This window comes from Monodelphis domestica, chromosome 2 (genome assembly GCF_027887165.1).
Source record: "Monodelphis domestica isolate mMonDom1 chromosome 2, mMonDom1.pri, whole genome shotgun sequence".
In the NCBI taxonomy this organism is placed as follows: Eukaryota; Metazoa; Chordata; class Mammalia; order Didelphimorphia; family Didelphidae; genus Monodelphis; species Monodelphis domestica.
The window spans coordinates 160,817,598-160,920,162 of record NC_077228.1 but is presented as its reverse complement, the minus strand read 5'-3'; the positions used below and the strand labels follow the sequence as shown (position 1 = coordinate 160,920,162).

Genomic DNA, 102,565 nt, shown 5'->3' with positions numbered 1-102,565 from the left:
ATCATAGCTTTCAGGTAGGGTAATAATTGCTAAATTATTTCTTTTCAAATTATTTTCCAGGTCAGTTGTTTTTTTCAAAGGGATGTTTCATATTTTCTTCTATTATTTTTTCCTTTTTTTCTTTTGTTTTTTGTTGTCTCATGAAGACATCTTCCATTTTCTTGATTCTAATTTTTAAAGAAATTTTTTTTCAGTGAGCTCTTGTGCCTCCTTTTCCATCTGGCCAATTCTTTTTTATAAGGAATTTTTTTCTTCAGTGAATATTTTAACATCTTTTCCTATGTGACCAGTTCTGCTTTTTAAGAAGTTCTTCTCTTCAATAGATTTACATGTCTCTTATCATTTGATCTATTCTATTTTTCAAGGTATTTTCCACATTATTTGTTTTTGTGCCTCCTTTACAAAGCTATTGATTCCTTTCTCATTACTTTCTTGCACAATTCTCATTCCTTCACCCAGTTTTGACTTTGTTGTCTTCTGAATTTGGGTTTTGATCTTCTCTGTCACTGTAGAAACTCTCTATGGTAACAGTGGTGGTGTTTGCTCATTTTTACAGCTTATTTCTTGACTTTCACCTTTACTTTACAGGTGATCTCTGTTCACAGGTGGATGGGACATTCTCTCATGCTTTAGATTTTTTTTGTACAACTGCTTTCAGAGCTAGTTCTAGGGGATCATAAGTTTTCAGTTTTTCAAAGGTAATATGATCTAAGGGATGTTTATTACTTTTATGGACAATATTCTGGTCTTAGAGTGATCATAAGCACTTTTTTCCACTCTAGAACTCTGACCAGGGTCCTTGATCTGCTAAGTGTGCCAGAGCTCCTCCTCATCCTGGTACTATTATCCAGGATTGTGACCTGGATCTGTGTAGACAATACAACTGAATCCTGCTCCCAGTGTCAGAGGAAAGACCCCTGTAATACCCTTCTAAACAGCTGTACAACCCCCTTACCATATATGGGATAAGAACTCTAAAAGCAGCTGCTGGCGGTTAAAGGGAAATTAGCAGGAATAAGAGGAACATTCCAGAATTCAAAAGGGACAGGCAGTTTGCTTCTTCTGAGGGAGAGTGAAGCAGATAGGAGCCGAGTAAAAGTCTAGTCTTTCTAGGGTGGACCTAGCTAGCTAGCCAATTCTCTATCCTGTGGTTTGTCCTTGTGATACAGTCTATCTCTGGGAATCCTGCTAAAGCTGAAAGTTTATCAACAGACAACTGACAGTGAGACTTCCTTTGGCCCTTGTTCCTGTAACCCTCAAGTCTCCCCAAATTTATAACTAAGGGAAGTAAATTTAATTAGTTGTAGTTAGCAAGATTTGTAGGTAGTGAAAATTATTAGATAGTAGGGTTTAGCAGTTTGGTTTTGGGTTTAAGGAAAGATCTTCCCAATTCCCTTCTCTTCTTCCCTTACCTTAAAATAAACTGTTATTTTGTTATAATTATAGGTATTACCCATTATTTTAATATACCTATTTCATGACTCAGTTGTCCCCAAGACCTACTGCCTTGCAGAAGGAGTGGTCTGTTGCTGGCTTGCTGGGGCATTGCCTGTGCTTGACTTTGCTCCACTCTTACCTTACTGTGACAAATCTTTCCTGCTAATCTTCTATATTGTCATGGGCAGGAAACTTTTCTCAGTCTTTTGTGAGTTCTGTTGTTCCAGAATCCATTTTGAGGTATTATTTTAATAAAGTTGTTTGGAGGAGAGTTTTGAAGCATTCAGGTGAGATCCTGTCATTTCTCCACTATCTTGACTCTGCCCCCTCTTTCATGCACTGGATCATTTCTTTTTTTTAAAGAAAATTCAAAAGGTATGTTGATTTAGGGAAAAAAGTTGAAAATTTTCAATTAAGCAGTGGGGACCCTAAAAAAAAAGAATGCAATAGACAGAACTAAAATTTTCAATGTTGTAATAAGAAATATTAGACCAAAGCCAAAAGACAACAAAACAGGAAGAATTCCTGCTATCAAGGCAGTTTTCCTTGCAGACATAACTTAGTAAATCAATCTAAGAATTATAGGCCTCTTAGAATAGCACTATAAATCATCTGAAATTGCCCACAAATATTATTACTAGAGAGCAATGGAGATATAATTCAGTGGTTTTCAGGAGAGATGAACCTCTGGTTTGGTTCATTCAGAAATAGTCACAAAATGAAAGAATTTTAAAATGTATATGAAGTGTTTACTGTGTACTAGGCATTGTGCTAAGTGCTAGAGATGTAAATAGAAAAAGTGTGGCAGTTTTTGCTCTCAAGGAACTCATACACTAATTGGTGAATACAACTCATAAAAGAAAATTCAGCTATCGAGGAGGTGGAAGTATAGAAGAAAAAAAATCTGGAATGTTCCAAAGGTACAGATAGAAAGATCCTAATGAGCTCACAACATAAGCTAGAGACAGAGCAGAAGGTAAAACAAAAAAGAACATGAGCCGGTACATGTATAGCCCAGACTGAATTGCTTGCCAGCTATGAGAGGAAGGAGTGAGGAAGAGAGGGAGACAAGTTCCATCATATAACTTCAGAAAATTTATGTGGAAATTTGCTATTACATGTAATTGTTAAAAAAAAATAGAATAAAGTCTAGGAGACAGTGGCAGGATATATGATAAGATTTTAGTGGTCCTCCATCTCACCTCCATCTCAACCATGTGACTAGTGAAGTAGCCTGGGTGGGTTCTGGAAGACCCCTGCACGGAGAGAGAAGTAAGAGGAGAAGGCCAACTCCCACAGCAGTAAGTATTTCCACTGCTCAGACATCCCTGGGACGAGAAAGGAAAAGGGAGGGAGGAGGAGGAGGGGCTAGCAACCAGCAAGAGACAACTCACATACCAAAGCACCACAATATGAATCATCCAGAATTACTCATCAACAATGAGAAATTAAAAGAAAACAGAGGTAAGCAGTCTTTGAAATGCAAATAAAATGGGCAAAAGAAACTTAAGTACATCTTGCAATCTGTCTTAAAAAACAATGTGTGTACACCAGGATAATAGAATCCTGGTGCCGTGCAAAAAATAATGAATATAATGAATCTTCAGATGCATGAGGAAGACTCATATGAACTGATACAAAAGTGAAGAAAGCATAACCAAGAAAATAAACAATGTCTATAGCAATGTAAATAGAAAAATAACAAATGATCAAAACTGAGTTCAGTGAAACAATGAGAGAGCTTGGCCCCAATGAATAAGAAAATCTATCTTTTTTCTTTTCAGAGATGGAATGCTGTAAATGTAGAATCAATGAGCACTTACTAAATGTCTACTTTATGGCAGGTATTGTGCTAGGTACTGGGGTATACAAAGACAAACAGGAAAGTTTTATAATGTATCTGAAAGAGACAATATGTACATAATATAGGTATATACAAAACTGATACAAAACAGATACAAGACAATTTGTAGGAAAAGCACTAGCAGCTGGGGAAATCAGGAACACTTGAATTTATGTCAGATTTGGCAGACGTGTTAGTTTTTCCAAACTATTTTTATCCTCTTTATTTTATTCTTTGTTTCGCTAACGGCTTTCTGGGAAAGGGCGAATGGAATATATTGGGAAATGTAGGTGATCAATAAACAAAAAGACATCATTAAAAATTGGTGGGGACAGGGGGGACTAGTGTATGATAAACAGCAAATTCTAGCTTTGAATGCCAATTTCATTGGTCAGCGATTATTGATGGGCAAATACTCTAAAACGTTTATCTTTTCAGAATATCAGTCATCTAGACTTTTCTTTTTCTTTTAAAATATGAAATATGTATGTTCTGTGAATAATGTTGGACTTAGAAACTTTCCATTTCAATCCTACCTCAGACCAGTTACATGACCCCAGGCAAGTCATTCTCCCTACTTGATAAACTCCAGTGGTTCTCTATTCCCTCTAGGCTCAAACACAAAATCTTTTGCTGGTCTTCAAAACTCTTCATAACCTGCCTTTCCTCCAACCTTTCCAGTCTTTTTTATACTTTATCCCTTATACACTCACACTCTCAATCCAATGACACAGGCTTCCTGGCATGTTCCTTGAACAAGACAATCCATGTTGGTTGTAGGCATTTTTACTAACTGTCCCTCATGCCTGGAACACTTTTTTCCCTCCTCAAATCCACCTACTGTCTCTCTGGGCTTCTTTCAAGTGCCAACTAAAATCCTGCCTTCTACAGAAGTCTTTCCCAATCCCTCTGAATTCTAGTGCCTTTTTTCTGTTGACAATTTCCTATTTATTCTGGATACAACTTGTTTATACATATTTGTTTGTTGTCATCTCCATTAGATTGTGTGTTCTTTGAGGACAAGAACTGCCTTTTGCTTTTCTTTGTATTCCCACTGCTTAGCACAGTGCCTGGAACATAGAAAGCAATTAATGTTACTGACTGACTTAGCCTCTATTAGCTTCAATTTCCTCGATCTATAACATGAAGATATCACCAATCTGACAAGGTTATTGTATGGATCAAATGAGATAACATATAAAAGTACTTTGTAAGCCCTAAGATGATATAATTATGTGTGTAGTTAGTAAAGTACATGACAATAAAAAGTAAATAAAAGAATAGATAATATTTAGTAAAACATTCAAAGTAAGAGTCTTTCAAAGGATGTCTAACAATCTGAGATTTAAATAGAATCACATGTAGCATGTTGAGGTCAAATAAACATTACAAATCATCTAGTCTCTCTGTCCCTGAGGTCTCTTGGATTGGAAGGGGGAGAGCTCCTTACAGTACCTACATTTAAGAAGGGCGCCCAGGCTACTCATTTTTTTAAACTCTTACCTTCTGTCTTAAGAACTGGTATTAAGTATCATTTCCAAGGTAGGAAAGCAGAGAGGGCTAGGCAAGTGAAGTTAAGTGACTTGCCCAGGGCCACACAGCTATGGTCATTACATTTCCCACCCAGATTTGGACATCATCACATCCCAGTAGGAAATGGATAGCTCCTCTCTTCCCTCTCACTTCCTTTTAAACTTTCTTTTGTGTGCTGTATTAGATTTTAGGTATATTGAGGGCAGACTGTCTTTCTTTTTCTTATTGTAATCTCAGTGCTTACCACAATGCCTAGAAAATAGTAATAAATACTTATTGACTAACCAACTGATCTAGTACAACCCTTTTTTATTTTTTTCCTTATAAAAAGAAAATCCCAACTGAGGTGTGAACATTTTTCTTTGGCATCTACATAAATATATTTTACAGTATCTTCCTCTCACACCTGACTCAAGAAAAATTACAAATAAAAAAATATTTCAATGATATTTTCAAGGTCAACAAGAAGAAACCCAGAATATTTCAATGTTGTGGAAAAAACCTCCCTGGTAGACTTTGCACCATTGCCATTCAAAAGCCACTACCTCCCCACAAAAATTTCTCCCATTTTCTTTAATTGCCACCAATTTAACCCCTAAAACCCGTGAAAGTTGTTCTAATTTCTCATTCAGGATAGAAAACTAAAATCTCCTTTTCTAAATTCAACTAAACAAAGTTGAGGTTAAAATCGCTCCCATAGAACTTTACCTCTCCACAAATTATCTTGCATGTATTGAGTGTGCATATGTATGTTGTAAATCTTGAAATCTCTCAGACTTGTGAATGTTAAAAATTTCCCCATCGGGGAATTCTTAATTGGGACAAATTCCCTACTGAGAAACATTCCCCATTTTGATGTGAGAACTCGCCAGGATCAGAAATGGGAGGACCTCTACTCCAACCGTACTTAAGACTCCTTTAGGGGAGAAAACTCCTTGCTATGGGAGGACCCCTACTCTACCCGTACTTAAGACTGCTTTAGGAGAGAAAACTCCTTGCTAAACAATGAAAATACGTGGACCCATACTTATAAAGGAAAGGAGTTCTTTGAGCCATGAATTGATACAATGGGATGCTAAGTGCCTATAAAGGTGGGGCAACTTGTAAACTACTTAGACCTAAAAGGTGAAAACTTACTCAGAGGTTTTCTCTTAATGAAATTAGTCGACACAGCAGCATTTTTTTTTTCTGACTTACTAAAGAGATTAATCTACTCAGCTGTGAATTCAAAATGGGCTGTCTTTTGGAAAGCATCTACAAATGATTGGTAGATGTAGGGACTTAGGGGAGGTGACATGGGAGAAAAACCCCTATATAAGAAAAAGCAAAATCTCTTGAGGGGTTATCCTTTTGGAGAAATCCTTTTGGAGGATCTCTGATGAGGATCGCTTGGAAAGAATCGCTTGAGAGAGGCTCTGGAGAAAGGCCCTTTGGAACAGTCTCTGGCTGGAAGGCTCTCTGGTGAAGTCAGCTGAGATGGAGCTGGCCTGGTGTCACTAGAATCCTTGTTTAGACAGACCTTGTGGTGAGTGTTAAAAAACTGACTGATTTCTCTCTTAAGACTCAGGTCTAGGCCATATTGGCTTGAGGCCCTTCATACTTATTCCTTTCTTACTCTCTCTCTCTTTCTTTGATTACTCATTGTATTGTTAATTAAAATCTCTATAAAACCCAATTGACTTGGGTATTTGAATAATTGGGAATATTTCCCTGGCAACCACCTTATATTTGATTTAAAAACCAAGACACTGTAGTGAAACATATTTCTGCGGTCAAATTTACTCACCCTCTCTTATATCTATCACAATTTATATCTTCCACCATTTTAACTCACTACAGTTTATGGGCTTCACCATTTTAAATCTCACAATGTGCACATGCAAACACATGTATATACATACATATCTGCATCTCCTTGAATGTAAGTTTCTTGAAGGCAGAAACTGTCTCAATATCACTTCTAAGATGGTACACCAATAAGGGCCAGGCAACTGGGGTTAAATGATTTGCCCAGAATCACAGAGCTAAGAAGTGTCTGAGGCCAGATCTCAACCCATGTCCTCTCATCTCCAGGTCTAGTGCTCTATCCACTGTGCTACCCAGCTGTCCCATCTCTTTATTAATATACCAGCCTGAGATGTGTGGGAGAGAGAGGAAAAAGAGAAGGGGTAAGATAAGTGGCCAAACTTCATAGGCCATTCCAAAATATCCCATTCATCATTGTTTTAAACCAGATATAAGCTGACTCCAAATACAAGATCATAATCAGAGAAAACTGGATCAAAGAGGCAAAACAAAAAAAAAAGGTTAATCCTTTTACTAAACTTAAACACTCAACAAATATAGATGCAGCTCAGCAGACATACCCAGGGTAATAACAACATCCCCCAAAGAGGAACAATTCCTCAAATCCCAAGTTACTCTCTCCTCTTGACACTAGTTGTTATGATTACCTTAAAAGCATTTAATCTATCCCTCTTCCAGATCTCAACACTAAAGGCTAAGAAAAATGTTTAGAACCATTAATGCTGCACAGTCTCAGGGCCCAAGGCTTGGGCAAAACAAATAATGCCAAGGGCAGTCATGAAGATGCTTCCTACTGGACAATCTCTCTCAGTGAAAATTCTCACAGGAAAAAAACCAAACCTCACTCAGAAATCATAGGTAAAAATTAGATTGAGGGCATAATTTTTTTATTGAAATAATATTTTATATCCTGTTTCCAGAATTCTTGACTTTAGAATTAGTAGTAAAACTAAGCATATAAATATATACATAATACAAAAGTAGCATCCAGCAATATGTACAGTAAGGTATGGTATATAAACTCAATGAGATTTTTATTAATTTATTTAAATTATAAAATTTTAATTTTTTTCTATCCTTTAAACAAAAAGTTATACTTTAATTTAGAAGCCCAATACAATTTTAATGTATCAGTAATAGCAATTTTGTAAAGCTATTACAAAAATGCATTAGGCAGTATATTTTTCCTCCCCTCTGTTTTTATTCTTGTGATATTTGATATAGTCATTGTAGAGTTCCTTAAACACTTCTCTCACACCAGGCTGTAATGAGGTCCTTAAGAAATGGATGTCCCGTTCAATGCAGAGGTCCAGTATAAGATAAATTCCCTCTTTCAGCAGGTTCTTCACAGCTGGATACAAGGTCACCTAAAAAATAAATACTCTTGTTTTTCAAAGTAGAAAACTGAGGAAATAGCCAATGTGGAATAAAACCTATGTGAATGAGTAATCTCAATTCTTTCCCATAAATTGAGAAAATTTACTAAAGACAACAGAATTCCAAGTATAGTTTTGCACACAGCTTAAATTGTTGGCTTTTTTTAAAAGGGGGGTTATAAATATGTTTGGAAATCTAGGTCGGTTTTAAAAAACAATAGAATAATCATTTAGAATTAATTTTAAGAAGGCTTAAACTGAGAACAGTAAACAATTCTTAAATATTCATCAGTGACAAAAAGTTTCATAATTCCTACTAGTCAGAAGAACACTCATCTAAAAGTTTTCTACTTTGCCAATCACTATAAGTTATACTCTTTCGGTTAACTTTGGTACAGCTTAATAAATAATATTACAAAATAATAAAAACAGTAGAAAATAAGTAAATCTGCAATGTAATTGCCAAACTGAGTAATATTTAATAGCCCAAGGATGTTTGGTATATACACATAAAGTTCAGTCTGAGAGGGGTTGTGTCCTGATTCAGAATGTTACTTCTTTAGTCCCACTGAAAACAAGAGTGCAAAAATAGACTCCTTGAATTCTAAAACTGATTACTATGATTTATAATCCTGACTTAATAACTTAGCCTACTAGGAAAGGAATGAACTTAAACTATAATGCCATAAATGAAACTAGAAGACAAAAGGAAGGTGAAACTAAATGGAAGAATGGCTCACAGATTTACCCCAGAGAAATGAAAGTAAGGACATTGGTAGAGTTGATCTTATTTGGTATCTTGAAGTCATTAAAAAACACCATTTCCTGGGACATTTAGTCATCTTGAATTGCAACATTCATGATGAGCATTTGCAAATTGATCACCATAAAAATAATTATAATTTAGATAGTTACATCTGTTGTAGGCTCAAGAAGCAAAGAAATTCTATAAATTCTATCTTCTTAATCTCCAAGTAAATCAACATACACTTATACTTCTAACTATAATACAAAAAAGGACAAAGGAAGAAAAGGATAGTTTTTAAAAAGTTGGAAAACATGCCACAGGATGAAGAAAAAGGAAGAAACAAAAGGTTTACAGATTATATTGATATTTTAGACCTACGTGTGGTGAATATTTTTTTCAAGAAGAGACCTAGAAAATGCTGCACCTAGAAAGTACCAAATATGATCTGAAGAACTATATCTTATACTGGAAGCAACTAGCTCCTAATAAAATTTCCATCAAATCAGCTGTAAGACAATCAATTTGTTATAAAAGGTCAAAATCAATACCAACCCTGAATAATAAAAAGCTACGAAGGCAATTTTAACAGCTCCAAACTGCCCAGTAACATGTTATTGATGTAAAAAAAATTTTAAATGGATAATGAAATAGACATCAAAACAGACTCACCATTTCGTAAGGAATTTAAAACATCCTTATCGGACAAAAAGAGCATAGAAATTGCTTTGGTCAGCAAATGCTTGGTCTTCTTGACAGATACATCACAGCCAAGGGAAATAGTTTAGAAAAGTTTAGAATATAAACCTATCTGCAAACTTCTTGTAACAATGAGAACTTGTGGAAGAAAGGAGAGCAAGTTAACTGAGATCATACTATAAACATTGAGATAAACGTGAGATCAGGAAGATGCAAGACCGATGGTGGGAAAAAAAGGCAGAAGAAATCCAGCGCTTTGCTGATATGAAAAACTACAAACAATTTTTCAGTGCCCTCAAGACTGTCTATGGGCCATTAAAACCCACCACCACTCCCTTGCTATCCTCTAACAGTGACACTCTCATAAAAGATAAAAAAGGCATCAGCAACAGGTGGAAAGAACACTTCAGTCAGCTTCTCAACCGACCCTCTTCAGTCAACCAAAGCACCCTTGACCAGATCCCCCAAAACCGCTCCATTGAACAACTTGATGTCCCTCCTTCAATAGAGGAAGTCCAAAAAGCCATTAAACAAATGAGTGCAGGCAAGGCACCCAGTAAAGACGGGATCCCAACCGAGGTGTACAAGGCCTTAAATGGAAAGGCGCTCCAGGCACTCCACATAGTGCTGAGCAGCATATGGGAAGAGGAAGACATGCCCCCAGAACTCAGAGATGCCTCCATCGTAGCCCTATACAAGAACAAAGGCTCACGAGCAGCCTGTGACAACTACAGAGGCATCTCACTACTCTCCACTGCTGGAAAGATCCTCGCCCATGTTATACTCAACAGACTCCTGTCATCTGTTTCAGAGCAGAACCTGCCTGAATCACAATGTGGCTTCTAACCAGATTGCAGCACCATCGACATGGTCTTCACGGTGAGGCAAATGCAGGAAAAATGCCTTGAGCAGAACCTGAGTCTCTACATTGTCTTCATAGACCTGACAAAGGTGTTCGACACAGTGAACAGGGACGCATTGTGGGTGATCCTTAGCAAGCTCGGTTGCCCAGCAAAATTCGTCAAACTGATCCAGCTCTTTCATGTCGACATGACAGGGGAAGTCCTATCTGGTGGAGAGACTTCCGATCGCTTCAACATCTCCAATGGCATGAAACAAGGCTGTGTCCTCGCTCCGGTACTATTCAACCTATTTTTCACCCAAGTATTACGACATGCTGTGATGGATCTAGACCTTGGCATCTACATCAAATACCGACTGGATGGCTCACTATTCGACCTTCGCCGCCTGACTGCAAAAACAAAGACAAAAGAGAGACTCATCCTGGAAGCTCTCTTTGCAGATGACTGTGCTCTCATGGCCCACCAAGAAAATCATCTCCAAACCATTGTGGACAGGTTCTCCACCGCAACAAAACTGTTTGGCCTGACTATCAGCCTCAGCAAAACAGAGGTGCTGTTCCAACCTGCACCAGGGAGGCCAACTAACCAGCTGTGCATTACAATCGATGGCACGCAGCTTTCTAACGTCAACACTTTCAAGTACCTGGGCAGCACCATCGCCAACGACGGGTTCCTAGACCACGAGATCAATGCCAGGATCCAAAAGGCCAGCCAGGCACTCAGGCGGCTGCACTGCAAAGTCCTCCAACACAGCAGTGTAAGCACTGCGACGAAGCTCAAAGTGTATAACGCAGTGGTCCTCAGCTCGCTCCTGTACGGTTGTGAGACACGGACACTGTACCGGAAGCCCATGAAACAGCTGGAGCAATTCCACCAACGCTCCCTCCGGTCAATCATGAGGATCCGATGGCAGGACCGAATCACCAACCAGGAAGTCCTCGACAGAGCCAACTCCACCAGCATCGAAGTCATGGTCCTCAAAACCCAGCTACGATGGTCTGGACACGTCATCCGCATGGACCCACAGCGAATACCAAGACAGGTATTCTACGGTGAACTGTCAGCTGGACTCAGGAAACAAGGTCGACCAAAGAAAAGATTCAAGGATCAGCTAAAGTCCAACTGGAAGTGGGCTGGCATTACACCAAAGCAACTAGAACTCGCTGCCTCTGACAGAAGCAGCTGGTGAACCCACATTAACCATGCTGCCACCACCTTTGAAGATGAGCGACGTCGACGTCTTGCCACTGCGTGTGAATGCCGACACCAGGCCACAACCGCCCCTCCAGTAACAACTGGCGTCCCATGCCCCGTGTGCCACAAACTGTGCGCCTCAGCCTTTGGACTCCAAAGCCACATGAGGGTACATCAGTAGATGATAATGCACAAAGACAATCTTCATTCTCGATCACCGAGAGACTACCACTACTACTATAAACATTTAAGAGAGAAAATGGAAAAATAAGCAGATGAAAAATTTTAAATATCTGCCAAGATTTCTATAACAAATAATATAGAGACCCACCACAGAGTCCTATATTATTTATCTGGGGGCGGGGGGGGGGGGGGGTGACCTGAGAAGGAGAATGGAAGCTAGAGGAATATGGATGAGAGATAGATAAGACAGTTAGAGGAAGAGACACAGGAAAAAAGACTCAGACACCACAAGTTAAAACACCTGGGGAGAGGCGAGCTTCATAATTACCTCTCTAGAAAGAGAAAGCAAGTGGAGAAATTATGAGGACCAAGAGGACCAAGAGAACCTACGTGGAGCTGAGAACTCTGGGACATCCCCCATGGGCCACAGGGCCAAGAGATTAATGGGAGATATGTGGGGCATATGGTGTCAGTCAGACACAAGGAACATAATAGGCCACAGCAAGATCAAGATTGTAAGAGGCAAGAGGGAGAGGAAACCCTGTGAGAGTTAAAGAGGTTTAAGAGAAGGGAAAAGGAGGCTCACACATGTTCCCTAGCCTTTATTGGGGACCTTAGGAATGTCAAGTGGGAGGTGAATAATGAATACGTGACATGATATGTTTTTACATTGGTAGCATTGACAATGAGGGAATAGAGGAGGAGATTAACTGAACCAGCGCTTTGCAAATGAATGTACTTCTAGCCAGGGCAGCATGGCTGTCAACGCCCAGCCCAGGAATTTACTTGTCCTTTGCTAGTCCTTTGGACTGTCCCTTTCCATATCACATGTCTGGTAAATGAATATACAGGATACAATATCAATACATCAATCATACTTCCAAGATGCTAAGATGCCTGGTATGCTACAAATAATATTCTCCATCACTGACAGTAGGACCATCACATTTGAACTCTTAACTGTACAGTCTTCAATCAACAAAACCAAAAAGTATAAATCAAGAAGGCAGAATATGAGGAAACATATCCAAGAGGGATATATTTCAGACCTACAATGGATGTCTGAAACCATGAATATAAGCAAAAACTTCCTGACCCCCATATATGTGCACTCTCTCCACTCTTGCCCCTCAGAGTAATCACCTACCTGCCTGCCTGCCTCCCTCCCTCCCCCTCCCCCCCCTCCATCTCTCCTTCTCTCCCTCTCTCCCTCTCTCCCTCTCTCTCTCTCTCTCTCTCTCTCTCTCTCTCTCTCTCTGTCTCTCTCTCTCACACACACACACACACACACACACAAACCCTAAAAAAGGTAAAAATGATGGCAGAAGAAATGGCCCCTAAGGTGGGGCTAGCTCCTGTTAAAGGCAGACTTCCTGCATTTAGTGGATGGACCTTCAAAGCTTTGGGTTGACTATAGATAAATAACTGAAACTGCAGAACCTTGGCTGAGGGGCCCTACTATATATATATATATATACTAGATCCTCTACTATTCCTTCTAACACACTACTTCAAAAAAGATCTAAAAGAATACCAAATGAGTAGTGATAAGAAAAATCAAAGGAAAAGTCAGAAATGGTCATCTTTCCAGTCCAAAATCACAAATCTGACCCTCAGGGAAGTGACCAGGGTAAAAACTGTGGAACAAAGGTGGGCAAAGACTGAGCTAGCAAATGTGATATATAACCCAGAAGAATTAAGTCAAAGCCTCACCCCCTCCCATGCCCAATGAGGCTAGGTCAAGCATGGCTCACCCAGAGTTCTGCCTCTAGCCCAGAATAGAATTAGCCTAAGTGATCAGGAATGCCTAGAAAGGATCACAGAATCAGCCCTGGAACCCAATTAGGCCCCATGAGACCAAGATTCAGACCCCAGGGCTCCAAAAAAGGCTGGGCTAGCCATAAGAGATTCATCAGTAAGAATCATGCATTCAGCTCAGGCACAAAATAGAGGAAGACTAATAGTGTAGCAAATCTGGACATGCTGAGTCTTCTAGATAACTAATAGAAGTTGCGGACAACTATTGTATACTGGAGTGCTTCCCATAGGCAAGTCTAAAGCTTTATTACATAGACTCAAACTCTAGGGTCTGGAGCCTGGAAAACTCAGAAGGGCAGCAATCAGATCACTGGGTAAATCATACTGCATGGGGCAAAATGAAAGTTCTTAAATTACTCCTGTGATCCCTGAAAAAGTCCAGCACTTAATACTCAAAGAATGTAGCTATAAGATCCCAAATTAAGAGCAGCTGGGACCATACAAATCCATGATAGCTTTGACAAAAAGAACCTGGCCCGAAAACAGAAAGTAAGGTTGGAAGAATAAGTAAACAAACAAGCAAAAAAGATAGAGCTATTATGATGTCAGGGATGCCAAGAAAATCCAGAAAAGGATAAAAACTACAAAATCCCTACAACAAAGAATCAATGTTTTGTATTACTAAATAGAAATAGTACTAAAGAAAGAGAAAAAAGTAAGAAGAGCAAGTTAATTAGACTGAGTACTGATCAACAAGAATTTATTATGCATTTACTATATTATGTACCAGACATTAAAGGGAATACAAAAAAAAAAGGAAAACAGTTGCTATAATCAGAGAGTTTACCTTCTGATTGAGAAGACAATTTATATATAAAATGATACACAAGAATGAAGGAAGGAAACAAGCAATTATTAGATACCTACCAAGAGCCTAGTGTGATGCTAAGCTGCTTTGTAAAGCTAAGGGTTTTACAAATATTATTTTCTTTGATCCTCATAACAATACTAGAAGTTAAGTGCAATTATTATTTTTTTTATTTAAACCTTTACCTTCTCTCTTAGAAATAACAAAAAGTATCAGTTTCAAGGCAATAAGGGCTAGGCAATGGGGGTTAAGTGACTTGCCCAGGGTCACACTTAATAGGTTTCTTAGTACCTATTAGTAAGCTAATAAATTTCTCAACTCTCTATCCATTGTATCACTTAGAAGCTTCTAGAATACACAGGATAAATAGAGGAAGACTATATTTATTAGTCCACTTAGCTTATTATATCTACAAGCCATAATCACCAGACCCTCAGAATCATCTGTAGGTTCACATCCTATTCAGCCATCTACCCAGGCCATCTAACCATCTACCTCCTACTACCTTCTCTCTCCATCTAGAACAAGTTCCCTTTCCTTGTGATCATCAGTTCCCTACAAGTTTTGTCTTCCCCTATTCAAATGTATACTCCTTGAGGGCAGGGATTGTCTTTTTTATTATTATTATTTATATTAACACTTAGTATAGTACTTAACACAGTAAATGCTTTTTAAAAAATAGGGTTTTTTAATTCATTCAAGAAAATATCAATATTATCAATTCATTTGCTTACTTTCCCATTCCTTCAAAGTGTTTATAATAAACTATATACTCTCCTTTCATGAGAGAAAGTGGGGGATTAAGGGCTATACAGTGTCACATACTAGCCATCGAATACAGTCAATTTTGTATAACTATATTCCCTTTTGTTGCGAAGGAAGGTTCAGTGAGGGCAAAGGACTTAATAGGAAATAAACTGTATCAATATATTTTTTAAATAACCTACAGGGGGCAGCTGGGTAGCTCAGTAGATTGAGAACCAGGCCTAGAGATGGGAGGTCCTAGGTTCAAATCTGGCCTCAGCCACTTCCTGTGTGACCCTGGGCAAGTCACTTGACCCCCATTGCCTAGCCCTTACCACTCTTCTGCCTTGGAGCCAATACACAGTATTGACTCCAAGACGGAAGGTAAGGATTTTGTAAATAAATAAATAAATAAAAATAATAACCTACACACTTATCAAGGCTTATCCACAATGGAGATCAAAGAAAGGTAAAGGCAGGTTTTTGTAAGTGATATGCTACAATGAACTTTTAGTTGTATGACTGAAAAAAGTAAAGAATAAAACATCCCATTGTGATTACTGTTAATAGAATACTCAAAAAAAAAAAAGGAAATGGTTTGGTAGCACAAAACATTGACTACCTTCAAAGGGCTCTCCAAACAGTGCTTCCATAGGTAGATTAATAAAATCAAACAAAATTATTTTAAGTAACACAGGAAACTTTGATCAATAACCCTCTGGATAATACTATCAAATGAAGCATAAAACAACAGTTGCTAGCTATTATTCTCCCTGCTACACTGCTTTTGGACTTTTTTGGCTTTTTTTTTAACTTATCCATCATGTCTTCCTTCCCTAGGAACTTCATTAGGAAACCTCATCTGTTAGACTGAATCAGCCTTGGTATTCATGTCTCATCAGTACACTCCGTCTCTCACTGCACCTTCTGTATAAAGGACAGAGTCATGGGCCCCAGAACCTTCATTTAAGGAAGAGGCTGCGGAGCACAGTCTTCTCCCCATTTCCCATCAAATACACTGTTTTAGATATCTTTTAGGCTCCCAAGCCAAGCACCTTTCCCCTGATCCCTATAAGCACACTTTTAAACTTCCTTTCAAATACTGTCTTTCTCCATTGGATCGTGAGCTCCTTGAGGGAAAGGACTATATCTTGTTTTTTATTTGCATTTATATCTCCAGCACTTAGCACAGTGCCTAGCACAGAATAAGTGCTTAATAAATGTTTATTGATTGTTGATTATTATTTTAAAAGCACTCTGCAATTTGCAAAGTGTTCTGTAAATATGTCCAATAGTCTTCACAACAACCCTATGTTGTAAGTAATATTATCTCCATTTTACTTTATTACAATTTTTAAACCCTTACCTTCTGTTCTAGTATCAATTCTAGGTCAGAAAGATAAGGTAGGCAATTGGGCTTAAGTGACTTGCCCACAGTCACATAGTTAAGAAGTGTCTGAGGCCAGATCTCAACTCAGATCCTCCCAACTCTGGACTTGGTGCTCTATGCACTGTGCTACTTAGCTGCTCCCTATTATCTGTTTTACAAAAAAGGAAATTAGACTTGATAGAGATTAAGTGGCTTGCTCATAGTCACAAAACTAATCAAAGGCTGAGGAAGGATTTAAATCTATGTCTTCCTGACTTCACATAAACACTCAATTCATCATGTGTGCACACAAGATGTATTTGTGCCCAACAAAGTTGCTTGCCACTGTCAGAGAAAGCATCCAATGTCAAGTTCAAATAGAGGACAGATTCCCTGTAGCCCTTCCCTGTGGCTGATGGCTGATGCTCCTATTTGTGGATGACAATGTGCTGACTACTACATCAATGCCCAGAACACAGCAGCAGCTAAAAATAAAATCCATAAATACCAAAGAATTCAGCATAACTATCTATGTAAGAAAAACTATCTATGTAATAAAAACTATGTAAAGACTAGCCACCAAAGTAATGTTACTAAAGCAAGGTTTGATTATGTCACTCTGTAATAATTAAAAATAATGGGGGCAGCTGGGTAGCTCAGTAGATTGAGAGCCAGTCCCAGAGACAGGAGGTCCTAGGTTCAAATCTGGCCTCAGTCACTTCCCAGCTGGGTGACCCTGGGCAAGTCACTTAATCCCCATTGCCTAGCCCTTACCACTCTTCTGCCTTGGAGTCAATACACAGTATTGACTCCAAGACAGAAGGTAAGGGCTTAAAATAAATAAATAAATAAAAATAATAATACTTCTTTCTACCCAGATATATATATATATATATAGATATATATATATTTTTTTTTTATAAAGTTTATTAGGAAGGGAAGACAATCATTCCTAAGTAACCTGACCGCATGGTGCCTAGCCTCATTCCCCCTCACCTCCCTGCTCTCTCTCCTCATGGTTCTCTCATGGTCCTCTTGTCGGTCTCCCCTGATCTGCCCCAAACCTTAACTTTTACTGAGGTACAGAATGTACACCGATGCAACCCTGGCACAACTGTGGTATGTCAGGAATGTTTGATAGACAGGTAAAGTTACTCAGGAAGGGGAGGGGATGAGCTTCCTTGACACAACTCCCCTACTCAATAAACTCCACTGACTCCCTACCTATTGCCTCAGGATCAAATATAAAACACTCTTTGGCATTCCAAGCCCTTCGTAAACTAACTCCCTTCTCCCTTTCCAGCGTTCTTTGGATTACCTTTGATACAATAATAATGGACTCTCTTGTATCTTCCATGAGGGATACTCTTTATTTTTTAATCCCAGGAATTTTCTCTGACCCCATGCCTGGAACACTCTCCTGCCTCAACTTTTCCTATTGACTTCTCTGCCTTCCTTTAAGTACAAACTAAAATCCTATGTTGTACAGGAAATCTTTCCCAACTCCTCTTAATTCTAGTACCTTCCTTCTATTATTTTCTACTTATTCTGTATATAGTTTTCTTTGCATATATTTGTTTGCCTATTGGCTTTCATATTAAACAGTAAATTCCTTGAAACCAGGGACTGTCTTTTGCCTCTTTTTGAATACCCAGTGCTAACCAGTGCCTGGCACATAGTAGGTACTCAATAAATGTTAATTGCATGAAGTTGGAAATACCCTAGCATCTGAAGAATCAAAGTAGTAAGTCACTCAAGAGGCAATATAAATACTCAGTATTATAAAGGAAGAACTATATTATCAAGCAATGAGTATATCATTAAAGCGTTTAATGACTACAAGGGCCACTCGCACAACAAGAGTAAGGATAACTGATGGCATCCCACATGCTTCACTGATACTGAAACTGTCAAGAAACATAGACAATAGCCCCTGGTACTTTGGGTGGATATGCTTATGGAAGGATATGGATAAGAAGATACAGTATATGCTCTGTAGTTCTGATAGGACCACTCTTATCAGTGAGAATATATAAGCCACTGAAATATCACATTATGCTATTTTCATTTTTTAAAAATGGGAAATAAGTAGATCATATACCATATATTCCTATGAATAGGAGATAAATTCTTAACCAAAGGATAGGGGCCATTGCAAAAAATAAAAGATAATATAGATTTAATTAAAAACCTTCACACAAACAAAACTCATCCATCAAAGGTTATCTTATGCTGGCATCAGATCATAGCTGCAAACTTTCTTCTAGACTTTTGGGCCTACCTTGCCCTAGAAACTCCAAATCAGAAGCAACAGGAAGTCATGCTGAACTCCAATTAAGTTATATGTAAAACTGTCTAAATTCACCACTTGGAGATAAGACAGACTGGTTTAGGGATGAAGTCTGAATTTAAAATGTCAGGAAGCTAGTTTACCAAGTTCTTACTCTACCAACTTTCAGGTGAACATGAGATCATAATGAATAGCATTCTTAAAAAGTACTTGTACATATAGTATCTCACTTCATCTTGATAATAGTGAGGTAGGTAGTACAGGATTTATTATACTTACTGGACAGGGAAACTGATATTAAGTGACATGCCCCTAGCTAAAACTCTGGGCTTCTAGCTTCCAGTGTAGTATTCTTTTCACTACACAAAGGGTTTAGCCAAAAGTTTACCCCCAAAGCAGTCTAGTCCAAAAATGCATAGGTGGAACTGATGAAAAATGCCTAAAATTTTGCTTCAAAATCAGAAAAGGCTGCCATTCTTTTTTTACCTTTGCATAACTGGAGTGCAGGTGAGTGTCTTGAAAGAGTAGTTTCTTTAAAAATTGGTTCAAATTGTTGTTGAATCATTGGACAAGTAATGAAAAATTCATAAATAACTTGGAAATTCTTAGATTAAAAGAACTGTATAAATTATTTATTCTGTAGACTAATAATCTATAGCAGAAGCTATAAAACTAAACTAGAGGGAAAGGAGTTGAAAGTGGCAATAATTTCACTATCTTGCCAACATTACTGCATGGAAGGATCATTAAAATTTTAATATTCTGTATGTCATGCATTGCTACTTCTCTGGACTGCACAGAGTACTGATTAATTTTCTCACCCCTACCAACTCTCCATCCCCCAAAAAATTTAAAGGAAAATTAAAGGAAAGATTTAAACAGCTGCAACCGCTGTCTTGTTTTTAATTACACTTATAAATGTTTTATGGTCTACATACATAGCAACACTCATCTGGAAAGATTTATGGCTCTCAAGCAGAAGACTCTAATGCATATGGAATTTTCTTCATTACTAAATTAAACAACAAATTAAAGTCCAAATGTGAAATGTGCTGCCAAGGGGGTCTGAGAGCCTGAAGGCTTTGATAACTCCCAAGGCATTCTGGCAGCCTAGATAACAAACTGAACAGTGCAAAATCAGAAATGAAGAATGAAGCCAAGAAAATGTAGGCTTCTCATAAAATATATCCCAGAATAACAGTTAACAGCTCAGAAGTCCAAAATTCTGCTTTCCTTCATTATATTATCTAAGCTAACCAGATTTTATCATCTATAAAAAGAAAGGGAAATGTTAGTTTTCCTCATAAAAGATACTGGAGTAATAATTACTCAAGTACTTGAAAATATTTAGTTCTAAATAAATGCTAAAGAATAATTATTGGCAAATTTTACTATGGTCCCAGATAGCATTGAAATAATAATTTTAAGGAAGTGCTTTGTGCTGCTGTGACATTTACACATCTGTTTCAAAAGATGTAAAAATACAGTTTCATTCATTCACAGTTGCCATTTAAATCCCTCTCAAACTCAACTCATTTTCATACTCATATGCTGGGGCGTTTAAGGAGCTAGAAAGTTGGGAATCAAGCAGTAGTTTGGTATTGCAAAAATAAGTTTTTATTATTTTATTGATATTTTCAGTTCCTTTGTTCACCATGGTATCTCAAGTGCCTTTCCCCTTCTCCTCCCCAAGAGTCACTTCATATGACAAATAGTATACCTTGGGAAGAGGGGGAAAAACCCCAGGACAACTGATTGCTATATTGAAAAAGTCTGAAAACATGTGAAATGTGTAACACCTGTGGCTCTCCCAACCTCCAAGAAGGAATGTCTTCTCACAGTTCTTCATTCAAGTTCTGCTTGATCTTTATAATTGTTACATTTATTTTTGATTAGTATTGTCACTGTTTTTTTTTTCATTTACATTACTGTACAAGTCTCTGTGTATATTGCTTTCTTGGCTCAGCTTACTTCACTGTGCATCAGTTCATATAGATCTTTCTATGCTTCTCTGTATTCAACTCACATATTTCTTATAGCACAGAATTCCATCCAACCCCCAATCAATGAATATCTACTTTGTTTCCAATTCTTATTATCACAAAAAGTGTTGCTACAAATATTCTGTAGTATAGGGGGCCTTTCTTCTTATTAATGGCTTCCTTGGAGTATAAGCCCAGTAATATAGTCTTTAGTTCAAAAGGTATAGACACTTTAGTCACTTTATTTGCATAGTTCTAAACAGATATCCAAAATCGCTGTACCAATTCACAACTCTAACAGTATATCTATCTTTCTGCAACTCCTCCAATGTTAACTGTTGCCATTTATAATTATATAGTATTACATTATGGTTTCTAAAAGATATATTAACTATTTCTGCCTTTTTTATATTTGTCTACAGTATCTCCCTGCCTTAGTCCATGGACTTTTTTGTAAAACTTCCATGTGCTACTGAGAAATAAGTATGTTATTTTGCTGCCCCATTTAGAAGATGCCATATATCTTCTAACATTGGTTTCTCCTTGTCCAGGCCCATATTTTTCCTTATTCAGTTGGATATTTATATAGGAACTAGTAAACAGGGTGATAAAAAATTCAAAGCTAGTTGTTGTTGTTTTTAAAACCCTTACCTTCCATCTTGAAGTCAATACTGTGTATTGGCTCCAAGGTAGAAGAGAGGTAAGGACTAGGCAATGGGGGTTAAGTGACTGGCCCAGGGTCACACAGCTAGAAAGTATCTGAGGCCAGATTTGAACATAGGATCTCCCATCTCTAGGCCTGGCTCTCAATCCACTGAGCCACCCAGCTGCCCCCTCAAAGCTAGTTTTTTGATAAGAGGGTAAGTACTCATTCAACCAGTTATTTATCTAGTGGCAAATTCTCTGAGTATATTGCCACTATGATCAAGTTTACTAAAGCAAACAGGTACACACACCCACACAAGTAAATAAATATGTAAATACCACCTAATGTTTGTACAGCAATTCTCAGTTTAAAGAGTAGTCACATGTATTACCTTAGTTTATGCTCACAACTAGCTAATTAAGAATAGGAAAACAGGAAATGGATATTATAATCCTCATTCCTTCAGTCCAGACCTGTGATTTCATTGGTATAAAGAACTCTAAGGAAGGAAATCTCCTTCACTACAATTTAGTCTTAGAGAGTTGTCTCAAGTACTGAGAGATCTAATGGGGTCCCACAGTATCATGTGAGAGAGTCAGGATTTGAACTTTGTTCTTCCTGACTGTATCCAGCTCTCTATCTACTGTGTTACTTAAAAAAGAAATAATCCTTATTTCCAGCATTCATTTTCATATTGTCTGCATTTCCCAAAGTATTTCCCCTCTCTAGAGAACTATCCTAAATTTAAGAGTAGAAATGTACAGTTCAGCAAAACAAATATAACTGAAAAACCACATGACTTTTGATGCCATATTTCACATGGCTTTAAAGAATCAGAGGGAAGTGTATTCTCTTCTCTTCTTAGGGGGTCATGATAATTAGGTTAGCATTCAGCTCTAATTCTTTTGTTGTTCTTTCTATTTACTGTACATTGATGGAGTGGTGTGGTGTCTGCCCAGGTCTGTTTGTTTCAGTTTGAATCAGTTCATACAAGTCATAGTAAGAATGTCAGTTCCTGCCCTCAAGGCACATATATTCTAATGGGGAAAAAAATACTTTTTTTTTTTAAGCTATAATGAAGGGAGAGAGGGCTGTAGGTTCTAGGAGGTACTATCTAAGCACAATAAGTGGCTACAGGAGTAGAAAAGATTTCCAATACATGGATTTCAAGGCTGGACTGAGCTTTAGGATGAAGAGCTGGGGTGTAGTAGATGAAGTCTGAAGTAAAGCCAACTGTCAACTCCTTCTGCCTGCCCCCAGAACATCCTCAACTTTTAAGTTTCATCTCTTTCTGTGACTCAGGTATAGCCCTCCCTGACTCTGAGGCTGGCTCTCCAGCCATGATGCCATCATGTCTCTCCACGTCCTTCTTACCCTGGCCTTAATCACCTCCCTTCATTCAGTGCCTTCTTTGTAGGGGACAGTGTGGTCCAGAATATGAAACATATATTTTGCATGAAATATAGTGCCCTCATTGAATGTATGTTTGGTCTTGTAGGGAGATGAGAAAGAAGGTTCTCTTCTTTCTAAATATATCCTATACAATATTCACAATTTAATCTTCCTAAATCACCTTTCTGATTTTGTCCTTCTCAACTCAAAAATCTTCAGTGAATCATGTCATCTCACTGATGGGAGAACTCTTTCTATGGGTACAAATTTCAACCTGTCTATACTTTCTGATCCTGTATTGTTCTGGGTCATATCTTTTCATTACTTTTCATAAAAGATGTGCTGATCGTTACTAGAGGCATTCCTCAAATTCACTAATATTTCAGAGAACTCAAAGCATCATTTTGGGGTTCAGTTTCAAGCTATTAAAACTTCACACTGCACTAAGACTTGTGGGATACTCTCTATTATCCCATCCCAATATGACAACCCTCTACCTCATTTTCCAGTTGTACATTTCCTTATTGATATCTTTGTCCCATTTAGTATGCACAAGTCCTTGTTCATAATATGCTGCTTCCTACTTAAAATGTGCCATGCAACTTTTTGATTATACCTCTTGAGTGTTTTAAGACCGTAGATTCCACAAATTGGAGCCATTTAGCATCATAAAGAGAATGCTAATATTCCAAAGGTCTACTTTCATATTTGGGAGCAGCTTGAGATCACTTAAAGCTATATGTAATTCCTGAAATGCACCTCAATCCCCATCGTTAGTGCTTTTCCTAGAGTTACAGATTGATATGCTAATGGATTGGTCTATGCTAATGGTCCTCCAATGGCATGTTATATCCTGGGTAATATTTATTCTTCATTCACTTAGCATTTCCTCTGTGGATTACTAGTCTAGTCTTCTTGACATAATGATGGATCTTCCTGAGAAAACCCTATAATGTGCCCCAGGCATTTGCCCAGGCAAATCAATGTAATCTATACAATGTCATCTTCAAATAATAGTATCTGGAGAGCCTAACTTTCTATAAGAAATTTCACTTTCATTTGAACTTTGCTCAAGATTTTTTCCATGTCATTGGATAACACTGAAGAACAGGGCAGCTAGGTAGTTCAGTGGATAGACTACACATAGGTCCTGGAGTCAGGAAGACCGGACTTCAAATACAGCCCCAGACACTAGCTGAATGACCCTGGGCAAGTCACTTAATTCTGTTTGCCTCACTCCCTCATCTATAAAATGAGCTGGAGAAATGGCAAACCACTCCAGTATCTTTTCAAAGAAAATCCCAAACGCGGGATTCAGGCATGATGATTCAGGCATGACTGAAAAACAACTGAACCACAGCTGAACAATAGAGAATATTTAAAATTTTAATTAACTTGTCTCTGTGCTTTATGGTTTGTTCAATACTAACAAAGAATTGTTGAACTTATCTCTGTTAAAGATTATCAGCATTTGTCAATAGTTATCAACATTTCCCACCCAGCTGCTTTCCTACACTTCATCACCTCCAGAAACTCCTCAATCTGCAAGATGAAATCAACTCTCTGAAACTCACACAGGTCTTCATCATGCCCTCTGGAGGAGATAATCTTTCCAGCTTCTTTAAACACACTCTTTTACTCCATTAGGCTGTGAGCTCTTTGAGGGCAGGAACTGAATTATGCCTTTCTCCATCTCCCCAGTGCTTTTTAAGCACAGTAGGCACTCAGTAAATACATTTATTCACTCTAATTCTAATTGTATCTATCTTGAAATTTTATATGATTTGAACAGCAGATATGTTGTTGGAAGAAAGCCTTTAAGGTTAAGTTTTGCTCTGTTAATTAAATGCTTCTTTATAGTCAATAGCAAACACTGTTAGATCATATCTTCCCTATATTTTGCATATTTTCTCTATACCTCTATTCTTTTATGCTACTGTAAAGATATTACATAGTTATACAAGAAAGCCTGTTCCTATCCTATATTTACATCTTGAATATGTTTAATGTATACAGATATTATCCTAAAATTTGCTAGCAATAAAAAGCATTTATGGAATGGTCATAGTTGATACCTTCTCAGATTTTTTTTTAATAACAATAAAGTCTATACAATCTTTTCCAGTCTTTTAAAATTTTTCACCTCTGCAAAATATTGAAAAGTCACTTCTAGGAACCTTTAAAATTTTGTGATCTATAAAACATTTTTTTTTTAAATGCCTGTATGGATACAGTCATACTGCCTGGCTTCCTCATCTCAAAGGTTATTTCCACTTGCTTAGATTGCTTATTAGGCCTGAGAGGTAGGTTAGTGGTTGTTCCCCTTTGTACTCCAAGAGAACGAAAATGTCATAATTATGTCAGGGTATGGTGTGTCCAACTATGGCAGTTCTTGTTTTTGATTATTAAAAAATATCACTATATAATCAGTAGCAAATCGGTTCAATTTAATTTCTATTTGTTGTCCTTCCACTTTCTTCTATAAATGATCTAAGGATGATTTAATCTGGTCATTTAGCCAAGTTATTTGTATCTTTGTTTTTTCTTCCACTGCTTTTAACTATTTGTGAGCTGATTTACTCGTACTCTTTTGTCATGTATTATTTGTAACATGTAAAATATGTAATTCTGTAAAACTTTGCAAATTCTAAGCTGCTTTTGCTTTTAGCTACCATGACTCTACTTGACAAAGACTAAGTGTGTGCACACTAATCTGTTTACTGAGATCTTTTCACATTCTTAGGGCAATTATTTTACATAGATTATAGGTCTCATAAAATGGTGTTAATGAGAGAAACTGTCATTCCTTTCAACCATTTCATATTTTTTCAGAGTCAATGTCTTGTTTAAATAGGTCAAACCGAAGTTGTAATTATAGACAGTATCTTCTCATCTTTATCCTTTCTTTAACTTTGGTATTGATTTTGACCTCTGTTTCGACCCAGTTGGTGAACTGACAGAAAAGTGACAGTTGAATCTCTTCATTCTTCTCCAAGAGTGGTCCTGACTCTCTGGACTTTCTCTACTATGCCATACAAAACCTCTTCAACCATGAAGTTCACTTTGCCCTTGGACTTCAAACACACAGAGGGAACTCTAACTTTGCTTAGTACCTCCCTCTAACTGGCTGATATCTCCAAAGCCCTCCATTTTAAGGAATCTGTTCAAGCCAGCCTTGTTTTCATTCCTCTCATGATTTTTCATGGTCCTTGGGAGCCAGAATTGTTTTTCCTTCTTTTAACATATATATTCATAGCACTTAATGCAGAGCTTGGGGCATAGTTATCACTTAATAAATGCTTGCTGACTTCTCAAATGACTTCTATATAGACTTTCTATTAAAAAATTTCATTTATTGTCATGTTGTTTGAGATAATGATACACTGGGCCTCTTGCCTCTCCCTAATGTACAGATATGATATAAAGATGCTTATAAATAATTTTTAAAACTTTGGTTTCCTTCATTTTTTAATTTTGAAGTATATATTTTCTAAAATATTTCACCTCCTTTCCTGTGTCCACATTCACAAAGTAGCAAAGTCAAGTATCAAAATATATATTGACTTTGGTTTAGAGGCTCTAAATGCATTTTTGGTAAAAAGTTCTCTTAATTCTTCAACCTTTTTAATAAATGGTGGCACAAAAGCTGTATCTACTGTCATGGTATTTACTATGAAAAGATGTTTGTTGTCCTTGAACACATGAAGAAAACAATTCTAGTAACTCATATAGTCACCTCCTTGAAGAAAGCCTTTTTATCTTTTTCTATTTAGCTATAATTTCTTTTTTTTCCCTAGTTTGTTTCATAGCTTGTTGTGAGGATAAAATGAGATAATATATAGAAAGTGTTTTAATAAACCCATAAAGAACAATATTAAATGTTAGTTAATATTATTACTCATTTAAACTGAGAATGTCAACATGGATATGGTTTAATTAGGTTGTTGGACAAAGTTCATATTTAGAATAGCAACGAAATTAATGTTTATACACAATCTAAAAATATTAGCACCCTTTTTAATACTTTTCTACCAGCATCAGACACATAAGAAATACATAGGACAGAAGGAATATTTTATATTTTTATCTATTTCATGGCCATTGCAAAAGAATCTATCACCTAGGGGCCAATGTGAATCTTTATAATAAGCTTATCTGGTCCTCAGAGAACAGGAAGGCTATCATTCAGATTATACCTGAAGTCTTTCCAATTGGATACAACCTTTCAGATCTATGCTTTGCTACTACAGCCTTGAAAAACATAGGGTCACCTCCAAGTCATGATGAATTATTACAAAAGGGCCATCGCCTACTAATAAAGACCAAGTTGGTCAGCTTAGATATTAGGAATTAGGACAATTGCATATTCTGAATGTTAGTGAAATTGTTGGTATGGTTTGGAAATTGTTTCATGATTTGTTATGTAAACACTATGTTCCTGTAAATCTCTTACCTAAACCATTTTCCTATACCCACTCTTAGCTTAGCATTAGGTAGACAGAATTGCTAAGATAAGTTAGGATTTTGTTGTTTGTTTGTTTGGGTTTTTTTTGGGGGGTGGGGGATAAGGGAATATTTAAGATGGTACCTAGTTAAGAATAGATAGTTATATTAAAGATAAGTATCATTGAAATTCACGGATGGGAATTTCTTTAAAAAGAAAACACCTTAACCCACCTTTTTAGCATTTTCTCCCACTACCTCCCTTCACAGACCCTGTATCTTATGCAAAATACACTATTTGACAAATCAAAGCATAATCTTGAGTATTCCTGCCTCCATTTATGCCTCAGCTCACATTCTTGCCTCTGCTTAGAAGAAATGCTTGTTTACATCAAAGGAGATAAAAAAAGGTATCTCATTCCAATCTATAAAGAAGAAAGGGGCTCTGGGTATAGAATATTGCACATACAGTCACATAAGGTTAATGGATTAGTTAGTTTTGCCAAACTAATTTTTTTTGGTTCCAAAAAATGGTTCACTGGGAGAAAAGGATAAATTTTTAATTCAAGGTGATACAAAAAAAGAAGCAATAAAGTTAAAAAGCAAAAACAAAAAAAAATAAATAAATACTTGTTAATTGACAAAATGTCCTTTTCCCATTCCTGTTTCCTAGTTCCATCTCCTCAAGCCCTACCTTCACTTTAAGGCTCAGAAGAGATCAAGTTGGTGTTTTTGTTGGGGGTTTTTTAAACCTTTACCATCTGTCTTAGAATCAAATACTATGTATTGGTTCCAAGGCAAAAGAGCAGTAAGGGCTAGGTAATTGGAGTTAAGTGACTTGCACAGGGTCACACACCTAGGAAGTGTCTAAGGCCAATTTTGAACCTAGGACCTCCTGCTCTAGGCCTAGCTCTCAATTCAATGAGCCACCCAGCTTCCCCAAGATCAAGATACTGATCTGCCCAGTCAGAAATAATAACAATGATGATGATGATGATGATGAGACACTCACATTTACATAGTTTTTTAAAGGTTTTCAAAGCACTTTTTTTAGTACAATCCTAGGAGGCAAGTAATGTGAGAATTGTTATCCACATTTTACAGATGACGAAAATGAGGTTAGAAAATTTAAGTAAAGAAAATTTACCCATGAGGACACAGTAACTGTCAAAGGTGGGAATAGTTCTTACTTCAAGTCTAATCTTCTCTATCTCCTACACCATGTTACCCTTTTTAATGCGGTCCAATATCATATTAGTTTCTTTGATTGTTACATCATATCACATTGTTGCCCCATATTGAGCCAACAATCCAATAAAACCTTTATATCTTTTTCAGGCAAAATTCTGCCTAGTCACATCTCCCCAACATGTACTTGTGAAGTTGACTTTTTGGAAATGAAGTCTAAAGATATACATTTATTTCTATTAAATTTTCACCTCATCAAATCTGTCTCAAAATTCTAGCCAATCAAGATCTCTTGGCATTCTGATTCTGTCCTTGATTTTTGTAATCACTAGAGACCTCCTTCCATGATGACATTGAACCATTAATGGCTACTCTTTAGATATACCTATTATGCATTTCCAAATCCACTATTACATCACTTTTCCACTTTGCCTATACTTTTCCATTTCAACCACAAGAATAGCAGAAGGGCTTGTGTCAAATGCATTGCAAAAATTAATAGCATTCCCCTGATATACTAACACTGTTCAAAAAGGAAATAAGGTTAGTCCAGAATGGCCTCTTCTTGGTGAATTTCTATTGATTCTTTATAATTACTATTTCCTTTTGTAGATATTCATTAACCATCACTTTAATGATACATTCTATTTTTGCCAAGAATCTAAATCAAGTTCCCTGGTACCTCATTTTTTCTTTTTTTTTTAATAATTGTTATATTTTCCTTTTCCAATTCTATGACACCTCTCCCATTTTCCATGACCTTTCAAAGATCACTGACTGATTAGCAGTTCTACTCATCCACCCTTTCGATATCCTCAGATATAGTTTACCTAGGCCTGGCAACTTGAACTTATCAAAGGTAGCTAAATGCTCTCTTACTATTCTATTCAATCTGCATAAATCTCAAAATAAAGTATGTATTGATATATCCTTGAGACAGTGTTTCAAGCTAAAATAAAATTGTCATGTTTCTTACAAGTTAGAATTTTTAGGATAGACCTAGTTATGGAATGTGGAGCTATTGTCTGACTGCAGGGGTGAATGGAAAGTAAGGAACGAGTGGGAGTGTGAACAGTTGCTGGCACCAGGCATCGGCAAGAAAAAAAAAAAAGGGATTCCATGCTGCTTTTCATTCTAATCAAGCCCAATAAATATTCTCCTTTAATCCAGAAACAATACTATAAACTGTCTTCTCATTATTACAGAATCAAAACATATCTTTATTCTCCTAAAGACACAGACATGACTGGTGATATTAAGGGAGCTACTGACAAACTGGTTACACTAAAAAAGAAAATAAAATGGAAACCTGCATTTATCTGTTTAACTGAAACCTACTGTCTATTTGTGAAAATCCCAAGGATATTAAAGAATTGTGATTCTAAAAATACACTTCATTAATTTCTCTAAAAAAGAGGTTTAGCTCTAATTCATTGACAAGATAAGCAATACTTTTTTTTTTAACCCTTACTTTCCTTTCTTAGTAACAACTCTAAGACATGTGAATTTCAAAACTACTCCACCCTATTCAGACCATTCTTTAGAAGATGGGATTTAGCTATTTCCTGATCAATAACAATAGTAATAGAATCAGGTCTTGGAAACTACAATCTCCACCCTACTCAGGGTAACAAGATTAGGAAGGGCTGCAGCAAAACTCAAGATTTAATTATTTGAGAATATGGCCTTCAACAGACATGTGCAAAAAAGGACAGACCTCTGGGCGGTCCTAGGTCAAGTTAGGGCCACCATTGGCACATGTGAGACACAGGAAGTGAGGTAGAGGACAGCCTCTGGGGTTCTTGGGACTTCCTATGAGGAGGGCTAGAGTTCAGTTCATGCTAGGAGCTTGAGCAGGGAGGAGGCCCACAGACAGCTTTCCTTCAGATCAGTCATATGGGTCAAGGACTGATTCTCTTCTCCACCTTGGCCTTTGGGCCTAAACTCCCTCTGGCTCTGCCAGAAAATTGAGTTAACCTTTTTCCCTTTTCCTCCTCTCCCTTTCCTTTTCCTATTCCCGTTGTGATTAAACTACCATAAACTCCATTCTGACTTGAGTGTTTCATTTTAGGAATTTCATAGGCAAATTCCTTGGCAACCTTAAATTAATATATATCAGTCTTTTAAAGTGATTTCAATATCACAGACAGAAGTGCAAGGGCAAGACAAAAAGTAAAGTGACTTGACCAGAGTCACACAGCAAGGAAGTGTCTGAAGGCAGAGTTGAACTCAGGTCCTCCTGACTCTCAACCTGGCACTCTATCCACTGTGTACCTGGCTACCCTGAAATTCGTTAAACTTATCAAATTTCTACTCTTTCTTCCCTCCATAATCTGATCTTTATTCCACTGAGAGACAGTTTAGTATAGCAGAAAAAATGTAGGACTTGAAGTCAAGAGAAACCCATATTCTGATCCTAAGTGATAAATCTATTAGTGGTATAACTATAAACAAGTCCCTTAACTTCTCTAGGCCTCAGATTTCTCACATATAAAAGGGGCAGTAATCCTTGTAGTACCTACCTCATAGGGCTTTTGTAAGAACTTTGCAAACTTTAAAGTACGCTATAAATGACAGCCATTAATATTGGCTTCTTGTGATCTACAAATGAATCCAATAAGATAGCAATTCTAGTTGGACATCTGGTCTTACCTTTTGCAGTTCATTCACATATTGGGCCACCATGAATGAAGAAAACATTGTAAAGTCTTCGGACTTTGCAGCTATATGGCTATACATTCTTTCTACCAAGCGTGCACATTCCAGAACTACAGTCAGATCTTCCACATTCCCTATAAACATTAAAATATCACCAAACTGATTAGGGCAAAGATCTGCATATATCTGTGTATTCCTATTGTCTATACTTAACACTAATGTTCTTTTTTAGACTGATTACCTAGCCCACCTTTAGTTGTTAGGGTAAAAAAGAATAAAGGAAGTAAAGTGCTCTACAGAACTTGGGTTTATGAGTAAGTGACTAATTGGGATGGAGTCTTAAGATTTTTGAAGATGATATCTATAAGGTTATGGCTTTGCTTCATAAAGAAAAGTTCAAATCTTTATTAGAAGTATATTCTTTAAAGTACTAACTCGATGCATATTATACTATTTACCACCTCAGAGATGGGGGGTGGGGAGAGAGAGAAAGTGAATATGAATTGCAAAATGTCAAAAATTGTTTCTACATGTAATTAAAAAATAAAATTAAGGGAAGCTAGGTGGCTCAGTCTATTAAGAGTTAGGTCTAGAGACAGAAGGTCCTAATCTGGCCTCAGATCCTAGCTGTGTGACCCTGACTATGTCACTTAACCACAATTGCCTAGCCTTTACTGCACTTCTGCTTTGTAACCAATACACAGATTTGATTCTAAAATTGAAGGTAAGGGTTTTTTAAAAAAGAATGTTTTTTTTAAAATGAGTCTTATTTCTTTAAAAAACATTTTTTAAACCCTTATCTTTCATCTTAGAATCAGCACTGTGTATTAGTTTCATGGCAGAAGAGTGGTAAGGGCTAGGCAATGGTGGTTAAGTAACTTGCCCAGGGTCACACAGCTGGGAAGTGGCTGAGGCCAGATTTGAACATAGGACCTCCCATCTCTAGGTCTGGCTCTCAATCTACTGAGCTGCCCAGCTGCCCCTGAAACATATTCTTTAAATGCTAGCATGGAAAACAATGGAAAAAGAGGGGACAAGGGAATGAGCATTTCTATGGCACCTATTATATACCAAGCATTTTTTTCCTACAAGTAGCATTTTGTTCATCTTCACAACAGCTCTGTGAAACAGATGCTATCAATCCATATAATTATAGCACACTATTATTTTACAGTTCAGGAAACTGAGGCAAATAAGTGACTTGTCCAAAGACACAAGGCCAATAAAGAGTATGATATCAAATTTGAATTCATGTCTTCCTGACTGTGGGCCCACCACTCTATCCACAGAGCCACCAGCTAACTCTGGAAAATTAGAGCTAAAAAAAAGAAATAGGTTTGTTGGTTATTAAATTGATGAAATGTTTTATGTGCCTTTATTTTCTCTGTTATCTTTATTTTCACAACTCTTTCTTGTAGGGTTTCCTATGGATAACATGCCTGCTTGACTCTTAATCAGATTCAGCAAAGAACCTGAAGAAATCAGAAAATCAGAGAACTGGAAGAAATGATGGTAATTCCCTAGTCCAGCTCTCTGCCAGATCTTTGAATTCTTTTTACAAAATCCTGAAATGCACAACTGCCAACGCTTCCAAAAGGTTGGGAACAAGTGAAGTACTTCTTCCATATTTGACCATGAACACCAGTGATGACATTATGTCTCATAAAGGTGCCAGGTTTCTGTTGAGTTTCTCTCTCTCCCCACAAAAATAAAAATGACTGCAGAAGCCTTCCTGCCATTGCAAAGCCCAGTCCTTGTTCAATTTGCCTGAACCTTCCATATGCTAGGCACAGTCATATATGCAGAAAGAAACACATGGAGTTTTCAATAAGCATGTCCACATTTTTATACTTTAATAAGTCTAAATATATGATTGAAAATATATAAATAGCATGTAAAGAAAAAATATTCAAGTTTAAACAGATTTGTTTAAAAAAAGATTTTTCTCATCATGGAATGGGAGTGACATTGGACATCAGGACACAAGTTCTGGTTGGTCTTACCAAGCTAGTAATGCCTTTTAAGTGTAAGTCTGGGGAGGGACTATTTAACTGAAATTCAAAACCCAGCCTCACCAAGTATGGAGACCCATCACTAGAAGACTGGCCACTAGGTGGTATCTTATAGCCACAGCATTTCAAGAAGCTCATCTTGTAAGACAGAGGCAATAGCTATTCATATTAAATGCATTTACTCATATTGATAAATTTATAGATGCACAAAGTAGGACAACTCCATTAGACACACAAGCTGTGTTCCTTTTTCACATCCCGTGACAAATTTTAAGAGTCTACACCAAATAAGAAGTAAATAGTCCTATACAAATGAGCAGAGCTAAAGTCTATATCAGCTATAAGATTCCATTTGTCCAGTTTGTTCTCATATTTTACAATCTAAATTATATATTTTTAAGTGCATGCTGAAGACTCCATATATACACATAGAAAAATTCACAGACTGTAATAAAATATCAAATGGCTTTAAAAAATGAAAATTAAGTAGCAGTGCTAGACTAAGTATAAGCAAAAAAAAAAAAGAAAGGATAAAGTAAATAGGTAAATAAGAGAAGGTGAGAAATGGATGGTGAAGGCTGAGTAATGATGGCATCCAGAGGACATAGAATTAAAGTAGTTTTTTAGGACAATCTAATTTTGCATAAAACAAATATCTAAAGCCTCAAAATTTTAGTTGACTATTTCTAACAACCTTTAATGACAAGTTCCAATAACTCATTTATCCAATATTTCTCCTCTTAATTCTGAAGTATATCAATATGTACACATTTGGCTATAATACTAACATCTAATATGTTAATATAATAAACGCATATATTTGAATCAGATTCATATAGCTAAAATCCACCCAATATAATAATGTAGAAAAAATTAGAGAACTAAGCTGATGAATATATGGAAATCAGACTACACACAGCAAAGTATAAAAACAGCCAGAGCCTAGTGCCATATGTACCATGCTGTAGAATACACGATAACTCTAAAGTTGAAAACTATGTGTAAGGAAAGCTTTTACAGTTAACTCTTCATATCTGTGTTGTCTTAATTCCTCTTCACTACAGAAACTAACAAGATCCTAGTCTTCAAAGAGTAACACCAAATTAGAACCGGGTCAGGAATAGTCATGGATAAAAATGCCAGTGTTTGGTAATGTTGATTTGTGTTATCCATACCTCTTCTCTCTTCCATTGGCAGAGATAACCAAGACTTGATATTATTAATAATTAGCTGTCTAAAATAATAGATCTTAAACACAATCAAAACTACAAAAATAGTAAATAGCTGGAGCTGGGCTCCACATCAATTTGTCAGTTTGTATCAACCAAGAATTAGTCTTAGTGAGAAATGCAAACTCTATTAAGTGATGGATCTGATGAAAATGTGATGTTTTAATACAAATCTTATTTTGAGAATTTATTTGATGGATCTACATTTTTCTCATATTAAGTTACCTAGAAGACAAAAAAAAAATAAGATATTGTCACTTGGTATTTTAGTGCATTCTCTCCTGAAATTACAGAAGCATGCTTCAACTTCCCCATCTAGATATATTAAGCCAATATAACTTCAAAAGAAAAAAATACTCATAGCAAGTATCACTTGGTGTAGGCATTAATGGCAACCTGCCTGAGGGTTAATCTAATTTCTGGGCTATCAAACAAGCTTGGATTTATGTACTGCTCCCCTTTATCTTGCCAAGGAGAGGGGAATGAGAACATCCCTGACAAGTGGAAAAACCACTGGTATTTTGGCATTACCCTTCCTCATACTGTCCAGACAGTAAAGTAACTCTATCTAACTGGTTGAGTTCAGCAATCTCTACAAATAGTCCCACTGGATCAATCCTTTAAGTTCCTCTATGGAGCCCCTCTAGATCAGGGTTTCTCATTTCAATCTCTATCCAAAGCCCTAGTACATCATTGTCTTTTTATTTTTAAGTTTCCATTAATTCTCCATTCTCAAAAGCTAAAAAATGCATCTGGTTCCTAAATTCAGGAACTAACTCTTAAATCCAAATCTTTTTTTAAATCTTTTTTCATACCCTTGCCTTCTGTCTTAGTTAGAAGAGCAGCAAGGATTAGGCAATTGATGTCACACAGCTAGGAAGTGTCTGAGGCCAGCTTTGAGCTCAGGTCCAACTGGCTCTCTATCCACTGTGCTACTTACCTGCCCCGATCCAAATAAAATTTAATGACCACTGATGCAAACTCACCTGGGAAGCTTTTCTTTTAACATTTCATATGTAAATCCATAACTATATAAAACCAATACAAAACATCATAATCAACACATATATATGTATAAAATACCTCTGTCTTTCTGACGTCCTTCATGCATAATTGAAAATACCAGTCTGTAAAAACTGTTCAGAAAAGAGGGAAGAGCCTTCAGCATCACCTGAAAAGTAACAATTAAAAGACTATGGGTCAACTATTAGTTTTTAAGATATCTTTTAAATTAAAAGTACGACCACTCAAAAGCACAATGCATCTAACAATCAAGTGGCTCCCCATATAGAATCAGAAAATAACCCTTGATTCCCAAAAGTATTTCCATTCAAAAAGGACTAGAAGTATTTTGTTATAAAATCGGATGTCCTGATTAGTGGAAAACAAGAATAAAAAAAACTGATCCTGTATTGAGCTAGAAGAAATTTTAATAAAGAGGTTACCTAATTCAATATCTGTTCCTTTTTCCATGAGAAAATGAAGCATGGCAATAAAATTACCTACTCAAAGTCATACAAGTAGCTAGTGGCAAAACCAAGGCTATGTGTTGTATCTTCTAACTTCTAATCTTGTGCTTTTATTATTTTTACGCCACATCTTGATGTCTTATCAAGGGAATCAGGCAACTGGAATGGACCATTTTCAATGTTTAATATAGCAATTATGAATTTATTCAAATAATAACTATATAATCAATAACATGTGTCATCATTAGAAATGGCATTCAAGGTCCATAAGCTAAAATAACTAGGTATTCTGAGGGAAGGTGAGAGGAAAAACCACCACCACCATTTCTCAGACCCAGATAAAAGTAGTCCAAATGCTGAACGCAAGAGCCTGGAAAAGAGTCACATTCCCTGTACTGCCATCCCTACTTCTACCCACGGTCCCACGGATTTCATTAAGGGGAGAAGTTAATATAGAAAACATACTATCATCAACACCAGCTGCTGACCAACTGCCTCCAATAGCAAAGCCAAAGAGGTCTGGGAAGAGTAGCACCTCTTGGTCTTTCTTCTAGATAAATCCCCAAAGCTATTATCCTGAGAAACATATGTTTAAAACTGCTTTTGCAAATGCAGTCACAGCTACTGAAAACTCCGAAAAGATGGTTCTCTTCCACAAAGTACTTTGCATTGTCAAATATCAGAGATTGATAAAAGGCTAGATGGCACAAGTCCTGGAGTCAGAAGTAAGTTCAAATATGGTCTCAGACATTTCAGATGAGTAAGGTTGGACAAGTCTTTTAATCTCTTTAATTATGAAATGGGCATTTTAATAGCACCTACCTTCCAGTTATTATGAAGATTAAGTAAGATAATTATAAAGTACTTAGCATAGTGCCTACCACATAATAGTTATTTAGTAAATACACATTCCCTTTTCCTTTCCCAATATGATTCCATATCAGTGAAAATGGCACTAAATATACAGAATAAGACAAGCAGTTTTGGACATGGTCAGTATAAGAATTTTGTCCATTTCACTATGAATATTTATTACAAGGGTTGTTCCTCACCCTATGGAGGGAAGGGAGGCATGAGAGAGAAAAAATATATTTGTCCATTGGGGAAAAAAATTAAAAATTAGACATAAGAAGAAACATTAATAAAAGAAGAGGTTCTCCCACTATACCCTAAAGACCATGAGACTTTCCCATCTGACTTGCAGCTAAAGCCTTATATGCAATATCACCTATTGGAATGTGAGCTTCTTTGGAGACTGTCTTATTTATCTATTTGAATCCTTTCATTCCTATAGACTTATATGTAGCCTCTAACACTGTTAATCACCTTTTTCTCCTAGGTATTCTCTTCTTTCTAGGTTTTCAAAACACCTCTCTCTCCTAGTTTACCCCCTACCTATCTCACTACACTTTCTCAGTCTCCTTTGCTGAATCTTCTTCCAGATCACCCCCTCGGAGTATAGGTATTTGTTAGGGTTTTGTCCTGGGCCCTCCTCTCTTCTCCTTCTATATTATTTCCCTTGAAACTATCAAGAGCACAATTCAATTATCATCTCTATGTTGATGATTACCAAATCTACTAATCCACCTCTGCAGACCTCTAGTCGCATATCTCCAACTATCTATTAGACATCTCAAAATGGATGTCCCATAGATATCTTAAACTCAGTCTGTCCAAAACTGAACTTATCTTTCCCCCAAGCTTTCCCCACTTCCAAAATTTCCTATTACTATCAAAGGTTTCCATCCTTCCACTTCCAGGCTTATAACCTAGGCATCATCCCCAACTCCTCACTATCTCCCACTCTCTATATCCAATCTGTGCCTATGGCCTAATGATTCCACCTTTACAATTTCTCCTGAATATTCCCCCTTTCCTCCTCTGCTATTGTTACTACCCTAGTACAGGCCCTCATCACCTAACACATGGTCAACTGTAATAACCCTGCTCATGAGTCCACTACCTCAAGACTCTCCCCACTCCAATCCATCCATTCAACTGCTTCAGTGATTTCCTAAAGTACAGATCCAGGCATGATATCCTCCTATTCAATAACTTGATAGCTACTGAGTAGATCCCTATCTATCACTTCCAGAACCAAATATAAAATCTACTTGGCACTAAAAGCAATTCCTAACCCAGAATTCCCCTTACCTTTCCAATGTTATGAAAATACATTCTCCCCTCACTTATTCTTCACTTTAGTGACACTGACCTACTCGCTGTTCCTCAAACAAGACACTTCATTTCTTGGCCCAGGACCTTTGTATTGCCTGTCACCCTTCCCAGAAATGCTCTCCCTCCTCCTCTGTACCTTCTGACTCCCAAGTCCTAGCAAAAATCTCATCTTCTATAGGATTCCTGGCTTAGAAACTCTTTATCCTGGTGCCTTCGTTTTGCTGATTATTTCCAGGTTATGGCTTTGTATGTTATCTTCCTCCATTGGATTTTGAACTTTTCATGGGCAGGGCCTATCTTTAGCCTTTCTTTGTATTCCTAGCACTTAGCACATGCTGCCTAGCACAAAGTAGGCACTAAATGACTGCTTATTGACTGACTGACACTTTATACATTTCAAGTACTTAAATGTTCTTTCATTTATCCATTCACAACCTGTTATCAAACTACTTTTGTAACCAGGTCTCATAGAACATGTTTGTTCTCTATTCCAAATGCGGTATTATCTATTTCCATTCTCATCCTTTCTTTTCAATTTCTATAGCTTTGCCCATATCCCTTATGTTTGGAAGAGAGTTCTGCTAACGGCCTTCCATTCCCCCAAGGCCTACTCAGATGCCAACTCATTCATTAAGTCTTTCCTAGCCCCCTCCAAATCCTCAGATGAAAGTAATTCTTGACTCCCCACTTTACTCAGAACAAGTTCTCTCCTGAGCTATCCTTTGCCCTTAATGCATTCTACGTTTGCTCATCCTTACTTGTGTGCATGTCAAATCTATCCTTGTTAGATGAGAACTTCTTTGAGTAAGCTATCTGTTTTCTGATGTTTAGTAACATTCAGTTTTTCATGACTCCAACTGGGGTTTTCTTGGCAAAGATACTAAAGTCGTTTGCCTTTTCCTTCTCCAGCTCATTTTAGAGATGAAGAAACTGAGGCAAACAGGGTTAGGTGACTTGTCCAGGGTCACACAACTAGTGTATGAGGCCAGATTTGAATTTAGGTCTTCCTTAAGTCCTGGTCCCACCTAGAGTCTCATTATTTTTGGAAGTTATTACTAAAATTACATTAAGATATAATATGATGCCATATATTTTAAAAAATAAAGCTGTCATATGGTGCCACCTAGCTGTCCCTTGTTAGAATGAACTTCTTTGAGAACAGTATCTATTAAATCTCTAACCTAGTACAACACACTGCACACAGAAAGTACTTAATGAATATCAAATTGAAACAAATTGAATACCCTTGAAAACCATTTTAGCTCAGAACCACAACTTCTTCAATTCTTCAGGTTGATTTTTGAGAACATACATTCACAGTATCTAAAGAAAAAAGTGCAGGGAAGAGGCCTGACAGCAATCTCAAACTGTTAAATATATATATGACCATTATGAATGGTCACACATACTTTACTTGTTCTCAGAATTCAAAGAGCACATCTACATGAGATATTTCAGGTTTATTTGTTTTCTCAAAACAATGGAATAATTATCTAGAGGTATCAAAAAGCTTGATTTATAATTTTATTGTTGTTTATTAAACTTCTTAATAATTTTTTTAAAGTACTCTCTATGGGAAAAATCACTAGACAGGGAGTCAGGAGAATCAAGTTCTGGTCCTGACTCCTGCACTTGGTGACCATGAGCTAGTGACTTTATGTGTCTGTGCTTTAATTTCCTTATATGTCAAATGAAGAGAGTAGATTAAATGATATTTAGTCTCTTGCTGTTCTAAAACCCTATGACTTCAAAATAATATTGCTGAAAAAAATACTCTGCTACCTGTCCTCTCTTACCTTTGAGTGACACTGCAGGATGGAAAAGAGTACTTCATGTATTCCTAAGAAGATGCTACTGTATTCCTGGGGCTTCAGGTGATCCAAAGGGACAGCCAAAAGAATACTGAATGCCAGGCTGACATGATGTGGATTTTTAATTATGTTTTCTCCTTGACGAAGTAAAGAAGCCACTGTGTCTAAAATGGGCACAACAACAGTGAGAAGCAAGGACTGGTCCTGACAAGCTTCTTTGTTCTGAAACTGAAAAGACAAAGAGAAAGAAAGAAACTAAAACCCCATTTCAGAAAACAAAGAGTAAAAGATAAAAATTTGAACAATCAAGAGAAAAGCAAAAGACAATATAAGAAACTACAGTAAGTTAATAGGCAATTAAGAAAAGCAGAGGAAACTCGTGTATAAATTTTCAAAATCTTATAACATTGACTCTGCATTCTTTGCTATCAGTATTTACTATGTTTATCCATCTTGAAGAGAAGTCCTTTGCTACATGAAAGCTTGTCTCAGTGCACACAAAACACGTTACATTTTCAACAAACAAAAAATATAACAGTGTTGTCAGTTTACTTTTTACAATTCTCAGAGATAAGTGGATAGTAAAAGACAGTGAATTACTATCTGTGAAAAATCAGGTCACATATAAAAACCAGGTACTAACTGGCAAGTCAAGGCTTAGTTAGTATTCCTTCCAATCCAGTGAGGCAGACCACCTTCCTATGGATGAAATGGAAGTTTAATATCTGTGGAATAATATAGTTTTAGAAATAACTTCTAAAAATGATCAAGAATAAAAAAATTATGCTATAAATTTATTGTGAAATTAACCACTCACACCTAGCAGATTGGCTAACATGACAGCAATGGAAAGTAATGAATGCTGGAGGGGATGTGGCAAAATTGGGACATTAATGCATTGCTGGTGGAGTTGTGAACTGATCTAACCTTTCTGGATGGTAATTTGAAACTATGCCAAAAGGGCACTAAAAGACTGTCTGCCTTTTGATTATGTATTTACCACTGCTGGGTTTGTACCCCAAAGAGATAATAAGGAAAAAGACTTATACAAAAATATTTATAGCAATGCTCTTTGTGGTGGCAAAAAATTGGAAAACGAGGGGATGCCCATCAATTGGGGAATGGCTGGACAAATTGTGGTATATGTTGGTGATGGAATACTATTGTGCTCAAAGGAATAATAAAGTGGAGGAATTCCATGTGAACTGGAATGACCTCCAGGAATTGGTGCAGAGAGAAAGGAGCAGAACCAGGAGAACATTGTACACAGAAACTGATACACTGTGGTACAATCAAATGTAATGGACTTCTCTACTTGCATCAATGGAATGATCCAGGACAATCTGAGGGACTTATGAGAAAGAATGCTATTCACATCCAGAGAAAGAACTGTAGAAGTAGAAACACATAAGAAAAACAACTGCTTGATCACATGGGTCAAAGAGAATATGATTGGGGGTGTAGACTCTAAACAATCACCCTAATGCAAATATTAATAATATGGAAATAGGTCTTGATCAAGGACACATGTAAAATCCAGTAAAATTGCTCATTGACTATGAGAGGGGGATGGGAAGAGGAGAGGGAAGGAACATGAATCATGTAACCATCAGAAAATATTCTAAATGAGTTAATTAAGTAAAATTTTTCAAAAAAAAATAACCAACACTATTTCTTTATACTACTTGAAGAGTCTAGGGTTTCCAAAGGCTTTCAAGAGATGGATAATTTAAAGATTGCATGAGTAATTCATATTGTAATGGAAATTCAATAGAAAAAGAATAGGACAGTCTAAGAAAATATAATAAGTTTATCTTAGTTCCCCTATTTAAATCTCCTCTCACCATAAATTAAACCATGACTAGGGTAGTTTGTTCTATTGTGTATTAAAGGGCTCAAGTAGGGCCAATGAAGGTGGTAATTCTTATTACTGCTCAATAGAACCTGGGTAGAAATATTAATTTCAAGATCTTTAAGGAATAGAAATATTACTCATTTCCAAACTCAACCATTGTAATTTTGTTGTAAAATAAGCTGTGATACATGATGAATCTCTTCAAACTACCTAAATGTACTCAAGGAGGCCAAACTATGACATTTTTATAAGAATTTAACAATAACTTACCCTCTGAAGCATCCAAGTCCATTAAATAAATCTACTTTCTTATTATAGACTTACTTTTACTAATTCAACCACTATCAATTCCAGCAAAATTTTCTACGATGGTAGAGTTCTCCAAATCCTTTCTCAGTTATCCTAAGTAGGCAACATCAGCAAAAGAAAATATACTATTCCCATTTTTCTTTGCATACCTAGAACTGTGACTTTATTGACATTAAGTAACAAACTCATAATATGGAAACCTCTTTTACAAACTCATCTACAACTTGATCTTAGAAAACTAAAAGGTTAAGTGACTAAAGGCAAAATTTCACACCTAATATATATCAGAGGTGTTCCTAACTCCATGACCAGTCTACTATACCATGCTGCCTCTTGCCTTTGCCATTTAATGCTACCTAATAATGACCAAAAAAATTTCCCCTACCTTCTTTATCCACTAATTTGATGGATTCAACACAACACATTCTAATAAATGGATATACTGTTGCACATGTATAGTCAAAACATTGCATATACATAGTAAGCATTTCTTCTTGTGGTAATCACCATCATATTATGTTTCTAAGAATTCATCCAAAAGATAGAGGCCATATAAAATATTTTCTCTTTTGTCTTAACCCACTGAAGAAGGTAATTATAACAAAAAGGGAAATGTATCATTTAAGGAAAGGGATCTTAACCTCTCCTGTGTCCCTACTAAGAACAATGTTTTAAATGCATAAAGTATATAAAATTACAAAGGAAAATAATCATGTAGAAATATAGATATCAAAATTTTTTAAAAATACCAAGGTAATGGACTCCCTGATAGAAACCCTAGTAAAATAACTAAATAACTGTATCAAACTACTAGATACTTACAGATAAAGCTGAGATTATCTGAGGGCAAACCACCCAAAAAGATCTTATTTTCTCTCCATTTGAAGGGCATTTGAGAAGCAATTTGATCAATTTAATAGCTGACAAAATGTCCTAAAAGGCAAAAGAGAAGCAAAAGTAATTTATTAGTAAAAAGAAAAGAATCTATCTTAAGAGGAAACATTATTGACAATATTTTAATATAACATTGATGTCAAGAGACATGGATCACATCTAGTTTCTGTATTAGTGAATGAGTTGTCTTTTATATCACAAAGTAGGTAGGGACCATGCATTATCAAACAACATAACCAAAACTTTATGATGTCTTACTATGACAAATATATTGCCATAAGTGGTCCTTAGAGGCTTACACATATTGGTGAAGAATCCCAGGAGATAGAGGGAATGGCAAAGATTATAGGATAATGTAAAGAATAATAAATTGAAAGACATAAAAACTGATGCAAAAAGAAATAAGCACAACAAGAAAAACAATCTACATAATGGCTACAACAATGTAAATAAAAGGTAAAACAACAAATAAACAACAAATAATAAATATTGTAAAATTATATTGACCAAGTCTGGTCCCTCCAAAAAGATATAAGAAGATATCTTCTACTATTTCTGAATATGGGGAAATCAACGGTGTGGAAAACTGTATAAAACATCAGACTTTTTTTATCTGTTTGTTGGTATATAGAATGTTTACTTCTTTTTTCTCTCTCTTTTTCTTTTCTTTTTTATGTCTCCTCTTGGAGGGAGAGATATATGGTGGGAAATGTAAGGGATGTGAAAGCAAACTGGTACTAGCCAAAATTAGAGATCAGTGTAAGAAAGTAGATTAGCAGGATCTAAAAGCAACAAAACAAGTAACCCCATGTTTGATAAACCCAAGAACAAACTCTTAGGGGAAGGACCTTTTGAGAACTACTAGGAAAATCAGAAAGTCATATCTACTTTTCAGAACAACTGTTTGAGAAGAATTCATAACCCAAAAAAGGGACAGAGATCACAAAGGATAAAATACAATTATCTCATTTTTTTTAAACCCTTACCTTCCAGCTTGGAATCAATACTGTGTATTGGTTCTAAGACAGAAGAGTGGTAAGGGCTAGGCAATGGTGGTTAAGTGACTTGCCCAGAGTCACACAGCTGGGAAGTGTCTGAGGCCATATTTGAACCTAGGACCTCCCGTCTCTAGGCCAGACTCTCAATCCACTGAGCTACCCAGCTGCCCCCTCATTATTATCTTTTTATTATTAGACCTGATATTTTATCATTGCAAGGAGCTCTCCAAAAGGAACTTCTTCAACCAATGAAGATCCTGCTCTAAAACTTACTGCTTAAGAGAGTTGTCTAAAACAATGAGAGGTTAAATGACTTGTCCAGGATAATGAAACCTACACATGTCAAAGGTAGGATCTGAATCCAGGGATATGACATCTCAAAAGTTTTCTCATTTGCATAAATATCAGGTAATAAATAAATATACGCCTCAAAAAAGACAGACCAAATATCCTTAGAAAAAGATAAGAGAATCACTCACGTTTATATTTGGTCTCCAAATGTTACTGATTTCTAGACCCTGGAGTATATGCTGCATTATCATTTGAAACTCTTCAGCAGTACCTTCAACCAGCAACTGGTTAAACAATGTCACCATATGAGGTTCTACATCCTGATTTACCTGTATTCCAGGATCTGTGAACAGAGAAAGAACAATCAATCACTTGCTAAATTGATTCAAAAGGAAAACAATCATAACTTTCAAGTTTATCTAAATTGTTTTTTTTTCCAATTGGGAAAAAAATGCTTTCTTCTCTAAAACTATTACTATGTTCAATATAAAACTAAATAAAATTATAAAGTGGTCAGGTGATCCCAAGGGATCCTTTTATTTTTTTTAAACCCTTACCTTCCGTCATAAAATTGATACTAAATATTGGTTCCAAGGCAGAAGAAAGGGCTAAGCAATAGGGATTAAGTGACTGACCCAGAGTCACACAGCTGGGAAGTGTCTGGGAACTGATCTGAACCCAGGACCTTCTGGCTCTCTATCCACTGAGCCACCTACCTGCCTGGGATCTTTTTAATACCACCCGCACTGCCCCTCCAGCAGTTCAGTCCCCTAATGTTCTCATCTTCCTTCCCCATTAATCACTCAGAACAATGTGAATTTAAGTGTCAATTCTCTATGGGATAGCTTTCATTTCAAACTTTATCTCTAATAGCTGAATAAAGATTGTTCTCTATTTTTAAAATTTCAAAGATCAATAAGCAGTTGAAGAAAGCAGGTGATCCCCTGGAGGACCCAGAAAACACAGGATATGGACAGCCCTATTTTGAAAGGTCTAGTTCTACACATATTAGAATCTGAATTTTAAAGCTAGACTAACCTTATGAGATACATACACCATCCCCCTCATTTGACATTAGGAAACTGGATCACAATGAGATTGTCATTTGCTTAAGACCATGTGACCAGTGGCAGATCTCCTGACCCACGTACAATAATATTCCCCAAACCCATTCAGTGTCTCAGTCCTACAGGAGTAAGCAGAGAGATTAAGGGGAAAGAGGAAAACTGACAAAACCCACAGCCTTGGCCCTAGACAGCACAATGGATAGAGTACTAGGTCTAGAATTAGAAGTCTTGAATTCAAATCTGACCTCAGACATCTATTAGCTGTGTGACTGAGCAAGTCACTTAACTCCCGTTTACCTCTATTTCCTTATCTATAAAATGGGGATAATAATAGCACTTACCTCCTGAAATTACAGCAGAGAAATAAATGGCTTTTCTTACCTTGTGTTTTGTCCAACACAGAGAATTGCTTCTAAGAACAAAGGGGGAAGGAAGTTCTAGACTAAGTTAGGCCTATTAGACTTTTGGTTTCAAGAACTGGGCTAATGCCAGTTTAAAGAAACCTAAGAAGACACTGGTTCAGATTCACAAGACAATGAACCCCTGGACTTTCAGGCTCAGCTCTCTCAGGAACATTTCTGGGGCTAGATCAGAAATGTACTGGCTAAGGGAAGCTGGGTAGCTCAGTGGATTGAGAGCCAGGCCTAGACATGGTAGGTCTTAGGTTCAAATGTGGCCTCAGACACTTCTCAGCTGTGTGACCCTGGGCAAGTCACTTAACCCCCAATTCCTAGCCCTTACCGCTCTTCTGTCTTGGAACCAATACACAATATTGATTCCAAGATGAAAGGTAAGGGTTTAAAAAAAAAAGAAAGAAAGAAAGAAATGTACTGACTACTGACCAGGAACAGGAGGGGGAAATCATAGTTATATGCATTCTTTTGTCATTCCATACTTGGAAAATAGAAAGAAACAAATCAGACTTCTGGTTAGACAGGCTCTTTAAGATTATTTAGTGCCATTCCCTCCCTCCCTCTATTTTACAGAAGAGAAAAATGAGGTATAGATGGTTAAATGCTTTGCTCAAAGTTATACAACCAATCTAGTCAACCAGAACTTAGAAGCAATACTCAGTCTACATAACAAGGATACAATCCACTGGAATTTTTTTTTAAAGAACTCCACTGGTTCATTTTTTTTTCAGAGTGTACTTAAATCAACTTTGCAGAAAATTCAAAATATAAAATATCCTTCATATTTTTACAGATTGGAAAATAGCACTACTAAAGTTTATAAGTATAAACTCCATAGCTCTAAACCACATCTAAATACTCCAATTGTTCCTCAAATCATAAGCTAAGAGTGCTTGAGCACACACAGACATGCACAAGACAGAACCAATATCTAAAAATTTCCTGTTCAAAAAAAAGTAAATGAAAAACAAAAGTATAGATAAATTATTTTAAAGTATTTGAAAACTTATTGGTATGACTTTTTTAATACTAGGTATGATTTGGGGATGTGCACCACCTTGTAGGGACTATCATTTTCTTCTAAACACATGACCAAATTTAAGATGTTAAAACAGAGCTAATAGAACCAAGTTGTAAAAATAATCCTAAAAACTTCACATTGGTAAGGAATTGAAAGGTTACTCAGTCCAACTGCCCAACAAACACATGACTCCACACCACAATGTTCCTAACAAGTAACCATCAAGCCAAATACTATCAGGAATAATGAAATCCTCTCATAAGTCAATCCACTCCATTTTTTATTGCCCTAAATTCTTTCTTCCTTATACCAAACTGAAATCAGGCTCCTATTAGTTTGCAATCAATGGTCCTCTAAGGGAGGCATGGTACCATGGAAAGAGTAGACTCTAGTCAGGAACTTGAGTTTAAATCTTACCTCTGACATTCCCTGTTTGGCCATGAGCAAGCAACTTAGTGTGCCTAAGTCTCTGAGTCTCAGTTTCTTCATCTGCAGAATGACGGTGTTAGACTAGCTGGCTTAGCTGGTTTCTAAGGTCTATGTTCAAATGGTCCAATATTCTGGAACCACACAAGACTTTTTCAAATGATGGTCCTCCAAAACTGTGCAGTGATCTCTTTTTAGTTCTACTCCATGCTTTCCTCAAGACATGATTTCCAGGCCTACCACCTTCCTGATCACACTCTCTTAGATACATATTCTAGTTTGTCAATATTCCACTTAAAATATGGGGCCTAGAACTAAATAAAATATTCCACATGTTATTTAAGTTGGTTGACAGTGCACTAGAACAATAATCTCCCTTGATCTAGATACACTAATGGAATTAAAGATCACATTAACTTTTTCAGCCCTGAATCAAGAATTTGTAATATCAGTGAGTCCAAGGAATTATGAGGTTAACGTGAAAAAAATGGCAAGGATAAGGTTCTGGGTTTAACAAAGGGACAGAGGAAGCAGTACTTTAGATACTAGTCTAACAGACAATTCACTTCAGATCCCTATCATTGGCCTTAACAAATGACCAAATTTTAGCTCTATTAGAAGATGAATGTCTTTCCTAGAGTAACTGATATAAAGGATACAGCAAAGAGATACCAAAACCTTTTAAATTAACTTACCACTGAACTGGAGATACAGAGAAGCTTTTGAAGACTGGGACAATACTAGTGCTATTCAGACTCTCAAACACTCAAATTCTGGCTTTGGTCCCAGAAAGGTGGCTTCACTTTCTAGACTATAACATTCACTTGTTAATACAGTCCTGCCTTGAACTTGAAGCAAAGCCTTATGCCCATCAACAGATAAATCAGAAAAGATATGTCATTGCCTCACAAGCTATGAATTTGTCAAATGGAGAAGGTAATCTGCAGCTTTATTTTAAGAGCTATATTAGATTTAATGAATTGATCTGCCCCAAACTCTCCCTCAAAAGTCATACTGTAAGTAATGACACAAACACCTAAAAAGAGTTATTACTGATTCCAGTCTATAGGTTAAGTTACTCCTAGCAACAATTATTAGTTATAAGGTTGTCTAATAAGTCACTAAAGACCCTGGTGACTAAAATCTTTAAAAATTCCTTATGAGATTCCTTAATGCTATGACATATTATTTTTTTAACAACATAAAAACTCTAAAACAAAAACAACTCATAATGCTGGAATATCCTATTTGATACTTCTGCTTGTATTTTTAGTCTGGGGTTCATTACCTTTTAAAAAATATTTCTAAAATTGCATTTCAAAAATTGGTTTCCTTTGTAATCCTATGTACTTTATTTTATGCTAAATTTAAAGGTATTATTCTGAGAAAAAAAAGAGAAGTCATGCTCTAGGAATAATTTTTAAAAGGTAATTGGCCAAATGATATTACAGTAGAGTTTCATGACTATTATCAGATTTTGTTATAAGTAAACAGAGCTTACATTTATATAGTTTTAAGGTTTATGAAACACTTTTTCATAAGTACTTTATAAAGTAGATAATGCAAGCCACATTTCCAGACACACCATTTTTCCAGACAATGAAACTGAAGCTTAGAGAGGCTAAGCCTGGCTCAGTCACCTATCCAGTACATGTCAAACCCTTAAGTAGAACTACGGTCTCATGATAACAACAAAAGGTTCTCTCTATGACACAATGATGTCTCTCTACAAAAAGGTCATTGATCAGGTGATCTTATACAAAGTTATGCCTGTATGACCTTATACAAAATTTTGCCTGTATTAAGAAAGATCCAATGCAAACTTGTCTTTGCTCAGAAGAGTCTGAGGAAAGAAAGAGCCATTATCACTAGGGAAATGAAACAACTAAATTGTTTCATCCAGTTTAATAAGAGGTGGATGAATGGTCAGCCATTAAGGTAACAAAGAGAGTAGATTTGCGGGTAAGCATGGCAGCAGTCTAGACGCGAGTCACTTCCTCTCCCCAGCACCCAATGAAATAGATTACCTCAAAAGAACATAAAAACCATCTTCAAAAGAACAGAGGTACTCTAAAGTAGGGCTCAGCATTGAAGGTACATGGGGTTTGAGCATTTCCACACTATGAGGAGAAAAAGCTCGCACTGAAACGTGAGCTAATCTACCCTCCCCCACGTCACCTAAGGAGCCAGAGTCAGAACCAGTGCACACCAGAAACAGCGAGTGAGTGAAAGACACCTATAGAGTGAGCAAGGGGCACCTCTAGGTCCTTGGAAGCTGACTAGGATTGCTGGGGATCTAACCCTGAAAGCAGTTACACAGGAAACCTCTGTACACTGGAGAGCGCCAACCAGAGGCGCTCTAGCAAACAACAGCTGCAGAGATGCAAGAGCTTGCCTCAGGCAAAAGCCTTGCTCCTTAACTCCATAAACAGAGAAACTACCCATCTCACTCAGATTTCTGACTAAAAAGGGAAGGAAAAACCATGATAGAGATGGCCCATTCTGCCCAGGACCAACAGACAGCCTCCAAGAAAAACAGAAGACATTGACTCTTGAAAATTTTTATGGAGGGAAAACCCAGGCTACAGAGGAAAAAGAGGATGAAATTCAAACAAAATCAAAGCCTTTACAAAAAAATGGAAATTGTCCACAAGCTCTGGAAGAATTCAAATTGGAACTTATTCAAAAGATGGAAGCCTTCTGGCAAGAAAAATGGGAAATAATTCAAAGAGAGATCGACAGTCTGAGAGACAAGAACTCCCAATTGGAGAAACAACTGGAAGCCACAAAAAGCAGGGCAGACCAAATTGAAAAGGAAACCCAGTCTTTAAAGACTAGAATTAGACAACTAGAAGACAATGATCTTGCAAAACAGCAAGAATTAATAAAGCAAAGTCAAAAGACTGGCAAATTAGAAGAAAACATAAAATATCTCACTGACAAGGTGACAGATAAGGAAAACAGGAAGTAGAGACAATTTGAGAATCATTGGTCTACCTGAAAAAACAGAAATAAACAGAAATCTTGACACCATACTTTGGAAGGTTTTGGAGCATTTTCTTTTATATTATCTTCTGTCTGCTCTGTATTTTGTATTTTGGCTCCATAGAATGTGTCCAAAGTCGCCCCTTTCTTCTTATTTTTCTTGGTATTTTGGGGCTTCTGTGGTTCTGTGGAGTTTGCCATTTCTGAATGTGGAGGATTAGTTTTTCTTGTCTCTTTCTGGTGTTCAGAGGCTTTAGTCCTGGGCAGATAGTTCTATGAGCTTTCCCTGGGTTAAACTGAATATGCCTCACTGGAACTGGAATGGAAGGGTCGGACCACGAGGCCACACTCTCCCCCCGGCTCGCTTTCCGGAAGTTGCCTTCAGAATCGCTGGCCGTGAGGCTGTTTCGTCGGCCTGCGGGGGGATGGGCTGCAGCTTTCCCAAGCTCCGGGCAAGGACTTTCACTGAGACTTGGATAGCAGGATCCAGCCTGTGAGGCTGTCTTGCCCGCCCTGAGGGTTGCTGTTGTTTCGACCAGCTCTCTGCAGCGGAAGCCCCAGGCAGTAACTTTCACCGGGACTGTAGAAGGCCCTGAGGGTTCTGCTCTCTGAGCCCGGCCGGGCTGCGGCTTCCGGGAGCCTTGGACTCTGCGCTCCTACCCCTGAGGTCCGAGTGATCTCGGGTTCTGGCTTTTAAGGGGAGCCGTACCTTTTGAACTGGGTCCAGGTCCAGGAGGAGGGTTCCCAGGGTCTGTGCTGTTGATCGTTTTGAATTTCCGCGCCTTAGGAGCTTATCGTTTGAGATCGGTCGGGAAGGGTTTTCAGGAGATCTGAGCTTTAGCTTTCTCTAAGCCGCCATCTTAACCGGAAGTCATCTTGACACCATACTACAAGAAATCATTCAAGAAAATTGCCCTGAAGTTCTTGAGCAAGAGGGCAAAATAGACATTGAAAGAGTTCATAGAACACCCTCTATACTAAATCCCCAAAAGACAACTCCCAGAAATGTAATTGCCAAATTCCAAAGCTTTCAAGCTAAGGAGAAAATTCTACAAGAAGCCAAAAAGAAATAATTCAGATATCAAGGAGCACCAATCATGATCACATAAGACCTATCAGCTTCCATACGAAAGGACCCCAAGGCCTGGAACACAATATTCAGAAAGGCAAGAGAACTGGGTCTTCAACTAAGAATCACCTATCCATCAAAACTGACTATATACTTCCAGGAGAAAGTATGGGCATTCAACAAAATAGAAGATTTCCAAGTATTTGTAAAGAAAAGACCAGAACTCAGTGGAAAGTTTGATATCCAAACACAAAGAATAAGAGAAACATGAAAAGGTAAATATGAAAGAAAGGGAAAAGGAGAAAAATGTTTTTTTTAATTCAAACTCTCTTCTATAAGGGCTACAATTAGATCAAATTATATTAATATATGGGAAAATGTTATATGTAACTCTCAAAAATTGTATTATTATTAGAGTAATTAGAAGAATCATTCATAGGGAAAGATTGGGGCATTAAGATGATATAAAAAAAAGAAAAAGGGTGGGGGGGGATCGATGGTGGTACCAAGAGATACTTGAAGAAACAGAAATAAAATAAATATAATAATCTTTTTCACACAAAGATACACATGGGAAGGGGAGGGGAAGAGTACTCTTATAAAAGGGAGAGGAAGAGAGTTCTAATAGATAATACTTAAACCTTACTCTCAGTAAAATCAAATCTGAGAGGGAAGAGCATCTAGATCCATTGGGATCTTGAATTCTATCTTACCCAACAGGGTAAGGGAGAAGGTAAAACTAAGTGGGGCAGTGGAGAGGGAGTACAAAAAGGGAGGGAAGGAGAGGAGGGAGGGAAATTAACAGACCCTAAAAACAAAACAAAAAAAAAAACATGAAGGGAACAAAAAAGGAAGGGCTAGAAAGGGAAGTATATCAACGGAGGGGATTAGGGGAACTGACTAAAAGTAAACCACTGGTTTAAAAGGATATAGCAAAAGAAGAAAGGTCAGAACTAGGGCAGGATATCAAAATGCTAGGGAATTCAGAAGTGACAATCATAACTTTGAATGTGAATGGGATGAACTCACCCATAAAAACGTATATGAATAAGATCCAAAATCCTACCATATGTTATCTACAAGAAACACACCTGAGGTGGGTAGATACTCACAAGATCAGAATTAAAGGTTGGAGTAAGACCTATTGGGCCTCAACTGACAGAAAGAAGGCAGGAGTTGCAATCATGATATCTGTCAAAGCCAAAGCAAAAATAGACCTGATTAAAAGGGATAGGGAAGATAAATACATCCTGATAAAAGGGAGTAGAGACAATGAGGAAATATCACTAATCAACATGTATGCACCAAATGGTAGAGCACCCAAATTTCTTATGGAGAAACTAGGAGAATTGAAGGAGGAAACAGATAGTAAAACTATACTAGCAAACAAATTAAAAATCCTCAGATGAAGACTAAATTAGAGATGCTAAAACTCAAAGGAGAAATTTAAAAAATTGAAAGTCAAAGAACTATTGATTTAATAAATACAACTAGAAGCTGGTACTTTGAAAAAACAAATAAAATAGACAAAGTACTAGTCAGTCTAATTAAAAAAAGGAAAGAAAAACAAATTGACAATATCCAAAAATGAAAAAAGAGACCTCACCTCTAATGAAGAGGAAATTAAGGCAATCATTAAAAACTACTATGCCCAATTATATGGCAACAAATATGGCAATCTAGGTGATATGGATGAATACTTATAAAAATTGCCTAGACTAAAAGAGGAAGAAATAGACTACCTAAACAACCCCATATCACTAAAAGAAATTGAACAAGCCATCAGAGAACTCCCTAAGAAAAAAATCCCCAGGTCCAGATAGATTCACAAATGAATTCTATCAAACATTCAAAGAACAACTAATCCCAATATTATTTGACAGAATAAGCCAAGGAGTTCTACCAAATTCATTTTACGACACAAACATAGTACCAATCCCAAAGCCAGGCAGGACAAAAACAGAGAAGAAAACTATAGACCAATCTCCCTAATGAATATAGATGCAAAAATCTTAAATAAGATACCACTAAAAAGATTCCAGCAAGTCATCAAAAGGGTTATCCACTATGACCAGGAAGGATTCATACCAGGAATGCAAGGATGGTTCAATATTAGGAAAACCATCCAAATAATTACCATATTAACAAGCAAACTGACAAAAATCACATGATTATCTCAATAGATGCAGAAAAAGCCTTTGATAAAATACAACACCCATTCCTATTGAAAACACTAGAAAGCATAGGAATAGAAGGGCCTTTCCTAAAAATAATAAACAGTATATATCTAAAACCATCAGCAAACATCATCTGCAATGGGGATAAACTAGAAGCCTTCCCAATAAGGTCAGGAGTAAAACAAGGATGCCCATTATCACCTCTATTATTTAACATTGTACTAGAAACACTAGCAGTAGCAATTAGAGAAAAAAAAGAAATTGAAGTTATTAAAATTGGCAACGAGGAGAACAAGCTATCATTCTTTGCAGATCATATGATGATGGTTTAAAGAATCCTAGAGAATCAACCAAAAAATTACTTGAAATAATCAACAACTTTAGCAAGGTTGCAGGATGCATAATAAACCCGCACAAGTCATCAGCATTTCTATATATCTCTAACCCATTTCAGCAGCAAGAATTAGAAAGAGAAATTCCATTTAAAATCATCCTAGACAATATAAAATACTTGGGAATCTATCTGCCGAGACAAACATAGGAACTTTATGAACACAACTACAAAACACTCTCCACACAGTTAAAACTAGATCTAAACAATTGGAAAAACATTGATTGCTCATGGGTGGGACGAGCTAACATAATAAAAATGACCATCCTACCCAAATTAATTTACTTATTTAGTGCCGTACCCATTGAACTACCAAAAAACTTCTTTACTGAATTAGAAAAAAACCATAACAAAGTTCATTTGGAAGAACAAAAGATCAAGGATATCCAGGGAAATCATGAAAAAAAATGCAAAGAAAGGTGGCCTTGCAGTCCCAGATCTCAAACTATATCATAAAGCAGTGGTCATCAAAACAATTTGGTACTGGCTAAGAGACAGAAAGGAGGATCAGTGGAATAGACTTGGAGTAAATGACCTCAGCAAGACAGTCTATGACAAACCCAAAGACCTCAGCTTTTTGGACAAAAATCCACTATTTGATAAAAACTGCTGGGAAAATTAGAAGACAGTGTGGGAGAGATTAGGTTTGGATCAACACCTCACACCCTACAACAAGATAAATTCAGAATGGGTGAATGACTTGAACATAAAGAAAGAAACTATAAGTAAATTAGGCGAACACAGAATAGTATACATGTCAGACCTTTGGGAAGGGAAAGATTTTAAAACCAAGCAAGACTTAGAAAGAGTCACAAAATGTAAAATAATTTTGACTACACCAAATTAAAAAGTTTTTGTATAAACAAAACCAATGTAACTAAAATCAGAAGGGAAGCAACAAATTGGGAAACTATCTTCATAAAAACCTCTGACAAAAGTTTAATTATTCAAACTTACAAAAAGCTAAATCAATTGTACAAAAAAATCAAGCCATTCTCCAATTGATAAATGGGCAAGGGACATGAATAGGCAATTTTTAGTCAAAGAAATCAAAAATATTAATAAGCATATGAAAAAGTGCTCTAAATCTCTTATAATCAGAGAGATGCAAATCAAAACAACTCTGAGGTATCACTTCACACATAGCAGATTGGCTATCATAACAGCTATGGAAAGTAATGAATGCTGGAGGGGATGTGGCAAAGTGGGGACATTAATTCATTGCTGGTGTATTTGTGAATTGATCCAACCATTTTGGGGGGTAATTTGGAACTATGCCGAAATGGCACTAAAAGACTGTCTGCCTTTTGACCCAGCCATAGCACTGCTGGGTTTGTACCCCAAAGAGATAATAAGGAAAAATACATGTAAAAGAATATTCATAGCTGCGCTCTTTGTGGTGGCAAAAAATTGGTAAATGAGGGGATGCCCGTCAATTGAGGAAAGGCTGAACAAATTGTGGTATATGTTGGTGATGGAATACTATTGTGCTCAAAGGGATAATAAAGTGGAGGAATTCCATGGAGACTGGAACAACCTCCAGGAAGTGATGCAGAGCGAGAGGAGCAGAACCAGGAAAACATTATACACAGAGACTGATACACTGTGGTACAATTGAATGTAATGGACTCCTCCATTGGTGGTAATGCATTGATCCTGAACAACTCTGAGGATTACAGGAGAAAAAAACACTATCCACCTCCAGAGAAAAAACACTAAAGAAAAACAACTGCTTAGTGACATGGGTCGAAGGGGATATGATTGAGGATATAGACTCTAAATGAACATCCTAGTGCAAATACCAACAACATGAAAATGGGTTCTGATCAAGAACACATGCGATACCCAGTGAAACTGCGCGTTGGCTATGGGAGTGCTGGGGGAGGGGAAGGAGGAATAGAAAATGATTCTTGTAACCAAGGAATAATGTTTGAAATTGACCAAATTAAAAAATTTTTTTTAAATTTTAAATTTTAAAAATTAAAATAAATAAAATTTAAAAATAAAATAAAATAAACAAAGAGAATAGGTCCAAAACTATACAGTTAAATTTTAAACATGCAAGAGCCACAGAAGCATTTTTTTCAATAATCATAGTATGTAATACAAAATTAGCTGAAGAAAAAAACAACATACCAGCAAGTACTCTTTTTATGGAATGAAATATGGAAATGAAAACTGTATCCTCACTAGGATGCAACTCTGCAGTCAAGGAGAACAATGTTAAAAACTGCAAGGCTAACTTGAATGATTGGACATTTGCTGCCAGACTAGGCAATTCTGTCAATATCTGAGAATAAACTTTCCTATACAAAACAGTATGGGAAAGCAGTATGCTATCATTGGTTTCTGAACATGTTGCATCTCTGACTCTTGACTGATGGCTCAGTTCAACTTCAAGGAGAGTAGTGACAGATGAAATCAAGACTGAAGGAAGGAGCCAATTTTTGGCACTGTCCTCAGAGCAATGCTGGATAAATACTCCAGTATAGAGAATGGCTTCCTGCAACAAATCAGGTAGCCTACTTGAGAACTTCTTCTGCTCAACATAATGACTCAAAATCTGGCACAATTTAGTTAAAGACACCAAAAGAAGTTGCCTGCTTGGGAAGTCTAGGTTTTCTAACCACTTTTCTGAAGTTTTTTCTGTGTGTGTTGTGCTGCTTGAGAGAAATGATAAGATTTTCTCAAAATTGAGGACCAGGCTCAGCTTTAACTGAATTGTCACCTCAAAAAAATGTTCTAAGAAAGTCCCTACTACCTGGAGAAATTCCAACCAGGAAGGTGTGTCCACATCAATAACAAATCTCTTGCCCACATTAAACAGTGAAGTTAATATGACCTCAAATATATCACTAGCATACATTATTTTAAACATTAAACGGGCATTTTTGCCTCTTTGCAAATAATCAAGAAGTTGGTAACAAGTCATTAGAAATTTGAGACTCTGTGTTACAGAGCGAGAGCTATCAGCTTTGGTGTTTGTTGCCATAGAGAGTAACAGAAGAAAACAATGTACGTGGTATGATGGCAAGAGAGAGTCCAGTTTTAAAACAGAAAAAAATTCCAGTATATCCATGATTCTTTCCAGTTGGTCTCCATTCAAAATAATAGGGATATCTGCCTTTGCTAATGTTAGTAAGTTCTGAGCAACTTCTTCCTTTGATTCCAAAGGTTCAGTTCCATCTTTTTCAGATTTGATTTGCCACTGAGTTATGATTATGTGATCCTTTTCAAAAAGCCATGGTAGCTGTTGACTTAGGGATTTCTTGTCATTATGGTTGCCAGAAAATAGAATTTTAGTGCACCTTTCAATTACACAGCTCAAGAAAGCAGAGTGGAGGGACTGCATTTCTGGGAAAAGAGGACTGTGAAACAAAGCTTGGGACACTTGTCCAATTGTGAGAGATGATTCTTCATCTGCTGAATTAGCATGGGCTTTAGTGGTGGGCAAAGTCCTAAGCAGTATGTTGGCTATATATGTCACATCATCTAAAGAGAGATAGGAAATAAGAATTGTAAGATTTGACACAATCAAGTGCCAGTGAGCGACTGGGTAAGAGGAAGCATTCAATGTCCCTATTTGGTGATTCCACATAGATATCTCCCCTCGTCTCATGCTTTTTTTGCCAGAACAGAGGATAAAAGCAGCATCGTCCCTTAGAGTTTGGAGATCCATTTCAGATTGAAAAGTCATTTGCATTAATGTTCTTTTCATTTTCTGCATATATAGCAGCTCTAAGCAATATCTGCTAGTGAAATCAAAATGATCTGTAAGTTCTTGTAGTTTTTCCCACTGTTCCATATTGAGACCTGCAAGGAATGAAGAGAGGCTCAGTCTCTCGGTGGAGGTGCCTGTAGGAGCCCCCACTACAGGGACATATTGCCTGCAGTTCAAACTAAGCATAGTGTCAATTTCTGCCCATGTATAGGATAGCAGGAGTGCAGAATCCCTGACCTTCTCTAGCCACAAATCAAGCTTTGAAGTCTGGACCTGGTAATTGTTTAGAAGGTCAAGCATTGGTTGAATGATCTCTTGAAGCATTTTCTCCATCACTCGCTGAGTGCACTTGACAACAGGTAATGGAGTGCCACTATCCAAACATTTCATGCTAAATAAGATACCATGCAGCAATAAACTCAGAGATAGCAACTTGAGGGCCATGTCAGAATCATCCTTCACATAAGGTAGCACTAATGCCTGGCATTTTTCTAACAGAAGGGACCAAGTATCCAGGATCTGATTTGGAGGCAACTCCATGAGACAATCCCGAAGCACTATTGTCAGGTTCAAAGTCAAAACAGGTTGCCTCAGATGCTCAGCAGCTGGCCGACAGATCACAGCCAAAACTTCTTCAAACAACCGAGGCACCTGTCTGAGTTTAGCATAAGTCTGGAACAGTGCATTGATGAGAGCTTCCTGAGATTTCCTGGTTCGAGGCTCAGTTACTTCTGCATCGATCCAAGCTGAGGCAACTAAGTCATCCAGATCTGGCTCCACAATCAGATGGTTCAAGGAAATCAAGGTCTTGAGACATCGGAACCAAGCTGGTACAGAGGCCTGTGAATGTTTTATCAAGAGTTCAGCAAGTTGGCGGTAAAACTGGAACTGGATCTCTTTGTGCCGGATCCTGTCAGCAGCCACATTGTAGATATTGTTGTTAGCCACCAAATTCAGGAGTTGTTCAATGACCAAAAGTTCATTGGTCCAGTCTGGGAGAGAAAGAGCCTCTACCTGCTCTTCTGGCAGGCATGAAATCCTCAGGCAGCCAAAAAGCTTAGGGAGTAAATGGAAGCAGATGAGTTGATTTTCTTCCTTAGAATAAGACTCCAGAAAGAGTTTATATAGCAAGGACACTGAGTTAGCCACAACAGCTATATGGAGAGATGGCTCACAGGAGCCAACATCAACTAGTCTGTTGATCATGGTGTTGGTGGGTGTCAGGATAGTTTTAATAGTCTCTTTCTTCTTGTCCCTGCACTGCTCTTGCAATAGAAGTTCCTCTTTGTAAGAGGACAGCAACTCAGGCTGAAAGATCCCACCTTGAATAACCAACTCAATCTGATTCCGAACTTCCCTGCTCAGGTACTGCCGCACACGACCTTGGTCACATTGTGACCATGTACCAACAGAAATCAAGTGCCTTAAGATAAGGCATGGCTGGAATAAGTGTCCAATCACTTCCCCAAACACGCGGTTTGGATTGACCTGCTGACGCTGGATAAGGAGATAATGACTAAAAGCCAGGTGGAGGACTTCAAACAACTGGGATATAAAAGTTCCTTCTGGATGTCTACATGCCAGCCAGCACAGCTCGTTCAGTAATTCCAGCATCAGCTCATGCTTGGCTGTGTAAATGATGGCAAGAGCAGGTATGGAGAGAATGCCCTGGCAGCAGCTCAGCACAGCACACACATTTCTTTGAGCACCTGAAGCAGAAAACTCGGCTATTCTTTCATTTAGGATCTGAAGATGAGAGAAAAAGTAAAAATTAAAAAAAAAAACATTGGCACTGCCCCCAGTAGCATGGCATGGAAATACAACATGAAGATAATGTGAAGCCATTCTGGTGGCCACCTAAATCATTTTATACAGAGTAGACCTTTTCTTCAAAGCATTTTTAAGATCACATCTAAACTAAGCATAGCACTGTTGCTAAACCAAAGTCTAAAGCATAGGTAAAGAACTTTTTCTTATCACAATGCCCCAAAGTCACTCCAAGGAATTTCCACAAGCTAATTTATGTTTTTGATGTTAGCAAAACTACATCCAGTTTGGCCTTTGCCAACTTCTCTTTTCTTCAAGTGTCAGGATTTGATCCACTTCCCTTCTATCTTGAGCCTATGCGAGTGATGGTGAACCTTTTAGAGACTGCATGCCTTACCCCCTCCAAGACACTGAGTGCCATACCTACCCTCTTTTCCCCAGCCACCTTATCCCAGACAGAGGGGAGAGAAAGGGAGGAGAGTGTTCCAAGCACTCCACTCAGTAGAGAATAAGAGCTTCCTTTGCACTGCTGGGCAGAGGCAAGGAGGCACATTAGAAAGGGGGAAGGGTACAACTCCACCCAAGTCCCTCTGCCTTTCTAGTAACTAACTCGGTGGAGAAGGTACACATGCCCATGGAGAGGTCTCCGTATGCCATCTTTGGCACCCATGCCATAGGTTTGCTTTTACAGGCCTATGCTGTCCCATGCCTATCCACCAGAGATTTCTGCAATTATTGGTCCTGCCCTTGGCAGAGCATAATAAACAAAAGGCTCTTTATAAAACAAACCAGTGGAAGGCAGGTAGATGGCCCAATAGAGAGTCAGGCCTGGAGACAAGAGGTCTGGGTTCAAATCTGGCCTCGGATACTTCCGAACTGTGTGACCCTGGGAAAGTCACTTAATCCCAATTGCCTAGTTTTTATTGCTCTTCTGCCTTAAAACCAAGAAATTCTAAGACAGAAGGATTTAAAAAAAAAATTGGTGGCATTGCCCAGGGCGGGGTGACCTGAAAAGGTCTCAAAGTATCTGGGAGTAGCGTATAGAAATATCAGGTTCGTTATTCAAGTAGAAAAAAATGAAATATTCAACCTTGAAGTTAAATAATGAGTCAAAAGGAAGACAGTAGGGTGGCATGGACAAAGTACTAGAGATACAATCAGGAGAGCTGGGTTATAGTCCCAGTTTTGCTATTAAATATTTGAGTTTCTTAACAACAACTAGTATTTCCAAATAGCATGTTACGGTTTGCAAAGTGCTTTACAATTATCTCAGTTCACCCTCATAACAATCCTGGGAAGGAAATGCTATTATTATTCTCATTTTACAGATGAGAAAACTGAAGCAAGCAGCAGTTATATGACTTGCCCTGGATTACATAGCTGGTGTTTTGAGGCTGGATATGTACTCAAATCATCCCCTACTCCAGGCACGATGTTGTGTGCACTAACGAGACCACCTCATGCAAGTCATTACATCTCTATGGACTTCATTTTCCTTCTCTGTAAAATGAAGTGTTTAGATGATGTGAGGGCTGTATTTCCTTAAACTTTAACCATTTATGAGGATCATAACCCAGAGGGTTTAGCTCTTAAACTTAATCTTTTATCTTCTATCTACTCTGTATCTTGTATATAGGTATTTATTTTTCACAAATTGTTTCCCACTTTACAATGTAAACTCCTTGTAAGAAAGGGCTGTTTTTCCATGTCTGTTTCCCCAAAGCTTGGCTTAGCAGTGTCTGACATTTTAAATACTTAAAATACTTAATCAATGCTTATTGTTTAACTTTCAAACAGAAAATCATTTCACACTATGAGAAATGAGATATTAGCAGCTGAGTGCTGGGGGAAATGAAAATCATTTCTGGGATAACATGAATAAGTGAAATTACCTTGGCTAGAGAAAAATGAAGGTTGATTGTCTTCCCATTCTTGATGAGATTCTGTAATTTTCTGCTGTGCAGGATGTTATCTAGGTAGATCCAAAGTCTTTCAACAATGTCTTCCTTTAGTTCAATTTTTTTCTTGTAATATGTAACTAGACTGTGTCTTGCCCAGTCAAGTAACACCTAAATTTGAAGGGAGTTAGTTTTGTGAAAAGAGCTCTATTTCACCAGAGAAAAAAGTGATAATAATATGGAATAAAATTTAAGAAATTTAAAACTTTTTTAAGTCAATGTTTAGTTAAGCTCAAATTTATCTGTTAGAGAAAAATCTGCCTTTCATAACTCAGCTTTGAAAATATGAAGAAAAAATTCCTTGGAGCTTTTTTCTCCATCATTGAAAGCTGAATGAAAGGGTTTAAAAATAAAGTATAGCTCTCAGTTTAGACTTACTTGTTCTTTATTTGGAAGAAAGCACTGATGAGAAATCCATGCAAAGTGAGCCAATTTCAGTTTGTCTTCCCAAGCAGTTTTGCTACTTTTTAGTTTAAGGGATATACCAGAATAAATGGCAGCCATTATAACAAGTAGTCTCTGCAATAAGAAATGGTAGGGGAAGAAAATTTTAGGATCAAACCAAACAAGTCTAAAAAGGCAAAAAAGACCATGTTATTAATTATCTCTACATGAAATAGCTTATCTAGGTTAATGTCTTTAGGGAAAAAAAGGTTAAAATCATCGAGGCATTAACAAAGATAAACATAAAACGGATTGTGTTTCTTTTAACAAAGCACTTAAATTTGTCAACTACAGCAAATCCTGACAAAAATTTACTACACTAAACAATGTGGACACACATAATCATTCTATTTTGGTGAGCCTCAAGATTCAATCTCCTTTACCAATTTCTCTAATCTCAGGGTTTAATTTATGTTCCTTCTTCTTTGGGATAAACGCTGAATGAATTTACAGAAAATTTTTCATAAATCAAACATTAAGTTTTGTTTTAAAAATAAATTCATTCATATTTCCTTTTTAGTTTAAAAGAGGCAATTCTCCATGAAAACGGGTGTCTATTCCTTACATTCCAAAAAGGAAAGATCAAATTGGGAAAGCAAGTTGTTTACAGCTATCACTCAAAGGAACCTAACCGACTTTCTGTAAATTTACAAAAACATTTCCAGTATTATTCAATTAGATTGCCTGGTTGCTTAAGTTTTTGGCCCCAGTGGGCCTCTAACAGCTATTACAGCTGGGAGGAAGGGAAAGGAGGAGAGGCAGAAAATAAGACAGATCCGCGTATCGAAAAGCACTGAAAATCTGGGATACCAAGAGCATAGTTGTCACTCAATTAATACTTTTTTTTGATGTAACTAATTTGAGTACTGCAAAGAGAGGCAGGGAGAGGGGTCAGAAAGGCTAGCTCGTAGGAGGACGACGGCCTTTTCCAGACTCCTCACTAACTAACTAACGAGTCTATACTTACCCAGTCGGTGTGTCCCGGGGAAGGGGAACGAAGAAGAAGGGCAGGCTAAATGACTGACCGAGCAAGAAGTCAGCTCCAGCAGCCTCCCAAAGATAGAAGTTCAGATTCCCACTTTGCTAACCACGTGGGTAGATTCCCAGGGCCTCCGCCTACGTTCCTTCCGCCTAGACGCCGCCGGCCGGCTGTGGGGTGGGGGAGTCACGCACGCCAGACATTCCCAGCCAATCGCCGAGCCCGCTCGCCTATTGGTGGAGTGGGTTGCGCGTTACAGGGTCTGAGCGGCCCAGCCCCGCCGGCCCGCTCCGTGTCAGTCAGTCATGGAGCGGTCGCCTCGAGCCGCAGTGGCGGCGGCGGGGACCGGGAGCTGGGGTCCGGGCTGAGTCGGCAGTCCGAGCGGGAGTGTGTCGCAGAGGCGAAGGAGGCAGAAGCGGCGGGTTCCAGGTGGCTGCGGCGGCAGGAGGAGCCGGAGCTACCTGGGATGTTCAGTGAGTATAGGGCTGGCGAGCAGGCAGGCGGGCGGGAAGGAGGGGGGGTCGCGAGCCTGAGCGCGCGCAGGCCGAGAGCGGGGCAGCACTGCCGCCTCCGTCGCCCGCCCGCCTCTCTCTGGAGCCGGCGCGCGGGGGTGAGGCCTAGCGCGGGGCACGCGCTGCGGCTACTGCTCCCGGCCGCGTGGGGGGTGGGGGAGGCAGCTGTGGCGGCCCCCGGAGCTCGGCCAGCTTCAGGCAGCTGCTGGGACATCGCACGCCGCCTACGCCCGGCCTGGTTCGGAAGGAAAGGAGGGAGAGGGTACTCTGGCTACCCACTCCTTCTCTCATCTGCCTGCCGCTGCTGTCTCCATCTCCTTTCCCGGTGGACACCAACATATCTTCCACGCCGGAGGAGCGAGAGGGATCACTGAGGGGGAATCCGGAGCCTGTCGGGAAGGAGTAGTGATGAGGAAGAGGTTGATTAAAGGACAGCTCCCAAGAGGCGAACCTGGTGGAGCCTGTAATAAACTTTTAAGAATATTTTCCCCCAGTTACATTTAACAAATTCAAGGTCAAACTGAATAGTCTTCAGTGTGAGTGCAGGAGCAAACCTCTCACAAATGACACAAAGTAGAGCAATTATATTCCTAGACATTTTGCTGCTTCTTGCAAAATGAAGTTCTATGTTATTGAGCAGATGCCGCTGCTCAAAAGTTGTAGGTTCTAGGGGGATGTGCCTTCGCATCAAGACTGTTTAAAAAAAAAGGATTTTTTTTTTTAGATAAAACAACCGTTAAAAGAGCAGATTGTGAGAATTGCTATCATTCTTAAAGTTAGCGGAAGTCAGTGCAGTAATGCTTTTTGCAGTTTGCTTCCTTTAACCAGTTGTAATGTTGGTGTTATAAAGTTGATCTCATTTGTATCCTGTGCCTATGACCTGAAGGGAACTCTCCTCCCCTCAGCATCCACATTAAGTTACTTAGACTTGTAAATTATAGAGTCTGATCTTAGCATGATAACCCTGGTTGGGAATTTTAGTTGAGATACAATGTTATTAGTATAATTTCCCCTAAGCTAGTTACCTTGCAGAGCTAGAAGATACCAGTGTAAGTGGTGACTGGGTGGGGTCAGGGAGCTAATTAACGTAGAGAATGGGGTTAACCCAACTTCTTAGGAAAATGAAACTGAGGAGCCAACTTGATTGAAATTCATCAGATCAGATGGAACTTAAATCCAATTCTATATTTAATTGTCTTTCTTCCTAGGTTGAATCTGATAGCTAGTTGAATGTAACTTCCCCAGGATAGATTGCCTGCCTTTTCTATTTGTAATTTCAGTGGTTTACACATAGTATGCACATCATCAATGATTTTTCATTCATTCCTTCTATTTTGTATTTGTATCCCCAGCATTTAGCTCAATACCTGGCACATAATAGAAGTATGATAAAAGTTGGTTGACTAATAATCCAGTGAGTATAATAACATTTGGTTTTCAATTTGCCTCCCTCTACTAACCATTCATACTTTTTAAAATCTTTTTTTAGAATGTGGATAAGAATGTAAACTTATTTTTCCCAAATTGCAGAATCTATCCACAATTAAATGTGTAGTTTGGGATCATTATGTTGCTTCTTTTTTCATAGTCATATTTTTCTCTTTGTTTCTCTGGGTTTTCCTGATATTACTTGCTTTTGATTCTCCTACTTTCTTGAATGTTCCTCAGATTTTGCTGGTTCTTCATTCAGGCTACACTTAACCTTGAGTGTGCTTCTAGGTTCTGTCGTGGGCCCTAGTCTTCCTCTGTACTGTTTCAAGTTATCTCCTCAACTCCCATGGGTTCAGTTATCATCTCTATGCACATGATTTCAGATCTATATTTCCTGCTATAGTTTTTTATCTGAGTTCTGAGTATCTACCTAGATATTTCCTGGCATCTCTAATTCAACAAGACCCAAACAGAACTTAGTATTTTTTCCCTAAAACTCTCCTCTCTTCATACTTATTACTTTTGAAGATACCATCATTCCCTCAACATCAGGATTTACCTCTACATGTACAATCAGTTGCTAAATCTTGTCATTTCTAACTTTGTGATATCATTCCTTGGTGTTCCCTACTCTACTTTCTCATTTCAAACCCTTATAACCTCTTGCCTAGACAATATTAAAAAACTTCTTATTGCTCTGTCTCATACCTCTTCCCACTCAGGTTCATTCACCATATATTTACCAAAAGGATTTTCCTAAGACATAGGTCGGGCCTCATCACTCCATCACTAAGCATTGATAGTTCCTTTCAACCACCAGGATAAAATATTAAATCTTAGGTTTGACATTTAAGGATATTTATAATTGACCCCTTCCTACTATTTATTTCAGTCCTACTCCTTAACTTCCTTCTGTTCACTCTATGGGTCAGTGATATCACCTACTTGCTATTTCTTGCCCATGATGATTTTTCCCTGACTCCCCATTCCTGGAAAAGGTTCCAGGTTCTCCCTCATCACCTCCACCTTTTAACATCTTTGACTTTCAAAATTCAATTCAGATGCTACTTTCTGCAGGAGGACTTCCCAGGTCCCCATCTCCAAGCCACTTCAGCCTTTTCCTTTAAAGTTACTCCCCTTCTGTTCTATATGTATTGTATGGGTATGTAATAATTTGCTTATTGTCTCCCCTCATTAATGTGTATTTTTCTTAAGGGTAGGGTCTATGCTTTTACTTTTGCCTTGATTTATATCCCAAAGCTTAATCCAATATCTGGTATATAAGTCCTCACATATAGAGATGCAAAAGTTTGTTTTAGTGATTTTTTTTCTTCCTCCATTTATTTTTATAGATAACACCACCACCATCTTGATCCTCCACAACTTGATACCTTACAGTCACCTTTGATTATTTCCCTTTTCTCAGACTACCCATCTAACCATTTGGCAAATCCTTTCCACTTAGCATACTGTCTGCCTAATATGTCCCCTACTTTCCACTCTCACTCCTACAACTCTAGTTCTCACCTAAATTATTGGCTCCTAATCAATCTCTTTGCTCCCACTCAATCTGCCTTTCATTCCACTAACTCCCTGAGATTGTGGAATATCAAAACTAAAAAGAACCCTAGAGATCATGTAGTCCAACAGATGAGGAAAGCTTAATCCTAATTACATCACTGCTTTGCACACAACTCCATTGCCTTCCAACAGTAAAATCTAAACTTCTTGTCTTGTCTTTCAGCATCCTCCACATTCTTCCCTGTATAGCTTTAGCTGTCTCCTTTCACATCAGGTCATCTCCTGACCAAATTAAAATTACTCTTCCCTTTTTTTTTTTGCCATTTTATTCCAACAAGCAGTTATTAAGCTATTGCTCGGAGGCAGAAACTGCAAGACACTTTAGACAAAGACAAAAGAAACCCTCCCTACCTCAAGGAACTAGCATTCTATCAATCAGTCAGAAGATAGTGCCAACCCTCAAGAAGCATCATCTAAATGGGGGTGACAGCCTGCAAACAAACAGATACACAAGCTATATGTCCCATAAATAGGAAGTAATAACAGAGGGAAGGCAGTAGAATTAAGAAGAGTTAGGGAAGATTTCCTATAGAAGGCAAAATTGCAGTTGAGTCTTAAAGGAAGCCAAGGGAAGTCAGAAGTTAGAGAAACTGCATTCCAGTTATGAGGGACAGCTAAAGAGACTGGCCAGAGCTAAAAAACAGATTGATTAGTTCATGGAACAATCAGGAGACTAATGTCATTGGATCAAAGGATCAAAGATTATGGTGGGGGAGGGAGATATAGAATAAAGTAGAAGATTGAAAAGGTAGCTAGGTTTTAAAGTCTTCAAATGCCAAACAAATCATTTTTTTTTATTTGATCTTGATCCTGGAGGAAATAGGAAGCCACTAGAGCTTTTTGAGTCTGAGTATGATAAGGTTGGACCCACATTTTAGGAAAATCACTTTAGTGAGAGAATGAAAGATGGATTGGAGTAGGGAAAAACTTGAGGCAGGCAAACCTACTGGCAGGAGGCTATTGCAATAATTCAGGAGTCAGGTGATGAGGGTCTACACTAGAGTGATGACATATCAGAAGAGAGAAGGAAGCATATTCAAGAGGTGTTGCAAAGAGAAAAACAGGTATGCAGATAAGTAAATACAAAATATATACAAAGTAATTTTTTGTGAGGGGATTCCCCTTGATAATTTGGTATTAAAATCAAGAGGCATTTGAGGTGAAACCCAAGAAAACCTAGTGTTTGAAAAGATATGTTCCAGACTTAGGGAGAAAACTGCAAATCTTTTCCCAGCTCCATTGCCTTTGCTTATATTACCTATAATACTTGGAAACTTATTTAGTCAAGCGTTTCTCATTTTTTCTAAAGACCTAAATCAGGTGCTGCTTCTTGATAAGCCTTCTATAATCCACCTCACTCACCCCAAGTAAAAATCATTCTTCTTCTCAAATGTCTTTATCATATATATTCCTATGACTTGTATTTATAGGTTGATACATTGTTATAACAATAGATACCTCTCAATAAACCCTACAAAGTACTTTGTCCAAAAATATTTACATAAAACCACTAATAATTGGTCACTTGTAACTAATAGCACATGTCACTTTCTACTTTTGTATTGTTAAAATAATAGGAAAATGTGTCTCTTGAGCCTCTTTAAATTTCTTGTGTCATTTTGTCTCCATTTTCCCCTCACTTGGGTAAATTCTCATTATCTGGCATAGGGATTGCCCAGGCTCCTGCTCCAGCAGGCAAGAGCTCTTCAGAAAAGTTCACTTGTTTAATCAAGAACTGGCTATAATTCTCTTTTCTCCTTCTCCCTCCTCATTAAAAGTTCCTTGGGAGTAAGACTATCATCTCTATCTGTATGCCCCCTATGTCTGGCACAATGCCTTTCACACATTAGACTATAAATGGATTTCTGAATTCTTATAGAGGTTTTTAAAAAACTGGATAATGTGTCAGAGCTCTTAACGTTACCTGTGTGCAAAGCCCTTTAGCCTTTGTTTTGACTTTTAATGATAAGATTAGTAGGTAAAATAGGGAACCCAAATTATGTTGAATTTTAACTTAACTATTTGAATTAAGTTGCGACCCCTCTCCTTCAGCCCCAACAATTGATTAGAAAACAAATCTATATAAAATTCTCCAATCCTTGATCCCATAATAAAACTCAATTTTTAAAAATCACTTATTTTCTGATAGTAATGGATTTGTCCTGAGCCATAAACACTTTTATCCTGTGACCTTTCTAATCAATCACTGCATTTGTAAGGTTAAGGATATGGTCTAATGACTATAGAAGAAAATAAAGATAATGTGGCACATACAAGAATCACACATAGGGTCTCAGGCTGAGCACCATACTCAAAATGAGCTTACTGACTATAATTTGATTTGATTCTAACTTAGATGAATTAAAGTTATTGCTACCATATTTCACTTATATGAAATTGTAACTCATCCATGGGGGAGCATTGGGTTAGTCTACAGTTTGATTTAGCAATTCTCTTTGGAATAGCTTCCACTGAGGTCATGCTTCAGTGCCTCATTGTGGTATAGAAGTGGTTCTTCTGGGTTCCTGAAGACCATGCCAGAAGAGTTCAGTCTCAGAATCAAAAGGGACAAGGGCCTTAGAAACCATGTTATTACCTATATACAAACAAGCATCCCTTTTATATAGCATACCTACCAAGTGGTCTTACTGATCCTGTTAGAAACTCTGGTTATGGTTTGTTTGTTTTTTAATTTTAATTATTTATAAATATTTATAAAATATATTTTTTAATTAAGGAGAAAATTAAATTTAGAAAGGATCATGATCATAATGGTAGTAAGTTAATGAAATTTTTAGCCAGAGAAACTCAAAAGAGGTAAGACTAAATTGTAGAGTCATTGTGATCTGTATTAATGGGAATATCACATAGACAGAATTCATAGATCTGAGGTAATTATCTAGACCAGAGGTATGTATTTTTTGTTCATTTTTACTTTGGCAGTTCATTTCCATCTATGTCTATCACGTTTTCTGAAGCCAGATTGTTTAAAGATTTCCATTTTTTCTTTCAATTTGGATATTTTTATTTTGTGTAGATAATCTTCCATTTTTTGATAAATTCTGTTTTGATGACATAATTGTATATAGTAGGTTCTGATAATTCTTATACTCATTGTGATTTTACCATGTTTGAACTACATTCTGAAATGCTCAAAAGAATATATAATTTGTAGATCTTAAGAGATAATCATTTCAAAGATGCAAAGAGAGCAGGAATGGCTGGATTGTATTCTTTGTAACTCATGTCTATGTCCTCTCATAAGTTCACCACAGGAGGTTCACCCAGAAAGAGAACCTTTCTTATTTTTCAACATCATGTGAATACCCCTGGAAGTGTCTCCAACAATTATCGCTTCCTCTCACCACATAATAAGCCCATTTCTTTAAAATATTTCTTTGATCATATTCTTTACTCCAGTTTTTCACAGTTCCTTATTTGTTGTGTTACCACTTGCTTATACTCACCCTGAACCCATCCTTTCTGTATGATACCCAATGTGAATTTTTCAGGGACTAAAATGTTATATGACTTGCAGCCATGTATTAGCAATAGAATATTTGGTTTTTTGTTGTTTTTTTTTAAGAGGCCTTCATTTAAGGGAAAGGTTGGAGGTTATTAACAGAATTCTGCAATTTTCTCTAGGCAATCTGGCCTGTATTCTTAGTTCTGGACACAACACAATTTACATTTTCAGTGTTTGCCCAAGATAAAAAGGTAAACTCTATAGATTATTCATCTAATCATAGCATAGTCTATGGAATAGGCATTTTTTACCCTCTTGGTTTTTCCTATGTGGCTTGTTAGGACAAACTCTGAATGATGGATCTTGTCCAGGAGGCTCAGCAGAGTTTTAGGGCTTGCTCTAACTAGCACAATGTCATCTGAAGGACTTCATCTATAGAAATCCCTTTTCAACTTTGACTCTTCACTGAAGCTCCCACATGACACTTGCAAACACCATTGGCAAGCATGCTTCCTTTTTTTTTTTGCCTTACTTGATGATAATCAGAATGGCATTAAACAAGGTTATATTTTCCATTGAATCTTAAAATTTTGACTTGCCTAATAGCCACCTTTTAGAATAAAACCTTTAAGGCTTCCTCTTTACTGAAGCAAAAGATTTTTAGTCAACAGAGATGGGATCTTGTATTCTCTATAGCCTTTGGTCAGTTGTATAATGGTAAAGATGTGGTTTACTGTGGAATATCACTTGCAAAAGCCTTCTTGTTTCTTATTAATACCCTAATCAAGGATGTGTTTGCTTCAGAATCTGCCTGTAGGTACCTTTTTTGTCTCTCTATATCAGTGATTCAGTTTGAGCTCCTTTAATCCACATCTAAGGATATAGGTTTTCTAAAAGGACATAACCCATACACTCCAGAAAATAATACAAGGACATTTTTCAGAACTTTTAAGTAGAGGCTGCAAAATAATAATATAGACAACTTAGTATTTTGGCAGAAAGAACTAGAAGAAGAAAAACTGAGAAAAAGAGAACTGGGAAAGCAGATGACATTATTCTAGTCAGGGATCCAAACCCCTTCTCTTCTTCCTACAACCCCATTCCCCCCATAAAAAGAGAGTGGGTGTCTATACAAGAATGAAGGAATGAGGAAGAAAATTAAAGAGACAGGTTTCTAGAAACTAAAAAAACAAAAGTTTAAGCTAGAAAAAGTAGAAATAAATAGATCCCAGGTTAATAAACCAATGAAAAGACCCAGAAGGGCAGAATGAAAATGTAGAAAGAATCAAAACAAGAGAAAGAAGACTTATTTATTTTTTAAGCCCTTACCTTCTGCCTTAGAATCACTACTGTGTATTGATTCTAAGGCAGAAGAATGGTAAGGTCTAGGCAAATGGGGGTAAAGCAACATGCCCAGGGTCACACAGCTAGGAAGTCGCTGAGGCCAGATTTGAACCAAGATCTCCCATCTCTGGACCTGGTTCTCAATCCACTGAGCCACCTAACTTCCTCCAGGAAGACTTCTTTTAAAAGAAGGCATTAGCAAGAAAATTTCATTGAAAATCATAGCTCTGAAAGCAGAATTTTAAAATGAAAAGCAGGAAAGAAAAATGGAAAACATGATGAGTTGAAACTCAAGGAGAGAATATAAAATTTGGGGACAAAAATGCTAAAGCAGAAGGAAATTTGCCAGGGAAAAAAAGGTAAAGGGCAACATTTTGAAAAGAAAACATGAGTTCTATGTAAGCAAAGCAGTTCGACTGTAAAGATTATTTTAGGGTTGTGACTTAAAGATCTAGAGTTAATTGGTCACTGGGGAAAATCCCAAATAAAATACCCAAGTCAGTCTGGAAATGTATGGTAATTTAATTAATATAGAGGAAGGGAATTTGAGAAGAAGGGAAGAGGATATAGGATTCTCCTGCCTGGCCTGTGCCAGGGGGAGTTTTAAAATCCCCTCCTCTATGTCTCTGAAGAAGATTAGAGGCTTCTAAGGGGATAAAGTTGGAAAAGTAAAGGAGGGACATTCAGCCAGAAACTCACCACAGAACTGGGCAATAGCTTGTAGCCACACTAAGATGCCAAAAGACCAGCACACTGCTCTCAGCTAACTCTCCACTGCCAATCAGGGAAAGAGAGTGATCTGAGAGATGAAAACTCCCTTGTGTAAATCTTCACATCTACCAATCACATCAAAGGCTTTCTCCAGGACTGCCCATACTTTTAGTTCTCATCTTTGATTATATCTTTTGAGTTACTTAACAGGTCTTTGTTAAGTTCACCTTTTGTTAGTTACTTGACCTTTTTGTGATTTATTTAACCTCTATAGTTACGTAACATCTTTTTATATTAAGACCTAAAAATAGACTTAGCTTAAAGTTCTAGCTTCACTATAAGGTGAGAACTAAGTACCTTAATTGTTCAACCAGGAGATTACAACTTTATCTTCCCCTAAAGTAGGGTGGAGTAATTTTAAAGTTCACACACCTTAAAGACTTGATATGCAGAATTAACCTAAGGATCATAGGACTTCTAGAAGAACATTAAAAGAACTTGTACACTGCAGAAAATAATACAAATAAAATTTTCAGAACTTTTAAATAGCAGCAGCAAAATGATGACTTTTGGATCCATCGATCCAACAGAAGAAAAACTAAATGCTTGGAACTCTAAAGAATGTAGTGGTTAGGTTTGAAAATCCCAATAATATAAGAGGATTTATAAGGAGGAAGACTTTTCAATGTGAAAGAGCCCTAATTTGGTTAACTCAGTATTGCTCCATAATTATGAGAAATCAAAGAAATGGAATAAGATAGCCTAGAAAGTGGCTCATACTGTAATCCATAATAATATATCCTTTAAAAGTAAGCCTAAACATCTATGTAAAATAATGATCCTTTAACTTAAAAAAAAAAAAAGCTTTGGAGTTATTCTGTGAAAATAAACCCAGAGGTAAGCAGAATATTCAGATTACACACATCCTCCAAACAGAAATAAGAAAAAGGCAAGTTACTGGTCAAGTAATTCAGTTAATTTTATCATATTTAGAGATTATTTTTTAAGAGACCAGAATGAGGAGTAAAAGAACAAAGAATGTTCAATTAACAAAAAGTATCCAAATTAACAAAAAGAGACTAAAGAATCAGGAGTAGGGAAGGGGGGAAAATGGAACTATATGGACTAAATTCTCTGCCTTTTGCAAAAGGAATAATTCAGGAGGAAATTGCATATTTGAGGAAGGGGAAACTGGAGTTGCACGCACATAGGTGCACACCAAATTCACAGGTAAACAGTGAAGAAACAAATCATTTCTTTAATCTTTCAACTAGTGTAGGACAATTGGATTAAAACAGTAAAAGGAATGAGTTGGAATGGTGGAAGGGAAGAGAGTGCCCCCAAACCTGTATCCTTTTAGAAGAGAACAAAATCTTATGAGTTTCATCTGGGGAAAAAATAGGCATGCTAAGAGATTTTGTCCCACCAGTCAACGGAGATTGAGTTTTCATGAGCAACTAGTAGGGAGAATATAACCAGAGAGAGGATAATCTGATCCTAATAGTGAAGTGACCATTTTAAGGGTAAGAGTCACTGCTATAACTTATGAGTCAAAATTATTATTATCACATAACAGGGTTTCCTTCGTGAAGTAATATTTCTAAGAGTAGAATGTAGTTGAGAGAGAGAGAATGAATATGGGGTTAGCTCAACAAATAGAATAGAGAGAGTTCAAACTTGATACTTCAGAAGCTGTTACCTACTGGAGGGACACAATAGAAAAAGGAACAAATACATGAATAGTTTAGCCAAAGCAAGAGATTGGGATTCAGGATAGAGTAAAATGAAAAAAAAGTAAGGAAAATAAAGCAAAAAAGTTCTTAGAAAAGGATATGGCAAGAGAATAGTATTTAAAATGATAGGAGAGAGGGTAGGCTTTAAACCTCAAACTTAAATGAGTCAAAGAGAAGATTAAAGGCAAGGGCAATAGATAACAGGAAAAATAACAATTAAAACAAATTCAAGTAACTTGGGATGAGACAGAACATTAGGAAAACTCTTGGAAATAGAATAGCATCTAAAGATTGTGCGTAAAATTAGTCCCAGGGAAACAATACTAACTTAAAAGAAAAGCACAATATTTTTTTAAAGCAAAGGAAAATAAATGAAATAAAACATGAATTTAACAATCTTGGTCTTAAATATTTTATTGGATTAAACAAGTCAACAAAATAAGCATTATAGAATTAAAGAGGGGGGGAAAAACAAGCAAGCTGCTATATTAAAAAATACAAAAAGAAATGAAAATTACCTTATTAGCTGAATATTATGCATCAAGTCAATAAAAAAGCAGGAGTTGACTTAAGTTAACAGTGATGTAAGGAGAATTGGAGGGAACAACTGACACAGTGACTTTAGCAATATAAATGGAAAGGAAAAGAAAAGAAACAATGTAATAAAATATGCCAAACTTGGCCTAGGACAAAAAAAAAAGTACTGTCACCACTATTCTACCTTCATTACAACAGGTAATAAGGAATTTAGGAAGAGGGAAGGGTTTAGGTGGGAAAAACTAATGAGTTGAATTAAAATTTCTTTGAGGCATAGAGTTCCAGAAATTTGATAGGCAGTTGGAAATGCAAGAATGGAGGTCCAGGAGAGAGTTTAGGAAAGTATAAGAAGATTATGAAAGTCATCTGCATAAAGATGATAATTGAAAGCATGAAAGCTGATGATATCACCAAGTAAAACACCATATAGATGGAGAAGAGGGCCCCGAACAGAGTGTTAAGGGATACTCTCAACTCTTGGACATGATCTAGATGAAGGCTCAACAAAAGATTCAGAAAAGGAACAGTCAAAGCAGAGTAGGAAGGGGTAGCTAGGTAGCACATTGGATATAAAGACAGGCCTGGAGATGGAAGGTCTTAGGTTCAAATGTGGCATCAGACATTTCCTAACTGTATCTCAGGTCAAGTCACTTAACGTCAGTTGCCTGTCTCTTACCACTTCTATCTTGAGAGAGAGAGGAAGAGAAGAGAATCTGAAGAGAACAATGTTATAAAAAAGTTAGTACAAAGGGAATATTAAGAAAATGAGGGTGAGTGAAAGGATGAAGATTGAGGAAAGGCCATTAGATGAGATCATTATTACCTTTGGAGAGAAGAATTTTAGTTGAATACTGTAGATGGAAGTCAGAGTAAGAGCAAAGATAAATGGAAACATCAATTGAAAATGTTGTCAAAGAGTTAAGTCACAAAGAGAGGAAAGATATGAGATGATAATTATTAAGGATAGGTAGATCAGGTGAGGGATTTCTGAGGAGAGAGGAAGATAATTGGGTATGTTAGTAGGCAGGCAGTGGGGAAGCAGCCAGTAGAGAGGAAATGATTAATTGGGGGGGGGGGGGGATTATAGGACAATCTGCTGAAGAAGATTGTAGGCATACACAATATTTGCATATCCTCAGTCATGGCAAGACAAGATGACAACAGTTCATGTGAAAAAAATCTAGGGGTTTTTTTGGATTCCAAACACTATTAAGAATCAAGAAGATAGCATTGAGCTACAAAAACTAAGGTGATTATTTTACTTTTATTAATAGAAACATAGTATGGTTATGGTCCCAGTGGTATTTTTGGCATGGTCAGTTTGCATTTGGAATATTGTGTTCAGTTCTCATTTTTGAACATGTTTAACTGGGCTATTTTGAGAAGAAAATGAAGAAAGGATCAAGCATTTATTAAGTATCTTCTATGTCAGGAACTGTGATAAGCACTTTACAGATTTTATCTCATTTAATTCTCTCATCAACCCTGAGAGATAGGTCTTCTTGTATATGCTGTTCAGTCATTTCAGTCATATCCAACTCTTTATGACCCTGTTTGGGATTTTCTTGGCAAAGATACTGTAGGTAGTTTACCATTTCCTTTCCTAGCTCATTTTACAGATGAGGAAACTGAGGCAAACAGGATTAAGTGACTTGCCCAGGGTCACACAGCTAAAAAGTGTCTAAAGCTGGATTTTAACTCAGAAAGATGGGTCTTCCTGACTCCAGATCTGGCATTCTGTCCACTGCACCACCCAGCTGTTCTTATGATATCTCCATTTTACAGTTGTACAGTGTTCTTACATAAGGTGTTCTTATGATACACATTTTACAGTTGAAGAAATTTAGAAGTCAAAGGTTAAGCATCCTGTCTGGTTTCAGAGAGCTATTAAGAGTCTTGAGGCTAGATTTGTACTCAGGTCTTCCAGATTCCAGGCCTAGTGCTCTATCAACTGTGCCACCAACTGCCTCTAAGATGACCAGAAGGGTGAGGGAACTTGAAGCCATGGAATAATTCATTAAAGAAACAATGGTTAGTCTGGAGAAAGGAAGATTTAGTGTATTATGATAGTTATCTTCACATATCTGTAGATTTGTTAAGTAGGAGAGGGATTAGATTTGTTTGCTTGCCTCCAAAGGGCAGAATTGGGAACAATGGGTAGAAGTTGTAGAGGACTAGATTTTAACTCCAAATAAGGAGCCTAGTATGCTTTTTTTAACTACCAAGTTTAAAGCTATGTAAAAAAGAAAAAACTTCATTGGAGGTTTTCAAGTAGATACTAACTAGTGAGAATAGGGGTGATAAAGAGTACTATGGATGAAAATCCTATTCCATATTGGGATGGACAAGATGACTTCTGAGGTTCCTCCCTATTCATATTCTGATACCTTTATCCCACCCGTATCTAGCACCATACTCCATTGAGTGAATTTATACATCTTCCATCCCACTGCCTCTTTTGCTGGGTTACACTAACATTTATTATTCTAAATCAAGTTTGAGATTAGACCTGAATTAGAAACAGACACCTGTAAAAGTTTGTAAGCAAAACTGAGGTGGTGGATGAAAGAGGTATAGGCTTGAAAGTAAGAGGCAGCTATGTAGCACAATGGATAGAGAGTCAGGCCCAGCGATAGTAGATCCTTGGGTTCAAAACTGATCTCAGACAGTTTCTAACTGTGTGACCCTAGGCAAGTCACTTAGCTCCAGTTGTCTAGCACTTATCACTTTTGGGTCTTAGAATTCATACAAAGTATCAATTCTAATACAGAAGGTAAGGGAGAAAGAAAGGAAGGAAAAGAAAGTACTTGGTACCAGAACATTTTAAGGTTAGTCTAGATGTATACCTTTCAGAAAAAAGCCCAAGAGGTCTTGGTGGCAGACTAGGAGATTTGGAATTATGCCTAACTAGGAATCTGCAGGGCTCTTTTCATCTGAGTAGTTTTGCAATGGAGGAAAAAACCATCCCTGGAGTCTAAGGGACCTTGGTTCAAATCCTAGCTCCAGTGCTCACTATACCTATCTGGTATAGTACTACTTGGGTTGGACTGAGATATCTTCTACCTCTACATTTGTGATTTCATGAACCAGTCATCATAATTCTCCATAATTCTGAGAGCCAGGATTTTTCCAGCAATAGCACAAAGATCTGGTTCATCTGGAAGAGGTCCAATGTTATTTATCACTGCTACTGAATGACTACTTCCCTTTCTTCTACCCCTCACTTGCCAGGATTCCCAGAAAGAGAGGGAAGGAGGGAGTACAGCATCTCCTTCATTTTCTATATTCAGGTTCTTGACTCTTAATCTTACTTCCCCCCCATAAGACTTCAGAAGTATGAAGAGTATCTCCCCCCCCCCCCCAAAAGATTAAATGTCCTTTTTTTGTGGTGATTATACTCACTTAGGAAAATGATGTATATTCTAAATTCAGTTACTATTAACTATAAATTTACTCTGGAACTTCTCTTCACCTCTATCTAAATATGTGCCAAATACACTTGTCACTGTCCAATAATTAGATGTGGAAAACTTTATTGCTTTTCAGAAAATGGAAAATTAGCTACCTTTTTTTTTAAGAGATTGCTTTTTCTAAGCCTAATTCCAAAATTTGCTAGTGTTAATTTTTTTACATAAATAATACCTAATAAAGAAAGAGAAAAAGAATAATCCAGCAGTGTTTTCAGTCTTGAAAGGTTGGTTGTCTTTTCTTTATGATTTGAAGTAGATATATTTGTTAGTCTACCAAATTACTGACTTTTTCCCCTGGTCAGAGAGTCTGAGGATTCAGTTTTTATGTCTTCTAGAAGATTTTTTTCCCTTTATAACATCCTGTCTAGTTTTAAGTTTTTAGTGAAATTTTCTGTGTGTGTGTGTGATGTGAGTGCTAATTAGAATCTGTTCCTGTCAGGAGAAATAAAAAGACCTAAAATTCGAACCAGTTATTCCTTGTTAATAGTTCTAATAAAAACTTTGATGGGGAAGATTGAAATTATTGCCTAATTGTAGATATTGCCTAAAGATGAATGTTTTGGATTTACATGCTATCCATACTTGTCCATAATTGTATTGGAAATGTTATTTTTAAAGGTAAAATGGAGATTTGCACATATATAGTTTATTACTTTTTTTCTCCTTTTGAAGGTCATGAAACGAGTACGCACAGAACAGATTCAGATGGCAGTATCCTGCTACCTCAAACGACGCCAATATGTAGATTCAGAAGGCCCTCTAAAACAAGGATTGCGGTTGTCTCAGACTCCTGAAGAGATGGCAGCTAATCTCACAGGTAATGAATATTCTAATTGTCCAGTCTGGTTACTTTTTCCATCTTGGTTCTCTTTAGTGCCATTTGTCCCTCTCCTTTATAAACATTTGAAGGTGTGATGTTACAGTATAAGTGTGGTATTTCCCTTGCCCTGTTTGTTAAAGTAATTTTTATAGATCTTTTCCATTTTTTCTTCTGTTGATCATTTCCATTTCTACACTTAAATTCCTGGGATAACTTTGCTTGATTGGATCTCTTGCCAAGTTTCTTTAAATTGTTTATATCTTACAGTACTTTTCTCCAATTTATGAAATGATACATTAGACTGAGCTCCTTGAGAGTAGTGAATTTTTTTTAATCCTAAGCACATTTCCTCACACATAGTAAGCCCTTAATAAATACTTGTTGACTTAATTGTCCATCATCTAATCAGCACATAATAGGAGCTTATTAAATGCTTGTTGACTTCTCCTGTTCCAAAGTGGTGTTGCCTTTGACCACCATCTCCTACCACTTAGCAGATAAGCTAAATATTTGCTGATTAAGGTGCTTTCTAGCTGATTTGGTCTTCTTGTTGTGGCAATAACTTTACATTGGTTAAACTTTTGTATGAAGTTATTACAATTAGTGTGATTGTCATTTCAGTTGTTCATTTCCCATTTTTTGTTGTCAGTTGTTTGTCTAAATAGTTCAAGATTAAGTTGTTTCAGTTGTATGCCATGTCTTTCATTATTCTCACAAAGCACTCCTCTTATGCTTTATTGTGGGTTGGAGTAAACCTGGATTCTTAAAGCAGATGCCAGTGAAACATAACCTCTACCAGATTCTAGTCTTCTGAAAAGGCATCACATTTAGCTCCAACAGACTGACTCTGCTTTCTGAGGATCAGTCTAGCCAGGTGTGGCAGACCATTTGGTAATGCACCATAACCCATGAGAAAAAATATATTCAAAATGACCTTCATTGTTGTGCTACCACTTTTTTCTGCTTTTGCAGAAGAAATTCTGGGCAAACAATACTAAAAATAATACAAGTTTTAGAGTCCACATATAAATTTACTTTGTCTAGTATGCTAAATGTAAGATAATTGAGCTGTTGCCAAATGGACATTGCCAGAGGAGCTGAATTATATCAATCTTGACACTCTTGCCATAAACGAAACCAGAAGAAAGCAATGCTGCAGCTAAATGGAAGGAACATCATCAAGATTCTCCTTGGAAAGACAGAAGAGGTTGATGGAATTTTTTCGTATTCACAGAGACACTAGAAATAATATTTCATAAGCTATTTAGTCATCTTATTATTGTATTACTTTTAAGTATTTGCAAAAGAACCGCTATTAAAATAATTGCAGCTTATGTACCAACACTGGTTGCTGAGGATGAAAAAGTAGAACAGTTCTAAAAGGAGCATAACATCCTTTCCTTCCCTTCCCCCAGTCTAAATCTACATACATTCTAATACTCTGGTGACTTCCATGCAGAGATGAAAAGGAGTAGTAAGGGTGATGAGAAATGTGTGATTTAGGAGGAAGAAATGCAAGACAGTCTCACACTTTATATCATGAACAATCTCTTTGAGAAAAAAAAAATCTTGACAGGAGAAGACATTAAAGATGCAGAAGTTTTCCTTGAATCCGCTATCTGTACAAGATAATCTAGTGATGTAAATTCAGTGATTTAGAATTAATTTTCTGCTTTTTGACTTTCTACTTACTGAAAATCTAACTATTTGTTTATTAAATTACATCAGCACCTTAGAGGTGTTTAGATTCTGGAAATTAATTTTTCACACATATCCTCATGGTGGGCATTTTCATTATTTAGAAAATTAATCATTTTCCACAGGAATTTTGTTTTTTTCCAGGTAAGTCCTTTTGCCCTTCCTTTTGAAATATGGAAGTATTTAACTAAAGTTAAAAATATATCAGTATTCAGGTGACTGACTATAGTTCTAATGATACCTTTAGAAAGGAATAGGCTCACTTCAGATGAATGGATATAATAGGAGACCATTGTCCTTATTGGCATAATTGTGTATTTGTTTAAAGTGTTGATTTTAAAGTATAGCATGACTGAAAATGCTAAGGCAGGCAGAGCAACAGAAACAAAACATCTTCAAATAATTGAAATGCTAATAGCAGGTGGAATTTATAAGCTAGATATATTACTACACTTGGAAGATAGCTATTTTCTTTTTTTTTTAATGTCATAGTATTTTATTTACATTTATTGTTTTGTTTTATTGTAAGGTAATAGAAAAATTGTTAGGAACAAATCTTTAATAGGAAAATAGTGAAATGGTACATAGTTTTATTTGTTCCTACTGGTGTTGGGAAAAAAAACAATAACACATTGACCTGATTGTGTCTTTTTTGATCTTGTGGTTTGTATTTAACCTTACCAAATGCTTACATGGTTAGTAATTGTAATACTTTGCTTATATCTGATAGAAATTCCTTATTTCTTATCTAGTCCAATCAGAGTCTGGTTGTGCCAACATAGTATCTGCAGCCCCCTGCCAGGCTGAGCCTCAGCAATATGAAGTACAGTTTGGACGATTACGGAATTTTCTCACTGGTAAGTACTTGTCTGGAGTCACTTCTTTTCTATAAAAAGTAGTCATGCAAATAGTAAAAGTAGTCATTGCAACCATAGTTTTGGTACTTAAAAATAAATTCACCAGCTTGACAAAAAGACATGGGAGAATAAAGAGCAAAGGACTGAGAAGTGTAGAGGCCCAGAGCCTAGATCAGGCTTTATCACTGTCTAACTTTCTGGACTTGGATTATGTATAATTTTTGTAAAATCCAAGATTTAAAAATTTTTGAGAGAAATTTTAGTAAAAGAAGCTTGCTAACTCCTCAAATCAAGAAAGTGAACTGTTTGGAGAAAGTACCATAAAGAAACCTACACTGCATCGGAAGATCCAAGATGAACTTTGGGATATAATTGATTGAACTGAAGGGGGTTGAACATATCATTTATTCTGAATGTAAACTCTTTATGCCAAAGGGGACTTCTTTCTAACTGGTTTTTTGTCAATGTGCCTAGCAAAAATTGATTTTGCTCTCTCTTCTATTTCCTTCTTATCGCCACATATTATAGTTTCCTCTTAGAAAGTGCAATATTGTATGCACCTTTAGCTAGAAGATCTTTAGAGGTTTAAGCTAGTTAAATGATCATTGGGGAAATTAGTCTCCCAAAGAATCACAGGGGGAATTGTGAAGCTATAATTAACTATCCCCTTGTCTATTTTTAGCTAATCAAATGAAGAATTTAAAGTATCCCTACTTAACACTAGGTGAGTTCACAAGTCACTTACTAGAGTAAGCTCATAGCTCATGCCTCCAAAAGCTACTGCCCCACACCCCCTTGGGCAGTGCTAGGCAAATTGAAAGACTGCCATTGGTTTCTCTGAAGAAGGGGGAATGACAGGAAGTGACACTGAAAAAAAGAAGCATAAAAAGAAGAGACCAGCATGGTCTAGAGACTTTGCTTCCTGACTTTTGGAGAGATTGGTTCCAGATATTCATTCCCTTCCTGGCATTTGGAGTGAGTGGCTGATATTCCTGCCTTGGCTTTGGAAGAGGCTGTGTTGGTGGAACTCTGGCTACACCACCAGGACTTCTGGCTGAGGATTACCAGGAAATCCACATGGAGACAAGGGATTTAGGGAAGTCCCTACTGGGGCTGAGATTGGCTTCTCAGGAGAAGGCCTGGTAGGCTTATTAAAATCTGTCTCTTTATCTACTTTTTTTCACTTTCACTCTTTCTACCTCTGTAAATAAAGCTGCTAAAAGTCATTTTGACTTAAGCTGTAATATTTTTAAATTGGCAACCACAATATTTATAAATCATATTTAGCATAAAATCTAAACTTAAATTTTACAGTCACTCTTTTGACTTCCCTAAATCCTTTGTTTCTTCAGTTATAAAATGAGGGAAGAGAGAAAGATAATGGTGACTAGAAAAAGATCTTTCGAAAACTCTACATTTCCCATCTTAAATTTAATTGAAAAGAAATTATATAGGAAAACATGTGATCCTACTTATTAATCAATCTCCATTTATTTCTGATAATAAATTCTGTTATATTAGATATGGTACATTTACAGCTGTCCTACAAGAAGTATAAAGCAAGGTCATTACCCCAAAAGATCTTACATTGTAATTGATTAGAGATATCATATTCCTAAAATACTTGGGGGGACAAAATGGAGATATTTCACATTCTGACTTCTGAGTGTTTGTTTTTTTATTGGAATAACATCTGATTAAAGTAGATGTGGGTGTGGGTTTATAAGAATAATTTTACTGTCTCTTCCTTAAAAGAGAAAGACATTCAGTTCTCCAACATAAATGTAGATGTTGTATTCCCTAATGTAGGGGTCGGTATAGAGGAGAAGGGACCAGAAGAGTGTTTCTTCTCAACCCAAATTAGACTACTCTCCACTGCCTTCAACTATACTGAAGTTGCATTGTTCACAAAGGAACTGAAAAATACATAGAAGGAAGTAGCGAGGGGTGGTAAGGAATAGGATCAAAGGAGAAAAATGTCAGATATTTAAATTTCTAGGTTTTCAAAAGGAAGGGCTTTTAAAGCATTAATTCTACTATAGAGAAACACTGATCTAGAACTTTTAAAGTAATTTTCATCATGTTTGATTATAGCTTCAGTATTTTAAGCATGAGTTTAATTGTAATAATGTGTACTACTTTTTTTTACTAGTGTACTCATGACCATTGGGAGGGCTATTGGTAGGTCAGCATTATTTGTTTCCCACTGTCACTCAAACTTAGCTGGGATTAAGTGCTATTGTATGCTAGGCTTTCATAGCTTTATTTTTTGTTGAGGATTTTTCAGCTGACAGCTGCCTTTCCCCTAAACATTTTACTCTACTTTAAAGTCACCAAATAGCTAATAGCAACCAAATCATAAATGGGGGATGGGGGGGGGGCAATTGAGTGGAGTGGATTGAGAGCTAGTCCTAGAGAAAGGAGGTCCTAGGTTCAAATCTGGCCTCAGACACTTCCCAGTTGTGTGACCCTGGACATGTCACTTAACCCCCATTGCCTAGCCCTTACCACTCTTCTGCCTTGGAACCAATACATAGTATTGGTTCTAAGATGGAAGGTAAGGATTTTAATTAATTAATGAATGAATGAATTTTAAGGAATTTGCTATTTCCTCAAGCTCTCATTCTATATGGCTTCTCTCTCTCTCATATTCCTAGAAAAAAATAGCTACTACCTCTACTGCCTAACCATCCACTTATGTCTTAATTCCTTGAACTTTGGCTCCTGATTCTGCTACTTAAATTAAAATTGCCTTCTCCAAGGTTATTAGCAGCCTCTTTATTCCTAGGTTCTGTGACCTTTTTTTCAGCCAATGCCCTCCTTTATCATTCTGCAGCTTTTGAAACTCTATGACCACACCTCATTCCTAGGTCCTCTTTCTTACCTTGGCTTCCATGATTCTATACTTTCCTAGTTCTCCAACCTGTCTGTTTCTTCTCAGTGTCCTTTGCTGGATCATAATCCATCTCTTACATAATCCAGCTACTTAATAAGAGTTTGCTGCCATTGTCCTGGGTCCTCTACTCTTATCTGCATGTGCTGTCTTAGAGATATGATCCACATTTACTACTGTACCAGCAAACTCCAATAGACTTAAATATTATCTCTATGCAGATAACTTCCAAAAACTTCCTTATTTCTCTTAAAGGTACTGCCATCCTCCCAGTCACCTAAGTTCTTGTTTCCCTGATTAATAACTGGCTATGAGTCGTCAGGGAGAGAAAGAAGAGTCCTTGGTTGCCATGACTCGTCTCTTCTAACTCCACAAAGTCTTTGGCATCCATCTCTCTCTCTCTCTCTCTTTTTTTTTTTCACACAGCCACCATCCTAATTTAGCTTCTCATTACATTCAATTTGAACCATTGTAATAGCTTTCTATCTGCCTTCCTGTATCCAGTCTCTCTCCAATCCATACTTTTTCTTTAAAACCTTTCCTTCCCTCTTAGAATCAATACTGTATATTGGTTCCAAGGCAGAAGAGTCATAAGAGCTGGGCAATGGGGGTCAAGTGACTTGCCCAGGGTCACACAGCTGGGAAGTATCTGAGGTCAGATTTGAACCTAGGACCTCCCGCCTCTAGGCCTGTTTCTCAGTCCACCGAGCTATCTAACTGCCTCTGACTTTAACCCATTCTTCATCTAGCTTCTAAGATAACCTTCTCAAGGCACAGGTCTAACTCTCACTACTTTACTGAAAATTTACCAGTAGTTTCCTGTTACTTCTAGGATAAGATGCAAACTCTTTAGGCTGATATTTAAATCCCCTTCAGTAAGGCTCCCATTTGCCTTTCGAGCTTTATTGCTCAATATTCTTTTTCACAGATTCTACATTTTAGTCAAACTGGACTAGTAGCTACTGCCCATACTCAATATTATATTTCCTACCTTTATGTATTAGTGAATCCCTTGCCTGGGAAACAGTCCCTAATTACTTTTACCTTTCAGAATCTTTAGACTATAATAGACTGGATTCACATACTGTTCTCCTACAGTTAGTGCTCTTTGTCTTCCCAGTTAGTGCTCTCTTTCTCCTTAGTCATCTTTGAACTAGAGATAGAAAGGTCTGTTTGTATTACTACTAGAGAGTAAATGACTTTTCTAGGTCTTAGTTTTATTCTCTTTAAAATTGGAAAGTTAGAGAAGAACTGAAATTTCCTTCAAGCTGGAAAATTCTGTGATTCTTAAATAGAACCGAACCTATATATACTGGGGCAGCAAGGTGGCACAATGGATAGAAGGTAAGATCTGAAATCCGGAAGATTTATCTTCTTGAATTCAAATTTGGCCTTAGATACTTATTAGTTATTTACCCTGACCAAGCCACTTAACCCTATTTGCCTCAGTTTTCTTAACCTACAAAATTAGTTGGAAAAGGAAATGGCAAACCAGTATCTTTGTCAGGAAAACCCCAAATGGAATCAGGAAGTGTTAGACATTACTGAAAAACAACTCAATAAAATACATATATTAGTATCTACAAAAAGTTAAATTGCAGCCTCCTGTGGTATTTTATTATTTTACAAATATAATGGTACTATTTTTATGAGATTTGCTTTTGCTTTCATTATAGATTCTGATTCCCAGCACAGCCATGAAGTGATGCCTCTCCTATATCCTCTCTTTGTCTACCTCCATCTTCACATGGTCCAGAATGGCCTGAAGAGCACAGTGGACAGTTTTTATAGCCGCTTCCATGGAATGTTTTTGCAGAACGCCAGCCAGAAGGATGTCATTGAGCAGCTACAAACCACTCTGACCATTCAGGACATCCTGTCCAACTTCAGACTCCGGGCATTCCTGGATAATAAGTATGTGGTCCGCCTCCAAGAGGACAGCTACAATTACCTTATCCGCTACCTCCAAAGTGACAACAACAGTGCCCTGTGCAAAGTTCTCACCTTACACATTCATCTTGATGTGCAGCCTGCCAAGAGAACAGACTACCAGCTGTATGCCAGTGGCAGCTCCTCACGAAGTGAGAGCAATGGCCTGGAGCCAGCAGATATGCCCACATCTATTTTGCAGAATGAGGCTGCTCTGGATGTCCTGCAAGAGAGCATTAAGCGAGTCAAGGATGGACCCCCTTCACTTACCACAATTTGTTTCTATGCCTTCTATAACACTGAGCAATTGCTGAACACTGCAGAAATCTCCCCAGACAACAAGCTGCTAGCTGCTGGGTTTGATAATTCCTGTGTAAAACTTTGGAGCTTGAGATCCAAGAAGTTAAAATCAGAGCCTCATCAGGTGGACGTGTCTCGCATCCGCTTGGCTTGCGATGTTCTGGATGAAGAGGTCTGAGTATCATTTATTTTTCTTTTAATTCTCTCAGTACTTTTTAGGGAATGTTTGGCTAATTCAAAACAGCTATAATAACCTAGCCAGATTTTGTAAGCATAGGGCTACATTATTTGGATTGATTTGGGGGATAGCCATATAATTATTGATAGTAACAGAACCCTCTATTCTCTCTTTGTTTTTACTTGTAGTCTCAGAAGTTACTGTTAAAAATAAAAAAATCTAATTTCATCTAGTATTCATATTAGCTGGAAATGTTTGGTTAAATCAAATGAGATAATGCATGTAAAGTGCTTTGCAAACTGTAAGATGATATTTAAATACTATTTTTAGCTATTGTTATTACTGTTGAAACTGAGGGATATAGAGGACATTTTTCATTTAACCTTTATTGAACACATGAGATAAGAAAGTTATTGCAACATCAATTCTTACTAAATTAACACAATTCAAAAATCAGTAATTGGGAGCAGCTGGGTAGCTCAGTGGATTGAGAACCAGGCCTAGAGACAAGAGGTCCTAGGTACAAATATGGCCTCAGACACTTCCCTGCTGTGTGACCCTGGGCAAGTCACTTAACCCCCATTTACCACTCTTCTGCCTTGGAACCAATACACAGTATTGTAGATGGAAAGTAAGGTTTTAAAAAAATAATAAAGCCAATAATTATTAATAATTGGCATATGATTAATATCTAAGGTTAGTAAGACCCTCTTTTGTGTCATTTGAGATGTGAGCTTGAATTAGAACATCAAGGTTAATTAGTTGAAATTTCTTCAAATAATAGAGTAGAAATTCTGTAGAGCACAAAAAACATTAGGTTACCCCCCCAAAATTTGGTAACAAAGGGACCTACATTTGACTTTCTAGCTCTAAAAGCTAGGGCTCTTACAGTTTCAGCTAGTTTCCCCAAGGAAATGTTAGGCCATGAAGGAAAGGCAGTTTAATTCCTTTAATTTATAAACAAACATAAGATTTTCATGTTGTAAAATGTTCTATCATCAGTAAAATTAAAACACCCACTGGTCTGTCTAAAAATTCATCTGCCACCTTGCTTCCAGCAGCAATTTTTTTTCTTCCCCTAGGATAAATGACCATACTAACACATCTAATGTTTATTTTATCAGAGTACAAATATTAAGAAGACCTGGAAGTTCTAGTTTGGAACTGAATTAAAAGATGAGACTTGGTATGGTGGATGTTAACGGCACAATAATACACTTTATGGCCATCAACCAGTGGCAGATGTAAAGCATCCAAAGACCACAGATTCCAAACAAATAAAATACTACTCCTAGGCTACTGGTGCTCCAATGGGAGGACTTCAGGGTATGAATGTGGACCAAAAGGGTTAGGATATCAAATTGACTTGGGTAGAAGAAGGTAGAAGAACTTCTGATCATTAGTGTGGTCCAGGAGTATACCATTTAGGTTTCTTGGAAATCTATAATATAAAGTTCTTATGATTCTGTTGTAATCCATGATGTAAGATTTCTATGGATCCCCTTCACATATCAGCATGAGCTTTGGGGGAATGGTATAGGAGACATTCATTCAGTTTTAAAGAGCATAGCTGAGGGCAGCTGGGTAGCTCAGTGGATTGAGACCCAGGTCTAGAGATAAGAAGTCCTAGGTTCAAATCTGGCCTCAGACACTTCCCTGCTGTGTAACCCTGGGCAAGTCACTTAACCCCCATTGCCTAGCCCTTACCACTCTTCTGCCTTGGAACCAATATACAGTGTTGATTATAAGCTGGAAGGTAAGGTTTTGTTTTGGGGTTTTTTTTTTTTAATAAATAAAGAGCATAGTTTTTCAGACTATGACTTATTAATGCTCCAGCCTTACTGCCTAATGTTACTTTTAGGACTGGATTGACATGCAGTAACCAAAGAGAACTAGGTTAGTTTAAACAACAGATAACTCATAGTGATGCCTAAAAGCTAGCAGGAAAGGTCTCATTTCTCCATTTTTTGGACTGCTAAAATCAATTCAGATTTATTCACAGGAATAAGATATTACTCACTTTGATCCCACATTTTGCTGCTAAGTTTACCTACTTTTAATAAAATCTTCACCCACCTCTTACTGTTTTTAAATGATCTGATTTAATGTAATCTTAGTTCACAATTAACTTTAAACAAATCTTTGTATAATTGGAATTCAGTCTTCTTTAAAACAGTTATTACATAAACTCAAGTATATAAAGAAATAATCATTCATGGGCAGTCTACATTAGAGGAAAATAGGATTACTGACTTTAAAGTTACAGAAGTTAATTGAATTTTACCACCTTGTCCTCCTGGGCACTGGAATTATAATAGTAGAAATGTTAGATGTTGGTACAATGTTCAAAATTCTACTTGAGTCCTTACCAGACACATATAGGAATATTTAGAGAATTTGGTCTTGAAAATAATGGAATAGAAGATGATGTTTGTTATACTTCTTGAGTTCTACCGTATGAGCTAAAATAAAGATGTCAAATTCACTAAGGGCTGCCACAGTCCACAAAACTCTGGATTGCAGCCCAAACCAGATTAAAACATAATTGGGAATGTTGAACAAAATAAATAAAAATATAATACAACATAGATAACGTTAATTCCTGGTTTTCTAAGTCAATATGTGACTATAAGGATCCATTTCTATTTGAATTTAACAACACTGACCTAGAATACTTGATAGTAAGATCACACAAGCTGCATAAAAAAAAATTTTTTTTTTAATCAAAACTCTCCCTTTTTTGCAGAGCTAGAGAACTATAGCTCTACAAAGTATTAGGATATTGCACATACTTTCAGCTTAGATGGTATTGCTGAAAAGCTTTTTTATTTCTTTTTAAAAATTCTTTTTGTAGAGGACAACTTTCTGAGTAGGGAAAGAGATATTTAAAATAACGTTTATATGAAAACAAAAAGGTACCAATAACATTGGTTTTTTTAAAAAGCTAAGAAAGAAAGAAAGAAAGAAAGAAAGAAAGAAAGAAAGAAAGAAAGAAAGAAAGAAAGAAAGAAAGAAAGAAAGAGAAAGACTCATTCATGAAATTCATAACTGTTATTGTGACCTCTTTTGAGAAGGAAAAATTACTAATGCTTATTTATAGTAGCACTCTCAACAGAACATTGAACTCAGAGAATGTACATATTAAATAACTTATATGAGGTATGTTTTGAAAAAAAAATCACTAATGAATGTGGATTCTCTTCCTACTAACTCTTGACAATTAATGCTTCACTCTTAAGTGCAGACATAGTAAGTAAAGTTTATGTTGATTATATCCCTTTTCCTAAAAAGGAAACAAAACCATAATGGGTTTATTACCTATCCATATTTCATCTTTTTTCTTTTGTACTTACCTTAAATCCACTTTAGCCAGTTAGTGCCACTAGAGATATTGCTGTAGTTTTGAATAGCTGTTCTGAAATGCTCCCCAAATAAGTGAGGGGAAAATGAGGACTTTTTGTATGAAGGGGAATCTCTAGAGCAGAAATGTCAGACTCAGAATTAGGGGCCATTAAACTGTTCATAAGTATTTCTACCTGCTGCATATTGACTTAGAAAACCCATATGTTAACATTTATGCTCTGTTTTATTTTTTTATTTTGTTATATACTTCCTAATTACACTTCAGTCTTGTTCAGACCTCCAGTCTATTTGTCCACTCTACTCTAGACAATAAATAATGGGATCTGTATTTTTCACTTTAGAAACTTATGGTCAAGAATCATACATATTGTTGAGACTTTAAACAAACCTGCATTTAATTATTATCCTGTTGTTTTTCATGGAATTTCTGACTCTTGGTTAATTATTGATCATGTTCTTATTTGGGACTTTACCTTCATCTTTTCATGTCCTTCAGTTTATTCTATAATGATATACTGAAAACTGCATCTGTCCAATTGGTAGCAAAACTACTATTTTTACATTTATGAATTTTGTTTAAAATATTAAATTATTAAAATATTTCCATATTAGCTGTAGAATATTGCTACTTCAAATGCTTCCATCTTCAGCACTGAACTCACATAAGAAATGCTAAATTTTTGGTTTTGAGCTTTTTTTAGTGTGATGAACTTAGGCACAGCAGAACATAATAAGATTGTTTATGAAACTGTGACTCTCCATTTTGTATATTTGCTTATAAATTCCACGTTTTATTTTCAACTGGCCTGCTTGTATGTGCTTCCTTTTGCAATTTCTGCTGTGTATTTTTTAATTTTTTTTCCAGTTTGTTTATTTAGAATATTTTTTCATGGTTACATGATTCATAATTTTTCCCAACCCTTCTTCCCTCCCCCCTCCCTGAGCTGACAAGTAATTCCACTGGGTTATACATATTTCGTTGTTCAAAACCTATTTCCATATTATTCATATTTACAATAGTGATCTTTTAATACCAAAACCCCAATCATATCCCCATCAAACCATGTAACTGATCATATGTTTTTCTTCTGCATTTCTACTCCCACAGTTCTTCCTCTGGATGTGTGGATAACGTTCTTTCTCATAAGTTCCTTTGTGTTGTCCTGGATCATTGCATTGCTACTAGTAGAAAAGTCTGTTACATTTGATTACGTTCTGTGTATTTTAAAAAATGTTTCAAACACCACTATTGCTAATCTCCTTTTCCCCCTTTATAACCTTCTCTAAACTAAATACCAAGATAACTTAAAACACAAAAACGTTGCAAAAACATTAACAAAATTAGTCTATACAGTGGCAATGTCTAAAACAATCTCATTTCTTTTTGAACTTTGAGTACATCACCTCTCTGGCAAGAGATAATAGATAATACATTTTCTCATAGGCCCTCTGGAGATACAGTTGGTCACTAAATGAATGAATAAATGAAGGGGCAATGGGTGACATAGTAAATAGAGGTCTGGACCTGAAATCAGGAAGACCTAATTCAAATATAGCCTCAGTAGCTGTGTAACCCTGAGGTGAGTCACTTTGCCTATACACAAAGCACTATGTTAAGTATTAAAGAAATAGAAATAGAACAGAAAAATAAAAAGGCCCTGCTTTCAAGGAGCTCATATTCTGAGGGAGATAATACATATGAAAGTTTTCAGCTACAAGATAATTAGAAAGGTCCCATTGTCCATAGGGTACAGTAGATAATACCTTTTATTTAACATAAATTCCATTGATACAATTTTTTTATGTTGAACCAAGACTTTCTCTTCTGTGTCTTCAGTAGCTGTGGCAGTAGCACCTGGAGAAACAGTTGCCAGGCTTCATCTCAGCAGGGGTTACTTCCCTGAATGATGGCTGTAAGCCCTGTGCTAGAAACTTTACTATTCCCCAGGCTTTTGGGTTCAGGAGATAGTTCCTAGGCTTATCTCCATTAGGGTTTGAAAGGAGATAGTGATCAAGATGGTGATGGTGATTGTGATTTGATGTAACCTAGCATATGCTGCCACTTGCCTCTTCCTTAAGGTGCTCCATTGCTTCAGCAAGGTTGATTTGCTTGCTTTGGCTGTCTTATTCTGCACAAGAGTTGCTTCTCCAGATGTTAGCTATACTGATTGAGTTGAAAGCAAGATTAGTGGTCTAGTGGGTGCTTCCACTTTCAGGGGTCTTGTGCTTGTTGGTAGCCACTAGTCAGCATTTGTTGCTGCTGCTAGTGAGGAAGTGGGCCCTTTCTCCACAATGATCACCACATTAAGTTTTTCAGAGTTTTTGTTCTGTTTGTTTTTTTAGTGTTGTCTTTATACAAATTGTTCTTCTTTTTCTGCTTACTTTACGCTGCATACACAGGATTTTTTAAAATTATCTTAGGTCATTTCTCAGAGAGCAATATTATTCCATTACATTTATATTCCACAGTTTGTTCAATCATATCCCAAATTATGGGCACTTCCCTCCCTTACAGTCTATTTCATTTTTCTTTTTTTCCTTTTAATATCCCCTTTTGAATCAAGCAGTTTAGTGTATCTTCCCCCCCCTTTTGTCATTAGTATATTCCTTTTACCCTCTCTTCCCTTCCCCCTCAGAATAGAGCAAATCTTCCTCCACCACCCCCAGATTCTTTGTTTTTTCTTTAACCTCTTCAACATTATGAAGACATCAAGGTTCTGAAGGAATTCTTGTGTTTTCTATTAGAATAGTAACACTACAATATTATAAAGCTCCTTCCAGTTGATATATTTACTCTTCTAAGTTTCTCTGAGCTGTTTGTATTTCAGAATTCCTATTCAACTCTATGCTTTTCATCAGAAAACACTGAAAGTCTTTTATTCTTTTGAAAACCTATTCCCCCCCCCCATAAGATTATACTGTATTAAGTTTTTCTTAGTTGTAAGCTAAGCCCCCTTTTTTTTTCTTTTTGGAATGTTGTATTCCAAGATATAATTTAAATATCTTTTATGATAGAAGCTGCCGGGTCTTATGTGATCCTTGACTGTAATTCAGACTTCCATCTGGATGCTTGCCATATTTTTATTAGGTATGAAAACTGGATTGTGGCTATTGAAAGTCCTAGAACTTTCCCTTTAAGAATGGAAAGGTCTTTCAGGAAGTAATTGGTGGATTCTTTTTTTTACTTACCTTTTGGGGTCTAATAAATCCAGACAGCTTTTATTCATAAATTCTTGAAATGTAGTGTCCAGGCTTTTTTTTTTTTAATCAGTTAGTCCATTGATTTTTAGATTATCTCTTCTTGACCTATTTTCAGGGAAATTTTTTATATTAAATATCTTACATTTTCATATATTTTTAAAAATCTGTTGGGTTTTGTTGCATTATTTCTTGCTTTCTTATGGAGTCATTGATTTGTATTTGACCTTTTCTAGTTTTCAGGAAATCCATTTCTTGGGTAAGTTTTGCCTCATTTGAAACTACTTATTCTCTATCCAATTCTTTTCTACAAAATTTTAATTTATTTATTTTTCTTTTATACCTTGCTTCATTCTTTTAGATATTCATGTAGTCCTTGTGGAAAATCTGGTGGTGGGTGTTTTTTTTTTTCTTTGACTCTCTACTTGCAGTTGCTACAGTTACTTTCTCTAAGTTTGGTATCCTGTTTTTTGTTTACTCATCTCTTCAGCCTTAGTTCCAGCCATGCTCTACCCTTTGCCCTCTTGACACTTTAGGCTGAGGTGGTCTGCTTTGCATGGTCTCACTCTGGATCATCTGAGTTCCTATGCAGTCCTCTTTCCGGGTTTAGACCCCATTGGGTTTTTGTGATTTAGAGCCCTAGATCTTCAGGACCCTTGATGGTTCCTCAAGTCAAAGTGCTAGAAATCTGAGAGTTAACTAGTCCTGGTGTATCATAGTCCTTATAAGGGTCACCATACCATACTGGTCACTACTGCTCCTGTGCACAACCAAGGATCTCTCAGGGGAGCCCTTTGCTCTGGATAGAGAGCGTTGCAGATTACAGGTGTCTCTAGACCAGTGGTTCTCAACCTTTCTAATGCCGTGACCCCACAATACAGTTCCTCATGTTGCAATGACCCCAAACCAAAATATTATTTTGGTGGCTACTTAAAAACTGTAATTTTGCTACAGTTATGATTCAGAATGTAAATACCTGATATGCATTATGTATTCTCATTGCTACAAATTGAGAGGTTGAGAAACGCTGCTCTAGATCATTTCAGATCTCACCGGGAGACTGCCAGCTTGTTGGCCTGAACTAGTACTAGCTTTGCTGACAGCCTCCTTTCTAATTGTCCATGATCATCTGAGTTACTTTTTGTGCAGTTTTGAAAAAAAGTAATTTACAGTGGTGTCTCAGTAGATTGCTTGAACCTTATTTGATCTGGTGGAATTTTCAGGTTTTTGCTGGAGTACGTATGTTTGGGAGAGGAAGAAGATGTTTACTGTAGTGTCTCATTGGATTACTTGATCATTATTTCATCTGGTACAATCTTTAGATATTTTCTGGAGTATGTGAGAGATGGGGAGTCTCTTGACTAGAAGTGCTTAAATTTGTTGCAAGTCTATCTGGTCTTATCAGAAACTGACAGATTAAGATAGGCATCAGAAATCATGAAAATTAATATAAATTCAGAACTGAATCTCTTCTAGAATACCACATCATGCTGAAATGATCATGGGAATCTCAGTTTCACCTATTTTTAATCTAAAGCAATTAGTAAATTTTCTGTTAATACTCTAAAAATCTTTTTTTTTTCTAAAAGTCTTGTATTTGTTCAGTTTTTGAAGCTCTAATAGCTTGCATATAGCTCAGAGTCTCTGTGTGTGTGTGTGTGTGTGTGTGTGTGTGTGTGTGTGTGTGTGTGTGTGTGTGTGTGTGTGTGTGTGTTACTCAAGAAAGGCACTTACGGTTTACAGGATGCCCTCTTTCCTTCTTCTTTAACCAGATTTCTTTCCCTCCATAAAACACTAAGCTTTTTAATATTGTCACACCACTAAACATGTTTTCCTTTTGTGTGTTTTTCTTTTTCTCATTACCTGCTGTTTTTCTAGGAAGATGATGATGACAACGTGGGCACAGAAATGAAGATCTTGAGAGGGCATTGTGGGCCCGTGTACAGTACAAGGTTCCTATCAGACAGCTCAGGGTTGCTATCTTGCTCCGAAGATATGTCTATTAGATACTGGGACCTTGGAAGTTTTACCAATACTGTATTGTACCAAGGCCATGCCTACCCTGTCTGGGATCTGGATATCAGTCCATGCAGCCTATATTTCGCCAGTGGTTCCCATGACCGCACTGCAAGACTCTGGTCATTTGATCGGACGTACCCATTGCGAATATATGCAGGACATCTAGCAGATGTGGACTGTGTAAAATTCCACCCGAATTCAAACTACTTAGCTACGGGCTCAACTGATAAAACTGTTCGTTTATGGAGTACTCAACAAGGAAATTCTGTGAGGCTCTTCACAGGTCATCGGGGTCCTGTGCTTTCACTTGCATTTTCTCCAAATGGTAAGTACTTGGCATCTGCCGGTGAGGACCAGCGGTTGAAGCTATGGGACTTGGCATCTGGTACCCTCTACAAAGAATTGAGAGGCCACACGGACAATATCACCAGCCTTACTTTCAGCCCAGATAGTAGCTTGATTGCCTCTGCATCCATGGATAACTCTGTTCGGGTTTGGGATATTCGGAACACTTATTGCAATGCTCCTGCAGATGGTTCTTCCAGTGAACTTGTTGGTGTCTATACTGGGCAGATGAGTAATGTACTGAGTGTTCAGTTTATGGCCTGTAACCTCCTTCTAGTGACTGGAATTACACAAGAAAATCAGGAACATTAATTTTTTTCTTTTTAATGAATTGGGATAGTGGTGGAAGGCTTTGCAATTATAAGAGTCTTACTACAAACTGAGATTAAATCACTGACTGTGAAAGAGACTTCCTCCCCTTCTCTTTTTCCTTTCTCCCATTGGCAGTAAGGTCTTTGGTATTGCAAATACCATATTGTTGTTCTGCCCAAAAATGTCCTAAAACACTGAGGTGGGGAAAGGGAGAGGCTGAAGAACTATAGCGTATAGGCTTGAGGCAAGGAGTTAAGGTGCTTTTGAGGTTGGAAGGAATTTCTTAGAGATCTTGTTGTAACCTTGAACAAGTAACTTAATTTCTGCCTCATTTTTCCCATTCATAAAATTGGGATAATAATAATACTCCCTCACCTTTGAGTGTGGGAATTTTTGATTGAATGATGTTTGCAAAGCACTTTGGAGATAAGTAGTGCTACAAGTGTTAAGTATTATCATTCACTCTGGTTGAAGGGAAATCCTTTTGGCTTAGGAATGCAAGGGTGGGAGTTGGGGTTTGGGGGGGAGGATGGGTAATCCTGGCAGAAAGTCTTTCATTTTCTGCATTTGCAAAGAACCAGGATTTTTTTTATTATTGTTATAATTATTATTATTATTATTATTATTGAGAAGAGGAAATCTAGCACTGGCAGAGGGTTCCATCTCTGCTTTTATCTTTCAGGTTTGACTCCTGGCACTGGCTGTGATACTTGGAATTTTGAGGTTCAGGGACTTAAGAGAATTTGGTCGCACAGTGTGTAGGGAGAAAAGGGCAATTTCTGGGTGGTGCTGAAATCACCCTGGATGAGGTGTTATGGGTGGGTGGGTTTGATTGAGAAAGTTTTGGGCTCCTGCAGTGATGGTGGGAAGGGAGGATTCTCTTCCTAGTTGCACCTCTCCATAAAAGAACATTTGTTACATGGGGATATAAGTTATTTTCAATGGTAAGTCATAAGTTGAAATTGGAAAATTTGAATTCCCATATTATCATATGTTCTGGGGTGTAGCTTTTTTGCAAATTTTTTTCCTTCCCCAGTCTCCTTGCTCCCACCTCCTGCATTGCAATACCAGTTTTATGAACACTTTGTGAAACAAGTCTTAGTTATATAAAACCATTCTTTGAGGATAAAGCAAGTTCTAATTTGTTTGTGGAGAAAAGGATTAAATATTTCTGTTTTCTGAAAAGAGTTATTTTGTATTTTGTTTTCTATTAAAAAAGCATTTAGTTTAAAAAAGTGTTGATACTTTTTGGGGGCATTGAGGAGAGGAGGATGTGTGGTTTTGTTTAGAAATTAAGATGGGGAGGCTATTTAATCATCAGTCTGGGCTAGCTGCTGAACAGAATGTTTTCAATAAGGCAGCTTGTCCCTCATCAAAGTAATAACCAATTATGAAGGTTAGACCAGTCCCAGTGGGTTTATTTGGTTCAATTCATTATTTTTATCTGCTATTACATGTTCTTCAGTGTACTCTGCATCAGGATTATGGATAGCATTTGGCTTTGTAGCTGAGAGCATTTAAACTATAGATTCATTCAAAGTTACCAGCTTTTTACAAATGGAAGAAGCATGTGACTATTATATATCTTTTCTCTTTGGAATTTTTAATTAGAGCCCTTCAAATGCAGTCAGTTTAGCTAATTGATAACAATTATTTATTATTTAGATAAAATTTTTATTGATAAATTTCAGGTAAAATTCAGTATCCCCTAAAGAATAGAGTCATGGATTTAAAACAATTCCTCCATAAGTTCAATAGTTAAAACACTGGTCCCACATCATACACTATTACAAGCTGATAATATTTTTTTAGTCCAGAAATAAAAAAAAATGTCACATTTACTAGTGAACATTATTCTAGCTTCTCCACTAACAAACCTGCTTGGTAGAAAAGGAGGACTTTAAAGAATTTCTCCATCACGTGAAGTTTCAAACATGTTAAAAATAATGACTCAGAACAATACCTTCTCTGATTTGTAGGAAGGAGTCATCCAAAAGGTCTAATCTTTAGTAACTTAGAACAAAGCATCAGCACTTTCCAAGTATTCTATATTAAAGTCTGGAATTGGAATGTGCTCGACTCTTTAAATGTTGAAGTATGGCACTAGAAATGTTGACAATTCCCCCACTTAAACGGTATCCTTTCAGAAATCGGTGGCATGGCTACTCTCAGGGATTTTTTTTTTTTGATCCTAGATCATTTGCCAGGACTAAAAGAAGATGAGCAAAATTCTCTTAATTAAATTCTTTCACCAGTTAGAATCAAATACTAACCAACTTAGTAAATTTACACAAATCTTATTCATCCATTTTTATTTGGCAATACACATCAGTGGCCTAAAAATTATATTACAAATACTGCAGCTCATAAATTTACCTTTGTTGGTGAATTTGGCCAAATTCCTACTGGCCTGTGTTTGTTTTTGGAGGTGAGCACAGTAGGGTCTCATTTTTGGTCTGTCCTAATCTTGTGCCTGGAGATTTTTTTTTTAAACTTCTGGTTACATATTTGAGTATAAGATCTTAATTTTATAAAATCTCTTTTACTGTTATCCTCAGAGGCAAGGACTAATGGAATCTATAGATAGGGCATATGTGTATATGATAGTGGTTAGTATAATAGGTATTTTTTAGATTGCTGTAATATCAACTATCTCATCTTATCCTTACATCCTTTGAGGTAATTAGGGTAAAATATTATCTAAATATTTTATAATTTATAAAATTATATATTACTGAGTCCAAAAAGCTATGTTGTTTGTCCAAAAGGATTGTGAGGTATGCATTTATGCAAGGAGGCAGAAATGGAGACTCAGTATCCCCAAAGAATAGAGTCATGGATTTAAAAGGACAGACCCTAATTCTGGCCTTACAGATGAGACCTTATTCTGGCCACCTCCAAAAATAAGTAATTTTCCCTCTGACTTTAAAGAAAATATCTTAAAAGTAGTAGATGCAGAAATGACAGGACCTAGATGTTCTTGGAAATACCAGTAAGACTCCTTTAGCATTCATAAATAAATATCAGGGCAAAAAAGAAAAGAAAAAGACTGAAGTAAAAAATGCTTTATTTTTATTTCTTTTATTAAATATTTCCTAATTACATGCAAAAAATGTTTAATGATCATTTTTTTTAATTTTCAGTTCTACATTCTCTTCCCCCTTCTTACCTCTCCCCCCACCTTAAGAAGGCAAACACTTTGATTTTGATTATACTGTGAGGTCATGCCAAACCTATTTCCATGTTAGACATTTTGCAAAAGAAAACACAAAATAAGACAAAAACAAAGAAAAGGTTTTTTTAAGTATGCTTTGATCTATATTCAGAGTTCATTGGTTCTCTCTCTCTCTCTCTCTCTCTCTTCCTCTCTTTGCCTCTCTCTCTCTCTTCCTCTCTTTGCCTCTCTCTCTCTCTCTCTCTCTCTCTCTCTCTCTCTCTCTCCCTCTCTCTCTCTCTTCCTCTCTTTGCCTCTCTCGTTAAATTGTTTTGGGTCGTTGTCTTGATTAAAGTAGCTATGTCTTTCAATTCTTTTCTTCTTACTACTCAATAGAATGTTGGTTATTCACTGCCATCCACAGCATCATTTTAATAATATTAGTTAGCCCAAGAAAGATTAATAATGTACTTTTCCATAGAAAATTCTGTCTACCGAGGTTGGCTTAATCAGAAAATAGCAAAGATGAAAAGAAAGGAAAGAGATAATCAAGTTACAGGAATATCACTGATGATAGTAAAAAGAAGAGAGAAAATGAGAAAAGGCATCTAATTTTTTATTTCTACTTTTATAACAACATTTAAATATATTTATAAATGAAGATGAGTTTTTATATGACATGTTTAAATTTAGATGTATGTAGTAAGATCTTTGGGGTCAACAAGACTCAGCCTTGGTTTTTGCCCCTAGTCATTGTGTATATATGGGAGGGATAAAAGATTCTCAGATCCTCAGATTTCACTTTCCAAGTAGAACATTGCAGAATAAACCATAATTACATTATTACTCAATATGTACATCCAATCCTTGTTTATTGACACATTGTCTCAGGATCATGTAGAAGCTCAGTAGCATTTTTTTAAGGAATGCAAATGTTTGCTTTTTGGCTTTCTGACCCTTCTCTAAACCTAGTGACTACATACCAATGACTGACAGAATGCTGAAAAAGTAACTTCTGAGAGTGAAAATCTTAAGGATAAAAGACATTTGTGTCAAATTGGCTTTCCATAGTAATGTTTGCATTTGTTTTAGGAAACTGCTATATTTAATTTTACTTGTTGGGAATTGTGAGCAGGATTTGTGATCTCAACAATGAATATTACAATATTAATGATACTGAGCAAATTCCATCATCCTTTTAAAAAAATAAACTACCACAAGGCATCTAGGTGGTTTAGTGGGTAGAGAGCCAGATCTGGAGACAAGAGGACCTTGGTTCAAATCTGGCATCAGATTCTTCTAGGTGTGGCAAATCACTTAACCCCAGTTGCCTAGCCTTTACTGCCTTATCAATACTCTGAGTTGATTCTAAGACAGAAGTTAAGGGCTTCAAAGGAAATAAAGAAACTACTATCTTAGGTACCTCAACTAACACTCATGACGTTACCTGGGCAGATTCATAAATAATTCTGAACCTTCTAAGTCAGTTTTTCTAACCCAGATTCCCTGCAGTTTGAGTAAACAGGCCATACCTTTTCAATAGTGAAGAATCCCCAAACTATTTCAAATATTAATAATGACTGTTCCTCTTTCTTTATATTTAAATTACCTAGTTCATATTTGAGGAGGGTGGGACTTCAACCCAGTTACAGTATAAAACAATTGGGTCTTTTAGTCCAGACTGGTGATTTCATCAGTGTGAGAAGGCTTGGTGTGAAAAGCCCTTTCACCAATCTCAGCAGCTCTTTGATAATTTAAGTCAGTGAATTTACGTTGGGCACTGAGAGATTTGGTTAGTCACTTAACTAATGTAAATTAGAGGCATGACATCTTCCTGATACTAAGGTCAGCCCTCTATCCATAGCAACCCATTTATTAATGGTAATAGCAATTATAAAGTTACAGAAAACATCAGAATTGATATGTGGATTTTCAGCTGAAGAGAGTCATCAGTTAAAATGAAATGCTGAAAGTGAAGCAACTTTTAAAGTTTTAACTACCCTTTGAGAAAAAACAAATCAACAATGATTCTATTGTCATATATTTATGAGACATCCATTTTTAAAATGTAGAGCATCTGAGCAGACTTTGCTAAAAAGCAGTGGACTTAGAATCTGGAGCCCAAAATATGAAGCAACCAACAGCTTGACTAGGAAAAAAGAACTTTTAAAATCAAAAGGTAAGGGTTTTTTTTTCCAGTTGATTGTCATGCGCGCGCGCGCGCGCACACACACACACACAATCACAATCACACAATCAGAATCTAAATATCTCTGGATTCCTGATGGCTTTCAAGAGATTTTGCTGAGCTAGCTGAATAAGTTACAAGATAAGATAACTACTATTCTCAGTAAAATAGATTCATGTTTGTTTTGAACATTCTCTTCTTAAAGTATTCTTTTTGATATTTGAAAATGGTTTTGTTTGTTTCCTGGAAGAGTTAGGAAGGAGTTAGAAATGCTTTTTTTAACTACCATTTGTTCCTTGTTTTGTCAGGGTTTCTGGGATTGCCTCCTCATACATAAAACCTCTTCACTCCCAAGGGGTGTCTAAACATTTGAGTTAATGCCTCTGAAGTGCTCTGGACTTACAAAGGAGAAGTGCTGAATAAATACATAAAGTAAGATATATAAATTAGTATAATTATGTTACAATATGAACAAAAAAAGGGATTTTTTTGAGATCTTTTCTAACTGTAAGCAGTAGCAGTAGTCTCTTCTATACTTATAAGAACACCATTGATCTATTACACAATAATCTTAACATGAATTAATTGGGAAGACTATATTAAGGCATGTAACAGAATCTAAAATTAGTTTGTACATGCGATAGATAAATGATTAAAATTATGAAAAAACAATGGGACAAGTTTCAATCCACTTGATTAATGGAAGACACTTCATTGGATACTTACTGGAAGATTTCAACTGTTTACCCTTTAGTTACACAATAAATTTTTCTTAGAAAGGGAATATAATCATCAAATTCTAGTCCTTTGGTAAGCTTAAAACTTGAATCTTAGTTTAGAGGTTCTCTGCCTTCATATTTATCTCCCTTTCATTCAGTCAGGCCCCAAACCTTTGCCTCCTAGATATAACTTAAAGTCACATTGACTTTGACAGAAATATGCCTTATCAGATACCTCTGACTTCAGACAAAATACAACTAGGTTACACTGATTAATCTCCTTTAGTTTGAGTTAGGGCTGCCTGTATTAGGGTATTTGGTGTTCAGACTGCAATCTGTATGCAACTCCTAATGTGTTCCCTAAAGACACCTTCTTTTTCATGGCAAAATGCCAGGGAACTGAGTGCTCCATGAATTCTATTAATGGTTGTCCTGTGAACAATAAAGGGACAGAGAGGCTACTATTGGGCAGCATAAATGACTATAGGCTTCCCTCCAGCTGCAGCCTGAAATCATGCCTATGCCAAAGCACACACAGGGCTTGCTGACTGCAGCTGGAAAGTCCTGAAATGGCCTTCTATTTGTTTGTAGAGCCTTTCTTTTAGCTCAGATCTAAAACTGACTCATACAGGGACACCTGTGGTACTGTAATTAACAGCAGCAATGCATCCTTCCAATATCTGTCTTGCCCTGTTTTGTTATGCTTTCAATCAGTTTAAAGAATATTATTGAAAGCACAATGATTTCTTTCTCCATTCTTCCAAATAATCTCCCAGGGCATTGTGTCCTTATGACAGGTTCTTACAGCTAACAGTAAATATATCCCTTTTATTCAACTTTCTCATGTGTAATTGCCCCCTAATGAATCACTGAAGTGAAGGAGGAAACATAATTTTATATTATTTTGAGTTTCTTCTCATTCATGAAATCTTGTAACTATAAACTTCCCAGATCAGCTTTGCATTAGTATTAGCAATTACATTGAAGTCCTGTTAATATTTTAGCAAAACTATTTCCTAGCTCAGAAGAACATGTGTGTATGTGTGTATATATATATATAGGGCTCTAAGGATTGCAAAGCACTTTATATATATTATTTCATTTGATAGTATAATTACAAGTTTTAATTCATAATGTTAGTTTAATGCCTACCATCCACTAGGCATAGTCTAAAGGGTTTCCTGATTGGGGGTATTATAACCTAGTTTCTTGAATTAGATCACAAAAGCCCCAGAATTGGCAAATCTCCAAAATTCTATTAAGTAGCTGACTTTTAGCAGTTCAGTGTTAAACATGCTACCAAAAATGCCACCTATTGCATCATCT

General features: G+C 36.9%; 2 protein-coding genes across 4 annotated transcripts; one reads left to right on the top strand and one right to left on the bottom strand.

The window, feature by feature from the left end:
- Positions 1–7,473: 7,473 nt before the first annotated feature.
- On the bottom strand, positions 7,474–62,652 carry URB2 (URB2 ribosome biogenesis homolog). The gene is made up of 10 exons (XM_056816136.1): positions 62,470–62,652; positions 61,437–61,577; positions 60,993–61,169; positions 55,749–59,079; positions 44,252–44,406; positions 42,703–42,813; positions 39,702–39,944; positions 35,342–35,429; positions 31,012–31,151; positions 7,474–7,986 (listed from the first exon to the last, which is right to left on the bottom strand). The coding sequence occupies exons 2-10, from the start codon at positions 61,560–61,562 to the stop codon at positions 7,789–7,791; spliced, it is 4,569 nt and encodes a 1,522-aa protein (XP_056672114.1). The 5' UTR covers positions 61,563–61,577; positions 62,470–62,652; the 3' UTR covers positions 7,474–7,788.
- Positions 62,653–62,816: 164 nt separating this feature from the next.
- Positions 62,817–96,413, top strand: TAF5L (TATA-box binding protein associated factor 5 like). 3 transcript variants are annotated; one of them, XM_056816137.1, is made up of 6 exons: positions 62,872–62,954; positions 64,346–64,407; positions 77,939–78,083; positions 80,537–80,641; positions 85,211–85,935; positions 94,381–96,413. In XM_056816137.1, exons 3-6 carry the CDS (start codon positions 77,942–77,944, stop codon positions 95,176–95,178), a joined length of 1,770 nt encoding a protein of 589 aa, XP_056672115.1. In that variant the 5' UTR covers positions 62,872–62,954; positions 64,346–64,407; positions 77,939–77,941; the 3' UTR covers positions 95,179–96,413. The 3 variants fall into 3 exon arrangements, with proteins under 3 accessions (XP_001379129.1, XP_007481683.1, XP_056672115.1); XM_001379092.4 differs by lacking the exon at positions 64,346–64,407 and having other exon boundaries at positions 62,817–62,954; XM_007481621.3 differs by lacking the exons at positions 64,346–64,407; positions 94,381–96,413 and having other exon boundaries at positions 62,817–62,954; positions 85,211–85,941.
- The last annotated feature ends 6,152 nt before the right edge of the window (positions 96,414–102,565 follow it).

What these genes read in the sequence shown, in the direction of transcription:
- URB2 (XM_056816136.1), bottom strand. Translation starts at nt 61,562, where the DNA reads ATGGCTGCCATTTATTCTGGTATATCCCTTAAACTAAAAAGTAGCAAA. An exon ending in TTCATTTTTCTCTAGCCAAG is followed by an intron (nt 59,080 to 60,992) that starts GTAATTTCACTT and finishes TCTCATCTTCAG; the next exon opens with ATCCTAAATGAAAGAATAGC. An exon ending in CATAAAAAGAGTACTTGCTG is followed by an intron (nt 44,407 to 55,748) that starts GTATGTTGTTTT and finishes CTCTGTTCACAG; the next exon opens with ATCCTGGAATACAGGTAAAT.
- TAF5L (XM_001379092.4), top strand. Translation starts at nt 77,942, where the DNA reads ATGAAACGAGTACGCACAGAACAGATTCAGATGGCAGTATCCTGCTAC. An exon ending in GATGGCAGCTAATCTCACAG is followed by an intron (nt 78,084 to 80,536) that starts GTAATGAATATT and finishes TTTCTTATCTAG; the next exon opens with TCCAATCAGAGTCTGGTTGT. An exon ending in GCGATGTTCTGGATGAAGAG is followed by an intron (nt 85,936 to 94,380) that starts GTCTGAGTATCA and finishes CTGTTTTTCTAG; the next exon opens with GAAGATGATGATGACAACGT.